Source organism: Amborella trichopoda, chromosome 9, assembly GCF_054954075.1.
Source record: "Amborella trichopoda isolate Santa Cruz 75 chromosome 9, AtrichopodaSantaCruz75HAP2 v2.0, whole genome shotgun sequence".
NCBI classification, from domain to species: Eukaryota; Viridiplantae; Streptophyta; class Magnoliopsida; order Amborellales; family Amborellaceae; genus Amborella; species Amborella trichopoda.
Window position 1 is genome coordinate 52,148,409 of NC_142344.1, and position 144,179 is coordinate 52,292,587.

Here is a 144,179-nt window from a genome sequence, read left to right on the forward strand (position 1 = left end):
TATGGATGATAATGTGAATGTTGCAGCATCCAATGAAGGAGACATGACAATGGACATGGATGACGATGATACACATGATGAAGATAATTCACAGGATGATGAAACAGATGGGACAATGGAAAACAATTGGCAAGAACCAGTCATCCAGGAATATGAAGAGGGTGCAACATGATGCGGTGCCTGATGAACAGGAAGATTTAATGCGATTGGCTCTAGAGGAAGTCCAAGCATTAAGGCGTAGAAGTTACTCAACAAAGGAGAGATGAAGCCGAGCCCCGTAACCTGGTTATTCATGATGATGACAATATTGAAGATGCTGAGGGCCATAACATAGAACAGGGTGGGGGTAACACAGAATAGGGTGGGGGTAATGGGGGAGAGCATGAAGGCTGGACAAATCTAGGAGACTTTGGCCAAGGGGGTACCACAAGAAATATTCCTGACTGGCGAGGGGGCACAATTATGGCATTACAGACTCCACCAAGCCTTGCTCAGATTTTTCGCCCCGTAAATCTTGATAGTAAAACACAACAATATCATGATCCTCCTCGCCACTGTCATTACTACTAGCATTGTTAGTTGGACTTTGTAACTTCATTAATTGAATTAATGTCAAATCCTAAATTGTTGTGTATATTTTCATAGTATTCAAATATTAATTTATATAAAAATTTGTTTCAATTTTTTTGTAAGATAAATGTATGTAATATAATAGTATACACTTAATCTAATTTTTTCTAATTTTTTTCTATTTTTTTTAAAAAATTTAGAACGTTTTCTATCTTTTTTATAAAAAAAAGAACTACCTGACTAGTTAAAACGGCTAACTGCCCCAGTTAGTCCGATTTCGGTTCAAACCGCTCCCAGCCCCAAAACAGGTTAGCCGTTCCGGTTCGATTTTGTGAACATTGGTTAGCGTATAAAGCAGAGTACTTACAACATGATCCTCATCAACCAAATTCCCTTGTTTATCCTCTGGGTTCATGTAGATTATCCACTGTGTTTTAGCAGTTAGTATCTGGTTTTTAGTTTGTTCATCCAAGACAAAATCGCACCAACCTTTAAGTTGTGTAGTAAATGAACAAACAATTGCTTTAGCAATATCTAGGTCTTTATTCCCATTATTCTTAGAGGATGTAGTATATATAGTCATATGCTTCGTTAGAGTTATGATCTGATATTCTGAAATTCTGTCAATATTCCATTCTATTATAGATCTGCTAGTATATTCTGCCCCTACTATGGCTTCATCTTCATACTGGAGGTCTACTCATGAAGGTATATATAGGGTAGTGTTCACAAAATCGAATCAGAACGGTTAACTGAACATGGGCTTGAAAGCGATTTAACCGGCCTAACAGGTAAACCGGACAATTCAATCGCTCTAATCGGGCAAATCCCGAACGACTAAAAATTGTTTAAAAAAAAAAAAAAAGGTACTAAAATATGAAAAGCATAAAAAGAATGTGATTAAAACAAAACACACTCAAATGAAGTTGACAATTAATGAAAAATTAGATTTTAACAACTTGATTTGTGCCTAGGGGTAATTTTAAAATTCTCTGAAAATATAGGAAAATATAAAAGTGAGTATCAATGGCCAAAATATTTTTTAATCTTTACCAAAATGTAAAGAATATTAAAATAGCGTTAACAAATTTGACTTGACCAACTCTTTTTTTTATAAAGAAAATGATATTTTTTTTTTAAGAAAATGATATTTTTTTAAAAGAAAATGTTCTTTTTTAAAAAAAAAAAAAATGATCTTTTTTTTTTTTTTAAAGAAAATGAAGAAAAACTGATGTTATATATAATATAAGCTCTTATTTTTATCAACTAAGTAGTAAATATGGCACACGGTTAATGGGTCTAGTAATAAATGGCATATGGTTAGTGAGTGACTTCATTCAAAGAGGATTCAAGTAAATAATTTTGAACCAACGAAATCTATATAAAAAGTTATCATCAAAGCTGACCAATACACTATTTTAATATTTTTAATATAAATTTGAACTAGTATTCTATTTAAAGTTTAAAATACTGGGTGACCACCAAAACTGGCCAAAACCGAAACCGGCCGGTTCCGATCTAACTGGCCAGCTAGCGATTAGATCGGACGGTTTTGTGAACACTGATCTAAGGTAATACATTTTTATGGGTGTAGAAGGAACCATTTTAGTTCCATAAGTAATCCTATTTATCTCTAGGTTGGGATTAAACCTCTTTTCAATTTTGGCTAGCTTTTCTTCTGAATAATCTTATGTTATATCTTGCAGGGTTAATGCTTGTCCTGAACCTTGAGGGTCATCTTTTTAATATTTAAGTGAGTCAATTTGGCAGTAAGTTGCACTACAAATTCACTGGAGACAATATTAACCTTAAAAAATTATTCGTTCATGATCTCATTCATTCTCACTTTGAGGAGTAGATGAGCATGAAACCCTAGTGAGAATTTTGATCTGGTCATCCACTACATCTATTCTAGCTTTTCTTAGTGGGGTAAACTGAATCTCAATTTCTCCATTTTCATATTCAATTATTTGTTCAACCTTCTTATTTCCAAGAGGTCTTGGTTGAGCCTCGTTTTGAAGGTTCCACTTAAAGAAAGTCTCAGATCTAAACCAATGCCAATCCCAATAATAACCTTATAATTTTAAAAATATTATGGAAAACAAAAATAATATAAAGAAGGAACCTAATGTTCAGGAACTTAGGCATTAACTAAATCATGTTCGTCATGAATTAATAGCTCTAAAAAATTGGATTAATATCCTAGAATTAGTAAATGACATTTCCAAACAAGAACAAGAATATCAAGAAAGTGAGAAATCATTTGAGGAAATAAGGGAAAAATACAGAATTAAACTTCGGGAGGAAAACCCTCAAAACAAACCCCTTATTTTCCAGAGGTCTTGATTGAACCTCATTTTGAAGGTTCCATTTATCAGGCACTTTAACTTCATGCCAGGAAATAGTCCGGGGTTAATTGAATTGGATTTTCCTACATTAGTTTGGAAAAATATTGTTTGCCCTTTTTCAACTATTATTTAACATATGGGCAGAGTGTAGCATAGCCTTATAATATATTCTATAGACTATGGCTAGATTTTAGGATCCTATATCCATATTGAATCCCTGAGTTTTTAAGGTCAAGGTTAACACCTTGAGGATATTTTTATATGTTAAAGAGACTGAAAAATTCGAAAAACAATTAAAGTAAATAGGTGCCTCACTCAAGCTAGGTTCTACCATTCCTAACAAGGAATCAATAAATTTCTTATGTCTACAATATCTTAAACATAAAAGTATAGAATTGTTTAACACTGTTCTGATTAAAGGTTTTATTGCAACTTGAATTAAGCTGATACGTACATAGTTACATTTTTTTTTTTTTCTGATGTTCTTTGATCAAGGATTTTGATAATAACTCGAATCTATTTTGATATTCATTAACTGGAATAATTTTTTCAACAATTTTGATAACATAATCTCTTCTAAATTCAAATGATCATTTTCTATAAACATACTGAATTGTAAACCTGGAAGCAATACTTACAATCACCTATAATAAGGAAGACCAGAGAATAACACCACATATAATTTATTAATTCACAAAATTCAGAAAAACTTGCATAGATAAATTGAAGAGTCTCAGAACTCTCTTCAGTACAGAATGAAAATAAGCAAAGATAGAAATCATCCATAAACAAACTTATATAGATAGACGAGAGATGAACTCCGAGAAGGTCACGCTAGAGGAAATCATCCACCACCAGATACACAAACTCTATACCAACTTTGGGAAGAACACTCAAATTGTTTTCATACTCTCAAACTCTCAGAAAATCGAATTCTTAAGACTCTCCTAAAATTTTTCGATGCCTTCAAATGAGGAGCCACTCGCTTTTTATAGAGGCTTTTCGCGGACTTATGACACTCTTAATTTGTAAAAGCTGTCGACGGACTTGAAAGAGCTTCAAATCTACTATAGTATTGTCGGTGGACTCGAAAGAGCTTCAAATCTACTACAATATGTCGGTGGACTTGAAATGAGTTTAAATCCACTACAGTATGTTGGGGGACTTGAAATGAGTTTAAATACACTTCAGTAAGTCTTTTGGTAGATAGGGACATGTGTTCTGGATGGTAAATGGAGTTGATCTGTCCTTTTAACTTTTTGTTTTTTAAGCTCTTCTTTAGTTAAAGTAGGCTTTTGAGTTTGTTGGGTTTTGACATAATTTGTTAATTCATTTTGGGAACCCTGTTGGTTAAGGGGTTTTTTAGGGATATTTTTTAGTATCAAAGTGCTAGTGAAAAACATATCTGTATTATATCTATCCCACCATTTTATATAAATTTGTCTCTATAATTCGGGAATAAAATCCCATCTGTCCTCGTCAGGGTTAATCATATAAGATTATTTTATAATCCAAGGGACCTCGTATAAGGCCATAAAATAAATATGGTAGTCCCTTTTAGGAACATGTTTGTTATATAAAATCTACAAATTTTTGATAGGCTATTCGCACCTCGTTTAGAAGTATATGGGGATGTGGCCCCATGCTAAGAACCATTTTTTAAACCAGTTAGGAAAATCTTGTGTGGTTTGTAATAACCTGAACTTTACAAACCAATTATGAGCTACAGCTGAATTTTGATATGAAAATATCATATCCCAAGCTTTAATATAGTCATAATAATTATATGCTCTTAATTTAGAGCCGTTATTTTGCAAATACCTTGGTTTTAGGGGATCAAAACCCAAGTCATTATACGACATGATATTTAATATGGTTAACTTTGAGTATGCGAACTCATGGTTGTTTCTATAATGGTGCTTTATATATACCAACTTTATTTCAGGCAGAATTCTTTGAAAATATTCTTTATTTTTCCCTCCCATATTAGGGTTTATATCATCTTTTAGATATATTTCTGCTATTATATTTGGCATTTGAGCAAGATGATCTTCTTTTATTAATATTAAAGGGATAACAAATGTCTCCACATAAAGAGTTCTTTCTGATCTTGGGTTTGTTGGACTTTGAGTCCCTTCTATTATTATTGATATATTATCCTATTGTGAAGCCTGGTTAAGGATGATAAAGAAGTGACTCATTTAGCCAGTATCTTATTTGGACTCTGGACTAGTGCATTTGGACTCTGGATTAGGTCTAAATTTCCTAACGAAACATTCTAAAAAGAATATTCTAAATTTCCTAAAGAAGGTAATAAAAGAAAAATTCGTATATCTTATAATTGTGGCAAGCTAGAGCATTACAAAAATAAATGCAAAATTAAAAAGAAAATAAATTCTCTAGAAGTAGACAATGAAGTGAAGTAATGGATTTTCCAAATCATCAATGACAATGAAATCTTATCAGATTTTGGGGAAGAAGAAATGGTTATTGGGAATATTGAAGATGAAAATTTAATTATGTCCAATTCAGATGATAGCCTATCTGAAGAAGAAGATAATAGTGATGATGATTGCAATGTAATTATTATAAGGCTATTTTTAACATTAATGGTTTAGGACTAAATGTGTTAGCTAAGGAAGAAAGCCTCCTAAACAAAATTGAAGATATTGAAGGTAGAAAAGAGGGATTAAAATGGCTAAAGAAAGCCCCAGATCTAAACTAATAAGCCAATCCCAACAAGAGCCTTATAATTTTAAAAATATTATGGACAGGGTCCCAAACAAAAATAATATAAAGAATGAACCTAATGTTCAACAACTTAGGCACGAACCAAATGAAGTTCGTAATGAATTAATAGCTTTAAAAAATAGGGTTAAATCTTAGAATTAGCAAATGAATTTTCCAAATAAGAACAAGAATATCAAGAAAGTGAAAAATCATTTGAGGAAATAATGGAAGGATACATAATTAAACCACCCGAGGAAAGCCCTAAAAACAACCCCAGTCTTCTAACCAATATATAGGACAAACCGTTGAATTAAATCTTGATGAAAATGCTGCAAACACACTAGTAAAAAACTGACTTAAGTTGTATAAATGAATGACTTGGACCCACAAAATATTATGACAAAACAACCCAAGTCCTCAATACTGCAGATGGAAGTAGAATAATAATTAAATACAAATTATTAGAAGCTGCTATTTGTAATAGTTAAACTTGCTTTATTATTATTTTTATCATGGTAAAAATCTGAGTCAACCTGTTATATTAGATACCCCATTCCTTGATAGGCTCTATCCAATAATAAAATTGGAAGCAACATGAATAGAGTCAGAAATCAACTGCCGCAAGGTTTAATTTGAATTCACATAAAAACCAAATACCCAGAAATCAACTAAATAAAAGAAAAAATACAAAATAAGGAAAATTTCTTAATAAAGCATAAGACAGTCAATGAGAGACTAGAGAATCCTACAATTCAAAAAGAGATAAAAGAGTTCCAGAATAAGATAGAAAAAGGAGAGGCATAGCTTGGGTCATATCCTTCTCTTAAAAAGAAATGATGAGGTTAGCCATGGCTACATATGAGCCTAATGGCCTAGATTGAATTTGAGCCGATATGATGATTACGACTCCATTTCGTATTTGAATTGTGATTTTTTTTTCTACACATCCAAATTACATGACATTTTAGGCGTCCATATGTCTCATCAAGGAGAACTTAATAACAATATTAAAAAATAATCCGTAAAATATAAATTGATTAAAATACCCCTGAAATGTTTCAAGAGTATTTTAGTCAATTTTTTTTGCAAATTTTTTTTTTGATATTTTTATTAGATGCTCCTAGTTTTAAATAACATACATCCAAAATTTCAAGTAATTTGAATGTATAGAAAATAATTAAAATTCAAATACAAAATACAATCGTGTGTAACCATCTTCAAAAGTAGGTATGAGCTAGTGGCCCTACACCAGCAATGGTTGTATAATAATATAATGTAACCATCTTCAAAAATCATGTTAAGGACATTTGTTTGACACTATTTTTTAAGTGTACACTCTTTCATTCTAAAGAACAATCACAAAAAAAGAAAATTTTGATAAAATTCCATAGAAAGTGCATTTCAAGCCCAATTAATATAAGCCGTCTATTTTAATGAGATGGTTAGATATAGTCCTCAGAACAATTTTTTTCTTTCCAAAATTTTTATATGGTGTTATCATCATTAGAGTAACAATGCCAAAAAATAAAAAAGTGATTTTGAATTTGTTAAGGCCTAGATATTAAATTTTACCAAATGGACGGTCGAGATTCATTGTTGGAGGGTATAATTTTGACCATGTCTAAGGTGGAAATTGAAGTTTATTTTTCGTAAGATTGATTATAAGGATGAAGGGGAAGAGTGTGCAAATTTTGGGTTACACAAATGCCAAAACATGGTTTTCTAGAGGTGTGGTTGCATTATACTATTATACAACTGTTGCATGAAATAATTCTCCATATATATATATATATATATATATATATATATATATATATATATATGAAAAAGTTTATATAAGGTTGCAATCTTAAAATGTAGAATTACATATGCACCTAAAATATCCATTGGAGAATGTTGTTTGAATGTTGAAAAATCCTCTAATAGATCATCTTGACTTCGAGATGTATGAATATTAAAAATGAAAAAAGGAGAAAGAAAAAAAGATTATGAGTCTAAAAAATAGTGCATCTTGCAACACATTATTTAGACCGTCCATTTTCAAGATTTCCATATGTTTATAGATATGCTTGATTTTAACCATTTTTGGAGTTCAATATATTATAATTAGCCCTTATCTAAAAATATAATTTTATATCTAATTATAAAATTTTGAACTCCAAAAATGGTTAAAATGAAGCATATCTATAAACGTATGGAAATCTTGAAAATGGAAGGTCTAGATAATGTGTTGCAAGATCACTATTTTTGGGACTCAAAATCTTTTTTTTTTTTTTTTTTTAATATTCGTACATTCTGATGTCAAGATGATCTATTAGAGGATTTTTCAACATTCAAACAACATTCTTCGATTGATTTTCAGATAAGGATGTGGTTTCTATAAGGTTGCAACCTTAAACAATCCAATTAAGGTGCACCTCCAAATGTCATCTTAACATGTAAGTTTGGTGAAAAACATTCTTAGGATTATCTCCAAATATATTTTTATATCTAATTATAAAATTTTAAATTTCAAAAATAGTTAAAATCAAGTAGATCTATAAATATATGAGAGTCTTGAAAATGAGCGGTGTAGATAGTATATTGCAAGACGCACTATTTCTAGGACTTAAAATCTTCTTCTTTTTTTTTTTTTTTTTTTATATTCATACATCTCGTCGATGTGATCAATTAAAGGTATTTCCAACATTAAAAAGACCTTTTCCGATGGATTATTTTAAGTGCATTTGAAATTCTACATTTTAAGGTTGCAACCTTATTTAAACTTTTTCCTTTAGATAATCCTAAGAATCTTTTACATCAAATTGCATGTTATGATAAAATTTGGAGGGGCGCCTTATTTGTTTAAGGCTGCAACCTTATAGAAATGACATCCATATATATATATATATATATATATATATATATATATATATATATATATATATATATAACCACTAACTCACAGCTACATATGAATTCAATTGCCCAAATTGAATATGGGCGAATTTGACTGTCACGATCTCACTTCATATTTAAATTTTAATTTTTTTTCTACAAATCCAAATCACTTGAAATTTTAGGCATTCATTATTCTCATAAATGCACACCTACTAAAACTATTAAAAAATAATTTACAAAAAATAAATTGACCAATATATCTCTAAAACATTTCAAGGTATTTTGGTCAATTTATTTTTTTACAACTTATTATTTTGATATTTTATTAGATTATCAAAATTTTAAAAAATACATCCCCAAAATTTCAATTGATTTAGTTTTGTAGAAAAAAATTAAAATTCCAATACGAAAAGAGGGTGTGACCAATAGATCATAAAAGTTAATATAAGTCCACTTGCTCACAACTACGTATGAATCCAACAGCCCAGATTGACTATAGGTCGGCCTGACGGTCACGACCTCATTTTGTATTTGAATTTTAATTTTTTTTTACAAATCTAATAAAAATATAAGAAAAATAATTTGTAAGAAATAAATCGACTAAAATACCTCTAAAATTTGCAGTGGTATTTTGGTTAATTTATGTTTTGAGAATTATTATTGTTTATATTTTTATTAGGTGCCCCTTCATGAGAAGAATGAACCCTAAAGTTTTATAGGATTTGGATTAATAGAAAATCATTAAAATTCAAATATAAATTTAGATCGTAGCTATCAGATCGGCCCAAATTCAATCTTGGCTGTTAGGCTCATATATAGTTATGCGTTAGTGGGCTAACGTCAACCTTTCCTATTCTCTCTCTCTCTCTCTCTCTCTCTCTCTCTCTCTCTCTCTCTCTCTCTCTCTCTCTCTCTCTCTCTCTCTCTCTCTCAAAATATATATATAGGGAAAAGATCCTGTCAGCCCACGGGCTGATAGCTACAATGTCAGCCAATGGCACATATTCAATCTGAGCTCAATCCAATGGTGACAACCTCATTTGGTATATAAATTTTCATTTTTTTTATACAAATCCAAATCACTTGAAATTTTAATCGTTTATTCTTAAAAAAATATTAGAATCTAATAAAAATATTAAAAAATTAATTCAAAAAATATAAATTGACCAAAACACCCTTGAGAATATTTTGATCAATTTATATTTTTATTAGGTGCGTCTCACTAAGATCTACACACGCTCCAAATTTCAGATCATTCCGATTAATAAAAAATAAAATAAAAATTAAAATAGTACTAGATAACTGTGACCATGCGATGAAGTTAGGATGGTGATGAGGGTGAGAGAAATCACTTTTCATTTTCGCATATAGGCGTTTCGTAGTATCTTCCTTGATATATATATATATATATATATATATATATATATATATATATATATATATATATATATATATATATATATATATATGGAAAATGCTAAGATTAGGCCACTAGCTCATATGAACATATGAGCCCAATGACCTAGATTGAATATGAGTCGATCTCACAATCATGACCTCATTTCATTTTTTTAATTTTAATATTTTTCATATAAATCCAAATAACTTAAAATTATAGGAGTTCATTCTTCTCATCAAGGTACACCTAATAAAAATATTTAAAAAATAATTCATGATAAATAAATTGATCAAATTACCCCTGAAATATTTTAGGGTATTTTAGTCAATTTATTTATTGTAAATTATTTTTTGATATTTTTATTGAATTATTCTATTTTTGAAAAACACGCGCCTAAAATTTCAAGTTATTTCGATTTGTAAAAAAAAATTAAAATTAAAATACGATATAAAATTGTGACCTTCAAAATAACCCAGATTCAATCTGGGCCATTGGACTGAAATGAACTTATATGTTCATATGAGCTAGTAGACTAATCTCAGTATTTTCCATATAAATATGTATATGGAAAACTCTTCCCAATACGTATAAGCAAAAATGAATAGTAATTCGTCTACCCTCATCACCATCCAAACTTCATCTCACAATCACAGTTGTTCGAAAGTATTTTAATTATCATTTTTTTCTACAAATCCAAATTACTTGAAATTTGAAATATGTGTACATCATAGTGAGGCGCACCTAATAAAAATATGAAAAACATAATTCAAGAAATATAGATTGACCAAAATACCCCCAAAAATTTACAGTGGGATTTTGGTCAATTTATATTTTTTGAATTTCTTTTTTTATATTTTTATTAAGTGCGCCTTACTAAGATATACACACGCTTCAAATTTCAAATCATTTCAATTAGTAAAATAAATAAAAAATGAAATACTACCAGACAACTGCGACCGTGCAATGAAGTTTGGATGGTAAAGAGGATATGCGAAATCACTATTCATTTTCGCTTATAGATATTTTGTAGTATCTTCGTGTGTGCGTGTGTGTGTGTGTGTATGTGTGTGTGTGTGTGTGTATATATATATATATATATACATATATATACATATATGTATATATATATATATATATATATACATATATATATATATATATATATATATATATATATATATATATATATATATATATATATATATATATATATATATATATATGTATATATATATATATGTATATATATATATATATAGGGAAAAGATGGGATTAGCCCACTAGCTCATATGAATACATGAGCCTAACGATCCAGATTGAATCTGGGCTGATCTAACGATTACGAATGTCCGTTAGTACTTGAATTTTATTTTATTTTTTTACTGATCCAAATCACTAGAAATTTTAGGTGTGTGTTCTTCTCAACAAGGCGCACCAATTCGTGAAAAACAAAATGATCAAAATACCTACGAAGCTTTTCGGGGGTATTTTGATCAATTTATTTCATGTAAAATAATTTTTTGATATTTTTCAAAGATTCGCCTATTTTTGGTAAACTCCGGCCTAAATTTTAAAATGATTTGGATTTGTAGAAAAAAATTAAAATTCAGACATTACCCGATATCGGTGATCATCAGATCGGCCCAGATTCAATCTGGGACGTTGGGCTCATAGTTCATATGAGCTAGTGGGCTAATCCCATCTTTTTCCACACACACACACTCATATATATATATATATATATATATATATATATATATATATATATATATATATATATATATATACAATAATAAAACCCTAATGGATCAACTAATATCTAAACTAGCTAAACTTGACATCAAATAACCATATGTAAAAGGCAAAAGCAAGGTAATAATTAAAGAATCTGAAACATTAATGCTAGAAGTCGAAGAACCTATAATTGAAGATTCAATAGAAAATATGGAAATAACATTTAATGAAAACAATAGTACTAATCAATCTATTCAAAGAATATCTTATGGAAGAAATTGGAAACCTGCTACAGCTAGACCATATCACCCACGACCAACTCCTATAGATATCCAATTTGAAGAAGACCTCATATTTCATATAATCTCCTATTCAGGAAGAACCATAGTTAATTGGAATATAGATGGTATGTCTGAACATCAAATACTCGATACCATGAAACATATGACTATGTATGTCTCTGCCTATAAAATGGTAGGTAATCATGACTAGGAAGTAGCCAAAGCTATAATCTGTGGATTTACTGGCTGGCTTCGTGGTTGGTGGGATTTTCATCTCCCTGAAAATATAAAAAATCAAATATTAAATATTACTAGACAATGGACTGTTAAAAATGAACAAAACCAAGATATTTTATATTTTGAAAGTGATGTCGTTAATACGCTTATTTATACCATCACTCTTCATTTTGTGGGGAGCACAACCCTACTCGAAGCAATAACTGAAGATTTATTATCTAATGTAAAATGTCCAACCCTATCACATTATAAATGGTATAAAGATGTATTTTTCTCAAGATTATTAACTAGGGAAGATAGCCAATTAGATCATTGTAAGGAAAAAATCATAGCTGGTTTACCATACTTATTTGCTGAAAAAGTAAAAAATAGATTAAAAAATAAACATGGAGGTATCATACCATATTCTGCTTACACGATAGGAGAATCATCTGCTGAGATATATGCAGAAGGATTAGCCTTATGCACAGATATGAAACTTAAAAAACAATTAGGTAAACAAAGTATGACTGGTAAAAAAGAGCTAGGAGACTTCTGTGAACAATTCGGTTATAATATTGAAAATTCTAAACACAAGAGTTATAAAAAGAAAAAATATGAGAGAAAAGAAAGAAAGCCATACAAGAGAACTAAAAGAGAAAAATTTATGAAACGATTTTCACCAAAACAAAAATATAAAAAAGGTAAGAAAAAACTACCCGTGTGTTATAAGTGTGGAAAAGATCATGTGCGCCCACCTGCATACTGCTAAGGTAAACACCCACTGCCCAAATTGATCTAGGCCAATATGACGATCACAGATGTCCGATAGTGTTTGAATTTTAATGTTTTTTCTACAAATCCAAATCACTTGAAATTTTAGGTCAGTGTTTTTAAAAAATAGGTGAATCTCTGAAAAATATCAAAAAAAACTATATTAATAAATTGATCAAAATACCCCCAAAACATATTTAGGGGTATTTTGATCAATTATATTTTCTCGAATTATTTTTTATATTTTTATTTGGTACGCTTTGATGAGAAGAACACACACCTAAAATTTCAAATGATTTAGATTCGTAGAAAAAAAATTAAAATTCAAACACTATCGGACATCCGTGAGCGTCAGATCGGCCACATAATGGCCCATATTCAATTTGGGCCATTGGCATATGGGCATACAGTAGTGATTCTTATATATATATATATATATATATATATATATATATATATATATATATATATATATATATATATATATATATATATATATATGAAGATACTACAAAATGCCTATAGACGAAAATGAACAGTTATTTCGCCTACCCTCATCACCATCCAAAGTTCATCGTATGGTCACAATGGTCTAATAGCGTTTCATTTTTTTTAAAAAAAAAAAAAATCAGAATGATCTGATATTTGGAGTGTGTGTTCATAAAAAATAGGAGACTCTACGAAAAATATCAAAAAAATATTTTACATATTCTATTTATATATATATATATATATATATATATATATATATATATATATATATATATATATATATATATATATATAGGAAAACACTACGCAACACCTATAGGCGAAAATGAACAGTGATTTCGCCTACCCCCATCACTATTTAAAGTTCATCGCGCGGTCACAATTATTTAATAGTGTATATATATATATAGGAAAACACTACGCAACACCTATAGGTGAAAATGAACAGTGATTTCGCCTACCCCCATCACTATTTAAAGTTCATCTCGCGGTCACAATTATTTGGTAGTGTTTTGTTTTTCATTTTTTTTCTAAAAATTGGAATGACTTGAAATTTGGAGCGTGTATTCATAAAAAATACTCTAATCTTCAAAAAATATAAAAAAAATATTTTACATAAAAAACATTGACAAAAATACCCTCAAAACGTTTCAAGGATTTTTGGTCAATTATTTTTCACGGATAATTGTTTTTATATTTTTATTAGATACACCTCAGTAAAATTTACATACTTTCTAAATTTCAGGTCATTCCAATTTAGATAAAAATAAATAAAAAATAAAACACAATTGGACAATCGTTACCGTGTGATGAAACTTGGACGGTGATGAGAGTAGGCAAAATTACTATTCATTTTCGCCTATAGGCGTTAGGAAGACTTTTATATATATATATATATGTATATATTACTCAAACAAGAATTGAAACAAATATTCATGATACTTTAATTAAATTCGATTTTCTCGATAAACCAAAAATCAAAGAAATTAATACAGTAAAAAATCATATTAAACAAAAAGAAGATTTTTTAGGATCATTACAACTTGAAATTAAACATAAGGTTATTGCTGAGAAACTTCAAACAAAAGAGATAATACAAAAAATACAAAACCTTAAATGCATCCCATTTTGGAATCTATGGGATTTGATAGATAGCCCATAAAGTATAGGTGATAATCATCTTGGGGAGTGCATGTATTATGAATGGCAAATTTTTCTTGAAAGGCTTGAAATTCATCTGGTAATATTTGAGTATGTGATCTCCATATCAGGAACCAATGTCGGAACCAGCTAGGGAATCGTTCCAAGATAGGGAATTTAAATTGGACATACCAAGAATGAGTATTATTTGGATTTTGATATGCAAAGACCTTATGCCAGGCCTCAATATACTCAGCATACTTATAATATTTGTATTGAAATTCAGGATTGGTTAACTTTTTGCCTTGCATAGGGTTATTACCCCAATCTTCTTAAGATAATAATTTTTTAATTTGTAACTTAGAATATGCATATAGTTTACTATTACCTTAATAGAAATGTACGATGGATACTGAACCAGTTTCCATGAGTACAGCCTCGTACCAATCACGAGTCTTGGCTCCATTGGTAGGGTTCAAGTGATTAGTGTCTGAAGAAATACTATGTTTTGTGAATGCCTTTTGCATATTTGACAAAGTATTTTAAATTTGAGGTTCAGGGTCTTCTTCTTGAAGAGTCATATTATCATGGACGGGAATTTTAGCTTTTCCTCTGTCTTCTGAATTAGCTCCAGGGCTTGTTTCAAGAATTGTTCTCTTGGGTTGTAATTTGGATAATTTGGATATTAACTGATCCATGAGAGTTTTATTATCATCTCCTATAAAGAATTTGTCTTTATTTATTTCAGGAGGAGGTTTAAAGAGAATTTTTTTGGGTTCATTTTGTCGTGTGGGAGTTAACAAATTCTCGATTCTAACCGTTTGTTTTCCAAGAGTTTGAAGATAAAGGTTTGTATAATTGTTTTGTTCAATTATATGGGGAAGTAATTCAATACGAGACATATTTGCATTGTTTAATTTATAAGAAGTAGCTACAGTTTCATAAAGGAACATTTGGTTTTGAGAGGTTGATTCCTCGTCCTCATTGTCTGTTTCTATGGGAGTTTTTGATGGTGCTCCCTTGACTTTGAGGCTTTTCTCAAGAGGATGGATTGAAGTAATCGGTTTTCCTTATGTTGTATTAAATACAGTATATTGAGATTCAAGTGTTTGAAGATGAAATTCTGGCATAGGAATAGAGTATTGGTCTAAAATATCTTTTAACCATGTGAAGAAACAAGTACTTTTGTTTCCTTGTTTTCGAAATTTGTTATATTTTTTATGAAATAAAGATATTAATTTTGGTTCAAATGTATCAAGATACCATTCTCTTATATCTGTATTTTCAACAGATAAATAGTCATTTTCGATACATTGATTATCGAATTGTTCTTGAAGTTGTAAGACTTGAAGGAAGTCAGATTCTTCAGGTTCTTGTTGAGCTTGTTTATATTGTGAAATAATAATATTATCTGGTGTTCTTCTTAATCCATCAATTTGTAGTCTCTGACGAGTACTACTTGTGGAAGAAGAAGTCCTTAGATGTGGACTATGGGTATATGTAGTAACAGATTGTGAAGGTTCAATTTTGGGAGAAAATTGAGGAACAGCGATAGAATCTACTATGGCAGTAGGAATAGTAGTTCTATTATTAGTAAATTGGATTTCGATATTTCCATCTGTATGTTCTATAATTTTATCTGGAATATTTTGTATAGATGTTTGGGATGGTTGGTTTTTATTATGAATAGACCATGATTCTGGTAAGATAATGTCTGACCAGGATATTGTTTTTGGTATGATGGTCTTAGATTTTTCTATATTGGTTTGAAAAAATATAGTCTGTCCTCGTGTGTCTACTTGAAGTACATTAGGACATAACATATTCATTACTTTGTAATAAATACGATAGACAATGGCTATATTTTGGGAACCTAACATCATATCAAATCCTTGAGTTTTCAAGATTTTTTAGGATCATTACAACTTGAAATTAAACATAAGGTTATTGCTGAGAAACTTCAAACATAAGAGATAATACAAAAAATACAAAACCTTAAATGCATCCCATTTTAGAATCTATGGGATTTGATAGATAGCCATAAAGTATATGTGATAATCATCTTGGGGAGTGCATGTATTATGAATGGCAAATTTTTCTTGAAAGGCTTGAAATTCATCTGGTAATATTTGAGTATGTGATCCCCATATCAGGAACCAATGTCGGAACCAGCTAGGGAATCATTCCAAGATAGGGAATTTAAATTGGACATACCAAGAATGAGTATTATTTGGATTTTGATATGCAAAGACCTTATGCCAGGCCTCAATATACTCAGCATACTTATAATATTTGTATTGAAATTCAGGATTGGCTAACTTTTTGCCTTGCATAGGGTTATTACCCCAATCTTCATAAGATAATAATTTTTTAATTTGTAAATTGGAATATGCATATAGTTTAGTATTACCTTGATAGAAATGTACGATGAATACTGAACCAGTTTCCAGGAGTACAACCTCGTACCATTCACGAGTCTTGGCTCCATTGATAGGGTTCAAGTGATTAGTGAGATATAAGGGGGCTAATTTATTTGGGTCAATATTGATATGCTTGTCGCATATGGGTATATCAGCCAGAAATGCGGTTTCAACATATACTGACTTAGAAGCAGAGGGAGTTTGTCTATTTGGGTATGCGGCTGGAGTGAATGTCGGACTAGGAGTTGGACTTTGAGGAGGAGTTTGGATAAATTGTTCAGGCACATTTGTTGATCTCATAGGTGACATGGGTGTAAGTGGTAAAGAAGCGCTGGGCATAAGAGGCTCAAGTATGCGATAAGGTACTAAATCCATTCGTTGTTTGCCATGATTATGCTTTTGAGATGTATTCATATTTGTATGAGTATTTTGAAAGAATAACTGTAAACCGTAGGGAAGAGTGTCTTCTTCAGGTAGTGGTGGTAATGTACGGCCCCCCCTGCAAAAATTCACGTGTAAGAAAGTCAGGCAAGGAATTAGAAGAGCCGTGAAGATGTTCAATCGAAAAATCGAAAGCAGATAAAATAGCTTGCCAGCGGGCAAAGATTTGTTCGGAAACAAGATTTTGAACATCTTTTTGCAGGATATCTTTAGCAGCTTTACAATCAGTTCGTATAAAAAAATGCTGATTAAGACTATCACGTTGAAATTTACTAACACAATATATAATGGCAAGTAATTCTTTCTTGACAGTAGAATAATTCTTTTGTGTAGAATTCCATGCCTTTGAAGTAAAACGAATTAGTTGTTCATTGGAATCACATCGTTGTTTTAGTATACCACCAAGGCCTAATTCTGATGCATCACATTCAATGATTTTGAATGCAACAGGATCAGGTAGTGTTAAGCATGGTAATCCTTTGGCTTTAAGTTTAAGACGTTGAACAGCCTAAGTATGGATTTCAGTCCATGGTGGAGGATTTTTCTTTAACCTATCATATAAAGGTTTGGCTTCAATGGCAAGCTTCTGATAGAAATTACTAATGTAATTAAGACATCCTAGAAATCTTTGCAATTCGATTTTGTCTAAAATCTTATCAGGGAATTTATCAGCAAATAAAATTGATCTATCAATGGGGATAATTGTTCCTTGATTAATATTATGTCCTAGAAATCGGATTTTGGTTTGAAACAGGTTAAGTTTTCTTGCAGAAACAACTAAACCAGCATGTTTGATTGTAGTGATAAAAGTATGAAGATGTTTGAAATGTTGATCTAGAGAGCCAGAATAAACTAATACATCATCGATATAAAAAATCATAAATTTATAGTGAGGATTGAAGACATCATTCATAATTTTCTGAAATTCGGATGGAGCATTTTTAAGACAAAAAGGCATTACATTCCATTCATATTGTCCGAATGGAACATTAAAAGCAGTTTTATATTAATCTTTTTCTTTTATCTATATTTGCCAGAATCTTGATTTTAAATCAAATTTTGAGAAGATTACAACATGTACTAATCTATCGAGTAAATCCTTTTTATTGGGAATAGGATATCGAATCCATTGTAAGACTTTATTGAGAGGTTTATAATTAATGACTAATCGTGGAACTCCTCTTTCATGTTCTGCATTTTTATTGACATAAAAAGCCGAGCAGCTCCATGGAGATAGGCTTGGGTGAATAAGTTTCTTTTGAAGGAGATCAAGGTAATACTAAACTATATGCATATTCCAAGTTACAAATTAAAAAATTATTATCTTATGAAGATTGGGGTAATAACCTTATGCAAGGCAAAAAGTTAGCCAATCCTGAATTTCAATACAAATATTATAAGTATGCTGAGTATATTGAGGCCTGACATAAGGTCTTTACATATCAAAATCCAAATAATATTCATTCTTGGTATGTCCAATTTAAATTTCCTATCTTGGAATGATTCTCTAGCTGGTTCCGACATTGGTTCCTGATATGGGGATCACATACTCAAATATTATCAGATGAATTTCAAGCCTTTCAAGAAAAATTTGCCATTCATAATACATGCACTCCCCAAGATGATTATCACATATACTTTATGGCTATCTATCAAATTCCATGGATTCTAACATGGAATTACACTCTTTCTGAAAATAATACCAATAATTTTGAATATGTCCCTCGCCTTGGTAAAACCCTCAAAATCAAATGGTGGGATATTTATAGTACTAAACCTCTTCTTTGACACTCAAACATATGCCTCCTCAAGTTAACATAATTCAAACCCAGGAAAATAATACTGTCAGCCTTCCCACATTTTCTGCATATCTTAAAAATATGAGGCTATCCCATCCAAATGCCAATCTCGAAGAGCTCGAAGAAAATCTCTTGCAGATCTTTGCTACTTCAAATCCAAGACCAACTACATCAGAAGAAACAGTGCAATCAGGAAACCCTCTTCTCGAAGATTTTAGTCATGATCCAAACGCATAACCCGACCCTATAGGCCCAAATCGACAACGACCACATCGGCATCTCTATAAAAGAAAGATTCCCTTTTCCCACGATATGACTTCACTCAGCAAACGATTCCCTTTGTCCCCTTCGCTCCAAAAGAAGATGCTACTGCACAGTATAAAGCAGCCAAGACAAGCCATGAGAGCAGAGTTATAAATTATTACTTGTTGTAAAATAGAAACATAATACATATGATAATTAAAGCAGAAATTCAAGATATATCAAGAACAATCAAAGACGTATGAGTAAGATTGCGAAGCTTAAAAGTAAATACAAATTTCAACTGCATCATATATTAGGAAAGAAACAGTCTAACTTACTGTTTGCATATACATAAACTGGCAAAGTATTTCCACTCGGAAGGATAGTAAGAAGATAGAGAGGAAATATTACAATCACACATTTACGAAAGTATAAAGAGGTTACCGACTTTGATGTACAGACGGTTGAAGCGAATAAACCTACTATCTACAAAAAATAGAAAAGCAAAGGAGAAGAAAGAAGAGGAGAGAAGAGAGATGAGAAAGTAATATGAGTCATTATGCTTGCTATTGATGCTTCTTGAGTAGTCCCTGCGAAGCCTGCTCTTTCCAGAGGTGAGAAGGAGTATTTATAGGCAGAAGGAGAGGCTCAATGCCTTCGTTCTGAAGGAAAAGATGTGGCTGAGGAGGGTGCCGTATCGAAGACGGTAGCTGAGGTGAGACACTTGGCTGGGAGAGATGCCGTGGTGTAGAGGGTAACTCGAAGTGGGACACGTGGCTGGCGTTTGGTGATGGTTGAGCGTCGGTGTGGGGACACATGGATGGTTGTGAGTCGATGAGGGTGACAGGGCATCTTACTGTAGTGGCGGTGGCGTACGTGCGAAGGGAAAAAAGGTCATGTGGCAGGAGTAGAGGGATAGAGGGAAGACACGTGGGCAAGAAAAGAGGTCTGATGTGACCCCAAATATATATATATATATATATATATATATATATATATATATATATATATATATATATGGGATATTTTAAACTTCACAACCCTTCAATTACAAAGGTTCAAGATAGAGATACTTGTGAAGGGCGGATTTATTAATTTTGTAGCCTATTTTTTTTTAAATAGTTTTCTTTTGTGGGGCAATTTTGTAAATATTACTACAAGACAAAGGGTACTTTTGTCATGTCCATAAGGGGTAAAATTGAAATTTTAACTAAAGGACAATGGCACTCTGCAAATAAAGTTCCAATACACTAACTTCCAATATGCCATTCTACTTTTATGAAAATTTAAAATTTGCAATTGCTTAATGGTAAAATTACCTATTTAAATAATTTTTTCATAAAAAAAGTAATGATTGTTTTAATAAATACACCCATCACAATCCCCCCTCCAAATTGAACCTTTGTATTTTGATGGGTTGTTAAATCTAAACAAACCTACACAAACACACACACACACACACACACACACACACACATATATATACATATATACCTATGGGATATTCTAAACTTCATGACCCTTCAAATTACAAAGGGAGAGACTTGTGAAGGGTGGATTTATTAATTTTGTAATCTATTTTTTAAAAAAAGTTTTTTTTGTAGGGTAAATTTGTAAATATTACTACAAGTACTTTTGTCATCTCCATAAGGGGTAAAATTGAAATTATGGCACTCTACAAATAAAGTTCCAATACACTAACTTCCAATATGCCATTGTACTTTTGTGAAAATTTCAAATATGTTATTGCTTAATGGTAAAGTTACTTATTTAAATAATTTTTTAATAAAATAAGTAATAATTGTTTTGATAAATACACCCGTGACAACCCCCCTCTAAATTGAACTTTTGTATTTTGAAGGGTTGTTAAATCTAAACAAACCCATATATATATATATATATATATATATATATATATATATATATATATATATATATAAAATCTAAACTTTACAACCCTTCAAATTGTAAAGGTTCAAGATAAAGAGAGTGTGAGTCGTGGATTTATTAATTTTAGAATCTATTTTTTTTATAAAAGCTACTTTTGTGGGGCAATTTTGTAAATATTACTACGAGACAAGAAGTACTTTTGTCATCTTCATAAGGGGTAAATTGAAATTTTACTTAAAAGACAATGGCATTCTACAAATAAAGCTCCAAGACACTAACTTTCAAAATGCTATTGTATTTTTATGAAAATTTCAAATTTGTTCTTGCTTAATGATAAAGTTACCTATTTAAATAATTTTATAATAAAAAATAATCATTATTTTGATAAAGACACCCATCACAACTCCTTCTAACTTGAACTTTTGTATTTTAGGGTGTATATATATATATATATATTAGCCCACTAGCTCATATGAACATATGAGCCCAATGGCTCGTATGTATGTATATATATGGGAAAAGATTGGATGAGGCCACTAGCTCATATAATTATACGAGCCTAATGGCCCAGATTGATTTATGGGCCGATCTGATGATCACAGATATTTGGCAGTGTTTGAATTTTATTTTATTTTTACAAATCTAAATTACTTGAAATTTTAGGTGTGTTATTCTCATCAAGGCACACCTAATAAAAATATTAAAAAGAATTACTCGCAAAATAAATGATCGAAGTACCCCCAAAAACTTTTCGGAGGTATTTTGGTCAATTTATTTCATGTGAAATATTTTTTTGATATTTTTCAAATATTCATCTATTTTTTATAAATACACACCTAAAATTTCAAGTGATTTCGATTTGTAGAAAAAAAAATTAAAATTCAAACACTACCGGATACCTGTGATGGTCAGATCAGCCCATAATCAATCTGGAACGTTGAGCTCATATGTTCATATATATATATATATATATATATATATATATATATATATATATATATATGAGATTAGTCGACTAGCTCATATGAACATATGAGCCCATAATCAATCTGGAACGTTGAGCTCATATGTTCATATGAGCTAGTCGACTAATCCCATATATATATATATATATATAGGGATATTCTAAACTTCACAACCCTTCAAATTACAAAGGTTCAGAGAGAGTTGTGAATGGTGGATTTATTAATTTTGGTGTCTAGTTTTTTTAAAAAAGTTACTTTTGTGGGGCAGATTTGTAAATATTACTATAAGACAAAGGGTATTTGTGTCACCTCCATAAAAGGTGAAATTGAAATTTTAACTAAAGGGCAAGGGCACACTATATATAAAGTTTCAGGACACTAAATTTCAAATTAATAATGTACTTTTGTGAAAATTTCAAATTTGCTCATGCTTAGTAGTAAAGTTACATAGTTGCACACACAAAAGATTGTAGAAATCTCTTGGCCATAAATCTCTCATTTCCCTCCCCCCTCGCTCTCTTTTGGCCAAAAATCTCTCATATGGGATCACTAGAGAGTAAGAAAGAAATAATAGGAAGGGGACATCAAGGAAGAGAGAAATAATATGAAGGGGGACATCAAAGAGAGAGAAAGAATAAGAAAGGGGACAACAAGGAGAGAGAAAAAATAGGAGAACAGAAAGGAGAGAGAGAGGATATGTGACAACAAGGAGAGAGAGATATAAAGAGAGAGAGGATGGGGGACAACAAGGAGAGAGTAATAATAGGAATATGCATGTGAGAGAGAGAGAGAAAAGCTTTAAATTTTAAAATTCAAAATTTTTCAAGTTTGAAAGTAAAAAGTCCAAAATGCCCTTCTGTATCCTTTGGTCTTCAAGTAATATAGGGACAATAAAAGTAAAAATACATTTCACAAGGGTCTCTAACTTGAACCTACGTAATTTGGGGAGTTGTTAACCCTTGAAAATCCAATATATATATATATATATATATATATATATATATATATATATATATATATATATATATATATATATAGTTAGATAATAGTATGACAGTATAAAATGATTTTTCATAAAGACTTAGTGGACCTTGCAAGAATGTGTGGTTTTTTTAAAACCATATTCATAGAGTTAGGTTTTTCTCAAATCGTCCATTTTAATTTTAAAATGCATGTTTAGCTTTCTTAAATCATTTTACCGCATTCACATTTAATTTCCTACCAAGTCATATTCATGACCACATCATAAATACCATCTTTTAATTTTATCCAAAATAAAGCATGACCAAATAATGATTATTAAAGCCTTGACAAATACTTCCTTTTTGGCAAATATGGAGATTTATCAAGAGATTATCATCATATGCAATACATCATACTATAGACATTATTGGGAGGATGGTCACTAAGACCGAGTACCATCAGAATACTCCCTTCGTGCTTATATATTTGAATGAGCCACACTCATCTCTCGTGTTTTATACTTAGGCTTAAACCCTCGATCAAACCACATCTCCATGTGTATCATTACCTTAAGTAGTTCATACTTAAGCACAAGGAGGCACAAAAAAAACACATGGTCTTCAAAACCAGCTCTTTTAAATTTGTTAGAACCTATCACCTAATGTCCATACACTCCATACATATTCATAACATAAATAGCTACAAACCAAAGAAATATATGAAACTTTAAATAAAAGGGTTACTGAATCATCTTTTCTTATATGATCTTATGATGTAATATAGGATAAATTTCATACCTCAAAACCGTGTAGTGTGATACTTAGGCTTTCTAGATTCTTTGCTCTTACTTGTTTTGTGATCTTGGAAGAGCATGCAACTGATGGAGAATATATTGATCATCAGTTTCACATGTCACGAAGTGTCAATCTCTTCAGCACTTGGATTCTTCATTTCTCACACTGCGAAGAAATAATCTTCTTCACATCACCATTTCAAACATCACAAATTCGATTCTCCCACTGATCCTCAGCATTTCTTTACTACCACCAAGTCTCTTTAAATATTCCTTCATCTCGAAGATACCAAGATGCTTTTATAGGTATCATTTTTTTTTTCTTTTTCTTCTTTCTTATATTCCCAGATCGAATATTCTTTATATAAAGTGTCATATCTCGCCAACTCTATACTACATTTTTCTGAAGTTTTACTATAATAAATCATACTCAAGGCACACTATAAAAACGTTTTGAATGAGCTCTAAAAAAGTCTCCGTAATTTTGAATCCAAAAATGTGCCTTAACATGCTACATCTATCAATTTACTGCATAATAGAACATGAGCATCCCATGATAAAAATATGATATCTGTCAACTCATTAAAAGTTTATCTTCAAATCCTTTTGAGTATTGAAATATACTTAAAAATATAAAATAATATTCAGTTCCATCCCTAAATCATCTCATTTAGTGGGTCTTCTTTTAGTGACATTTAGGTCACAATGCAATTTTTTCAGCAGAAAATCAGGTTGAGCACCTTTCAATAAAAAATTTGTTTTCTCTCAATTCTCAAATAATTTCTTCCTGAAATATTTAATGTTGAAAACTAGACTATAAATCAAATCACAACATCATAGTTTGAATATCAAATAATACTTTTCTTCAGATAAATAAATAAATGACATTCACGTCACAAAATAAATCATACTACAGATTTTCAAGATAAACATTATCTAGTAAAATTGTATTTTCTCTCTACTCTTATGGAGTTTCCATTTCAAACCAATTTTGTTTAAAATTGGACACATAATAATAACACATATATTTTCACAAGCCTTATATGACTCTGTTAAGTAAGCTTGATAATTATAGCTATTCATGTCTCAATGAAGAACATACCAAATTGCAGAAAATTCAAGATGACCTCTCTTCAATCCAAAATTTTTATTCCTCTCTTACCATAAATATTTCTCTTTCAAATAAATTTTATTAGAAAATAAACTCAGAATGAAAGTCTAAAAATTTAGTGTAGACCATAAAACATTATGTTACATATAAAAATAAAATCACGACTTCCAAGTCATAGAAATAGTTTTCGTTGCAAAAATAGTACTTGCACATCCTTCAATAAATTGATTATATCTTTCAAACCATAAGGAATTTCTTGATGAAACATTTTTTGTTTGAAAGTAGACTCAATTTTATGAGTCATAGTCCAAGTTCAGCTATAAATAAAATCATATGATTTGTGAGAAAAATCACGGAACTCAATGGACAATTCCTAGATTTTGCAAGGTCAAAACTGACACCCTTCATTATTGAGTCCATAACTCTCAATTCCCATAGGATCTCGTACTTAAATTTTGTAGGTAGATCTTACTATTAAAGACACAAAATATCACTGAAGTATGTAATAGAAAAAATACGTCACTATCTTTTTCATATCACTACTCCAAAATAGCCCAAAATACTCATTATACAAAATGCCTTTTCGGTGTTGGAATATTTCATTAATTTTTAATCGTGGGTGTATTTCTTGACCACAAAGGTCATTAGCTTTTTTATATCTCATTCACAAGCTTGATCTAAACTCAATAAAAAACTAATGACATCAAGTATCAATAGCTCTGATACCAATGAAAGAAAGACCTATGTGATCTTTTATCAGGGAATTATATATATATATAATTCAATGGTATATATATATATATATATATATATATATATATATATATATATAGGATTTTGTTAGGCTACACCATGATCCACATTTTTTGATAATAAAATACCATTGAATTGTAATACAAAATTTTTCAAGTAGGGGCATTTTTTTGTCATTTAAAAGGGTAGAATGGGTATTTTTATATGAAAATAGTGGCATTCTATTGATAGTTAAAAGCAATTAATACATCTTGTGGGTGATGTCACACACCATATCGGTGATGTCATTGTGCACTATTGTTAATAAATGTTTTTGTTTCGATTAGGAATTTCTAGTTTACCCTTAACTAATTACTTAAAATACCCTTAAACAAAAAGTTATTATACTATAGGATAAGGGTATCTAAATGTCTAAAACTATTGAGCACTTTAAGGGTTTACACCATAAGTGGTGTAGCCTAACAAAACCCACATATATATATATATCATCCTTTTTATTTTGGCAAAAGATCACTTACAGGTGGGCTTATTACAACAACATATACTTCAAAATAAAATCAACATGGCAATAAAACCATGATCTTAAAACTTGATGCCATTAAAATAACTATGCTCTATGCTTGAGAATAAAAAAATAAGATTGCAAGAAATAAAAGAGAAGGGTGTCGGAGATTACCTCAACCGGGCTTATTACACTCCATCCCGAGTCACCACCATCCGATGGAGTGGGATCGACGATCTTGCTTCATTCTCAAACCAGGAAAACAAGTTTAGGCCAAGCCACACGAATGGAACATTGACCCATTTGATTACAAACCCAAACCCTAAGTGAATTCCCTTAACAATCTAGTTTAAAAGAGATGAATCCTCTTTTTGCTAACCCTAAAAACCCTTAGCCATAAATCCATAGTTATGGGAGAGAGAAGAACTTCATAGCCTAATCCCTTAGCTTCTTTTCACAATGTGGGAGAGAGATATCAAATATGAGAGAGAGATAAAAAGATAAGGTGTACAGATTTTGGGTAGAGACAATCCATTTTTTATAGGCTTGAACAAGATTAGGGTTTTTCTTAGCTTGTCTCTTCTTGTGAGATTGAACATGGATCGTCGATCAAGGGTGACTTATGGGGTGAGAGATCTGAGTCATCCATTCCATAGATGGGCCATCAACATTATGGAAGATGCATGAACCCTTATCCCCCTGTCCTAAACCATTTTCTCATAAATAGAAAATAAGTTAAATTAATTTTAATTAAATATTGTGTATTCCATAAAATCTATCAAAGATATATCAAGTCAATATCTACGTTCATATTAAGTTAATATATGGTCAAGACGTACTTAATCCATAATTTGACCACATATCACAATTTCAAGTCACCAAAATATAAGGTCACATGGACCACAAAATAAAACTTTCCATAAAATAGAAAGTAGTAAGAGGTGGGGCATGCCACCCATGGGAGGCACATGTGGGCCTCACTTTCTAGAAACATGGTGGGCCCATGTACACAATGGGCCCTCATGAATTTTTTTTATACATTTAAAATTAACAAAATAATTTATAGTGAATATTAAAACATTGTAAAATCAATATCTTTAATTTTATAAATCTAAAAATTATAAATAAAATATTCAAAAGTTAATAAAAATTCAAATAATAATTCTAAAATAATTATTGCCATAAAACAAACACAATTAAATTAATTTGATGGGAAATAGATCCATATGGTTTAGGAATTGAATCAACAATCATGGGGCACTCCACCTTCAACTGTGGAGGACAGATCATTTGCTTTATCAGACCGACCCAGTGTTTCCCATGACCCACAGTCCAAGTAGGGGCTCATTAGTAGGTCACTAAGACCTGATGTGACCACAGCTCTATGACACATAGAAGAATCTCTCGCACATGCATATGCTTCACCCTAAAAGGTGGATTTATGGATTTTTCGAACGATCTATCGATATGTATGCCATGTGATGACACATGGATGAGGTTTTGTCCCCCATCTCTATAGGTCACCATCACATACAAGGGTCACACAATCCCTCCGCTCACTCATCCGGGCATGTTAGCCAACCTCATCAAGGGCTAACCATGAACCCTCATCGGTTTGTTCTTCATGCCGAGGTAATATGGATTTTTCCCAACCAACTTGCCTATATCGTCAAGCACAGTCCGGTATCTACAAATATTGTTTGCAAGGTATGGTCCACGATGGACAACACTCCCACTGAGTTTATGTTCCAGTATATCATTTCATTTTACAAGCACTCATAAGGCCTTTAAAGACTACATAAACCCAACATGTATAAGGTGTCGACCTTATACAATTGAAGTAAAGTGCGCCTCAAAATTATGCTGAAAATTCATTTCGGGTGCCACAAAGCCTTGTGATGATATGAAAATCTATTGTTGCCTCCAATAATGAAATTTAAAGTTCCAGAAATAGTGATGATCAAACAAATCTATAAACACTTAAAAATCTTGAAAATGGACGGTCAAAATAATATATTAAAAGATAATGATAATACATTAGAAGATTAATTATTTTTAGGACTAGAAATCCCTTTTTTTTCATGCCTATGAATATCAAGGCCGAGATGATTGATTTGAGGGTTTTCTAGTATAGGAACAACTTTCACTAGTGGGTGTTTTAGTTGCACCTTACTCGTACAATATAAGATTGAGATCTTATATAAACTTTTTCCTTACTATAGTATTCTTATGCGTTAATAACATGCTAAAAATCTATATATGCATCTATGTCCAAAATCTCAATTGCTAATTGTTTAGATATGTTCTAAATTCCAACAAAAAATTGATACTCCTGTGAAAAATAATGTTTTCAGCATTGTGATTGATTTCCCTAGGGTAGTTTGTTTATGCAAATTAGTTGAAATAAACTTAAATTTGATTAATGAAACTTTCATCTGGATTAAATCAGCAGCTTTCTCTGAGTAATCATGGAAAGATTGGAGAAAGAGAAAGGTGAGAGAGATTATTTTTCCAAATTCCATATCTTGAGAAAGATTTTTCTAGTGAAAAATAGCTTTCTCTAAGTAATCATGGAAAGATTGGAGAAAGAGAAAGGAGAGAGAGATTATTTTTCCAAATTCCATATCTTGAGAAAGATTTTTCTAGTGAAAAATACCGGTTCAGGATTGAAATCTGATACAAGATATTTTATACAAGTCATTTTTCTCTCAAATGACTTAAAGTGAATCAAATTATTGAAATGCCCAGTGTGGAAAAAACTCAGGCAAGCCAATTTGGACTCGCTCGATTAACTCGACCTCACCACCCCAACAAGTCCGAGTATCCTTGAGTTGGGTGCTCCGACTCATAGATCTTAAAATAAATTCAATTTTTTTTACAAAGAATGCAAATAAATAACAAATTATTTGTAATATAATTGTTATCATTTTGGTAAAGATTGGAAAGTGCTTTGGCCATAAAAACTTACTTTTACATTTTTCATTCTTTTTGAATTATTACTAAAATAACCACCCATCACAAATTGATTTTTTCAAAATCCTTTTTCTCACTACTTTTTTAACCTCATTTAGATGATATTGTTTAATTTTACTTTATACAAATTTTTCATTTTTTGGGTTTTTTTTAACACTTTTTTGGCTTAGCCGGACTTCACCCGACCCCGAGTAACTTGGACACAGCATGAGTTACTCGGCTCGGCCATTGGCTGAGTCGTAGTTTTACTCACTGGAAATGACAAGCTTGATTGAGGCTACATACAGAGAAGGGAATTTAAGTATTTTTATTCAAACTTGGGGGAAGCCCAAATGAAAAGATTTTAAAATATTAACTACTTTATTGGATTTAGCCACCTCATCGATTTTTTTTTTTTTTTTTTGTGGAGGTTTGACCATTTAAATGATACTTCCCCACAAATAGGTTTTTAAAGAAAAAAATCACATATCTCCCTAATGCATTAAGAAAGATAAAGACATAGAATGGATAGTTTAATGTAAGTAAATAAATGGCACGGCTAAGCAATTTTAGCAAAAAAATCAATGTCATAATTGCCATTATGAGATAAAAGATCACAAAGGTTAAATACATGAACAAGTACTAGTACAAAAAAAAAAATCAATGCTATTTTAAGTAAAGGCTGACATGTCCCAATGCATTTTGGAGACACTGAACAAAGTTTGGCTATACCCTAATTGTAAGTCAATGAGTAGGGGTGGCAAGGGACCCGGACCCATCCGGGGTCCAGGTACAGGTCCAACTTTTTGTCTTGACGTGTGGGGTCTAAGAACACTATTTAGATCCAGGTCCATTTCCAGGTTCAATCATGATCCGATCCTAGTTCCCAATCCCACACTATATTTTTTTATCCCAATTTATTAAATATATTTAAATGTATAGATGTTGTAATTTTTGGGTCAGGTCCGGGTTTGATTCCCACATTGTACTTTCAGGTTTGGGTCTAAGTCCGGTGACTTTAGGTCTAGCCGAACTCCGACCCAACCCATTGACACCCCCTGTCAATGACACCACTAAATATTGAGCATACTTGTTGTATTTTCATATGGGGGCAAATATAGAAGGCATTAATACTGGATAAGGACAAGCTTTCCAAGTAAAGAAATTAGAGCATAAATACTAAAAATAGAGAGATAAAGGACGCAATTCAAATATTGCTTTCCCCTTGGGTCTTATCCAACGGTGGTTAGTGAATCATGGCTAACTATGGTTAGTTATTCATTGGGTGAAGTAACCCAACCTTCATTAATATAAATACAGAAGGGCATCTCTATCGCGCACCTAACCCCTTGCAATTATCTCCCTCACATCCCAAGGCTTCTCAGAGGTTTACCCCCATCCTATTTTTTCTTTTTCTTGAGTGTTCTTTCTCAATTCCTTAGTTCCTTCTTTGTTGAATTAAAACAAATCCACCCAAAGTCGAAAAGCTATTGCTTGATTGCCATATATTTTCCCTATATCCTACATGTTAGATGTCCAGTAGTGTTTTGCTCAGAGCCTTGGGCACATCATGTTCAAATCTCTATCAATAGAATATTTCTACCAAAAGCCTAAGTTGTCCATAGGGTTTCCTCACTACTACAAGATCAATCCAAAGTAGGGTTTTGGAGAGAAAATTATTTAACTATCCCTTGTTTTCTTTGGTGTATCTAACAACAGTTTTTGATTAATTCGCTAACAAGAGAAGACTATAATTTTATCACTTGTGATGGAGAAGACTAGAATTTTCTCTCTTCTTCTAATGGCGGACGACGACGAGATTGAAGACCAGAACTTTAATTCTTCAAGCCTGGAGAATTTGATGGTATTTGGGATATTGGAATGGAGAAAATCACACCCAAAACAATATGGAAATGAGAAAACTCCCACCGACATGGTGTTCACTCTTCACATGACCAAAGACACCCAAAAGAAGATCTTTATGGACCAATAAAACAGATATTTCAGAACCCATGGCGCCTTCTTCCATTCAATGGAAGAATCAAAGCGCACCATGACTTCTTGGTGTAGTTTATAAGAGGATTTGGAGACAGTTCCAGGTCCGTTATCTGGTTTGGAAGAGAAATTACAGCATGTATCTAGTTTTTGCAGTGCATCTGAAGAGAAACCCAAAGCCATGAAGGTTTCAGTAGAGAGAGATGCATCCATGGATATTTCTTATGATAGTTCAGAAGAGAGAGTAAAATCCATTTCAGTTGATCGTTTGAATTCAAAGGAAACAAAGGCTTCTTTATCAGGTGTGGAACCCGAATTCAAATTTGCTATAGCATCCAGCTCTAATGAAGAAAATGACTCCAAGCCCTTTGTGGATTGTTCAATTTCAGAAGAGAAAGTTCCTCAATATGAATCAATGGATGTTTATCAGGAGGTAGCAATACGCTCTGAGATGGCTCTCTTGCTATCAAGAATAGCTAGGTCTCTGTTCATATCTCTGTTGATTTCAGGAGATAGGAAGGCTTCATCCACTAGTCAAGAAGATAAAACCAAATTCTTACGTGATCATCACGGTATACCTTGTTGAAAAAGAAAAAAAACTCAATAAGTAAAAAAAAGAAAAGAAAAAAAGAGAGGGTATGGACGACGTTCAGAAAAGTATAGGAATATTTTTTTTAATAAGCCAAAAATTAAGTTATATTTCTGATAATTACCTTATATTATTCAAATGACATTGTTCTTTATATGTGAAAGAAGAAAGTAATGCATGTTTTCTTTTTAAATTAATAGTTATATGATACAATTTCTTTTTTTTCTGAAAGCATGACAACAATAAGAAATTTTGATATTCTATATCATTGTAAGAGGAAATTCCCAGTCATTTATTGAAAACAACTAAAATGATGTGCACTCTTGCAATTCCATTAATTGTTTTCAACGCTAAACAGTGTCTCATTGCATCCAATATTTTTTGCTGCCAAAAAAGAAAAAAAAAAATTTAAAAGAAGAAGGAAAATCATCAATCCATCTTCATCACAATCAACCTGTGAAAATTAAAGAAATCAAATGATATATTTTGTGGAACCAGTCGTGGGCTGGATTGTTATGTGGTTGACGATTGTAATACTACCATCCCAAGTCCAAATACTACATCCGAGTTCATATGTTCCCGTTAAACAACAACCCCAAAAAAAAAAAAAATGATGATCAAGCTCAACGTTCTACAACAAACCCAATATAACACAGGCATTTTCAAAGAAATCCAATATCATGTCTCTTATTAAAACAATGATTTTCCTGGATACAAATCGAATAGCAGTAAATGTATTGCCAAAAACACATATGGTTTTACATTCTAGAAGTTATTTAGGTTTCAAGCTCTTTCGACTGGATCTATGGTTGCTAAAAGGGCCCTTTAGTGGACCCCAATGTAGAAGCAGCAGAGATTGGTTGAGATGCTAGACTAAGAAGTAGCTTCATGTTTTATATTTTACTTCAATAATTATGTTCAAAGATTAGCATTATCAACCTAATAATGAAGTTGTCCTGATTTGGAATAAGTTCATAGCATACTCACTCTCTACTAGGCAACAAGAATTCCCATGCAATCAACAGTTTAGACTTGACTATATAGTAAACCAGTTTTGCCATGATGATAAGGAGAGCATGGATCTTCTTTTGCTTACCCTGTATGGGATCTAACATCGACAACTTTTATAGTGTCCCTAACAGAACTAATATCTGAGACTTTGTTAGAGATGGGTTAGCAAAGAAATTCAAAGTAGTGATTATTGACACCATATGGTCGACTAGCTTCCCATTTCTTGAAGGAAGGCACACTTGGTATGCTAAGGGTTACATATTTGATAATACATAAACCATGTTGAATGCGATCCAACAACTAGTGTTGGTATGCACTGCAATCAAATAATGTGTACCAAAGAAGCAACATAATCTCAAATGCTTTACCAAAGACATGGCAGTTCACTGAAACATGTATGAGATCGGTGGCAACTTTTGTAAGGAAGTTTCTTTGGGATCATAAGATGGGTTATTCTAGTACAAGATTGAGTTTATAGTGCCTGGTTTAGGCAGTTTAGGCCTGATTATGGTGAGTCTTTGTTAGAAGACTACTAGTTTTATAACATATTTCCTTTTCTTATTAGTGTAGTCCTTTCTACTGACACATCATAGAACATAAAAGGCACGACCCCAAGCTTTCATGTAATCCACCACAATGGAAACCTAGACATAGACAAGAAAGCAACAAAGAATACATAATGAAACCAATGAACTTTGAGAGAGAGAGAGAGAGAGAGAGAGAGAGAGAGAGAAATCATATTTAAGAATTATACGTTAATTAGAAAATTCTAAATTCAATTTGGCAAATGATACAGTCAATTATTGATAACAGCTTCATGAATAAAGTTATAACAGTTTCATAAATAAAGATAAGTATACAAAATGACAAAAGTAACCTTGTGCATGAGAACGTGTATGCATCATTGCATTTGAATATCAATGTATTTGAAAGCTCATCCATGCATGTAAATAGAGAAATAGCAAATGTGAGAGAAAGAGATCCTATGTTGCAGCCAATCTTGAAACAGTTAAAGAAATGGAGCATATTTTTCCGCATGATGAAAAAGCAGGATGTTAGACCAAATCATATCACTAGCTCTCTTGTCAATTGATACTGTAAAGTGGGGTCTAAAAGTCCCATCAGTACTAAGACAATTTGGTAGTTCAGCTATTCAAGACATCCCACATTTAAAATGCATCACGAGTGCATACGGTAGTGCATATGTGATGAGAAAAGTTTTTAACGATGGCATAAAAGCAATGCAAGCCTGATAATGCAAAACAATTATTATCCAAGCTTACGCAAGTCAAAGTATGGTCGAGGCTACTCATGAGGTGAAGATAAAATGTGGCATGTGGAACAACATATCTCAAGTAATTAATTTAACCTCTTTTTTTTGGTATCATACATAATTATTTTAGTGTTGTTATAACATTACAGTTGTCGCGGGGAAATTCCCCTCATAAAATCCATTAGTGATATCATTTTCTAATGCATATCAGCTATATCATACGACTTGATCAAGATATTTAGAGTTTGAAGGCCGATGTTCATCATATTGCTTCTAGATTTATTTAATAGGTCCATAGTTCATTACAACAATCCATAGAGTGAATATATATATATTTCAAACATTTTTATAACTGACTTTTCCATTTCTTATTCTATAACTGACTTTTCCATTTCTTTGAGCATTCCTGGCTCGCCATATTCATCAGTTATATAATTGTAAGGGATAGTGTTAAAGTTCAACACAGTAGGACATTTCCTTAGACCTAATTGATTAAAAAAAATCATTCATAGAGTAAATATTTAGTGGGCATTTTACCTGTTTCAAGCATTTCTATTCATGACTTCTCTATATCTTTAAGCATTCATGCCTTGCCATATCCACCAACAGGAGAAACAGTCTAAACCAACGATTAATGAGGACTCTATTGCATGCATATATCAGGTTTACAATGAAACAACTACATTAATTACATGAAATGTTTCATCAAGACGACCATTAAAACCATAAGCACCCAAAAATGATGTACACATCAAATGTCGATTTGTGTCCAACAAACATAGTTTGGAATAAAGATCTTGCCTGGTCATGTCATTTACATGTGCTAAAAATTTCAATGAGCTTTACATGACATTTGGGATGATGTTGCTATAAGGAGCAACACAAAAACTGCAAGTATCATGATCACTTTATTGAAATTCTCATGCATAAGATTGTCCAGTTCCCATTACATCAAAGTGTTAAAAATCATAAAATTCCCATTCATGTAGATATTTATTGTGCAAGAGATATTTAAGTGTAAAAAGGTACAGTCTGAGTGTTCTGTAAGGGGTATAGCTTCTGATAGAGTCGTTATTGTGATCATGGATATTAATTCCTTGAACCATGATTATTGCATTTAAGAGACGTGAGAACTAAGCGTTGACACGATCAGAATATTGGCCAAAATGGTATTGACAATTTTACAAGCATTTATTTCAACAAGTAAACCTTCCTTCTAAAAGATATGGCCCAATTTAGTGTTATCAACACACACATAACAACTACAAAATCAACAGTTGATTACAGCTCCATGAACAAAGATGTAAAACTGACACAAAATAGCAAAAGTAAAATATGGTACATGAGAATGCATGTGCATCACTATATGTGACTATCAATGCGCTTAAAATCTTATATGTAGATGTAAATAGGTATAAAAGTAAGTGAGCGAGAGTTCCTCTATTACTGCCAATCTTGAAACATTGAATGCAACCGAGGGTATTTTCTGCATGGTGTGAAACTCAATTGTATCTCTTAGCTATCTTGTCAATGGATATAGTAAAGGAGGATCTGAAAAAGATGCATCGATATTGAGATACTTGTGTAATTTTGGGGTTATTCCGGATAAGCCACTTTTCAACTGCATCTTTAGTACATATGGCAGTGATGGAGATTTGGAAACGATAGAGATGTTTTTAATGAGGAAGAAAAGTAATGCAAATCTGATAATGTAATATTTTCAACTGTCGTTCAAACTTATATCAGAAAAAGTATGGTAAAGGCTGCTCATGAATGTGAGGTGAAGATAAAATAAGGCAAATGGACCAACATAACACGAGTAGATAATTTAACTTTCTTTCTTGGTATCTTACAGCTTTGTTTTTATCATTGTTATTAAAGTCGCGATTTGTTGGTGAGAAATATTGCCTCCTCATAAAATCCATTCATAGTAGCTCTATTATAAGACTTGATTAATTAACAGTCCAAATGAATGGCTCGACACCAATATGATGAAACTCATCATACCACTTCTAAATTTCTTTAATCGGTCCATAGTTACCGCAAGCCCAAATAAAACAATTCATAGTGTAAAGATCTTGTAGGCATTAAGAGACTTTTCCATATCTTTGAGCATCCTGCCTTGACATATGCATCAATTATACAAGTGTAAGTGACTAGTTAACTTCAACCAAATAATAGAGAATTTCCTCAATGACCCCAGTGATCAAATCAGAGTGGGACAGTTTAAAGCAACAACTGATGAGAACTATATACATGTATATATCAGGTTAACATTCACAATTTTTCATCAATTACAGAAACGTTTCGTCAGAACAATCACTAAGGACATAAGCACCCAAAAGTGGTGTCGCCATTAACAATTGGTTTGAGTCCTTCAGGAAGCGCGCTTTGGAAGAGCTACATATTTGCTCGCTCGCGTCGTTTACATGTGCCAAGTATTTGAAAAAGTTGTACATGATATTTGGGATGATACAAATGTTTCCACAAGGAGTAATTAAAAAACTGCAAATATGCGTAATAAAATAATATCCTGATCATTGAGGTGAACTTCTCATGCATGAAATCACCTGGTTTCCATTATATCAAAGTTTATTCAAGTGCCAAAGAACATAAAATGTTCGCTGACTATGTAATACCAATATTAACATGACCATTTGTTCACACAGATATTTAATGTACAAGAAATATTAAAGATTACAAAGGTACAAGAGCTAGTCCGGAGTCTAAACCATATCCGTAAGGAGTATAGTTTATATCTTGGGCAATTAATTATGAATATTTCTTCCTTCTACCATGATTATTATATAGGAAAGTGAGAACCATGTGGCTCACTCTGACACAATGCGAATATTTGCAAGAATGATCTTGTCATCTTTAAAAACATTTCTTCTAATAGGGAAACCTTCAATCTAAAAGGTCTAGTCAAATTCAGTGTATTAAAAGCAGCCAGCCACAAAGGTCAACTAGGCAGGGAAATCCTAGGCAACTCATCATAGGCAGAGGACCCCTACCAAAGACTAGTCAGCCTAAGTGCCACCTAGCGCCAAGTGCTCGGCCCCAAGCCCCTATCAGAGGCAAAAACATGCATTAAGATGGGGCAAAAAGACTTTTTCCAAAGAATAAGGCTAGGTGGTCAGGGTGGTGGGTTGCCTTAATACGACGTCTTCAATTTCATTCTTACAATAGAGTAGAGAACTAATCCCCATTGAATTGCTCAAAAAAAAAAAAAAAGTCCTTTTTTCCCCTAGAAAATGATAAAGGGGCTGGCAGGAGGACATTATGAGAAACTTCGGTAAATCTCTAGTTTTTATTTTTTTTAATAAATGTTTTTTGGGTTTGAAACAAATCTTTCAAACTTGAAGTTTGAAAAATTCCAAATTTGTGAGGCCTAAAGAGACAAATAGTTTTGGCATCAAAATGGTCGGTTGGATAATGGGAAGAATACAACTTCTATGTTGTAGAAGAAGCGCTTGCCCTTTTCTTACATTGCTAGATCCGGCTAGTATTTGAGAAGTCATTCAATGGAATATTTCCGTGGCACAAATTCAATTCCTTTTCAGGATAATTTATCGAAAACTTGTTTTATGTTGGAAATTAAAAAATAGTCCATATATTTCATGTTTTAGACTCAAATCTCATTTGTTTTAAAGTATATAGTATTATTTTAATATTATGCCTTTTTAAATACATCGGATTAAACTTAAATTTGGTGTTTTAATATTTATGATCCTCAAATCCATAGAAAATATTTTTAATAATGGAACGTAAATGAAATTATTAAAATACCACTAGATAGTATAGGGGTATTTTGGTTATTTATTATTTTTTAGTTATTATTTAAATATTTTTATAGGTGTGATGGTGAAAACTACAAATATACTACATTAGAGCTTAAACCATATTATATATATATATATATATATATATATATATATATTTTAAGTTCTTAAAAAGTGAGACTTAATTATAAAATATGAAATATAAATATAATAAATATATGACCACTGCAAAGATAAATATAAATATTTTTTCTTTATTTTCACCTAGAAAAAGTGAAAAACTCTCCTCTTTTTTTTTTTTGTCTTTTTTTATAATTAACTATTTCTAGGCAAGCCTAAGTTTAGGTGGGGTACCAAATTTAAGTTTTTGAACTCCATATGGCTTACCCTTGTATATTCTTCTCTGATCTCAGGCATAGGGAAGTCTATTTTTTATTTTTGAAATATTTTCAAAGAAGGATATGAGAGCCTTACCATTCTAATGGCTAAGGATCTCTCAAAAACTTTGCACAACTACCTAGTGGAATCTTATGTGCAAATTGAATGCATTCTACAGTCGTTTGAACAAACAACCACATAAACTACTTTACATCTAATTACGAAATTTAAAACTAAAAAAATGGTCAATCTTGAGTAAATCTATAATCAAATGAAAATCTTGAGAATAAACAGTTTTACAGTCTTTCGAACAAACAAGCACATAAACTACTTTATATCTAATTATGAAATTTAAACTCAAAAAATGGTCAATCTTGAGTAGATCTATAATCATATGAAAATCTTGAGAACAAATAGTTCTACGGTCTTTTGAACAAAAAAGTACATTCAAACCTGACGTACTATTAGTTTAAAGTAGCGTTTGAAAAATCACCGATCCGATCTGAAATCGGGCTATCCGGATCAGGTATCGGTGACACTGTTTCAGATCCACTAATAAAACAGGATCCAGGCAGTTTAGATCCGGTTTGACGTCATCAGTAACCCTGAAGTCATCACTCCCTTGTCTTTTATGCCAACAAATCACTCAGGCGGCATTGTACCATGTCCTTCATCCCATAGCACTAGGGTTCTTTGAGTGGGAACAACTTTTATATGGTAAACTGCTCCCACATCTTCTTGATGTGGGGCAAATTTCTTTGTCTATTGTCTCCTTGTTGGCTAGCGTTAATAAAGTCCACTATTAAAATTAAAATTAAGCCCTTTTGCTATAAAAAATAACCCCCTTATTAGATATTAGGCAATAGGCTATTGATTAATAGAGATTAAAAAGAAACAAATAATACTAGCTTATAGGATATTAAAACAACAAAAAATAATATTAATACTAGTTTATTGACTATTAAAAAAACTACTAATTTATGGGATATTTTAAGAGAAAAAATAATACTAACCCAAACCACTTTAAAGTCTATTTTAAAGTTGCTTTGTCAATTATCCCATATTGCAAGTATAATTTTTATTTAATTTTTAGTTTTATTATAATATAATTATAAATTTACTTTTCTAAATTCTATACTTTTGTAGATTTATTTATTTGTAAGGGTCATACCTTTGTTTTTTGAATCATGTTTATTACAATATTATAATTAATAATTATACATTGATAATCAAATCTTGTATTTTATTTGTTTATTTATTTACATAATAAATTATATAAAGTATTATTTTTATTATAGTTGTAAATAAATTTTTTTAAAAATTAAATAATATTATAAGACAAATTTTAAATTTATTTATACAGGGAAAGAACATCTTAATATTCACATATTGATATAAAAAAATGAAAGTTCTTAATGTAACACCCCTATTTCTTATTGGATTCCTAAAAAGCAACATTTATAATGATTTTTAATAATGTTTTTTGATTTTTTTAAGGCCGAATCTGATTGATTCCTGATTCGAAACGCTAATTCACTGATCTGGATGGGTTTTTCGGATGTCCAATCCAAAGCACCAATCCGTTTTTTAAACCATTGGTTTAAAGATGTCATTTTGTATTGGGTGTGATTGTATAAGGTGTCAACTTTAAACAATCTAATTAAAGTGCACCTCCAAAGTATATTGAAAGATATAATTTTGGTGTCGAAAACTTCAATGACGACTTGAAAAACTACTTTTCATCTAATTATGAAATTTAAAACTCATAAAATGGTCAATCTCGAGTAGATCTACAATAAGATGAAAATCTTGAGAATAGACAATCTAAATAATTTATTATAGGGTGTGGTTTCTATAGAGCCTGGGCTTTAAACAATCAAATTAGAGCCTACCTTCAAATAGTGTTGAGAAATGTAGTTTCAATACTGAAAATATTTGTGATAGCCTTAAAATATATTTTCATCTTTATTTATAAAGTTTAAAGCTTAAAAAATAGTGTAGATTAATAGATATATTAAAACTTGAAAATCTTGAAAATTGATGTTCCAAAAATGCATTACAAAATACACTATTTCCAAAACTTGAAATCCATTTTTTTCTCATGTCTATGCATGTTGATGTTGAGATGATCAATTTGAGTATATTGGAGCATCAAAACAACATTTTCTAGTAAATTTTTTGAGGTAGGTTCAAAATTGATTGCTTAGAGCCTCGGCTCTATATAAACTTTTTCCCTTTATTATAAGATGTACTTTTTTTGTACTTAAATTTTTTTTCCCACATCCATACATATCGAGGTTGAGATTAATTAAATAGGTATTCGACATCAAAACAACATTTTACGATGCATTTTTTAGGTTTGTCTTTTTTATTTTCTACGATTTAAGGTTGCAACATTTTATGAACTTTTTTCGTTTATATTTTCTCTTTTTTTCGTGGTAAGCATGATGCATATATGTCCCTTACTTTCTATAATTTTTAAAAAAAATGTTGCATGCGGGCTGGACTACATTTCTACATATGCGGTCAGAAAAGTGTAAAGCATCCATTTAAAAGATGAATACAAGTAGGTGTTCCATCTAAAAACAATAGAAACTATTGGTCTAAATGTTTTCTTAAACACTGCCACTATGTTTTTGTAAGGGCGTGCCTGGATCATTGGATTGAAATTTCCAAAAGTCACTTTTTCTAGAAAAAAAGAAACAATTGCGTTAGGCTTGCTTAAAATTGACATTTCCATTGAAATTGAGATTTTCATGAAATTTCAAAATACTCGAATTAATTTCCATACAACTCCAAAATACCCGAATCAAGCCTAAATTTTGAAAATCTCAATCCCACTAAAATAGGTGGAATTGACATCATGGAAATCACGTACTTTCTTTGCCGTCATCAACTGCGGTAAGCTCCGCACTTCTGAAACCCTGAACCTCCCCATAGAACCAAACCATGCCGCTGAGAACGAAACCATCTGCCATCTGAAAACGAAACCCTAGGGCTATTGCTAGAGCTTCTTCCCTCTCTCTCTAGAGCATCTTCGGATCCACTCGCACCTCTGTAGAGCCATATGCTGAAGAACGAAACCCTAACGCCATTGCTCTCTATCCTCTCTCTGGAGCTTCTTCGGTTCCACTCGCACCTCTCTGTAGAGCCCCAACAGAAAAGTAAGATTTTCCCCGTTTAGATGTGTTTTTTGTGTTATTCAATCTGCAAATATTTTTGCCTGTAAATGCATGTTTCTTTCCTTTTTATTTTCTTTTTTGCTTTTGTTTTCTTATTGTTTTTTATGTATACGTGCCTGAAAATTTTCCCCTGAGATTAAATTTGGGTAAATGTTGGGTTTTTTTATTACTTGGAAACAATTAAATTTGGGTCTACTGTAATCCATCCAAATTTCTATTTTTTTTTTATGTTGGTTTTAGGGCCTCGTTACATCTTCTTGTGCTTCATTCTATGTGCCAAATTTAGAGTACTTAATTTCAACTACGCCTATATTTGGTGCTGTAAATTTTCTTGAGTAATTTGATTATCAGTTTGGGCTTCTGTCAATTCCAGTTTCAATTGATTAGTTTCATGATATAATCTTGCAGTCTTATTTTAAAACACCCTATTTCTTTCGAGCTTGAATGGGTTATCATATTGACATGCTAACTTCTCTTACTGTTTATTTTTATTTGTCAATTGGATGATTTTCGCTGGAATATGTGTATTAAATCTATATACAATATTCTAAAAAAAAATCTATATGCAATAGTCCGTCTCTTTTTCTCCTTTGAATTTTAAGCCCATTTACTTGTGCTTTTATCCATGACAGAGCTCTAAACTTAAGTCGTTGGTTTTACTTCCCTGTCATCCATTGGATTATGCATGTACATGAACCAGGTGCCCAACAGGCTTTCCCAATATTTGGCTTTTTTTTTTTATGGAGTTGCATATGCAATCACGCGGCGTGTTCAAAATGATCTAGACTCCAACCATAGTATGTAGAGTTTTGGTGTCAAAGTGCATGGTATGACTTTATTGTCTGCTAGAGAGAAATGTCAGAAGAGACCCAGTCCTAGATGTAATGATTTGGTGTCAAACTAAATGTTTTTTTTTTTGGTTGTTGTTGTGCCCTCTGAATTTTGATTTTATTGTAGCACTCTTCTAAATTTGCGTCAAATATTTCCAATTTCATATATTGTCTTCACTTGAATTGGTTTAATAAATTTGGTGTGAATTGGTTCATTTAACACACTTTTTCTTAGTTCATGCTCATGATTCACATACAAGAACCGTGCATTGGTTCTGAGTTGATTATCAGTATTGTAGGGGCTGTTGACTTTTGACAAACATCTTGTCTTCTAATTTCCATGAACGGTTTAAATACCTATTTATTTTTTCTGGATTTATTGATGGGTATTTTTTGAACTAGCATTTTACGATTTATTGATTATTAGTATTGAAGGGGCTGTTGACTTTTGACAAACATCTCTAGGAAAGAACTACAAATACCACATCTTCCCAACTCTTTCCCTCAAATGGAAACACCATGATATACTGCACGTTGTTTTTTATTTTCTCTTTTTCTTTTGTTTGGACTTGAGAGAGAGAATTAATAATAATTGTTTTTCTCATATACTTGTAAAAGAAATGAATTATCAGAAATTTGGACCTAGCAGTGCATAAAAATATTAAAGAACATCCAAGAATTTTAAGTTGAGCATGAAGCTAGTTAAATATTGTTTGTTAATGGGTGAAGATGAGGAAAATTTTCACTTTTGCATGCACCAATGAAAGGCTTCATTCCAAGAAGGCTAGAACATGCATGACTGTTAATTATCTTCTTCTTCCTTTTTTCTTTAAATTTTTTTGAATACTTGACCTGAATTTTTCTCAAAGCTAAAAAAGAGAAACAACCGAATTCACTTAGTAGTGATGGTGGGTACTTTTCGTGTAGTTTGTATCATTGGGTGCAAATAAGTGACTGCTCAGCTCAACTTTTGCTCTTCGCAATGAAGGATACATGATAAAGAACACCTTGAGGAGTGTTTGGATCCATTGAGAGCTGTAATGGTGTAGTGTTCTTGCAAGAGATTTCTAAAACTGATTCTTTTGCCATGCAAGAATCATTAACTACCAAGCTTGTGTCATTTTTGCTCATCTGAGGTAATTGGAGCTCATAAGTGAATATGTGCTACACTGAATATTTGATCTGTGTGGAATATGTGCTAGAACCTAGAAGTGGTGAATATTGTTGAAGTTTATATTGATGTTTTTAAATGTCAAAAGTGTATTGATTTATTCTAGATTTTTTTTGGCTAATTTGGCCATTGGCTTTACCAAGTATGAACACAAAATTATTTTCTATTTTTGTGAGAGGCATAATATTGTATGATGCTTTGAAGTGCAAAAACTAAAACTTACCAAGCATGGTTGATATCTACAATGACTATCCAACGGAGAGATACAACCGACTTTGAAAGAATGATGGTAAATTTGGATGTATATGCAGCCAGTTTAAGTGTAGTTGCCACAGCTTTGGCTAGTGCTTTTCGTAGAACGAGGGCCCCAAGTGAAGACCTTTGGGCACTAACTTCTATAGCTCCATAATCCACACCGATGAAGTGAGTTGTTGTAACCAAATAAGAATGAGTCGAGCTGCTTACTTCCAACTTAGGGATATTATTAGGCAGAGAGAATACATAAATGATATGTTCTTGGTATCTCTAAATGAACAATTGGTTATGTTCTTCCACACTATTGGCCACAACTTGAGGAATCGCAAGATAGGTCACCAATTTGGGTGCTCAGAGGAGTCTGCTAGCCGACACTTTAATCGCGTGCTGAATGCAAGTTTAAGACTCAATCCTGATTGCATAAGACGCCCACATATGGCTACACAACTAGAAATAAGCAAAGATAGGAGGTTTAAAGATTACTTCGAGGTAGTTTGCAACTTCAAAGTTTAACTCATTTCATTTCAAATTATCAATTGTTAGGTAGAGTCTACTTTGCTCATTGATTTCAATTTTGGTCTATGTAGGACTGTATTGGGGCCATTGACGGCACCCATATCCCTGCTATTGTTAGTCGGTATGTTCAAAGTAAATACCAGAATCGTAAGAGTTTCACATCACAGATGTTATGAGTGTTTTTTCCTTAAATCTAAAATTTTAATATGTACTTGCGGGGTGGGAAGGTTTGGCATCGGATTCTCGTATTCTTCAAAAGTCACTCACATGTACAGACCCTCTTCATGTGCCCCCTGGTAAACATTGTACTGTTTTACAACATTGTACTGTTTTACAACATTGTACTGTTTTACAATATTCAAAATTGCATATACATAAACCAATGAGGTAATAAACGTAGTTTGTTTCTTTATTAGGAAAATTTTACTTGGTCGATGCTGGCTACCCAAATATTCAAGGATTTCTCTCTTCGTACCGCCCAACACGTTACCATAGTTGAATGTTGCTTCTGAGCTTAAGATCGTGTATCATGGAAATATTCTCATTATCTTGCAATGGCAACTTAATTTCAATAAACCAAGTATACTGGAATTAAAGGAGCATCTGTTACTTCTATTTCAATGAGAGTTTACTTTATAAAATTATTTTGGTGAATTTAAATGTCAAAGTCCGTGATCATATCTCTAATGTATAAGGGGATCAAACATTGTTTCTTCTTCCCTATAACACATAACAATTTACCAAGATACTAAAATTCCTGGTGCTACAGATGTCTATCAGTTATGGTTAGCCTCCTTTTTTTCTTTTTTTTGCCCTTTTTGTGGGGATAATAATATGGTTGGCTACTTGACCATTTTCTATGGTAGAACTTGTTCTTCAAGTCCATATGCCCTCACCATCAAGATAAATAATGGCTAATAGTGTTTAATGAAGAGCTTCTACAACAACAAAAATACAGTGTATTCAGCCTCAAGTAGCTCCTCTTTGGTATGCTATTATTTGTAACATACATTCTTCCAAAACTGAGACGAACAAAACTTATCAGCTTGGGTGAATAACTGAGTACCCCATGAGCAAAGAGAAATTAGGTGAACTGAAATGGCCGTGCAGCTCTAATCAACAACTTTCCTTTGACAATATTATGAGTGATCAAACCCTCACCTTGAAAGATGAAACCTTAATATAAACAACAACAGCTCAACAACCTCATTCCTAAGTCTTCAAGATACTCATCAAAAGAAGCTTACATAACCAATTTCAAAATCTCTCTCCTCGAAACTTCGAGCTACAACCTTTTACCCAATTAATAACATAAAAATGTTTAATCACCATCATATCCTAGCCAGTCCACTCTTCTCACCATTGAGAAAAGAAGCTAAAAGAAAGAATATACGGAGGCAACTTAACCAAAGTAACCTCAACAAGTACCATCGATGATAAATGTGAACATCCATACTTTTATCAAGATTCCCACAAATTCTCCTGTCTTATCACACCAATTAACTTTGAATCATTCTCAGTGCACTAAGTTAATGAGTTATTGAACTTTCCATAAATGTTAATATCCATACTTCCCTCAAAAACTGACTAAATTCATCTAGCCTTCTCTGTGAATCATTCTGATTGTACTAAGTCACCAATGTTTTGAGAGCAAGATATTTCATATAAACCCACCGCTTATTCCTTGTTATAAAAGAGGCGCAATTCAGGATACCAGTTATGAAGCCAAATTCCTCCCCTTCCCGAAATAAACCTGATCACCAATATAAACATCTGAATAATGAGATGAAATATATTAACAGGCTCTAAGTGCTGTGGCATAAAAGTTTTCTTCCCTATGTGTCAAATAGAATTGAAGTTAAAAACCTTCTGCAGTAAAGTATTGCATCCTTCTAAACATAAAAGTAGTGTACTAGGACTTGGCCGAGTCCACTCAGACTCGCCCTATGGGCGAGGCGAGTTTTGCTGTACACACACCATACATAATGTATATAGATTAATACAACGACTTCAATCAGAAATGTTAAAATGGTGCTCTGGGTAGCGCAAATGCTTATGTCCCATCATGGTTGGGGTTCAAACCCCGAACATGAACACTCGCTTTTTGTGTTTTTAAACCGAGCCCACTTCTTAGGCAGTTAAAAAATATAAAGGGGGAAGTCAAGAGGTATTGAGGATTCGAACCTGAGACTTGCTGCAAGGAGGCATACAAAGGGCAAATCACTCAGCTAATACACCATTTGATGTTTTGTGTAAGTGATTGGAAGGTTATACAATATTATGGCTATTTATTTGTATTTATTTTTCCTTTTTAAAGACTGGTTGGACTTGGGTGAGTTACTCGGACTCGTCCGAGTATCTCGCCTCGACCAAGGTCTGAGTACCTTGGCCGAGTCGATTTTCAATACATTGCATAAAAGGACTTAGATGAGAATGATCCAAAAAGCATCAAACCACCCTATCAAGTAGAATACAATTTCATATCACTAACATGCTTAGAAGAACAATTTATTTTAGAACATGGTCTTCAATCAAATTATTTTTTCACCATTTTTAACTAACCACCAAGAAATATCACAAATCCTTAGTTCTGGTAATAATATAAGAAGATGATGGCTTTATACAATTGTTTATATTAAATCCAGTAATCTATTCAAACCGCAACTAAAACATTATGTGAAATCAATCACAATTTATAATATCTTAAAATCCAAGCACAAATCATTGTTACACACAATGTATGGTAATTATAGAGGAAGTAGGTAGTTGATTTCAATGTTTCAAAAAGCACTAGGTGGGTCCTCGGCGGCCTATGGGGTTTAGGCCGTCCAGTGCCTAGGCGGTCGCCCAGAACTTGGGTGGCCCAATCGAAAAAAAAAAAGGCCGATATAGTATTTAACAGTATAAATATAACTGTATATTGTATAAAATATAAGCATTAGGGATTTAGAGTACATTAAAATCAAAAGTATACTACACAACACATAGGAGCACACACTCCATAAGCATAGCCATAAGTCCCCCCTGATACTGGCAAAATGTTTTTTGAACTGGTTTATGCCCCATTTTGTATCTTTTTCGCAAAACTTGCATCTTATACAATTTTTATCCAAAGGATTTTGGTTGTAGCCATATTTCCAACCTGGATCACCACTTCTATTAGATCCCGAAGAAGACATCTTAAAATATGAAAATAATACAACGTATACAAGCAATTAAAAAAAAACCACTTACTTTGATTGCTTGATCTCCAAATTTCAACCTCTAAGATGCTTCTAAGGACTCAAAATCTTCTAAAAAACCCTCTAATTGATGTATAGAACATCCAAAATTAAATCTAATATCAATTAGTGATGTTTTAATCAATTTCTCATAACTTTGAGTAACCCTTTAATCTTAAAGAAATCACCAAAAATTAGTTTTTGGGGGTTCTCGCTCTATATTGGCCTCTAATGGGTTATAGGTTTTAAATGAACTTAAAACTCACAATTTTGGCCCCTTAGTATGAAACAAAATGACACAAAATGCCCCTACTGAGTTTCTTTTCCACCTCTAGGAGGGGCGCAGGCCCTGGACTGCCGCCCAGAGCTGGACCGGGCACTCACCTAGGCTGGTTCCTCGGTGGCTAGGTGGGCACTCAGGGTTTTCACATTTTTCTGGTGCCTAGGCTTGGGTGCTGCGCCTAGGCCTTTTGGACCGCCTAGGCGTTGGGCGGTCCTCTTTTTGAATCACTACTTGATTTGCGTTTTAATTTTCCTATACATGGCACCGGTTTAATCACCCAAAACCCAAATTGATAATGATTCACAATTAAAACATTATTAGTTTACTGTTACATGAATATTTGCAAATTTGAGTCCTAGATGAAATTGACTGTAACAAGCCAAACTCCTTCCATTAAGTGCCCTGTCAAACTCCTTCCATTAAGTGCTCTGTCCTTAACAAATGAAAATTTTCTTACTTTGATATAGATGTTATAATAATTAGTCTCGATAAAAACTGCGTTTAAATACTACAACTGAGAAAGTAAACCGAATTTCAGAGAAAACATATCCAGAGAAAATTTTACAGAATATCTGCAATACTTTGTGTTATTCAATGAAGTGGTTTTCAAAACAAAAAATCTAAATATATGAACAAAATAATAAGAAGCGATAGAGAAAGGTGCTCAAAGAGAAGGTGGGTAGGTAATGAAAGTCGGAGATTAACTTGCGCAACTTGCAGTCGAAGCTCGGAGTGCAATGTAGAAAGAGAATGTAGAGAGAGAGAGAGAGAGGGTCTAAATAATACTAATGAGAGAGAGATAAAATAATCTTAATGCTTTTGGCTCTCGAGATAAATTAACTAAAGCACTTGATTTTTTTGGGTTAAATAAGGTACTATTAAGAGAGAGAGAGAACTATGAGAGAGAAAGAGATGGTTCTAATCATGATCTATATATCGCTCGGGAGTTGTTTCGTGCAACATGCATTGTCCACTAATAGCTTCAGGACGTTTGGGGGAAGAGGCTTTATACCCACGATGTTTTCAATTAAGACAAGCTTTATAAAAAAAGAAATAATGAAAGAGAAAAATTAAAGCCTCACCTCAAAGCTTGATCCAAAATATACTTTGGACATGAGAAATCGCTACGATAGCTCTAAAATGAATTTTCATTGATGATTATGAAATTTAAAACTCAAAAAATTATAAAGATCTTGTGGACCAGTGAGCACTTTTTTTTAGGAAGAAATAAATAGTCTAATAATATGCTATAGTATACACTATTTTTAGAACATGGAATCCTTATTTTTTTGCTATCCTAATGTTTTTCACAACCGTAATTATTGAGATTGAGATTATCGAAATAAAAGTTTTCTGACCCAGCACTTTTTTTTTTTTGTTTCAATGCGAGGCATTCTTATTCTAATAGAGCTGCGCTCTTATCGCAACATTTCTCCTAATTGAAAACATCGTGGGTTTAAAACCTCTTCCCCCAAACGCCTCAAAGCTATTAGTGGACGACACGTGTTGCACGAAGCAACTCCCGAACCATATATAGATATGATGATTAGAGCCATCTCTTTCTCTCTCATCTCTCTCTTAATAGTACTTTATTTAAACCAAAAAATTCAAGTGCTTTAAACTTAGCTAATTTATCTCGAGAGCCAAAACGTTAGGATTATTTCATCTCTCTCATAGTATTATTTCGTCCCCCTCTCTCTCTCTCTACATTTTCTTTCTATATTGCACTCCGAACTTTGACTGCGAGTAGCGGAGGTTAGAGGAAATCTCCGACTTTCATTACCTGCCTACCTTCTCTCTCTCGTCCTAGGTCTGTGAACACCTTTCTCTATTGCTTCTGATTATTTTCTTCTTTTATTTAGATTTTTTTTTTTTTTTTGAAAACCACTTTATTGAATAACGCAAAGTATTGCGGATATTTTGTAAAATTTAATCTGGATATGTTTTCTCTGAAATTAGGTTTTACTTTCTCTCTTGTACTCTTTAAATGCAGGTTTTTATCGAGAACAATTATTATAATATCTATATCAAAGTAAGAAAATTTTCATTTGTTAAGGGCGGGGCACTTAATGGAAAGAGTTTTGCTTGTTACAGTTAATTTCATCTGGGACTCATAATTTGTGAATATTCATGTAATAGTAAAGTAAAAATGTTTTAATTGTGAATCATTATCAATTTGGGTTTTAAATGATTAAACCGGTGCCATGGATAGGAAAATTAAAACCAAAATCAGCTACCTACTTCCTCTGTAATTACCTGACATTGTGAGTAACAATGATTTGTGCTTGGATTTTGAGATATTATAAATTGTGATCGATTTCATAGAATTTTTTAGTTGGGGTTTGCATAGATTACTGGATTAATATAAACAATTGTATAAAGCCATCATCTTCTTATATTATTACCAGAACTAAGGATTTGTGATATTTTATAAAGTAAACTCTCATTGAAATAGAAGTAACATATGGTCGTTGTTTAATTCCAGTGTACTTGGTTTAGTGAAATTAAGTTGCCATTGCAAGATTATGGGAATATTTCCATGACACGTAAAAATGGCATCCAGCTATGATAGGTGATGAAAATTTCCCCTTCAACAATGGCGTTCTTGTTTAATACATTTCATGTCATTAACAATGGAAAATGATCAAACTATCTCTCCATTTTTCAGATAACTGGTATGAAATCTCCTTCTTGCTTGTGGAAGAATTTCTGATACAGTTGACAAGCTAGTTATCACAAAAAAAGCAAAAGATATGATTGACCAGCTAAAGTTAGTTAACCTTGAAATTGATGGAATATTGGATTTTTGTATGGGATAATTTTTAAGTATTTGTAAAAGAAAAGGTGTATTATGTTCAATGCCAGTTTCCTGTTTTCTTTTCATTAGTTCAATTATCTATGTCCTCATGTACGTAATTTGGTAATTTGCACTTGAGTTCCCCATGGTTAGATGTCCAGGGCTTCAGATAGTAAAAGTTTATTGTACCAGTTTCTGTGTAATGCATATCCAGTATTGACAAAGCTAAACCTATAGGAAATACAAAGTTGGAAGGATGGAACATGCTGATGATGAATGTCGGGCAGCTGGCGATCACCATGGCAAACAAGATGGTGAGGTAAGCTTATCTTCTCATTTGTACTTGAAGTTTTCCAATATTGGATTCGTAAGTGACCTGCCATGAACTATTTAATTCGCAGTTCCTTTTCTTAAGCTTTGATATATGCGTACTTCTTATCCTTCATGCATGTTTCTTGGTCATGGTGATGCATGTCAAAACGCAAAATCTTTATCATATTTTCTGTGGATCTATTTAAATATCTCTTCTTAATATTAGAATTACTTTTTATATATGTTACATTTTTCCTAAGAACTTATAATTATTCTTTGCAATTAGTCTATTTATTGGCTTTAGGCATAGACCTTTGAGGTATTAAGCTGCAATCTAGTGAAGCCTCATTTCTTTGGGATCGTCTTGGGTCCCAATGAGGGTTGATCATCAATGTCACTGCTTGGATCTTTCATTTGGGTTAAATCTGTCGAGAGATGAGAATTAGGAGTTACATGGAGATGATGGTATACAAAAGGTAGGGGGCACGCATTCTTGAAATCCTAATGCGAAAGGCTTCCCTCTTTTCTGTCCAAGACAGAGAGGTATACAAAAAAAACAGTTTATGATGTAAGGCAGCCATTAAAATCTATTCACAAGCTGCCATCCACCGCAATTTTTAGTACAATGCTGGATGCTTGAATAGAATAGCATATAAATCTGGAATTTGAGAGGTTAGCAGTTAGCAATCATCTGTCTACTTCAAGTGGAAATAAACAACAAGCTACTTCAAATGGCATTACTGGAGATCCTATATCTTTTCCTCCTCCCATGATGATACATAAATTGGTCACTGTAATCTAATCATTGGCAAATTTTCTGTTTGACATAAGGCCTTTCGCTAAATGAAGGTATGATGATCTTCAGATCAAATCCATAATTATGTTCATATTATACGATCACATTCCCAACTTATCCTGATATATGAAGATAGAATGATTGTACACTTTCTTAGGCTTTGAGTGGTAATCCCCATTACAGGGATTTGTTTCGACTTGTCGTTATCTCTTTCTTTTGGGAAGCTTGAAAGGATAATTTTATCTGGTTGGTCATGAAAATCACTCTCTCCCGTAATTTGGAATTGTTTAACATCCCTTTCTTCATTTGATTTTCTAGGAGAGCGTTGCCCGTCTTGAGGAGTTCAAAAAGTCGATTGAAGCAAAGATGGCTTTACGTCGAAGTAATCTTAGTCCTGAAAGACCAGGTGAGTATTTTCACGAAGAATAATTTGTGTCTATGAATATGTTAAATAGATGGATGTGGTAATATAGAAATTGCTATTGGATGCTGTTATATAATTCTTATGGTTGTGCTTTAACTGCCCATTCACTTTGAAGGGTCTGTAACTCGATGGTGTAATTTACGTACTTCATTAACCATTATGAAAGGGATTTCAAACTAATAAAGACAACATAATATGCAAGTTTAGTAATTTGTTGCTTACACCCCTTTGGAACATTGTGTTTGTAAATTAATTGTTAAGGGTCTCCTTTATATGCACCACTGTATGAAGCATCTTCCTTTCGTGGAGGCTCTTCCAACAAAGTACACTTGCCTACTAAACCTACCTCTGACCAATTAAATGTCTTCCCTTCTTCAACAATCAATGCCAATTGATCATCTTACAGATCCATTGGGTGTTCTCCTAAAAATTATGAAGACCTTCAACTTAACTGTTAGTGAATAGACCTTCTGAGCACATTAACACTTTTGACGAGCTATCCTTATTTTGTATTAGTAGCTGGACAAATTGGACTCTCGGATCAGAATTTGCACACCAAGTAGAAACATCAGGACTGATAGCTTGCATCCTAGAGGTCAAGGGCACCTGACATTAACAGTGTAGTTCCTTGTGCCAAATTTTAAAAGCTCAGGGGTCTGGTCAAAAACCTAGTTTACTTGGTAAATCTTGGCTTTTAGATATGGGCAAATATTGGACACTTGCTAGTGCCCGAGCTAAGTAAACATTGGAGAGGTATGAGTCTTGTGGTCATGCTATTAAAAGTGTCTCCTGCTCAGAAACAATTCCAAAATATCTGAAGCTAAAAGAATGCAACCTCCTCAGTCTTGCTTGTGTATGTCTGCAACTCAGCATTATCTTTTGTCATCAATTGTGGTCCTTTGCTTTCCTTCTATGTGAGACGTGAGCTACCAGAACCCCAGGCTCTTGCTATCTGAATATAGAAATTTACTGATTTGATGCAGTGTTTTGTAGACACCGGGTTAAATCTTCTCAAAGAGATTGAATTTAATGTGTGTTTTAATATCTGAATGTAGGAACGTACTGATTTGCCGCATTGCTTTGCAGACACTGGGTTAAATCTTCTCAAAGAGATTGAATTTACTGTGTATGTTTTAATATCCATCTCCTGCATAACAATGGAAGTTTTTCTAATGTGACTCTGTTTAGATGATGCAATCAATTCATTGACTGGATTGTCTCACATAGAATATTGAACTGAATGTCGTGGTTTTGTTTTGTAAAAGAAAATATGATATTTAATATTCGTTCTTATAAAGTTCATCATGAGATTTGTTTATGGTACTTGAACCCACTACTAATGTTGAGAAAAAGAAAGTAAAGGAGATTTGACTGGAATGGATGGAAAGGTAACCTTATTCCTGGTCATGTCCAAGAGGATTCCTCATCAGGTACAAACTCTTGGATTTTGAGGGCTCTCCGAGCTTTGTACATGACACCGGAGGGACTAGTATGGATCTTTATTAATCATGACTTATGAGGTTGACAGATTCATAAAAAAATATTGTGAGTGAAAATTCCAAAATGAATCCAAGATGTCTTTCTGACCTTTTTCTTTGAAGGTCTCTATCCTGTTTTATGGGCATATATATTTCATTCTTTTATCATTACTGAGAAGATACTTCAGGAAGACATGAGAAATCATAGAGTTCAGTGTCACGTTGCTAAATTCTGTACCTAGTGGACCGGTGCAGTGGCTAGCGAAAGTCTCCACCTTGACTAAGGCAAGGCCGGCTTACACAAGCCAGGCAAGAGGAAAGAGCTGACAAGCACACAAGGGTCACGTACAAGCAATAGACAAAGGGTTGTAACCCAATTTTGTTACTCTATTCACTTACATGTGTACTGCCACAGATGCCCGCCAAGGTCTGGACCTGGTTTATATAGAATCCTTGTCAATTACACTACTTGAAATTCAAATTACACATCGTCAGTGGCTGTTACATTTAATTTCCTAGCTGCCATGCTCAATGGTTGTCACAGCCCACTCGTAGGCTGCTGCTGCACCATTTGAAATTGAACTTCACCTTATTTCCATGCGACTTATCCAGCTCAGGGGCACCTGATTGCACCCATCCCTCTCACTGCTGCGCAGACGTGTGGTAGTGAGGCTTCAGGCTCCACGTGCCATTGCCACACTAGTTTCATCCTCCATGATCTGGTCTGCCCACTCCTTGGATCAACACACTTGCCCAGCCAAGTCTATGATCAGCTACTTCTTGCACCCAGTCCATGCTCCAACTCCTATTAGATCAGCTTCCCATGGTTTGACCAATTTCCAAGCGACTTATCCAGCTCAGGGGCACTTGATTGCACCCATCCCCCTCACTGCTGCGCGGACGTGTGGTAGTGAGGCTTCCGGCTCCACGTGCCATTGCCACACTAGTTTCATCCTCCATGATCTGGTCCGTCCGCTCCTTGGATCAATGCATGTGCCCAGCCAAGTCTATGATCAGCTACTTCTTGCACCCAGTCCATGCTCCAACTCCTATTAGATCAGCTGCTCATGGTTTGACCAATCAAGCAATAGCTTGTTGGCCTCGGTGGTCCACTATGTTCCACCGTTCTTAGCCATATGTCTGCACTACTTGCCTAAAGTCTCGTGCCAAGGGTCTTTAGCCACTAGACCGCATGTGCAAGTTCCATGAACCACATCGTACCAACCACTCCACTCAGTCATGGATGAAGGGACCTCAATTCCCTGATGTAGGTTTACCAGTCCCAAGGAGAGGCCTGCCAAGAGAGAGCTATTTACGAAAGTAGCACAAGTCCAAATGGACTTGCGGATCCATTGTGATTTGTTTTGCTGCTACGGGCTCCCTGTGCACTACTTAGCTTGCATGCCTCTAAGGAAAGGGGTCTATCAAAGCCTTCACCACCTTAACTCCAACGTCCTCATTGGATGCTTGTCCTACATCGGTTCCCATAAACCTTAGCTTTCGTCCAAGGCTCATACTTGTCAGGATAAAGCCTTCTGCCAAGTCCTTCTTGCACCACTTGGTTGAGTCTGCTGCACTGCACACATGATTAGGTGCTTAAGCGGCCGTTATGTCTCCATTTGGGTGTGTGTGATGAGGTCCGTTGCTGCACCATGTCTGTCCTGTCTCATAGACACAATCATGTCCTTAGAGCTTCCAACATGTGTCCTTCTAGGTGCGCGGTCAGGTCTGCTGCTGCCACCATAACCCATGCCACCACCTGTGGTCATTAAGAGAGTGTCCTTAAGAGAGTGGTCTCACTCCAGCCTTTCTAGTGGCCGAGCTATACCTGCGATACTCATGCCGATTGCTGAATCTCCTTCTGTGTCCATTTGGGCTAGGTGGATGTTCCCTCGCATCACAACCCTTACTAGTCAAGGATGGCTCCATGGAGCTTGATGACCTTGTCTAGTGGTCCACCTTCACCAAGAACGATCTCCTCATGATGACCCTGCTTGGCTTTGGTTTCCAATTTCTCACACTGGCATCAACCAGTTGCATTTAAACAAGCATATTGAGCAGGTCTGTGCTGGTGCTTCCTTGTCCTTCCCCACCAGCCCAACTATATTGAGAGACAGTTTTTACGGATGTTCCTTCTCCGGTGGTCACTTTTGCAAATGAAACAACTTAAGAGGGTTTTATGGGGCTACTCTCTCTTTTTGATCACTCCCTTCTTAGGCCCATTGAAGTGCTATAGTCCCTCACCATTGGAACTCAGCAGCTTGGTCAACTCCACCTCGATGCAATGATTTATAGTCTGTAGGACCTCAGACTCCACCGTAGCACTCGGCAATTCACACACACCTTGCTTCTTCAACTCTGCCTTTAACCTCATTAGGTCTAGATAGGCTTCGCTATGAAGTTTCACCACTCTCCCATACACATTAATGCCCCTTTTCGATAGTTCATGTGAGCCTATGCTTGGCTATATGCAGCTAGCGGTGAACTGCTGGAAACCGGATCAAACCCCATCAAAACCTAGTTTAAACTAGCCTAAAGGAGAGTCTAAACCAAGTTGAAACCCATTTCACATCCATTTGAGCCTGATTCGATAATTCACCACGCATCCACATCTAAGCTACATGTAGCTCATGGTGAAGTTTCGAAAGTTACTCAATCCTCATCTATTCGTCATGAAACTCATCCCTTATTTGAATTTGTCATTTTCAAACTGCCCAAGATTTTGGTTTGATTTGGATAACATTTGTGACCAAATCAAAAGTTCACTGTTAGAGCCCCTTGTGCTTAAACTAGGCTCGTGGTGAGCCTTGAAAAGCCCTTAAATGCATCCAAATTCAAAGATTTTAGGTGAGTAATATTGTAATACCTCCATAAAGCATTGTCCCAAGTTTGGGAGCATTTTGGTACCATTCAGTCCAACTTGGGAATTCACCATGAGGCCTATACGTGCATAGACTGGGCTAGCGGTGAACTTTGGAAACCCATCAAAATGAACTCTAAACTTCATCATTTTTGGAGTATAGGCTTATTGCATCATTTTGAGGGCATGTCCAAAGTCCTGGCTCATTCAGAGGCCATTATCATGATTATTTTCGTAATCTAAGGACTAGGAAATCATTTCCTGATTTGTTACTCCACTGGGATTCTATTACAAAACACATCAACACCACATAGCTTGGATATATGTCACTAAAGCACCTAACATCACCATATTGTTATTAAGAAATTCATCTGGGTTAATAATAATTCTACATCTCTTTAGCAGATTTTCCTTTTTCTAGTAATCCTTCATGTAGTTCATGATTGCATTCTGAATAGTTTGGAAGATAGTCTATGATTTTGATGTTTATAATTTGTGGGAGAATCAAATACTTTATACGGGAACGATTGAAGGCCGAGGTTTATCTGAACTTGAGCAAGTTTATGTGCAGGATGGCATTATTTCGTACAAGAAACTTCTCTAATTTGAAGTTTGATTTGTCCATCAAAACTCTTTTATTGTCTTACTGACTGGAACTTGATTGAGTCTAGTTGCGGTGATGGATATGTTGTCATGAGGAGTTAAAATGCTGCTTTACTTGTTTCTCTGTCTTTGAAATCATGTGCTGCTTATTAATGTGTACTTGGATAATTAAATGCCTAAAATCTGCTGTGACCTTTCGTTTCAGATTCAGCTTTCCTCAGGACGTTAGATTCCAGCATAAAGCGTAATACAACAGTTATTAAGAAGCTTAAACAAATAAATGAGGAGCAGCGTGAAGCACTGATGGAAGACCTAAGAAGCATTAATTTGAGCAAGTTTGTGAGTGAAGCTGTGACATCTATTTGTGAAGCAAAACTTAGAACTTCAGATATACAGGCAGCTGTTCAGGTGATCATTTTTGTGCTTTCTTCTTGAATAAGGAGATTCTGTTCTTGCTAATTTAACCCTTTCCTGGAATTTATTTATCTTTATATTTCGCTCTGTTGAAAAGCTCCCTCTAGACAAGAACCATTAGCTTGTTTATGCATTTAATGATACCGAATCACCAGATATATTCTGTTGTAATTAACTTGGTGCTTGCACATTGAAGTGCAATATTTAATTTCATTTGATTTTGCCGTAATTTTGCTAGGTTTGCTTGTAGAAAGTTCATCTAGAGCTTACAGGTGTAAAGAGAAAAAACTAGGCTCTTAATGAATAACAGGATTATGAAAATCATGCTGTGATATTGTTGATAGTCGATCCCTCTATAATATGCTTCAGAGAATATGTTCTTTGCAAACTCGTACCATTGGATTCAGGCGTTAACCACTTTTATCAAAATGGCATGTACTGTGGCCTTAAAGTATGTACTCCACTCATGTGATTTCTTGTCTTTACTATCATCTTGGACTGCCAAATTAAGAAATTAAGTTTGTTCTATATCAGTTTGGTTGTATTACTAAATTATGTCTCTATATTCAACTGTATAGGTATGTTCTTTGCTCCATCAAAGGTACAAGGATTTCTCCCCTAGCCTAATTCAAGGGCTATTGAAAGTGTTCTTCCCTGGAAAATCTGGAGAAGATTTGGATGTCGATCGGAGCATGAGGGCACTGAAGAAGCGCAGCACTCTAAAGCTCCTCATGGAACTATATTTTGTTGGAGTTATTGATGATGCTGGCATTTTCATAAACATAATTAAGGATCTTACTAGCTTGGAGCATTTGAAGGACCGAGACACAACCCAGACGAATTTATCGCTGCTTGCTGGTTTTGCTCGTCAGGGAAGAATTTTCTTGGGACTGCCTCTATCGGGACAAGAAGTGCTAGAGGAGGTATACCTTATTAATTTCTACATCATGTGTATGTATGTATGCATCTATTATATATATGTATGTATGCATCTATTATATATATGTATGTATGCGTCTATTATAAATATGTATGTATGTATAAATGTATGAATGTTTGTACGTGTATTGTGTATGTAGTGTGTATATTTAGGAAATATTTTGTACAGACCCCTCAAAAAAATTTCAATTTCATAGAAACTTTCGTAAGATTGTATAAAACTCTAACCTTAGCCAATGAGGCCACCGTGGCCTGGACATGTTCGTTGATTCTATTCAAACCTCTACTTTTGTCCTTAGAGAATCTATTTTTTCTCTCTAACCAAGTAAGCCAAATGGTAGTCAGTAAATTTGGTCTCCACAGTACCAATCCCTTTGGCAGACGGGAAATACCATTCCAATGATAGGGCCTTAACTGAGGATGGCACCAATACCAGGTTATGTCAAATAGATCTAGGATAAAAGCCCATACGTGTGTGATGGGAAGAACAATGCATAGACAAATAATTTACCATTCCTCGTTCTTCTCATCAGGAAAATGTTGGGAGATTGGCAAAAAACCACTTACTCATTGGGCTAAGATTGGACTACAAACTGCGAACAGCTGTGTTTGCTTGTTCACACTAGGTTAGAGTTTTAAACCCAAGCACCATTTGCTTTTTGGCTTGGATGCCTTTGACCATCTAACTAAATGAAGATTTTGTCTTTCTGAAAACCCACTCCATGGAAATTTCTTCATCAACTTCTTCATTTGCCTCATGACTGATACTGGATCATATATAAAAACATCTAGTGAACAGGTAAATTGGACAATGTTGACCTAATAATGGTATTCACCCCCAATGGATAAGTACCTTATCTTCCATGAGTACAACTTCACTTTGTGTATATATTTCCTCCACATTCCTTTAGCTGGTTGCCAAGATTTAGTGGCAGGCCTAAATACTTATCTGGGAGCTTGTCAAGTCCACGCTCTACAAATCTGGCTAGCTCTTTCAATTCATGATCTGGGATGTCTATTCCTAATAGCCCCTTTTTTTTTTGTTTTTTGGCCATTTGGCCCTTGAATCACATACTGCGTCAAAATATCTTCAGAACCGCCATAAGGAATTCTTTTGGACTTTAGTAGTATCACAAAAGTTAAAGTGTGTCATCAACATGTTGCAAGTCGGAGACCTTTGGTGATGCTTTGAAACCTGATGGCAGTTCTTCCTCATGAACTCCTTTTAAAGTACGGGCAAAAGATCCAGCAACTATGGAGGAAAGGAAGGGGAGAGAGGGTCCCCCCTGTGATAAGCCTCTTGAGCTCTTGAAGAATTTCTTTGGTGCTCCATTGATAAGAACTGAGAAATTGTAGCCACACATCCTGAAATCCACCTACGCCACCTGTACCGAATCCCATAAGCCCCATAATCTTATCTAAGAAACCCTGATCAGTCTAATCATTGGCTTTTATAGGTTCAACTTGCATTATTTACACCGAGAGAGTTGCCCCTATGCCTGGATTGTATGAACTCATGGGCTACTGATTCCCCATCAAGTATTTCCCTCTCTTTCACAAAGGCGACCCATGGAAGGGAAATGACTTCGTCAAGAATTCATGAAGCCTTGCTGATAACACCTTAGTTTTTACACACTGCCCAACAAGTTAATTGGCTGTAAGTCATTAGTATCTCCGCCCCTTCTTTCTTGGCACCTGAGCTATGAAAGTCAAGTTCATGGCTCCGTTGATTGACAATCATTTTCGTATACTTAATTCATTTTTTGTTATTAAGATTCTTGAATTAGACTTTTCTGCTTAGCATGGTTGCTTGGTGGTTCATCCTTTGAACAATCCTATCTCCCATGAGTTTAATGGCTGGTTATTATATGGAAATCCTGAATTCTATCTTTGTATTTTGACGGCTTATGGGCTCATGGTCCTGGATATGGCTAGAATGCATATTTCATCTTTTGTATGTATGCCTACTAGCTGAATCTCTCACCGAAGGTCACAATCCGACCCTGGTTCTTTGATTCTGGCTAGGAATCTTCTTGGAACTCGATTCTTTGATGTCTAGATTCTCGATCCTTATTTTAGGATTCTAGAGTCCTATTTAAGAAATCTTGATTCCAACACTTATAGAATCTCGTTTCCAATATTTACTGATTCTCGACTCTATAATTGGTGAATCTCAATTCTACACTTGTTGAAATTGGTTTTCACATTTACCGGAATTCTACCAATTCTCCTCCCTGTTTGTTTTTTTGGCTTTTTCTGGGAAGTGGTGTTTAGAAGTTTTCAAGGCATCAAACTACTCTAACGAGACTCAATTTCAAGCTACAAGGTGTTAATCATCTTTTTTGGCATGAAATGACCAATAGAAACCAAAGTGGTGGTCTATGTTCTCTACTTAATTCTTTAATTATGCATTGCATTGATCCAATGGAGAGTTTGCAACTCTAAGATGTTAGAAATAATGAAATACAAATAATGTTAACTTACATGTATGGCATGTCGATCAACGAATGGCATTGAGACATGTATTATTTCCCTCTTGGTTCCCTCTCGATTCCAGAGATGTTGGAATCTCGATGCCATGAATGAAAGAATAATCTCGATTCCATATTGGTCAATTCCAACTAGGTTCAGAAACTCAAATCCAAAAAGCTAGGAGTCTTCATTCCATCTATGTAGGATATCGATTCTATTTTGGTCGAATCTTGATTCCGAAAAGTAGGGATCTTGTTTCGCATGATTCCTCTTACGCGGACGTCAATTCCGAAAACATGAAACTTCCAGCAGGCAGCGATTCCATGTTTTCGATTCCTAAATTGATTCGGTTTCCCAATCGCTTTGGGTAATTATGATCTAATTTGCTCGGAATCGGAACTGAGTTGTTTTGTGAAGCAATAGGAATATGTATGTGTAAAATGTGGTTAAGATCATGTCTCCTTTGATGGGGTAAAGAAAATGTATGGGTGGGTTTGTTTGTCACAAATGAATGGCATTTTTTTTCCTATGCAACTAGTTAATGGCACGTGTGTACTGTCACATGATGCTCCTACTAACAGGATGGATGGAAATAGTTTTAGAAGATTTAACTTGGTGGGGTTGTTTGGACCCTCTCATATGCAAATGCTGGATTTGACTCTTATGGTATAGGTAGAGAGATCCTAGGATAAGCAAATCCTGCACACGAGGACATTGCTTTGTAGTTAGCTTCTGGTTGGAGCCAGCGATATAAATGTAAATCATGTTTGAGTCATTTATTTTTAAAACCTGGATTTGCCAGTTTCATGTTAAAGCAGGTCAACAGTACAAATAATCCACTTGTAACGTATTTTACAAAATGGACGATTCAAATCGTAGGTTGGACCATTTTATCAATTGTTACATTTTCTGTCTCTTCTTTCCTATCATAAAAATGCGTATTGGATATTGAGATAATGTTGATTAGATATTGATATATCTCTAATATATCAATTTAATCTTAAAATGGTCTGTCTCTCATGGAGCGATATATATGGGATAATAAATAGCACCAACTAATTATGCATACCACCATAAGATCATGTCTTCTTAGAAATGATACGATAAGTGTCCAAAAACATGTACTAATAAAACATACTTTGTCATGCCCATCTTGTCTGCATTGACATCACAACAGCAAGCACAACTAAACAGATATTATCATGCTCCTCCTCCCCCTTTTATTGAGCCCTTTATCATTGAGATCATAATATGGTGCTGATGTATTCTCTTGATGGATGTTTCAGAAGTGTTCATTTGCTTCTTGTAGATTTTGGACTGTAGACAAAACAAAATGTTGCACCGATAAGTCATTTGACCTACTATTAACATTCATCTCATGTTCTATAGACGCCTGGTCAACATCCGATGAACACTAAATAATGAGAAGACATTGTTTGTCCCAAGTATCCAATCATTTGTAAGGAGCTTTGAGAAAAATCATTAGCAATAAAAGTTCCATATTATATAACACTAATAATCTTGCTAAAACACATTAATAAACGTTTCTTATGATGTAAAGCTAATAATCTTGCTAAAACTCTGTGAGGCTTTCTTCAATGGGAACATTGAGTGGTCTTTCATGTGAATTAAATAGTAAAAAATTTGCAATAATGTTTAGCTTCGGTTCTAGCTTCATTGATCATCAGGCAATGGAAACAATTGCGTATTGCTTACTATTTTATGATCACCTCATTAGCATCCGTATGGAGAAAATATAGACACCAGCCTCTTAGAACATCAATATCGTCAGACCCAGGCATGAATTGTATCAATTTTAAATACCAAGCCCCGCCAATATGGACTACCATCAGTACGAATGCAAATCCATGTCTTAAATTTATAGATTTACCAAAATGTTTCTAGAAAATGACCAATTTCAAGGAAATAAAAACCCATGAACAAAACTATAGAAAAAGGGATTTTTTGTGTGTTGGGGGGGGGGGGGGGGGGGGGGGAGTGACTTACGTACGGATCCTAAAATATTAGGTAACATACAAAATGCTCCGTTTATAGGTGGAAATTAGAAAGTTCGCTTAACCGGCCTTTTCTTTTTTTCAAAATTGCCCCTCAATCAAACCAAATTTTAAATTTTTTTTGAAGTTTTTTTTTAGTGTTTTCATTAGTAGGGAAGTGCCCCAAACTTTAAGGCACTGGCCTATTAAAGAAAAAACTAAAAAATAAAAAAAATTCAATCGTGGGGCAATTTTGAAAAAAAATAAAAAAGACGGTTTGACTGACCTTCTTTGTAAGAATATATATTTCATTTAAATCTTATATTTATGATATCCTATTGTTTTAGAGTCTTAAATCTGATTACCATTGTGAGACGAGAGTATATGCTTTCATTTCAAGCTTTGAAAAGCTTCTTTGACATTAGTCAGAGAGAGAGAGAGAGAGAGAGAGAGAGAGAGAGAGAGAGAGAGAGAGAGAGAGAGAGAGAGAGAGGTTCATCTTTTTCTCTTGGCCCTTCGGAGAGCCAGCCTTTGAGAAACATTGGAGACTGCATTTGAAGAAGATGACTCTTGTGTCATGGCTTGAAGATGTAGCAGTCATAAGAAAGACCGACTTATAGAGCTACATAATTAATCCGTTGTTATTCACGCAAAAATAAATAAATCCATTGTTAAGGGCGGGGGGCACTTGATAAGAGATTCTTGGTAAATGGCACTTGTAGACCTCGGGGCCAATTAGCTGAGAACCTTGATTCTTATAATTTAGGAATATCAATATTAGAACAGGAGGAACCCCGTTATATGACATACTTGAAACCTCGATTCCTTAACCAAAGGAACTTGTTCTAGCTCTACTTACCTCATTTTTTTGTATAGTGGAGCTTAGATTCCTGTTAGTCAAAACATCGAACCCACTGGCATTGGATCTCGCTCCCATAAACATAAGGATCTCACTCCTTGTCTTGTTCATTGTACGGACGCCGATTCTAACCCCAGGGAGCTTCCACTGTAGGGCGGTTCGGCGAATCCCGAACCGATCCAGCTCATGCCTCCAACAACTATGGACCTTTCACTTGCAACAATGGAGGATAGAGAGGGGAAGATAAAGAGAGAAAAAGAGAGAAAAAAGAAGCTAATGGGCAATGTGCAACCCAATGAGTAAAAGCTCGTTTTGTTGCACTAGTGGATATACTCATTCCAACTTTTCTTTGGAAAGAGCATATCCGTGTTTTGAGCCTTTCTAAGGGTATGCAAAACCTTAATACTGAGCCAAATGGCTTTAATGGCTCATATCCTGGATATGCAACTAGCTTTTGCATGTTACAGGATCCAAACGACCTGTAAGTGAGAAACTAATTTTTAATTTTATTTCAACTTTCATTAATTAATGTTATTTCTACATGTTTAATTTTTTGTTCGAACGTTTTTCATTTTTTTTCAATTTTTTTAAGTTAAGCTAAATACTATTGGAAATTCTAATTTTTGGTAACAATCATCAGCATATAAAAGTACTTCCTGAATTTTTACGAAGTTTTGTTTTTATGTTTGCTCCTTTTTCTTGTCCTTTCTTTCCACTCACTCATTCTTTTCAACATTTAGAAAAGAAAAACATATTATTTTTATTAAATTTTGATTTATTTTAATCCGAGGTACGTATTTCTTTTTGTCAACTTTATTATTTAATTTGGATAGCAAATCGAAGAGATATTTAAGTAAATAAATTTTTAGGTATGATAATTTAGAGGGAGGAGTGAGTATAGGAAATTAAGAGTGAAAACTAAGGTGGGGAGAATTCTAGAAGTCCCGCTCTTATTATTCTCCCATAGATAGATATGTTCTTGGTGTTCCTCCACATTTTTGTCCTTCTTTTATTACGTTAATGATTCCTATGGTTTGTCTCTAGTGATGCTACGACCATTAGTTTATGATGTACGAAGCATCACTGTGTGCTGCACCTTTTTGTTTATTTTGAGAAATAACTGCGTGCTACACTTTTTGCAGTTCTTCAAAGACCTTAATATTACAGCAGATCAAAAGAAGATCTTGAGGAAAGCAGTCTTCTCGTATTATGATGCTGCAGCTGATCTCCTACAGGCTGAGCATAATGTAAGAATCCACAATTTTACTCCTTACGTTCATAAATTTTATTCCCATCCATGATCCTTATGCAGATCTCAGGAATTTTAGCAGATACCGAGTTTTCATTCCTTGATTTCATATGGTGTTTATTCGTTTGTGTTGGGATTTGTGGATAGGTTTTAAAAATTGAGCTTGATTGTATACACTGACCTCTTCCCTGATTTGTATGCTACATTGAACAGTCACTTCGGCAGATGGAACACGAAAATGCTAAGATTTTGAATGCGAAGGGGGAACTCTGCGATGAAAATGTGAATGCGTATGAAAAGCTTCGGAAATCTTACGATCACCTGTTTCGCGGTGTCTCCTCGTATGTTTCTTAGTACTCTTTAGCTTTGAATCGTTTTGTGAAGTTATGATACATTGCAATCCATGTATAAATTTACGACTATGCTGCCCTATTCTTTTATGATTGATGAAAAATTGCCTTCTACATACATCAGAAATTAGTTAGAAGAGTTGCCTTGCTTTGGTAATGCTTTTAAAACAACTGTTTCCATCCGAAATAAAGAAATCCTCAGTTCCATCTTAATGATGGTTTTATCATTTTTGTTTCTATGTAGTTTTGGCTCTAGCAATTAGAAATTGTCTTGACATGGAAATGGAAGATAATTTTATTTTATTTTTGATAATGAATGGAAGATAATTTTATTTCTCCATTTGGTCCAACTGATATTACTATATCAGGAGTGTTTGGGATTATTAATGCATCAATCTAATGTCTACAATGTATTTTTTTAACTTTTAAAAAGGAAAATGAACTTCACGGCATTGATAAGTTGATTAGCTACTTTCCAGTGATTCTGCTGTTGTATTTGTTACTTATGGTGCAGAATTACTTGTTCTTATTTACTTATGATATACTGCATTTAATGGTTAATCTTTGTAACTGATCCTTGATTATAGGCTTCTATGACTCAGTTTTTATCTGGAAAATGAATGAATTATGTGTTTCTTTTTATATATTTAAATTTTTTTGCACCATATGTTAGTTTGAAAGTCATCATCCTCCTTGCCAGATATTGTAGAGCTGATTATTGCCCATATAAGCCATCAGTGTTGATCAATCTAGATTGTGTTTGATGTTCATATGTTTCATAGTTCTTCGCTTGTATGTGGTAGTATATCAGTAATTTTCATTTTTTTCCACAGTTTATGTGGTGTATATTTGTCGGGTGCCAAAGTTACTTGAGCAAAGTTTCACTTGTAAATACGTACATCACTTGTTTCTCAAGTAGGCTTACATAGTTCAGAAGCCCACACGTTGAGGCTTGTATATGTGTGTGGAGTTAGGTAGTTTTTATTTGATTTATCTTCTCCAAAATGTTATGGTTTCTCTTGGTAGTCATGATTTATAGTGAGGTTGGGAATTTGTGTGCTGGGATGCTACCTTATGTTTATGTTATTTTATCCTATACCAAAATTCAATGGGATGGTTAAGAGTTCTGGCAGTGAATTCTTTTGTGAAGGAGACCTTAGGTTTGATGATTTGGCTTGCATTTCTAAAATCTCAAGATCTATGTGTTTGTTGCAGTATCCATGATTCACTTGGACTGTTTATTTCGATGAAAATCTTGTTGGGGTTTTTGTGGCCTTTGAAGGCCGTGAGAGCATGTAAATAAAAATTATAGTAGTTTATACACTTCAGTGGGAGTGTGTGTATGTTAGTTGATGACCTAGGGTCAGGCGATTATAACTCTGGTTATATCCAAAACCCTTACACCTGGGGATGTGGCACTACCGAAAAGGGTTTTTAGAGGGTACCTTTGTTGAGGTCAGAAAGATGCTTAGGGATGGTTTGTAGGCTAGGAGAACTTTGTGGTATCTTATATGTGGATGTAGGCCTATGAGAGCAAGGGCTAAATCCTCAACAAACTTCGCATGGCTTGTACACATAACGGCGACATTACCGAGAAGCAACTTTGGAAAGGGATACGTCTACATGTGCATAAAGAGAGTGCCCCTACACCATAGTGTATTATGTGCATGTTACTTGCTCTTAAGGAGGGCATTTGTAAATCCTTATTCCAAGACTGTGGGTCCATTATTTATTGGCCAAAGCCCTTTTATGAGACTGTGGGCCATGGGTCTCGTAGGTTGGTTTGAGAGGATAGTCGAGTATAGGGTCGCAATCGAGTCGGGTCGACCATGCGGGTTGAACCGATTCAGGTCCATGTCTAGGTCCAAAACCCCAAACTCGAGTCGAATCTGGGTCAGGTTTGGGTCCAATTCGACCGCGGATCCAACCCAAACATATCTATATTCACACATACATATACATATATTTATACATACATACATATATATATTTATATATATATACACATAATAGTTTTTGAAATATATAATATTTTGATAGATTTACCTATATATGTATGATGTTTGTGTGTGTGTGTGTGTCTTTCTCTCTCTCTCTCTCTCTATATATATATATATATATATTTGAATTATATTTTTGATTATTTTTTCAAAATTTTTTTGTTAGGTTCTAGACTTAGACCCGAACCGGATCGGGTTTGGATCCGAGTCCAAAACCCCATACCCGAGTTGGGGCTGGGGCAGGTCCAGGTCGACTTGGACCTGACCCGACTCATTGCTAACCGTAGTCGAGGACCATGATTATTGGGTCAGGTGGAGTGCCTTGACAATCACTTATTTTTTATCAATTGGTACCTGTCCACATCTAGATTTTTTTTTTTCGTTTCTTGTTTTAGTGTAATAAATGTTTCTGTGAATTTTAGAAATTTTTCTAGAAGTTTTAGAATTAATTTCAGCAATAAAAACCGTTAAAAGTGCGTTTGTGAAATTTTGAAACTTTGGAGGGGTGGAGTGGTACACATGGGGGCCCATAGGTCTAGCCCATGTGTGCCAACACCCACATGGGTTGGGTGTAGAGCCCTTGGGGCATGCCCCCTTTCTCTCTTCTTTGTGTTTCTTATTTTAATTTGAAAATGTTTGTTCAATTAGAAAACCTTTTGAGAGGATATTATGTTCTTATTTTGTGGGAGTTGGATGTTTGAAAATATTGTTTGTATTGACAAATATTTTGAACTTCCTACAATTTTGTTGGATATAAAGGAAGTTCTAGAAGATTATTTTATTGATCGGTGTTATCCTGGTATGGATCAAAGATTCAAGGGATAAGATTCCTGGATTCCTCCCTTAGAAAACTGATTCATGGGATGGATAGCTCAGATTTAATTCTCTCTCACCTCATAGATTTCCTAAAATCCTATTATTCGTGATGAGTCATAATTGGATAGGCATTCTTAGGGGTGTCACACATCACCCTATAGTTACATAAAGGGGGCACGCCCAGCCCTAGTTAGGTTGAGGAGAGGTGTCACACAGTGGCCTGCTCCAAAGGTTCAAAAGGGGTCTAAAAACTTTAATTGTGTTATGTTTTCATAACCCTAGTTTGTGAGGTATTGCCTAAGAAAAGCTTCATGGCTCAGAAAATTCAGAAAGGCCAATGGGGTCAGAGCACACGGTCAGGAAATCGGCTGTGTGGGGTACTAAGTCCTATAGGGGTGACTTGGGCAAATTCGAGTAAGTCTTCCATGCTATTCGCTTTTATTTTTAAATCGGTACTTGCTTTATTTAATTGTCAAGGAACATTACTTGTACTTAAAATGTTAGCGGAAGCTTGTTTTTAAATCCTAGATTGTTTATTCTATTTGGCAACAAAAGTAAAGATCCTAGGTTGTATTGAGGGTGTTATTCTGGCACTTGTAAATGGAATTCAGATTCATTAATAAATGAAAAGAGAATTTTTTATTTTACTCCATTGAATTCAACGTAGCCACTTCTTTTAGATATGTTGTCATTCTTGATTCCACCAATGGTAGTGTTAGTTAAAATGTGTCATTCAGATTTTTGTGGTTTCTTATTATCAAATAGACAAATAAAGTAGTGTTTTTTCCCCCCCTAAGGTTTACATGCAGTAGAGCAGCAACATCGATTTTGTTTTCAAGTTGGAATTGCCTCATATTGTGATAGCAAATCCTCCAAAGTGAGGTTCAAAAGGCCATTAGCAAAAAGCGATCATGTTATAAAACTTGACAATGTAATAGAAACGATCAAAACTTAGAAAAATATAAAAATGCTAAGAAAAATGCTAAACAAATAGTAAATAAAACTAAATTTAAGGCATATGATAATCTATACAATAAACTGGGAACAAGAGAAGGTGAAAAAGATATCTTCAAATTAGCAAAATTAATAGAGAAAAAGTGTAGGGATCTAAACCATATTAAATGCATTAAGATTCAGGATCAAAGGATCTTGGTGAAGGATGATGAAGTCAACGAAAGGTGGAGAGTTTATTTTCAAAAATTATTAAATAACGAACACAATGGGAACATAGTGGTAGAACAGATTGTTGTTACAAGTGACGGCGAAGGTCATAGATACATTCGTAGGATTAGGATGTCGGGAGCGAAATAAGTTTTGAAAAGGGTGAAGATAGGAAAGGCTTTAAGACCGGATAGTATCCCAATATAGGTTTGGAAGTGTATGGGGGAACTAGGCATTGACTGGTTGATGAAGCTATTCAACAAGGTGTTGAGAACAATGAAATGCCAGACGAATGGAGGAAAAGTATTGTGATACCTATTTACATGAACAAAGGAGACATACAGAATTGTGCAAACTGTCGAGGGATCAAGCTTATAAGCCATACTATGAAGCTTTGGGAGAGAGTCATCGAGCAAGGACTAAGGCATGAAACGAGTGTATCTAAAACCAATTTGCTTTTATGCCAAGAAGGTCAACAACTGAGGATATTTTTCTACTTAGGCAATTGATTGAGAAGTTTAGGGCAAAGGGAAAAGATCTTCACATGGTCTTTATTGATCTAGAGAAAGCTTATGATAGAATACCTCGAGATTTGATTTGGTGGGTGTTGGAAAAGACAGGCGTCTTGAGACTCTACATCAACTTGGTGAGAGATATGTACGATGGTGAGGTAACTAGTGTACGAACAACTAGTGGAGAAACGAGTGAGATTTCAGTGACAATAGATTAACATCAAGGGTCAACATTAAGCCCATATCTCTTTGTCTTAGTTAAGGACGACTTAACTAGGCACCTATAGGATGAGGTACATTGGTGCATGTTGTTCGTCGATGACATAGTTTTGATTGATGAGACCCGAAACGGCGTCAACACAAAGTTAGAATTTTGGAGGTATACTCTATGATCCAAAGGTTTTAAAATTAGTCGAACTAAGACAGAGTATATGGAGTGCAAGTTTAGTAATAATAGGAGTAGAGATGAGGAAGTTGTTAAGATTGACGGCCAAGAAGTACGAATAAGATTGCACTTTTGATATTTTGGGTTGATAATCCAGGAAAATGGAGAGATCGAGGAAGATGTTGCACACAGAATTAGAGCTGGGTGGGCGAAGTGGAGATGTGCAACTGGAATTTTATGTGATTGCTGTATACCAATGAGGCTCGAGGGCAAGTTGTATGGGACAACAGTTAGACCAGCTTTCCTCTATGGGGTGGGCGGATAAAAAACAATATACCTATAGAATGAGTGTAGTGAAGATGAGGATGTTGAGATGGGTGAGTGGCAAGACAAAAGGGGATAGAATTCGAAATGAATCTATTTGAGATAATTTAGGCATGACACCAATAGGCGCTAAAATAAGAGAGTAGATTGGGTTGGCCATGTGTAGCGCCAAGTACAACACTTGTTAGGAGGTGCAAGTTAGTGCATGCGGAAGGACTGAAAAGGGCAAGGGGTAGGCCCAAAAGGACGTGGTTGAAAGTAGTCCGAAAAAGGAGTCTCTCCCCACCCTGATTCTAATTTGGTGGAACTCCTTTTTCGACCAGGTTTCAGGAAGAGCAGGTTATAGGCTCCAAACCAAAATCCAACTGCTCAAAGCCTCCCTCAAAACCTGGAGTAAGTCCATCCCTCGTATGGAGGAGGCCAGACCTCTGACAAACACAAAATCGAACCTCAGAACTAAAACAAAATTGGAGTACTTCTTTATCCTCAAAAAAGAAGAATTGTATTGGTACAAGAGGTCAAGAGTTAACTGGCTGAAAGCAGGGGACCAAAATACGGGCTTCTTTCACCAGATAGCTAATTGTCGCAGAAGAGACAATACTATTTCGATAATCAAAGTGGACAATCGCTATTCGATACAACTTGAAGAAATCGAGTTGGACATCCTTGATTTCTTCCAGACCCTATGTGCTGCCCCCTCGGGCCCAAGACCGAGGATGACTCTTGATTTCTTTACTTGTCTTAAAGACCGGGCCCTCTAGCTAGGGCGACCTTTCTCGGAAGAAGAAATCTTAAATGCTATTGATGACTTAGTCAAAGACAAAGCCCCTAGTCAAGACGGGTTTCCCATAGCATCCTTTAAAATTTTCTAGGAAACCTTCCGTCCAAACTTCTTAAGGTTTTTTGAGGAATTCTTCCATCAGGGAATCCTCCACCAGAGTGTTTTAAAATGTGGCCGCATCACCGCATATGCGGCCGCATCATGCAGGATGCGCTCGCATCTGCATCAGAAACAGGCGCATATGCGCTTTTGATAGATGCGGCGCCGCATCAGGCCCATCGTAGTCGCATCCCGCATAGGCCGCATCGCACTGCATCTCACTGCTACAGTGTCCGTAGAATTTTTTTTCTGTTTTGCCCCTCGAGGAGGGGCAAAATGGTCTTTTTGACCATCCAAATGTTAGAAACTGTTTGGGAGGGTATTAGGGGCCCTAAACGAAGATTTTCAGCCACTTTTGTGGCTTTTTTTGCATCAAATCGAGGTAAAAAAAAATTTAGGCAGAATTTTTTTCATTAAAATCTTCGATTTGGCGGTTGTTTGATACTTGGATATTCATTGGATGCCTTTGATTGTTGATTTGGAGATGTTAGGGTGAATTTGTGATAAAAAATCGTGGGTTTCAGAGGTTGTAAAGAAATCGAGCAGTACTTCACAGAGTCGGTAAATGTTTTTTCCTTCTTGTACAATATTACTATTATACATATTTTTGGGGCAATGTCTTCTTCCCAATCTTCTAGTAATAAGGATCGGGCTTAGAAATATGCTAAACTAAAAAATCCCAAAGATAGAAATTGTGTGATATGCTTGCTTTGTGGAAATACTTATATGGGTGGATAACTGGATATAGAATCTCTGACAGCTAATAGTTTTCAAGTTAATCATTAAACTAAAATGCCTACTATCACATATATCACCTTCATATTTTTTTTCTATGCATTAACTTATTTTGTAAAAATTTTTAGAATTTTTTTACATTTATTGACCACATCATCATGATGCACCCGCATCCGGGCCGCATCGAGCCTCATCGCGCCCCCCCACCGCATTAGGGCCGCATCCCGCATTTTAAAACACTGCTCCACAAAGCCATCAACGTCACTTTCATAGCCTTAGTCCCCAAGGTTGAAGGGGCAGAGGAACTAAAGGACTTTCGTCCAATTAGCCTGGTCAATTCCTCTTACAAAATTCTGGCCAAGGTTCTGGCCTCAAGGCTACAACAAGTCCTTCCTTTAATCATCTCACTGTCACAGACAACTTTCATCAAAGATAGGCAAATCTTAGATGGAGCTTTAGTAGCACATGAGTGCCTTCACTCAAGGCACATGTCCAAGAAGCCTAGTCTTATCTTCAAGATAGAGTGGAAAACAACGTACAACCATGTTGACTGGACGAGTCAATGGCTAGAATGGGATTCCGGGACCTTTAGAGAAAGTGGATGAGAGGTTGCTACTCTCATCCTTACTTCTCGATTCTCATCAATGGAACCCCAAAAGGTTTCTTCCCATCCTAGATGGGGCTACGCCAAGGGGATCCACCCTCTCCTTTCTTGTTCACCATTATAGCAGAAGTCTTCAGCCGTTCAATCTCCCGTTTGTACCAGGAATGTCTCCTCACTGGATTCAAGAGCAATCCCCAAGGCCCAACAGTGTCTCATCTGCAATATGCGGATGACACTTTAGTGTTCCCTGAAATCAGAGTGCTTATCCCAAATTGGGAATGCAAAGTGGAGGAACTTCCCACAACATACCTTGGTCTACCCTTGGGATTGGGGAAACCAAAAAAGAGACAGTGGTCCCATGTGATAGACAAGGTTGACAGGCGTCTAGTAGGGCGGAATGGGAGATACCTCTCTATGGCTAGTCGTAGTACCTTGATAAAAGCAACCTTGGCAAATGCTTCGGTCTACCTCATGTCTCTTTTCCACATGCCAACCTCGGTGGCCAACCTCCTTGACCAGCTTATGAGGAATTTCAACTGGTCAGGATAGGCCGAGAGAACCAAATACCACCTAATACCGTGGGACAAGATATGCGTACCCAAACAGTAGGGAGGGCTAATGATTAGGACGCTTAGAAAACATAACCTGGTCCTTCTAGGTAAATGGTGGTGGCGCTAAGCCACTCAGACAGACTCCCTCTGGGCTCAGGTCGTACACAACAAATATAGGATTTTGGAAGGAGTTGGGTGCCTGAGAGGAGGCAGCAGAGTAGAGCTTCAGAAGCGTGGAAGTTGTTCGCCTCCTCCCTCTCACAGTTCAAAAAATTCATCAGATTCTATCCAAGAGAAGGAACAAGAGTGCACTTCTGGTCAGATCTCTGGCTAGGACACACTCCCCTAAGGGACCTTTTTCCCTCCCTTTACTCTCTTGCTTCAAACAAAGACTCTACCATCGCAGAGGAAATGGTACTGTCAGGAGGTCGAAGAGTTTGGAACCCCTCGTTCAGAAGAAATCTCTCAGACAAGGAAACCAGCCACTTCCTGTCACTCTCGGTAGCTTTACATTCCATCTTCATCTCTACATGAGGGAGGGACTCCATGGTATGGACTCTAGCCCCCTTTGGTACTTTCTCGGTGGCCTCGTTTTACAAAAGACTCATCCAACGCCCCACCTTTCCTCTTAATCCTACCTCTGTCCTTTCTAAGGTCTGGTAAACAATTGCCCCTTTCAAAGTTCAGACTTTCAACTGGATTGCTTGTTCTCAACGGGCACTCACAGTGGACCAGCTTCAAAAGAGAGGGATTCCAATCCCCAACAGATGTGCCATGTGTTGGAGCGAGGAGGGAATTGACACCTCGTCATCTATTGCATGCTAGCTCACAACCTTTGGAGTCAATTATTGCAGCTATTTGGTTTCCAATGGGTTACTCCACTGACAGTCAAGGCCCTAATTTCCTCGGAATATGCGTCACATTGGTCGAAAGCCGAAAAAACTTTATGGAAGACCGCCATCGTCGCTTCCATGTGGGTGATCTGGGTAGAAAGGAATACCAGAATATTCCAAGGTCACAAACTCCAAGTACCAACACTTTTCCACAAGGTTACTTCGCTAGCAACATTCTGGGCATCCAACCACAGGGTTTTCTTGGGCATTTCAGCGAACACCTATCTCAGCCAATGGGAAAACATACTCTACCACCAACCACGAAAGGTGCAATGACCAAACAATTGGCTGCCACCTCCAAAGGGCACCATCAAGCTCAACTTTGATGGTTGCTCTCTGGGGAACCCCGGCCCTGCAGGAGCCGGAGGTGTCTTTAGAGACAATCATCGCAATATTCTCTTCACCTATTCTGAGCCTCTAGGCCATAAAGACTCTCAATATGCTAAAGCCATGGCCCTGTTGTTGCGTCTCAAAAGCTTCAACCATTCCTGGGGACCACTCCTGTTAATGGAAGGAGACGCACACAATATTATCTCCTGGGCAATCAGGACGACACCACCTCCACGGTACCTAGCTTCGATTTTTGATGAAATTTCTTACATTTGTAGGGATATGGTCATCTCATGGAAGCACATCTGGAGGACGTCCAACTAGTTCGCCTATCTTCTGGCGAAAGATGGGGCTAGGACCCAAGAAGAAGACCACGCTTGGCCCATCTCCTTTTTTGCTCTAGATCACAGAGGGCACACAACGTAGAACATCTCATTGTAATCAGGCAATTCTATAAGTTTTTTGTGAACCTATTGTAAATCCTTTGTAATCGGGCAGGTATATAAGCCCATTTTTTGTATAAGGTCTGCTAACCTATTATTTAACGAGAGACCCGCCTAGAGGGCTCTTTCGGACTGCCACATATCTATAATCTAACTTCTCTTAGCAATACAAAAGTTAACTTTACTCAAAAAGAGAAAGTAGTTCGAAAAGGTATGGAGACTTATGGCCTTACTGAGGATATGGCTTTTAATAGAGCAGAATGGAGAACTAGGGTTCATGTAGCCGACCTCTATTAATTGAGAAAGGGCTAAAATGATGATGATGATGATGAAATTCTCCTAGATAAATTATGTCTTCCTAGGTTTATCTGTTGAACCTAAATTATTAGTGTTTACACCTTGTATGGCAGAATTATATATAACAGCAGATTCTATCAATCACCGAATAAAAATCATTTCGATCGATGCATTAAGTCGATGAGTTTTATAACAAACTCGGAATGTGTCTGAATTTTCTACTAAATATGAGTTTCTTTGTTGATTTGACAAATAGATGGTCTCTTGTAATGTGGTAGCATTGCAGTGTAACTTAAGAAATTGAAAAACTCAGCAAGTTTTCCTGAGTGACTCAGCTAGTCAACTCGGTTTTGTCAGTGACTGACCCCGACCCCAGAGTTCTAGTTTATTAGCACGCTATAAGTTAAATTAGACCTTAGAATGGGCTTGAGATCTACTTGTTGATTTTTCAGCTTAGGATGGAAGCATTTCTCAATAACAGCAAATACCATAAAATTGAATTGGAACTTGCTGGAGACCTACTTCTTGAGTCTTTTTGGCATCGATGTCTTGTCTGTTGTAGGTTTCCATTATATTCATGGATTGCCTAATGAAGTTCACTAAATACCATTGTCTGAAAATGTGGCCACATAATGCGCTATGCCCCTCGAAGCACATCGCATATGGGCACATATGCGCTTTGGTGGGATGTGCTTGCATATTCGCCGCATCCCACTGCATATGTGGCCGCATAGCACATATGCACCGAATAGCTCGTGGACGAAAGTAGTGCCCATGTACCCCCCACCCCCCCTCCCCCCCAAACACCACAAACAGCCACATTCATCAAACGAAGAGAAGGCGGAAATTGTTTTTGCTAAAAATTGTAGATTTGCTTTGTTGGTTGGGTTGTTGCTTGGACGTTGTTTTAAAGAAGTTTGAGCATAGATTCATCAACTTATCTAGGTTTCAAGGGCCGAGTTTCCAATTGCGATTATAGTTTTTGGATGTTTATATATTATGACAATATGATGTCTTCTATAAAGTTACTTTCAAGTTTCTAGTTTCTAGTTTCTACTTTCTAATGTCTTCTAACAGGGGATTCAAAGTCTCTGATAACTGATAATATTGGAGTTAATGAATAAATTAAATACCTACTATCACATAAATCACCTCCATAGCTTTTTCATGCTCTAACCTTTCTTTTTGAAATTTTTTGAATTTTTTTATATTTATTGATCACATTGGGTTGATGCTTTTGCATTTGGACCGCATCGAGCCACATTGCCGCATCGGCCCCCCGAATGCATTGGGACTGCATCCCGCACTTTAGAACATTGCCAAAAACGATTTCCTATATTGAAATTTCTAATGTGACAATATTTGCAATTGCTTATGCATATGATGCTAGGTTGCGGTTATGGTAGTCTACAACATTTCTGTTTTAGTTTACGAGGAGAAACGATCTCACTACTTTATAGTTTTATTGTTTATAAATAAGTTTTATTGATAATAAACAAATGTGGACTTACATCATTTGTTTTCCTATTTCTTATGATTGATTTTTCGTCCAGTTTAGCAGAAGCACTCGATATGCCCCCTCCAGTGATGCCAGAAGACGTTCACACAACTAGAGTTAGTACTGGAGAAGAAGTAACATCACCCGCTGCTGGAAGAGATTCTTCTGTTATGGAACCTATATGGGATGATGAGGACACAAAGGCATTTTATGAGTGCTTGCCAGATCTCAGGTTTGGTGGGCATTAAGCTAGTCTTAGCTAAAACTTCTAGCAATTGCTTATGAACATGGTAGAAATTGATGATTGCAAGGGCTTTCTGTAATGTATTTTCTTTTAACATTTTAATTGAATTCTTGGTGTTTATTTTGTCCAGAGCATTTGTTCCTGCTGTACTATTGGGAGAAGCAGAACCAAGGACCACTGAGCAATCTGCTAAGGCATCAGAGCAGCAGACTGTAAGGAGATAGTATGCTAATGGTTTCTTATTTATTTATATTTAATCTTGTCCAAACTGGACTATCGAAAGGCTTGCTGTGTTTGGAACAGTGATATCATATATTTACATCAACAATAGCTCCTATCCATCGTATATCATACCTTTATGGGTACCTTTGTTATCTCGTCATTTCTTGGCTTGAAAGATGCAAAAACTTAAAAAATTTGTTTACCTTTTGTAACGTGTACTTGGAGATGCCAAGGGAGAGCAATGGTGAAATCATATAGACTTTATATCTGTGGTATAAAATACTGCCTCTTCCTGTCAAAGATGGGTACTGGTCCTGGCATGGTTACTTCCAAATAATATATGATCCAGTGGTGAAGGCCACAATGAATATCATCAATGTCGAGTCCTTGATTATGTTGGGAGCCCTAGCACCTTTAAGGCCACAATGAATATCATCAATTTCGAGTCCTTGATTATGTTAGGAGCCCTACCACCTTTAAATTTCGTTCTTTCCAGCTCTTGTTGAATTAGAGAATCCGTGATATCTTCTTCAATCACCAGACAGGCGGTCCTATACCTGAAAACTCTATTGTTGCTCTCTCTCTAAATGCCCTTGATATTGCCAATAAGTTGTATCTCCCTTGATGGTTCATTATAGGCGGGAGAGGGATTGATGGCCAACTGGTCAACTGTGTACCGCTATACTTGAGCATTACCTAGTTTTATGCACAACAATATAACTTTTAGGTCCACTGGATCTGCCTCAGACCCCCCTTATCTCTCCCCCTACTCAGTTGACCTCTTCCCTTATTTCCCCTTTTCCCTCTCCTTACCCCCCACTCCTCTCTTCCATCTCCCTTAACCCTACTCCCATCTGCTTGTTACCTCTCTCACTCTCGCTGCCCCCCTTTTCCCTAGCCTTCTCTCCACCCCCACCCCCCCCGTGGGGCCAGTTCTGCATCATCTCCTTGGCCAAGCCTACAGCCTATCGCTAATCCATAATCTCTTCAGTCCCACTCTCCTTTCGGACCATCGACCTCTGGAAGCCCCTCGGACTCTGCTACCTCAGTCGATTCTACTTTGGTAGACGCACTGGATCATGCCCAAGGTGACCATCATGAAGTGGTTAGGGTTATGGGGTTCAAATTTAATGGTCCGAGGAAGGCTTCAGATGATTTCATCAAGGCTGATCACAAATCTCTGCCCAACATGAAGTTTTTGAAGAGAGAGGTGTCCAATCTCCTTTCCCTCAATGTTAACTAGAATTCTAGACAGCTAGCAGCTCCTCCTTTGTCTTCGCTGGAAGTTGTGGACCCCTCGACCAAGTCTGATAGTAGTCGCCAGCCAAGGCGTAAGGACCGATTTTCTCTCTCCAGATGAATATTATAATGTGGAACATTCGCGACTTGGACCATCTACAAAAATGAAGGCAGTCCGGGATTTGTGTACCAAGTACTCTCCTTCTCTCCTTGCCCTGATTGAGACTAAATTGCCAGCTCTAGAACTCTCGGCCATTCGAAGTATTTGGGGGGTTCAGACCCTGTCAATGATTAGCCCTTGAAGCAGTTGGACCTTCAGGGGAATTTGGGTGCTTTGGGATCCCACCCTTCATACCTTACGTGACTCCTCTACTGGCAATTTCTTTGTCATTGTGTTCCTGTTGTGATTATCTGATGGAAAGCAGTGGAAGTTCTCAACGGTGTATTGCCCTAATAGTGATGGTTTGAGGCCAGCATTTTGGGTATAACTGCAAATTATTGCAATTAAAAGCCTTGCAACTTGGTGTTTGGGCGGGGATTTTAACATTACCCGCTGATCTCACGATCGCAACTCCGACCTATCCATCTCCCAAGCCATGACTCTTTTTTCGGGCTTTATCTTCCTTAATCAGCTTATAGATATCCCCCTTGAGGGAGCTCAATTCACCTGGTCCAACCATTCTCCTCTCCCTACCCTTTCCAAACTTGATCGATTTCGCATCTTTTTGGAGTGGGCCAAGTTTCCCTGACACTCATTCTTCTGTGCTGCCAAAACCAATCTCTGACCATTGACCTATATTCCTTGACACCCAACCTGTCCTTGGGGCCCCAAACCTTTCAGGCTCGAAGCTTGGTGGCTTGAAGAACCCAATTTCAAACATTTCGTGACCTTCTCCTGGAATTCACAGTGGTCAATGGATGGGGGTTCGGGAATGGAAGCTCCAGTTGCTGAAGACAGCCCTAAAACCTTGGAAATCTCAGCACCCGGGTAACTTTTGACCCCTGAAGGAGGCTTTGCTTCAGTCCATATCGGAGTGGCATACCCATGAGGAATCTAGGACTTTGCTTCCAGCAGAGTATTCAGCTTGTCTAATGCCAAATTAGACTACCATTCCACGTTTCGCAAGGAGGAGATTTAGTGGTCTCACACTTTTTTCAAGAACTTATCCTTCAGTAACTACGACAGCAATTGGTCGAATTTACTGAGTCTTGCGTCTCCTAAAATATCGAGGGCCTCTCTATGGAGACCACTGGAAAGAGGAGCTTTTCAGCTTAATTTTGATGGTTTCTCCCTTCGCAACCTGGGACCCTCAGGTATAGGGGGCTCCTACGTGCTAGTGATGGACATATTCTGATGTCTTTCTCTCGCCCTATTGGTGTCACAGACTCCACTCTTGCTGAGGCCCTTGCCCTCTTCGAGAGCCTTTGCAAGTGTGATTTCTCATGGAGTCACAACCTGATAGTAGAAGGAGATGCGAAGAACATTATCACCTGGGCATCTAATCGTTCAGCATGGCTGTGACGGTTTGATGACATTTTTGAAGAAATTTTGTATATCACCAGAGATTTCAGAATTGCTTGGGAACAAGTGTATAGAGAAGCCAACTCAGATGCTGACAGGTTGGCTAAGGAGGGTCGTCTAGTTCCCCCTTGGGGACCTAAAGCCACTTTTCCTCTCTGTCTCTGTAAGCGGTTATTTTCTTTTTTATACACTGTCTGGACCATGTTTGGGCCTGTAGAGTGTGACCCCTCGGGGTCACCACACCTCTTGTAATTTTGGTTTCTCTTTCTAAATCAATGCAGTGAACTTTACTCAAAAACTTTTAGGTCCACACTGATTTGGCAAAGCAGCAAAAATAGCATCCTGGAGAACCAATGCCAGAAGCGGTCCATTAACGATTCTTCTTAAGGAAAAGTGATGGCCAGGAATATCATGCTAGACGGGTTGGAGATGTGCAGAACTGGACCATTGTCAAAACATGGTATTAGGACTTGAGCTTGCAACGTACCCTGATTTCTAGGATCAATCTTGCAATGCAAATGGCAAAGCACTGTTCAACGTAATGAGCCTGTGAACATAATGCGAAACCATCAGCCTCATGACCAAGTTGATCGTTTGGTTTAGCAAGATAGTTTGAATTTGATTGATATGCCGAACTCAGCAGCACCAGGTTCAATATAATGACCTGTTATGACTTGCTACTTAAATGGGTTCCAATTGAGAAGCAGATTTTAATTCTCCAATGTTGCTGTCTAATAATATATACAATTTTTTGCTCACATAATAAACAACACTAAACCATGACTGTGAGGGTTTTAAGTAGTAATACTTTCCTGCATTTATTTGTATATGATGGGAAATTTCTATTGAGGAATAATGCTACTTTACTGACATCGAAGAGAATTGATTCTTAACAGCAATGTTTGAGAAATCACCTTGGGCCAGGTACTCAGACTTGCCAGTGTAACTTGCCTCAGGCGATGGCTGAGTAAAATTAAATAAAAAGTAGAACAACCTTAAAAAATCAAAATAAGCTTAAAAAAGTATAGAAAAAATGGATTTAAAAAATTGATTTGTAGTTGGGAACATTTTAAAAAAAAAAACAAAAAAAAAAATATATAAATTAGGGATTATGGCAAAAAAACTCACCAATCTTTTGCCTAAACATCCAAATTACATACAAAAAAAGTATTAAAAAAATGCTACTCTACTGACATCGAAGACAATTGTTTCTTAACAGCAATGTTTGAGAAAACACCTTGGGCCAGGTACTCGGACTTGCCCGAGTAACTCGCCTCAAGCTAGGACTGAGTAAAAGTAAACAAAACGTAAAACAACCTTAACAAATCAAAATAAGCTTAAAAAAGTATAAAAAAAATGGATTTAAAATTTGGATTTGTAGTTGGGAACATTTAAAAAAAAAATCCAAAAAAAAGAATTTATAAAATTAGGGATTATGGCAAAAAAAACTCACCAATCTTTGCCTAAACATCCAAATTACATCCAAAAAATTATTCAACATTGCCATAATTTTTTAAAATTTCTTGGGATTTTAAAGTTTTTTTATGTACCCCAATTTGTACATAAAACTCAGGACGAGTCACTCAGCCGAGTCCTGTAACATTGCTCAGCAGAAAATGTAAAGTTAAACCCATATGATCTCTCTTGTGAAAGCAATGAATATGAGGTCTAAGATGTGGCTTCAGGCTTCTCCTTGGGATCAGGGATTGATGGAAAGTTTAATGGATCTTCCACTGACTTGACTTCTTAAACATTCTTAGATTTGAAGCCTCTCTGTAAGTACTCATGTTGCAATGTCTTAACTGGGTAATGAAGCATAATAACATGGGACATGTCCTATGGCTTCTAAAGTTTTGTGGAGATTGATTTTGATTTTGATTTTGGTGTATGGGTTAAGATTGACTTCCATACAGCTCTTCTGTGGCTGCCATCTTAGTGTGTAAATCATTTCTATCAGCTAATTCACCTGCTGTTTCTGTAGTTTGTTTCTGTAGGTTATGTTGGCTGCTAAGTCTCTGTCAAATGTTAAATTGCTTTCTCATGCTATTGTATGTAATTCTGAAGTTCATTTATTCAAAGCTAATATTTTCCGGTTATCACCCTGCCTATTGGATTTCTTTTGGTTTGAAGGAATCAGCTTCAGAGCCAGATCAAGGTCTTCTCGGGGTACAGGAGATTGCACAAATCTCTGTGGATTCTGAAGCTTCACCAGAAGGGAAAGCAGATGAGAGAGCTAAGGACAGAGAAGAAAGGGATAAAGAGAAAGGAAAAGAAGTCAAGACCAAAGAGGAAAAAGATAAAGAGAAAGGTAAAGATGTTGATAAAGAAAAATGGAAGGAAAAAGATGGAGACAAGAAAGGAGAAAATGAGAAAGTTAAAGGTATCGATGGTACAAATTTGGATAGTATGTTACAGAGGCTTCCTGGATGCGTCAGCCGTGACCTTATTGATCAATTGACAGTAATCACCCTTTGCTTTGTTCTTTTGCAGTATTTTGTTCTATAATGGTTTTGCATAGTAACTTACACTTGCCCTTTTTGGCAGGTAGAGTTTTGTTATTTAAATTCGAAGACAAATCGAAAAAAGCTAGTTAAGGCACTGTTCAATGTCCCTAGAACTTCCTTAGAGTTACTTGCATACTATTCTCGTATGGTGGCAACACTTTCAACGTGCATGAAGGATGTGTCTTCTATGCTTTTGCAGCTGTTGGAGGAAGAATTTAACTTCTTAATTAATAAAAAGGTTGGTTTGTATTTGTCAAGGCACATGGTTTTGATAGTGCACTTGATGTATATATTCTTGTGATAGGTTGTTAGTGGATGAATTTTAATATGCTTGCTGGATCTTTTTACTTGTTTGTTTGCTGATAATTGTGTTATCCTGTCTTTGATTTGTGTACCATCTTCATAGATAGTATGAGGCCCAAAAAGTTGGACACATATTACTTATATGCAATTGCGTCATCACTTTCTTCCTTAATCCTCTAGTGACTTGCATTTATGGCTTCAGGATCAAATGAATATTGAAACAAAGATTCGGAATATAAGGTTTATAGGAGAGTTGGCAAAGTTCAAAATCGCGCCCGCAGGTTTGGTCTTTAGCTGTTTGAAGGTGAGAGTGAATTATTTTGTGGTCTCTATGAAAATTTATCGTTTTAAGTTCCAACAACTTTCACTCTGACTTTTTGTCAGGTTTGTGCTAGTTTAGGCAAGATTGTCATCTCTCTTTGTGTTCATTTTGTTCGTAAGTTTGCCTTTTGCTAAAGTTATTCTCTGTCCTCTCAATTTGTGAGTGCCTCCACTTGTAAGTATATCCTTGTAATAGCTTATATCTTTGTTCTCAACCTATCTAAACTTATTTGTGTGTGCATTTGTATACATTCTAAGCAAGTAAAGCTTGTCTTGAGCATAGTTACTAGGATATCCCAACTTGGTGGTGATCCTGGCGGTCTCGTGCTCCTAGAGCTGGACCTTGGGCAGCCGTGCTCCCATATGCGGGGAACATGATCCCCATCCCTTAAGGGTCGGTCGAAGTAAATCATACACGTGTTAGATTGATCTTTTATAAAGAAAGAAGTCTTAAATGTATATGCATTAAAAAAAAAAAAAGAATTATGTTTCTAAATCATGTTCTATACAATTCTCAAAGAGAAAAGAGATGCTTTTATCAGATGGGTCTCGGACCTTTAGAATTTATGATGCGATCCCAAAAAGTTGGGGTCCAGATCCCAAAATGTTGGGTAAATTCAAGGTGTACAGACAGCGACCATAGGGAGCTTCTAGCCTATCATGATCCCATGCTCACGATGCCAACAACTATGATCCGAAGTAAGTGATGCATATTATATTATATTTTTGCATGTCTTTTCGAGCTATATGACTCCATAGTTATCTTTCTGTCTTGTGTCTTGGCCAGCTAATGAGGAGGCTGATGGTTTGGATGTGGGAGGGATCCGAGGGTCTTTCTTTACTATTCCTTAGGCCTTCTATCCTATGTGACATTTCATCATCAAGAGTGTGCTTCTTTTTATTGGGATAGACAATAATACATTGTAGGCAGAGGAATCTTAATTTTTTGCTTGTCTAGATTAGCTTCTAATTACCCCCAATATAGATTAGCTTCTCCAAGAATGTGTTGCACATGATCTCGAGAGAGCTAGAAAGCTCTAAAATCTCCTCTTAACAGTCCTTTTAACCTCCACTAGGTCTACTTTGGCCCCTCCCAAATAAGCCATGGAGACCTTGAGATTGCAAAGGAGGTCCTTGGCTTCTAGCTCTTTGGTCCTCTTAGTCAATGTTCCCTAGGATCTCAGCTTGTAAAATGCAATTTGCTGCTGGAAAAAAGTGAATTTATACAGATGGATCAAGGGGTACTATTCCATCTCATTAGCATCACTGCCCATCTCCAAACTGAATATAGAAGAATTGAAGTAGTGTGAGGGTCTTTCCTTTGCAGTAAACCATTTAATTGTCACTGTTGTGAAAGATTTTCTTTTTGAGAAAGTTGGGAAAGAATTTCCTTTTGACATGCAGCCGCTGTTAAAGGTCTATACCCTATGCATCGATTATTTACACATTGATTTTGTTGATTAAGGATCCTGGAGGCTCAATAGGCCAAAGGGTTTGGTCCTCCCATTTCCTCTTTTGAGTAGGAGAATCTTTTAAGCCATTGATAAATTCTTTATCATCTTCCTCGGAGATTCCTTTTCATCTCCATTGAGGGTGGGCATTCCACCATTTGCTACTCTTTATCTAGAAGAATTGTTGTTAGGTTAACAACTTCAAAAAAAAGAATTGTTGTTAGTTCAAATCAGGGTTTTACAACCTGGAATAGGGAACCAAATCAGTCACAACCAAACCAGGGCGGATCAGCAATTCAGCTGTGTTTGATTCATAGTTAGCAAGTTGGGGAATAATAAAAATATCAGGAGACGAGAACATTGGTAATGAATCAGTTTTGTTTCAGAAAGTCGAAGGAGAAAATTGGGTAAAAAATACGGATCGTCAAAAAAAAAAGTAAGTTATAGAATCATGAATATTTCGGATATGGTTCAAAAAAATGTAGTGAAAAAATTGGACATGTAAAGATGACACAATATAGGATTATAATTTGCAGCCATTGTATAGATATATTAAAGCCATTAAACAATGATTTTGTAGCATTAGCAGTGTCATTAGAGTAATACTTGACAATTTTAAGTTCATATTTGCGGAAGAAGGTTTTTTGGTAGTAATTGAGGAGACACAAAAATCAAATTTATCTGTGGAATCTCCGCCATTAGAGGAGGTCACAGCTCCACTAGACACTGTTACAGGGACTACACCCCTCCTAGACGCAGATCCACAAGTTATAGACTCTCTCGACGAAGTCGAAGCCCTCTTGGGATAGAAGCTATCTCCACAGGGACCACCGACCTACCGTTTACAACTTCTCTCGATATAGCCAAAGTCCATCCTATGATAGAAGCAACCTTCATCAAAGGGACAATGGCCTTTACGCCCCAAATGATCACAGAAACATCAGGCCTTCAAGGCCCAACCACCAGACATTCAAGGCTCACCCAATTTCCAACTTCAGAGGATCCTCCCACTAGGCTATAAGCTTCAATCACCACCAGGGCCTGTCTGCTACCACATTTAACCACTATAAGGACAACTCTCATATTAGGAGCACTCAAACCCCATACGGAGCACTCAAACCCCATACGGAGCTCATCAGAACCATCAGATTCAGCCTTCACCTTCCTCTGATGGCCATCAACACTTCCTACCTACTAACCCAAATAGATTTCTCACCATCCCTTCGAAATCCCGTAACAAACCCTCCACCAGGAAGGTAAGATTCCCCCAACACCCTCGATTATTTTCAGAAAAAATCCATAATCCACCTCCCCACTCTCAAACACCAACTCACCCCACTGCAATAGATAATTATCAGGTATTGCCATCACACCCTGCCCATTTCAAAACCACCCCTAATACCACCATCCTTACTTCTTCATCTCAACCTACCTATCACACTATTCAATCAACGCCTTCTATGGAGAAAACTGCTTTTCATAACGCCAAAACCTTTACCCGGGCAGTAACTTCAAACCCTAAAACCAGCATGGAGCGATTTCAGTTTGCTTAAAACCCTATCGTGAATGTTCAGGAATATCATGTTTCGGTCCTTAACAACCAACCCTAAGTTTGGCTCTCTCCCAATTGCGAGATCTCTGAGCGTACTTCTTTACAAAACTCCCTCATTGGCACTTTTATGCCTCAGCACAATGACATTGAAGGGAATAATAGATGGCTTCACAACACTTTTAAAAATCCCCATGTTGTTTGTAGGCTACTCTTCGATGGTAAGTATCTCGTCTCATTCCCTGACAATTTCCACCCGATTATCCCTCATGACGCTGCTCTTAATTTTAGAGGTGGTAAGCTTTCTTTACAGAAATGGATACCATCGTTGGGTGCCCAACAATTCAAAAAATTCTGGATCACTCTAGAAGGTATCCCCCTCCACCTCTAGACCAACAAATGTTTGAGATTTTAGGAAATAGTTGTGGTCAATTCCTTTCAGTCCATTGAAAATCCATGGGATTTCTTCCTTTGGGGAAAATTGTAATTCTAATTTCCTATTCTTCAGAAGATCTTATCCCTAGTGTCTTGAACTTGCATTTCAATGTTCTATCTTACAAGATCTCTATTTCTGTCCAGGGTAAACACCGCCATGACCGCCCTTAGTCGGACCATGAAGGGTGGATTGTGGTCCAGCGCAAATCCCGTGTTCACTCTGATACTCCAGGGTCCCCTTCTGATGCACCCAAACATCCTAGGGACCACAGTTCCATAGAATACACTAAATATGCTCCTAGACCATGGTCTACCAATGCTTCCCAACCCATGGACCTTAATCCCCCTACATCCAATGTTGACTCTTCCATCAATCCTATGTCTCGAGATCCCCGCCTTCATGCAACCAAAGGCAAGGGCCACCTCACAGATGTATCGTCCACCTCTACTAGTCGCCCACCACGTCAGAGGTATTCTCACAAGTACTTTGACATCTGCTACCCTCCTCCATCTTCGATGATGACCCAAAACGTCGTTGCGCCACGTGTCACACAGCCACCCCTTTTTGCCACACCTCCATGCATTGTGTCGGTCGCCCCATTCAAATTCCCATTGTCCAAGGTCACCTCGACTATCCCCCATCCTCGTCCCATAATTAACCGTACCTGTCATGCCCCCAGTGACATTTATAACACCTGTCAGCCGCCACCTCAGGCTACCTCGAGCCCCACCACAACCCAGGTGGCAGCCCATTTGTCTCCTTCCCCCCTCTCCCACCTTAATCACTTCAGTACCTGCTCAACCCAGCTGCCCTCAGCTGTTAATTCTGCCCCTTCCCTAGGATCTACTCTAAATCTTTCCACCTTTCCCAACATCCCACTATCTACAGCCCCAAACAATCAGTTGCTTCTCCCTCCTCCCCACTCTCTTCAGCTTCCGTCTTTTCAAATTCTGCCCACCCATTACCAACTCAGTCGGATCATTTTGACAATCAAGATGTACCCAACCATAATCTGCACTGGTTCCTTTTCACTACACGCCCCTGCCTCAAACCCCCAATACTCCATCCTCTGCTCCACAACCTCTATCAACCCTACCCCCCTCTCCTTTCTCTCTCCTGGACTCCCATTGTAGCACATCTCCCTCAACCATGCCACGAAGACAGAAACATAAGCGGGCTTATCCAAGGTGGTACCAAGACCAGACCACGACTCCCACCTCAATCTTCTCCCCCTCCCAATCCTCCTTACTCCAACAGCCAGCCCACCCCCTTCCTAATCCTAATCCCACCATATCCCCATCTTACGTCCAGTGTCCAGGTTTCCCACCACCTCAACAAGACTCCAATTACGTTCCCCTCATCTTTGTCTCTTCTGAGCTCACCCCAACTAACCCCTCCTCTTACATTAGATTTGCTTCCACCCTACCAAACCCACCTGAAACTGGTTTGGTCTACTCTGACATAGATGAGTTAGTGCCTATGCCCTTAGAAATGATGCTAGCCCTCAATGCAGCTCAACAATCTAGTGGTCGACCCTGCCCTGCATCCCCCCTCAACTACTTCTTCCCTTATTCCTCTTCTCCTTCCCCCCAACCAATGTCCGAACATCCCCTTATTCATGAACCCTACCTCTCCTCTTTACATTCAGTTTTTAACTCAGACATCCAATCCTCAATGTCCCCAAATTCTCTGAAACTTGAGAGAATTCATAGAGGTGAACGTCTTCCAGCTGGAACCATCTCAGAAGTGTCAACTCTCACTAACCAACTCAAGGCCATTGCTGGTGACCCACAGGTACTCTCCTCTCCTCGTAGAAGTAAGAGCTCTAGGGAGCTTGGAAAGCTCCATTCAGGGGTAAACTATGATACCCCTCAAAACTCAGCCGAGTTGACTTCCTTAGCCTCCATTCACACTGCCAGCCCCATTATGAGGAAAAAGTCTAGGAAATCCACCCGCCACCCTAACTCCCCCCGATGAAGGTGTTCGCCCCCATTTAGCCAATATATCTTTCAAGGTTATCTCCCTTGAAATTGCGACCAATCTTGAAAGGCCTTTTTCCTTGGAAGAAATTAGGTTGGCTACCTTTGATGTTCCTAAAGATAAAGCCCCTGGACTCGATGGGTTCCCTGTAGCTTTGTTCCAAAACCTCTGGGATACTATTGCCCCTGACCTTCAAGCTTTCTTTGAAGAATTCCACCTTCGGGGCAACATAAACTCAGCTCACAAATGCACCGTCCTTACCCTGATTCAAAAAATAGAGGGTGCCCATAGACTGAAAGACTTTCGCCCAATCAGCCTTCTTAACTCTTACAAAATACTGGCCAAAGTATTGTCATCTAGGCTTCAGCTCGTCTTGTCCTCCGTAATATCTCCAACCAAGTCTGCATTCGTTGCAAACAGACAAATCCTGGATGGGGCCTTGACAGTCCATGAAGCTATCCATTCTAGACAACCAGGTCTTACCATTAAGCTAGATTGGGAAAAGGTTTGCGATAGGGTAGACTGAGCAATCCTAGAATCCATCCAATTGAGAATGGGATTTGGTTCAATGTGGAGAAAGTGGTTCAATCTTTCTCCATCCTCATCAATGGCTCCCCTGAAGGTTTCTTCCAAGCACAAAGGGGACTTAGGCAGGGTGACCCTCTGTCATCCTTCCTATTCACTTTGATAGGGGAACTTTTCGGCCAGACTATTTCCAAACTCTATGATAGTGGCTCCCTCTCGGGTTTCAGATCCTCCCCTTCTGGTCCCATAATTTCCTACTTACTCTATGCTGATGGTACCCTCATCTTCTGTGACGCCAATCTAACCCAGGTAGATTGTCTTTGGTATTTCTTGAGAACCTTTGAGTTACTCACTGGAATGAAAGTAAATCTTTCCAAGACTAAGATGATGGCCATTCATGTTGACACGGCCTCTCTAACTAGCTTGGCCTCACGCCTAGGTTGATCCACAGAAACAATACCATCCTCTTATCCGGGCCTCCCTCTTTGCCTAGGAAAATCGAGGAAAAACATGTGGGATAATCTCATTCAGAGATTCACTTGGAAATTTGCCTCCTGGAAAGGCAAATACCTCTCGGTTGGGGGTAGAATCACCCTCATTCGTGCAACCTTAGCTAGCATTCCTATCTATTGCATGTCCCTTTTCCAAATCCCCATCTCAGTTATTCAAAAACTGGAAAAACTCATGCGTGATTTTCTCTGGTCAGGGGTAGATGACAACAGAAAAATTCATCTCATAGCTTGGGATAAAGTCTGCAACCCAAAAATTTTCGGGGGTCTAGGAATTAAGAACCTCAAAATCATGAACCGAGCTATTTTGGGTAAATGATGGTGGAAATTTACTTCCCCCCACCCCCTTCTCTGGAAAGAAGTTATTCAAGCCAAATATGGAATGAATGGGGTCGAATGGCTGCCTCGATCCCCCATGCACAAATCCTCAGGTGCTTGGAAAAGCTTTTATTCCTCTAAATTAGATTTCACCAACAGAACTAGATTCAACCTGGGTAACGGCCTAAGAATTAAGTTTTGGACTGATATCTGGTTTGGACCTTCACCTCTTGCTCAAACCTACCCGTCCCTGTTCCCATTAGCTCGAGACCCAGCTGCCCTTATCACAGATTATGCGACTTTCTCAGGCACCAATTTAGTTTGGACTCCACTCTTTAGACGAGATATTAACGATCAAGAAGCCAACACCCTCCACTCTATGCTACAGTCTCAAGGAAACTGCTTTAGCAGTCTCTCGAGACCAGACTCACTGATTTGGTCCCCTTCTCCCTCTGGTGAATTCTTGATAGATTCCTTCTACAGGTCTCTTAACCCTTAATCAACCTCTCCTAGGCTCTACCCATACCCCACAAGATCAAGCATTTATATGGGTGCTACTACAGGGCAGAATCCTTACCCTGGACCAACTCCTAAAAAGGGGATTTGCCTTCCCCAACCGCTGCATCCTGTGTCTCCAAGAAGAGGAGACCATCCCCCATCTTTTCCTCCACTGTGAAGTGTCTCAATGCCTTTGGGCCTCTCTTCTCAAGCTGTTTGGCCTTCAGTGGGTCACCATTGGTAACCTAACCCAGTTTTTCCAAATATATTTTGCACTACCTTTTTCCCTAAAGGGTAGGAAGTTATGGCATCTTGTTGTAGCAAGTCTCTTTTGTAGTTTGTGGTTAGAAAGAAATTCCCGAACCTTCAGAAGCATACAATAAACTATAATAGTTGTTTTTGATTCCCTAACTGCACTTATAGCTTTCTGGGCCAAGTTCATTCCCATATTTGCTGCCCTCCCAATTTCTCACTTCCTAAACAACTGGGATGGCCTTTTACACCTCGCACCTCACATAAACAGACCGAGACCTAACTGGTCTCCTCCCCTGGATTTCTCAAACTCAATATAGATGGTTCCCCTTTAGGTAACCCTGGGCCTTCAGACTTTGGAGGAATCTTGTCGGACCATTCATCTACCCTTTGGACCTTCTCAGGGTTTATAGGACACCAAGACTCAACCTATGCGGAGGCTAAGGCCCAACTGGTGGGCCTCAACAAGGTGCTTTTAACAGCACCTGCAGCACAAGGCATTCAGGTGGAATCAGATTCTCTCAACATCATTGGTTGGGTCACACAAAAAGCGATTACCTCCAAGGAGATTTTCTTCCATTTTTTATCGTATTTTTTATTTATGTAATTCCCTTCAGGTGTCCTTTACACATATATACAGAGAGGCTTACGCGGAGGCAGACAGACTAGCCAGGGAGGGAGCTATCCTTGGCTTGTAAACATACCGTGATTTCTTTGGGAAATGAGGGAATACAAAACAAAGAAAAAAAAAGAAAGGAAAAAAAAAGGAGAAAAATAGAAGAGAAAAAAAAAAAAAAAAGGAAAAAAAAAAAAACATGGCATGGTTGTTCTTGTAAGCCTATATTCCTTTCTTTAGCTACCTTTCTATTCTTTACACTCGCCCTTTAAATCCATCTCTACCATCTCCTAAGGGACCTTCTTTAAACAAGGTAAACTCACCACCAGGTTTTCTCTCTCTGCCACATCTTGTCATTGTACTTCTCCTCCCATGCCCACCATTCTGGCGGATGTCATCACCCATTGCATCTTTTCCATTGTTCTTTTCATATGTTACCCCATACACCTTTCTATCTTAGTTCTCCTCCCATGCCCACAATTCTGGCGGAAGTCATCACCCATTGTAGTAGCTTTGGCTGCTGAATAAAAAAGAAGGAACTTTTAAGTTTTCTACAGAAATTACATTTCCGTTCCATCAGGACAAAAAGATCAAAGATCGGCTGCAACAAGAAAGGTACACATTTCTGTGGCTTAATTCCCCCTTCCTTCTCTTCTGCCTTTCGCTATCTCTCTCCTTTGTTTCTATTTCCTCCTCTCCTTCCTCACCTAGCTTCGCCTCTCTTTCTCTTCCTTTTTTACATCCACACTTTCTTTTCTCTCCTATCCCCCCATCTCCTCTCCCTCTTGCTTTTCAACATCCACAATCTCTTTCTCTCTTTTCCCCCCATCTGACCTTTCCTAATGTACAATCATATCTCTTCTCCCCTATCCCCGCCATCTAAAAATTTGTCCTAGTTTCTCTTTCTTCTAGCCTTTGTAAGCTTCCCCCACCCACTCAATCTTAACTTCCTCCTCTCATACTCTTCAACTTCTTCAACAGAAATCTTCAATCCCATCATCTCTACTACCTCTTCAACTTCCCTTTTCTCCACCCACCGAAGAGGTGCTAGCCTCCGGAGCTAGCCTATTGAAGTTGCAGTACTCATCGAAGACAGTACTGCCCAAGCCTAAATTTCTTGTAGACCCTATCGCCTCTCCACTGAAGACCCTCTGCTTAGTTGCAGCTTTCCCTTGGTTGCCAATTCCTTCATGGAAGATTTCTCTCATCAGGGTAGGCTCCTCAGGGAAAGCCACTACAGTCCTGCCCAAGTTTTATCTCCTGAATTCGGGGTTGCAACAGAAAGCCCAAGGGGTCACTTTTACCTCTGCTGACCTCTGCCAAGCGGCATACATGGCTTGACCCCTCAGGGGGACTACATACCTACGAACTTAGCTTGTCTATTGAGGTACCAGCGCTCAACCGGCCCACAGTGCTGCTCTAGCCACTACCAAAGTCCGCCTGCCACTTGATGTACCAGCGCTCTTAGCAGAAAGTGCAACAGATCCATAGTGCTCATCTGCTTGCTCGTCGACCAAAACCAAATTGAGGATGTCAAACAGTCCACCGACAGTGTGTTAACTGTTTTTGCACCAACAGTGTGTTACCAGTTATTGCATTATGCTGTATTTAAATTGTCCTCCTTTTCTTCCTTCATTCTTTTTTCTTTTCTTCGTCTTCTTCCCTCTAGTTTGTTCTCTGAGCACCTAACTTTTAGGCTGCCGTATTGTTTTGCTCTACTTGTGTAATTGTCCAATATTCTATACAAGTTAACCTTTCTTCAAAAAAAAAATACTTGACAATTTTTTGTTGAAACTTTTAATAAATCCAGCAATAATGCTTACTCTGTTGTCACTACACAAAACATATCGTAGATTTATTTGGAAGCATGAAATGAAACAACAACAACATACTAAACACAAGAACTAATTAGCAAATAACAAGAATTGTGAACCAATGTATAGGATTATTTTTCAAAGGAAAAAAAACAAAAAACGCCTTCAGTATAGGATTGTAGTTAATTAAAAGAAAACACAAAGACCTAAATATGTAAAATAGTGGTCCATCCAAAATGCTATGTTGTATATATGAATCAAATCAAAAAAATAAGAAATAAAAAATAAAAATAATCAAACTTCTGCGTTAAAAAAGCAACAAAATGGTTAAGCAAATTTGAATCTTGCACTGAATTCCTAGCTACCTAAATCTTTAGTATCATGGAATCTCTCTCTTTGTCTTTGCGGTTTAAAGGAAAAATAAAATAAAAAGATTATTCTTTGGGTTACACTTCTTCTAATTCTACCTATTATTTTATAAAATACGATTGTTTTGAATTTTTTTTTTTTGGGAATATATTGCTTGTATTTTTCCGTACATTTTTTTCAAGGGAACTAATTGGTGAAATTTTTGATAGATTTTTTTGTTAAATCAAGATTCTTAATTTACTCCCATTGGTAATGTACTTATATTTAAACCAAAATTCAATAGTATTAACTTGATGAAGAAATAAAGTTAGAAGGATGAAGTTTATTTGAAGAGGTCTTTTGAAAAAAAATATAATATGAATTTATATCGGTTCCATTAAAAAGTGCAATTTTTTGAAGATCTTTTGAAAAATCGGTGTTCTTAACTGATTTCAAAAAGTTGGAGATTTTTTGAAAAAATCATCTTTTAGACAAAGACTTTCTAACTATGGCTCGGATCAATTCAGTCATATAGGCCCAAAAATGTTGTACAAAAACTGGCAAAAATTTTTAATCAATGTTTCAAATCCGCTTCGCTTCAGCCGAAGAGGCCAAAGCCTTCGGATTTTAGCCATAAACCGAAGCGAAGCAAAGCCTGGTGTTGCCGCTTCAGTCAGATTCGGGCCGCTTTGGGCTACTTCGGTCAGATTTAGGTCTGCATCGAGCAGCAAAGAAATAGCTAAATGAAAGTGTTTTTTGGTTTTTTATTTTTAATTTTTCCACTATTTGTATATATTTATATATAAATAAGAGATGTTTATTTATATTAAATTAAAAAAAAGTCCGAAGTCTTCCCCTGAATTGGTCGAAGCACCGAATTGCTTCATTTTTCTCACCAAACCGAATAAGACTCCGAAGAGAATCTGAGAACATTGATTTTAATAATCAAATTATTACGGTAAATGAAAAATGATGACCATATTAGCTTATTTTGATGAAATTGGAAAACCTTTAAATCTGAGAGTCTGATTCCTGTCTGAGTACCTCTTTCATTCATAGTTTAAAATGGAGTAAGTCAAAATCCATAGGAACACTCAGATATCAAAATATTACTAAATAAGTACAATATACTTCTAGAGCCAATATTAATGATGAGGTGGCTCAAAGACATCCCTACCACCATGATCCCACGCACTGTCATCCCTTTGAGTGAATTGGTCAAGAAGCGAGTTTCAGGGGTTCGGGATCTTGGGAACCAAACTAGCTATAATTGGTCGAGGTGCAGCTCTGGTAGGGCATACCTTACTCCGACGCTTGAGTCCCCTAAGTTAATTCAACCCTCAGGCTCGCCCGGACTGCTGTTGCTGCGGCTCTGCCTCAAGCTCGCTGTGTCACCACTTCCATCACTCTGAGTGCCCTCAGAAGAAGCATCATCACCATCTCCCTCTATATCTCCTCATATATCTGCTCCAGCACCTCCCTCCATCTGCTCAAACTGTGTCTTTCCTTTGCTTGTTCTACTCATCTCTGCTGGTTCACACCTTATTCTTCTTCACCATTGGGCAAGGGGATAAATGGATTCCTCGTAAAAAATTTCTTATCAAGGTCATTCCCTGTAATGTGTATTCTTTATGCACAAAATTTCGTTATCGTGTGTACTGGAACTTTTTAATGTATAACTTTGTCTTTCTATTTAGGCATTGCATTTATGTAGAAGTAATCCATATGGTAATTGATACCTGTTTGTGTTACATGCACTGCAGTGGATTCTTTTTCAAACAAAATCGGATCTTATTTATGTGAATGCTGCACATATTGTTTTCTTGTGACATTGTTTATTCTTGCTAATTTGTGTGTTCTTCATATTCAGACTTGTTTAGATGATTTCACTCATCACAACATAGATGTCGCTTGCAATCTTCTTGAGACTTGTGGACGCTTCCTGTATCGCTCACCAGAAACGACAATACGTATGGCAAACATGTTAGAGATATTGATGAGATTAAAGAACGTTAAAAATTTGGATCCTAGACACAGTACTCTTGTGGAAAATGCTTATTACTTGTGCAAACCCCCCGAACGTTCTGCACGGGTGTCTAAAATTCGTCCACCATTACATCAGGTATATCTAGGGAATTCTACGTAACTGACTACTAGATAGTTCTGTGGAAATTAAATGATCTTGCAGTTTTTGTTCCAATTCGCTATATATTTTCTATAGTGTTTGATTTGTGTTACATTGTGTTTGAAATGCAGTATATAAGAAAATTGCTATTCTCAGACCTGGACAAGTCTTCAATTGAGCATGTTTTGCGCCAGCTACGCAAATTACCTTGGAATGATTGTGAACCATACCTTTTGAAATGCTTCATGAAGGTTCATAGAGGGAAATACAGTCAAGTTCATTTGATTGCTTCACTCACTCTAGGCTTGAGCCGGTACCATGATGAATTTGCTGTTGCAGTTGTGGATGAGGTTTGTGTTTCTTTGCACTTTCCTCACATTAAATGAGTTTGAAACATGTTCACTTATCAATGCATTCCACAAATTTTTTATTTTTTTAAGGTACTCATTCCACAATTATCTTAACTTTTTCCTCTTTACTTATCTGTGATCAAGTTTTATAGTTTGTCCGGTATAATAGATTTATGTGTTTCTATGTAGGTGGTTGTGTTACAGTACTGAACTCATGTACTGTTAAAACTGGATGCTATATAAAATTTATATGTACTGTTAAAACTTTGATTCCATGTGTATCATGGCAAATGGTGATATTGTCAAGTTGTCACGTAGTATAGAAGCCCCCACGGACAAATGCGTTTTGTAGAAAAATCGTATTGTAGAACATAGTACATCATGGATAAAAATTTATATGTTACCTATATTCAAGCATGCTTTGATTCTGTGTGTACCATGGCGAATGGTGATATTGTTAAGTTGTCACATAGTACAAAAGGCCCTGCTGACAAATGCATTTCAATGTTTTAAAAAATGGTCCGCCCAGCACCTAGTCAGCCTGGACCAAAATACTGCACGCCCAGACCTAGGTGGCCCCACTCGGGTGGATGTACTTGGGCGGGCACCCAGGCAGCCAGGCGAGCTAGGCGGGCGCCCAGGGACGTGGGCTTTTTTTTTTTTTTTTAAGATACCCAAAAAAGAAAAAGGGGTAATTTGACCCCCAAAAATGTTTAAATAGGTTATGGGGACTATCTAATATTAAAAGAACAATTCCAAAAACCCTTGATGTCTTAGCTATACCTATTTCTGAGAATCAAAAATATTTTTTGTAGTTTGAAGAAGCTTCCTAAACGTTTTCACTTATTATCGAATATGGAGAGTTGGAGACTATTACTAATACATATCCTATTAGACTTTTAAATTTAGTATGGTTTGAATTTTGAAATTTTGAACAAGTTTATTCTCAACTTGCGATATGTAATATGGTTATATATAAAAAAATGTGTTACAATAATACAATATTTCCAAATTCAATAAATTACAAAATTGACACAAATGTGTATGTATATAGAACTTGTACTACAGGGCGCCCAAGATTCTGGGCGCCCGTCTAGGCACTAGGCGCCGGGCGCCAGGCTGGCCGCCTAGCATATTTTGAAACCTTGCTGCAAATTCAACCATTAAATCATGCAAGCTGATTTGGTGTCTATTGGGAGTATACATTTCCCTCTTAGGAATGACTATTGTCAGATATTATGGATTTCAGTAGTCATTTCAGTAAAAAGGCTTTAGTTTCACTAAAAGTTCCAGTTTCCCCAGGGTCTTTTCATGTTCAGTTCTTTTTAATCCTTGTTATAAAAAGCGATTTTCCTTAAAGAGCTGAACTGACCAAGTTGAATGCACTGCTCATCACTTTATTTTATCTGATGTTTGCAATCTTCAATTGTTTTTTGAAGGAAAGGCCTAAGGAGAGGCCTTTGCACATTGTCTTTTACTTCGTGCTTGATTTTCTCTCTTAAATCTGCTCCTTCCTTGTAGTGAAGTTTATCATGCATCACAATGGATTTCTTCAGTGCATTTTACGTTGAATCATTTTAGCACGTGGGTCATTCCACTTTTACATTTGAAGTTTCATGTAACTATGTATTTTATGCTTGCTGGAGATGGAATATTATTAGCCTTCTCTTTTTGTCGAATAATTTCAGGTCTTGGAGGAGATCAGGTTAGGACTGGAGTTGAATGATTATGGGATGCAGCAGCGACGAATAGCACATATGCGGTTTTTGGGAGAGCTATACAACTATGAACAGATTGACTCCTCTGTTATATTTGAAACGCTCTATTTGATTCTTACTTTTGGCCATGGCACCCCCGAGGTGAGGATTGTGTGAGCTTCTTGGTGATTATGACATTCTTGTGGGGATTTAAAAGTCATGAGATTAGTTACACAAAGTTCACTTTGATTAGCTCGGGAAACTGATTGGCTTTTCTAAGAATCTCCAGGAGAGCCATGATTCTTATCCATGAAGTCATGGAAACCATCTCATGTTGTTTATCAGCTAAACGAATTTGTTGCACATTTTCAGACACTAGAATGGACTGTTCCTTTGTAATTTTTTCCCTTGAACTCCTTAAAGATGGGTGTCATTTATATGCCTGTAATTTCTTCTGTGGCTATTACTTAAAATGTTCAATTGTGTTCTGTTTTTTGCCTTGTTTGGTTGCTAGCAAGATACATTGGACCCGCCTGAAGATTGTTTCCGGATCAGGATGATTATTACGCTTCTCCAGACATGTGGTCGATACTTCGATAGAGGATCTTCGAAGAGGAAGCTCGACAGATTCTTGTTATATTTTCAGCAATATGTTCTCAGCAAAGGGTCAATACCTCTTGATATCGAATTTGATATTCAGGTTCGTCATGCAAGCTTGTTCATCTGTTTTGGGATCACAGATATTTGCAAAGTATATGATTTTTCAATACACTATATTATGTGGTACTGTAAACCTCATCAGTTGACCCTTACGAAGGCGTATGATTGGAGATAATTTTATCTGGCTATAGGGTCCCTGTGGACCCCCTTCCAGTTAGCCTCTACCTGGCTATAGAGTCCATTTGGGCCCTCCTCCAGTTACCCTCTTGCTATACCAAAGTCTATTGGACTGTGGTATATACTTTCTCCCCTCAATATTTCTCTATAACTTGATTCAACATTAAAAGCCATTATGAAAAATAAATATCATTGAAAAGTTATACTTTAGTCCAATGTAGCTTGGTATACCTTGAAGGGGCACCCACCGTTCATTCCTGAATTACATATGGTCAGAGATTGACTATACGAGAGTTCATGGTCCATTGGGTTCCCTTACCATAAATCTTAAAGCGTCTGCTATCAGGATTGGACGGTGAGGCTCCCTTCAAAGTAGTCTACACCACAGTCCAATATATGCTATACTTTTTACCATGTTGTGCACTTTCCCAAAAAATTGGTTCCCTCTATCCAGCGCTCTCAATCTATGACTCTTAGCTACCCATTTTTTTATTTGTTTTTCATTTGTCCTCGCTGTAATCCAACCAACTGAAAAGTGCATGGGTTGCAGGACCTTTTTGCGGATCTCCGCCCAAACATGTTGAGATACTCATCAATGGAGGAAGTCAGTGCCGCTCTTGCAGAATCTGAGGACCAGGAGCCCTCCTCGTCTGATAAGCCTGGTAACACAGAGAGGCTCTCAGATACAGAAAGCCACAGGGCCAACAAGCCCCCTCATCCAACCAATCGCAATGGACAAGCAACAGTAGCCAATGGAGGGCTTGACGAGAATGGCAGGGCCGCTGATAGCGAGACTGAGTCTGACAGTGGAAGCGCAACTGGTGGTCCCGATGCCTTTGAAGAGGACTCAGGACGCGGGGAACATGGTGGGTCTGATGAGGAAGATAATGAGGACGACGAGGGTGGGGTCCACATGGGGTTAGAAGAGGAAGAGGAGGTGAGGGTTAGGTCAAAGACCAAGGTGGACCCTGTAGAAGAGGCAGATTTCGAGCGTGAGCTTCGTGCCTTGGTTCAGGAGAGTCTTGATTCTCGTAAGCTTGAGCTGAGGGGCCGGCCTGCCCTTAACATGATGATACCCATGAATGTGTTTGAGGGCTTGAGTAGTGGGTCTCACCACCATGGCCGAGGTGATGAGAGTGATGATGAGGGTGCTGATGAGGAAGGGGGAGGAGGGGTATCAGTTAGGGTTTTGGTGAAGAAGGGGAATAAGCAACAAACAAAGCAATTGAGTGTTCCGAAGGGTTGTGCATTAGTTCAAGGGACTAAGCAGAAGGAGGCAGCAGAGTTGGAGGAGAAGCAAAATATAAAGAGGCTGATACTTGAGTATAATGACAGGGAGGAGGAAGAGGCTTCTGGGGTTGGAAGTGGAGGGGGGCAGGTGATGGGTTGGGGGCAGGTGGGGCCTAGTGGAGGTGTGGGGAGGTCGGTGGGGAGGGGGTTGTGGGAGGGTGGAAGGCATCATGGTGGAGGTCTTCGGGGACGGCACCACTACATGATGGGTGGGGGATATGTGCGGAGAAAGTGAGGAGCGAGAGACAGTTTTTGCCTTTTTTGGCTTTGTTATTCATGGTTGAGGGTGAAGTATGCTATGAGTGGAAAATTGGAGAGAAGAAAACTCGGGGTATAGGAGATATATGAAGAGGGTTTCAACCTTTGGTGGTTTTTGAGAGGCAACTAGGGAGAATGTGTATATGTTTATTTGGTTGGTTTCTAGGGACACAATCAGGAATAATGTGAATGTGGTCCACTGGTTTCTTGGGTTGGTTTAGAGAGAGAGGAGCGAGGCAGTAGGAAGAATTTGAAGGCGATGATGTGTTTCTTGGGTTTGAATTTTGCCTGTGAGAAGAGATGGTTGCAGCAGTAGCCCACATGATCATGGTGCTGCCACACTAAAACGACAGTAGGGAAATTTGTTGGTATCTTAAGCTTTGCTTGATGCATGAAGTCCATCTGGTTGCATGTTTCTTAGCATCGGTTCCCAGGTTCTAAGGAATGGCCCTGGGTAACTATGGCTTTGTTAAGCACCTGTGTATGGTGTGTTATGGTTTTAGGATGTTACTTGTAAAGAGGTCTGGATTCTTGAAAAGGAATTTGGTCACTAGTGCTGTTTCATGTCATATTTGATATTTAAACCTTTGTTTCATTGTAATATCCTTTCCAGCTCAGCTCTTTTCCATCGAGATTGTGTACCATGAGATCATTTACCTTTGTTTTACGGTGGTCACAATTGCTATTCATGTCAAATTGGATGGTTTAGGGTGTTATTTTTTAAACCTTGAGTCAAATCAATGATAACCACCCGATTTGAAATTTGATGTACGTGAATGATTGTGATCTTGTATTAAAAGTAACAAAAAGTATATAATGAGATTATTTACTTGTGGTACAAGCAGTGTTTTAAAATGCGGGATGCGGTCCTGATGCGGTGGGGAGGCGATGTGGCTTGGATGCGGGTGCATCATGATGATGTGGTCAATAAATGTAAAAAAATTCTAAAAAATCTAAAAAAATAAGTTAATGCATAGAAAAAAATATGAAGGTGATATATGTGATAGTAGGTATTTTAGTTTAATGATTAACTTTAAAACTATTAGCTGTCGGAGATTCTGTATTCAGTTATCCACTATCTCCTGATAGAAACTAGAAACTTGAAATCAGTTTCATAAAGCATTCAACAATCAAAGAGTCAATTTTGAAATTTGAACTTCATTTTTCAAATATCAATCAGGCAAGTCATTTTAAGAGTCGTTATGCACATCATCAATATCATACATGACGACCTTCATGTATTCTTCTTCATCGGTCTTCTCTGAGTCAGCTTCCTCCTCGACCTTTGAAGTTAATGTGCAAGTGCGACTAGACCCAACAACTCCTTTACTCCTTTGTGCTCTAGTGTTAGGTCCATCTTCTTCATTAGCTTATGTTGCTAGCTCGACATCAAGTCATGTAAATCTTCACCTTCAAACACACGCTTTTGTCTTGGATCCATGGTTCACTCACTCATGGAATCACCATCAGCTTCATATAATTGAATAGGGTTGAGCTTCGTGCGATTTTTATACCTCTCCCTAAGCCGCTCCTTATATCGCACATAAACCAAATCATTCAACTTTTTCTGCTCTAACCTATTTCTTTTTTTGGTATAGAGCTGTAGCAGAAATTTCAAATCAAATAAATTAGATTTTAAATTAGAAAATTGAAATTTAAGAAATGAGGATTAAGGAATAAGGAGTAAAGGACTTACATGCTCAAATGCACTCCAATTACGCTCACAACCAGATGAGCTACATGTGAGATTAAACACTCGAATAGCGAGACGTTGTAGATTTGGTGTCTCGCTTTCATCTAATGCCCACCATGTAGCTGTATAATATTTTATAATTTAGAATATAATTAAAAATTAAGGGTACAAAATAAACAATAGAACTATACATAAAGTAAGAGACAAATAAGATTATTTTTGGGCTTTTGTCCTTTACCTGGATCTGTAGTGTCCCTATTTTGAGTGGCAATATCTCTCTCAAAGTTTTCCAAGGCTAACTTGAACTTAATCAATTCATGGCTCTAGATCTCATCTTGGATATCTTTGTAGGACACCAACCTCTCCAACACATCTAAGAATCCACAATTTATTACATGATCTGACTCATCGATGGGTGCTTGTAGTGAAGAGATGGGTTTAGAAAATAACCGGCTGAATGGAGGTGCATGTGAAGCTGGGTGTCCCATCTCCTATCAATAATTTCAAGTATAGCCTTGCACATATTTTCATCATCCTTTAAAATATCTTTTATTTCAGTTCTTGTCCTAGTCATTGCCTCATGGATGTAGCCTATGGCGAACTTCGCATCACTATCAACCAGTCGAAGCACTCTCACTAAAGGGCGAGCCACCGCCAATGCAAGAATTATTTGACTCCAAAAAGATGTATTCAAAATAATTTTTTCAGCCTTTCTCCCATCCTTATACTTTGACTAGTTGCTTTGACTCCATTGCTCTGAAGCAAACATGGTCTTCAAGGCACTCTTTTGCTTGACTAGGATTCGAAGAGTGAGAAATGACGTGGCAAATCTAGTGATACCCGGTCTCACTAATTCTCTCCTCTTTATAAAAGCCCTCATCATGCTTAGGACTATGGTGTGATTGTAAATAAATCCAACAACAAACATAACTCTTGAAATCACCTCACTAAATAAAAATGTTGTACCTATTTCCTTAAGCATAAGATTAACACAGTGAGCTGCGCAAGGAGTCCAAAACATATGCTTCTTTTTCAAAGTCAAGAAATACCCAGCTGCAGCATAGTTAGCACCATTGTCAGTGATAATTTGTACCACATTTTGCTTCCCAACAAAATCGACATTTCTCATCCATCAAGCCACATAAGTATGTACCATCATGTGACTTGTCTGATGCATCAATAGACTTAACAAAAAAAGTACCTGTTGGGCAATTAACCAAAAAATTAATGAATGCTCTTGATTTCCCATCGGACTAACCATCACACATAATTGTGGCCCCATATTTCTCTCACCCTTCTCTCTGATGAATCAAAATTTTATTCACATCAAATACAACATCCTCCAACAAAGGCTCCCTAACCTCATGTAGTGAAGGAGAAATAAGTCCTGAGCCATATGGCCCAATTGTCTGGACCATACATGCAAAACCATCTAGAGTTATAGTATTAAAATGAATGTCGGCCATATAAATCCACTTTGCAATCCACTTACATACCGACTTTCTTTGTTCTTTCTTATATTTATTTTCAATTGTAGTATGTTTTGTTTTTTTCTCTCTCCTGAACCACAATTTCGGGGCTAAGGGTAAAAAAAGAATCCATTGGCCCCTTAGAGAAAGATGTTCTTCTCTCAGCACTACCACCAATATTTATAACCCTCTCTCTGGAGGTTGGAAAATGAGTACCCCTTTGCATCATAGCAACTTCAGACATATAATCATCATCATCATCATCATCATCAACATCATCAAATAATTGCATATCATCAAGTAATTCATTTCTTGTCTTTTTTTTTTTTTCTCTTCATCTTTTTTCAATCTATCCAAATATTCTCTAATATCATTTTTTATATCATTTGTAGCTTGTGGACATGCTCTTACATTCCCAAAAATTCAGGCTAAATGCTCTTTTTTTCAAAAAATACCACTCATATAAGTATTTCCACAGAGCAAGCACATCACACAATTTCTATTTTTCGGATTTTTTAGTTTAACATATTTCCAAGCCAAATCCTTGTTACTAGAAGATTGGGAAGAAGACATTGCCTAAAAAATAAGTATAACTATATTATTGTACAAGAAGGAATAAAAAGTTACCGACTCTGTGAAGCAGTGCTCGATTTCTTCACGGCCCTTGAAATCCCCAATTTCTTATCACAAATTCACCTTAACATCCCCAAATCAACAATCAAAGGCATCAAATGAACATCTAAGTATCAAACAATCGCCAAATCGAAGATTCGGATGAAAAAAAAAATTTCGCTAAACTCTTTTTTTCCCTCTATTTGATGCAAAAAAAGCCACAAAAGTGGCTGGAAATCTCGTTTAGGGGGTATAATAACCCCCCAAACAGTTTCCCTAAACTTTGGAAGTTCAAAAAGACTATTTTGCCCCTCCATGAGAGGCAAAATCGACAATTTTTTTCGCGAAAAACAGATGCGGCCTGATGTGGCACATATGCAGCACATCTGTCAAAAGCGCATATGCGCCAGTTTGTGATGCGGATGCGAGTGCATCCCTCATGATGCGACCGCATATGCGATGTGCCTATATTTTAAAACACTGTGTACAAGGTGATCACAATTAATCTTGACAATTGGGTGTGAAATTGGGTTGCTGCATTTATTTCATTGATCAAGCTCAGAGTTCAAAATAATTTTTCTTAAAAGTTGTAACTTTACATCATATGGTTGTAAGTTATTGTGACCTCCAAGTACCGAAGATAAATGGTCTCATTGTATACATTAAGTGAATAGTCTCTTTGCATACTTTTGTTTATGTTATTTTGCCGAGAAACACTTGCCAAAGCAACTTTTCTTTCTCTTCAAGAGTCTCATAACATTAAAGTTTTGAGGATTTCTTATTGTTTTGATGGGGGACAAGTATGCCTACTGCTGATTCTAACTCTTTGATGGGGAAGTTGAGATAATTTGCCCAAAACAAAATAGTATTTACTGAAGATGAGGTGAAACTTAATTACTCTTACGTGCAGGCCTTGTTGCGTTGTGAAAATCTCGTTTCCCTTTCGAAAGAATGAAGTATCTCATTAACCGAACTTTGTCTTAGCCATAAAATCAGACATTTAATGATTAGAAGTAATTGTGATCTCGTAACAATGATAAATGATCTCGTACGATCCCATTGTATAATTACAATCTTATTGCATAATCACATTATTAAACCTTCACTAAATGCTGTACTTTTGCCTTCCCAGTCCTAAGAATGGCAATTGATGAACCCTATCACCTAAATGATGTCCATTTCCTTATCCCTCTGGCAAACTATTTTTAATGCATTACACGTCAAAAACGAAGGAAAATGACGAGGACCGCATAGTGTAGAAATGTGGTTTTCGTGATAAATATATTTTAAAATATAATTTGATTTTAATTTTTGGAGAATATATCTTTTTTAAAAAGGAAATTATAAATATGAACAAAAAAAAACTAAGAAATAATAATTATATTAAAAAAACATTTGGACTGTTAGTTACACTTATTTTTAGATGGACCACCTGTTTGCATCCATCTTCAAGATAGATGCTTTATATCTCTAGAACACATATTGTTTCATGCAGTTCAGCCAGCATGAAACAATTTTCCAAATGATGAAAAATAGCAAACCTCATAGGCTTAAGGACCCGTTTGGTTCATTGGATTCAGAATTTTAAGAGTCACTTGTCTTTGAAAAGTTGGGTCAATCGTGTTTGGTTCACTTAGAATTTTGACATTTCCATTGGAATTGAGAGTTCCGTAGGATTTCTGGATGCTAATGTTAAGTCTAAATTTTGAAAATCTCAATTCCACCAAAATAGTTGGAATTAACATTTCATAGAAATTACCCATTAAGCGACTTAAGAACAAAAAATAGTAAAATTTTAAAGAGGGAAATTATATAATTTTAAAAAGAGAAAGCATATAAAATCTTTAAGAGAGAAAATATACGAATTTTTTTTAGAGAGAAACTATCTCAAATTTAAGGACTTTAAGAGACCATATTAAAATTTTAGAGAGCTATCTCAAATCTCAAGTTTTAGAGAGACGAAGGGTCTTAAAATTTTAGAGAGAGAAACTATATTAAATTTTAGAGACAGAAACTACTTGAAAAGTTTTAAAGATAAATATCTCAAAACATTCAAAGAGAGAAACTATCTCAAATTATCTAAAATTTAGAGAGAGAGTATATTAAATTTTAGAAATTAGAAATTATATCAAATTTTAGATAGATCAAATACTTGAAAAATTTTAGAGATAGAAACTATCTCAGATTTTAAATTTTAGAGAGAAAATATCGTAAAACTTTAGAGCGATAAACTATATCAAACTTTAGGTAGAGAAAGTACCTTAAGTTTGTAGAGAAATTACCTCAAATTTTAGTTTTTAGAGAGAAAAAAATATATTAAAATTTTAGAGAGAGAAACTATTTGAAAGTTTTAAAGAGAGAATCAATATCAAATTTTAAGTTTAAGAGAGAAAATAGTTCTTAAAACGTTAGAGAGACCTATATCAAATTTTAGATAGGAAAAGTACCTGAAATTTTTAGAGAAACTATTTAAAAAAATTTAGATAGAGAAACTATCTCAAATTCTAAGTTTTAGAAAAAGAAAATATATTAAAATTTTAGAGAACGAAACTACTTGGAAATTTTAGGGAGAAAAACTATCTCAAAATTTAAGTTTTAAAGAGAGAAAGCATCTTAAAATTTTCGAGAGAGTAACTATATCAAATTTTAGAGTGATAAAGTACTTAATTTTTTTAAAAGAGAAACAATTTAAAAAAATTTAGATAGAGAAACTATTTCAAATTTTCAATTTTAGATAAAGAAAATAACTTAAAATTTTAGAGAGATAAACTATATCATATTTTAGAGAGAAAAATTACTTAAAATTGTTTAGAGAGAGAAACTATCCCAAAATTTTTATACAGAGAAATTAACTCAAATTTTAAGTTTTAGAGAGAAAGTATTTCAAAATTTTACAGAAAAACTATATCAAACTTTAGAAAGAGAAATAACATAAAATTGTTTAGAGAGAGAAACTATCTTAAAATTTGAATAGAGTGGCAATTGCATATTTTAAATATTTGAAAGAGAGTATTAAAATTTTAGAGAGTATCAAAAATTTTAGAGTGAGGATTTGCATTTTCTTGATTTCTACCCGATGCAATCCAAATAACATATACTATATTTCAAGAAATGTCAATTTTAATAAATCTCAATTCCAGGATTGACTTTTCCTAGAATTGAAAAATCCAGGTATCCAAACAAACCCTTAAGGAAAACTATTTAATGTATCAGAGGATATTAAAAACCGTGTTCCCCAAAACATCAAGGATCCATCTTTTCTAAAGAATACTAATTATTATAGTATACTTCTGCTATAATAAGATGCTAATAATCTGTGTGCCTCTATGGCCAAAATCTCAATTGCTAATGGTTTAGCTATGTTCCAAATTTCAACAAAAAAAATTGATACTCCCATGAAATAATGTTTTTAGTTTCGTGTTTGATTTTCCTAAGCTAGTTTTTTTTATGCAAATTAGTTGAAATATACTTAAATTTGATTAAATGAGTAGCTTTCTCTGAGTAATCAGGGAAATATTGGAGAGAGAGATTATTTCTCCAAATTCCATATCTTGAGTAAAATTATTTTTAGTGAAAAATATCGGTTTAAGATTTGAATCCAAAAAAAAAATATTTTATAGAGGTCATTTTTCTCTAATGACTTTAAGTGAATCAAATTATTTGAAATGACCAATGGTGGAAAAACTCTAGTGAGCCAATTCGGACTCACCCGATTAACTTAAACTTACCACCTGGCAAGTCCAAGTATCCCATGTTGGGTGGTCCGATTCAAAGATCTTAAACAAAATTCAAAAAAATTACAAAGAATATATAGAAGTAATAAATTTATTTGTAATATTTTTTTTATGTTTTCTATCCTTTTGACAAAAATTGGAAAATGTTTTGACCATAAATACTTATTTTCACATTTTTCCCTTTTTTTAGGATTATTTTTAAAATAAACCCACATCACAAATTGTTTTTTTCAAAATCCTTTTTTTCACTATTTTTTTAGCCTCATTTAAATGTGTTTTGTTCTATTTTACTTTAAACAATTCTTTCTCATTTTTTGGGTTTTATGTTTTTTCTCTTTTTTTTAACACTTTTTGGCTTGGCCAGAGGCCTGAACCGAGTATCTTGGAGTAAGCCCATGGGCCAAGTCCCGTGGCCAGGTCGTAGTTTTACTCCCTAGAAATGACGAGCTTGTTAGAAACTACAAATATAGAAAAACGGCAATTTAAGTATTTTTAATCAAACTTGGGGTACCCAAATAAAAACATTTTTAAATATTAACCAAAAAATGTATATGAGGTTGAGGCCATAAACAATCAAACTAAAGCACACCTCAAAAATTCACTAGAAGTTGTTTTAATGCCGAAAAACCCTCAAATCCGATCATCTCGATCTTGAGATACATGGACATAAGAAAAAATAGACTTTAAGTCTTGGAAATAACGTATTATATAATGCATTATTTAGACCGTCAATTTCAAGATTTTCAAATGTTCATAAATTGGCTTGATCTACACTATTTTTGAAGCTTTAAATTTCATAATTAGAGACGTAAATAAATTTCAGGTCATCATAAGATTTTTAGTAGTCAAATGACATCTTTTGACACTATTTGACAGTGTGCCTTATTTTGATTTAGGGCCTCAGCTTTTATACAAACCATACCTTTAAATATGGGTATGGGTGCAAATATGGGTATGGGTGAGTAAAGTGCACCTTCAAATTTTATCATGGTATATAATTTTGGTGTAAAATGTTTTTAGGATTATCTCAAAATCTATTTTTATATCTAATTATAAAATTTTAAATTTCAAAAATGGTTAAAATCAAATAGATCTATAAACATATGAAAATCTTGAAAATAGACAGTGTAGATAATATGCCATAAAATGCACCATTTTTTAGACTTAAAATCTTTTTATTTTCATGGTCATACATCTCGATATCGAGATGATCAATCAAACTAATGGATTTTTGAGGTGCACTGTAGAAGTAAGGTTGCAACCTTCTATAAAAAAAATTTCTTTAAATATTAACCACTTTATTGGCAGAATACTTGATTTAGCCACCTCATTGATTTTCATTTTCTTTCTTCTTTTTTGGTGTTTTTGTTTTTTTTTTGCTGAGGTTTGACCATTTAAATGATGCTTTCCCACAAATAAGTTTTTAAGAAAAAATATGCCTCCCTAGCACATTAAGAAAGACAGAGACAAATATTGGATATTCAAATGTAAATAACTAAATGGCACGACTAGAAAAAGAAAATCAATGCTATTTTAAGTAAAGGCTGACATGCCCAATGCATTTGGAGACACTGTACAAAGTTTACCTATACCTTAATTGTAAGCCAATGAGTAGGGGTGACAATGGACCCGGACCCGTCCGAGGTCCAAGTACAGGTCCAATTTTCGGACTCGGCATGTCGGGTTCAGGTCCAAATCTTGGACCCAAATACTATTCGGGTCCAAGCCTAAGTCCAACTAGGATCGGGTCCGGGTCCCAAATCCACATCATATTTTTGGGTCCCAATATATGAAATATATTAAAATATATAGATATTTCAATTTTTGGGTCGGTTCCGGGTTCAAGTTTGAGTCTCACAATATAGTTTTGGGTCCAGATCTAAGTCAGGTGACTTCGGGTCGGGCCAGACTCCAACCCAACCCATTGCCACCCCTATCAATGACACCACTAAATTTTGAGCATACAATTTGTCATACAAGAGCAAATAGAGAAGGCATTAATACTGGATAAGGACAAGCTTGCCAAGATTAAAGAAAATGAGAGCATAAATACTAAAAATAGAGAGCGTGCAAAAGAGGAGGCAATTCAAATATTGCTTTCCACTTGGGTCTTATCCAGCCGTGGTTAGTGAACCATAAGAAATTATGGTTAGTCAGGGAGAAATAAACCAACATCTCTATCCCACACCCAAAACCTTGCAATTATCTGGTTTTTTAGAGGTATATCCCCATCTTATTTTTCCTTTCTCTTTAATAGTTCTTTCTCTTCCCCTTAATTCCTTTTTTGTTGAATTAAAACAAATCCACCCAAGTCCCAAAGGCTATTGCTTGATTGACCTATCTGTTCCATTATCCTACCTATTTGATGTCCAGAAGTCTTTGGCTTCAAATCTAGGTTAAATGAATATTTCTACGAGAAGCCCAAGTTGTCCATAGGGTTTCGTCACTACTAAAAGATCAATCCAAAGTAGGGTTTTGAAGAGAAAATTATTTAACTAGCCCTTGTTTTCTTAAGTGTATCTAGCAAAAACAGTTTTTGATTAATTCACTAACAAGAGAAGATGACTAGAATTTTATCGCTTCTGATGGAAAAGACTAGAATTTTATCTCTTCTAATGGCGGACGAGGACGAGATTGAAGATCCGAACTTCAATTCTTCAAGCCTGGAGAGTTTGATGGTATTTGTGATATTGAAATGGAGAAAATCACACCCAAACAATATGGAAATGAGAAAAATCCTACCTACATGGTGTGAAGATGTGTATATAATAGAGTGGGGACGTGTAAGATTGAGCTTCAAGCTGATATAAAGATGATAAGTGGTATGTTTGGAATCGGGCTTAAGATTGAGTGGTTAGCAGTTGACATAAGCAACTCTACATCTCAAGTACTATTCTTACCACTGCAAAGCTACATCTCAAGTACTATTCCTACCACTGAACTAATAATGCTAAAGCAGCCCCAAAAATAAAATCCAATGTTAACAAGAAAATTGAGCAATAAACAATATTAGTGAAGCTCTGAGGATTGTTTCAAAACTGATTATATGCAAGGCAAATAATTATGACGTGCATTCTTCCACTTGGGGAGATGCTGAGATGACCCATCCTCCAAGTGCAATGAGGACCATGCAGGGCAAATAATTGTTCAAGCCAAACATTACATGAGACAAACATATAGATATTACGTGGGTGACACTAAATTTGCATGGATGCATGCGCGTGCAACTATGGACATGGTTTTATATACATGCGAGTAAGTTTGTCAATATCCTAGAAAAAGTGAAACTATATAATATTAAGGACATCGTTCTGTGTATGTGAAAGAAGAAAGCAATGCATGTTTTCTTTTTAAATCAGTAGTTATATGATACAATTTTATTTTCCTAAAGCTTGACAAAAAGAAGAAATTTTGATATTCTGTGTCATTGTAAGATGAAATACCCAGTTATTTATTGGAAACAACTACAATGATGTACACTCTTGCAAATCCGTTACTTGTTGTCTTCAGCTTTTGCTGGTTTCTCATCCAATATTTTTTTTGCTGCCAAATAAAAGAAAAAAAAAAGGGGGAAATTATCAATCCATCTTCACCACGATCAAACTTGTGAAAATTCAATAAATGAGATGATATATTTTCTTGAATAAAAGTGGCAATCTTGGGCTTGATGGTTTAGAGGTTGACTATTGCAATACTACCATCCCAAGTTCAAATACTACATCCGAGATCGTATGCTGTCGATAAACAACGACCAAAAAAATGATGGTCAAGATCAACGTTCTACAGCAAACCCAAGATTACAAAGGCATTTTCAAAGAAATTCAATATCATGTCTCTTGTTAGAATAATGATTTTCCTGGATATAGATCAATTAGCAGTAAATGTATTGCCAAAAACACATATGGTTTTACATTCTAGAAGTTATTTAGGTTTCAAGTTCTTTCGGCTGGATCTATAGTTGCCAAAGGGGCCCTATAGTGGACCCTAATTTAGAAACATCAGATATCGGTAGAGATCCTAGACCAGGAAGTAGCTTCATATTTTATGTTTTACATCAATAATTATGCTTGAAGATTACCATGTTGTCCTGATCTGGAATAAGTTCATAGCACACTCACTCTCCATTAGACAATAAGAATGCCAAGGCAATCAACAGTTTGGATTTGATTTGCCATGATGAAAAGGAGAGCATGGATCTTCTTTTGCTTACCCCGTATAGGATCTGACATAGACAACTTTTATAGTGTCCCTAACAGGACTAATGTCCGAGACTTTGTTAGAGATTGGTTAGCGAAGAAATTCATAGTGCTGATTATTGACACCACATGGAATACCAGCTTCCTATTTCTAGAAGGCAGACACACTTGGTATGCTAAGGGTTACATATTTCATAATGCATAAACTATACCGAATGCGATCCAACAACTACCTTTTGGGAATGCTGGTATACACTGGAATCGAATAATGTGTACCAGAGAAGCAACATAAACTCAAATGCTTTGCCAAAGACAATTTTTTCTTTTTTTTGGAGAATGTATCGATACAAATGTGAACATACTCAAAAAAATAAAAAAAGGCATGCCGGGTCACTAAAACATGTATGGGACAGTGGCGACTTTTATAAGGAGGTTTCTTTCGGAGCACAAGATGGGTTATTGTAGTACATGATGGAGTATATAGTGCTTTGTTTTGGCAGTTTAGGATTGATTATAGCGAATATTTGTTAGAAGGCTACTAGTTTTATAATATATTTCCTTTCTTTATTAGCGTATTCCTTTCTACTAACAAATCATAGAACATAAACCATGTAATCCACCACAATGGAAAACTAGCAACAAAGAATACAGAACGAAACCAATCAACTTTGAGAGCGAGAGAGATCATATTTAAGAATAATCCATTAATTAAAAAATTGTAAATTCAAATTGGCAAATGATGCAATTAATTATCGATAACAGCTTCATGAGTAAAGATGTAAAGTTGACACAAAATAACAAAAGTAACCTTGTGCATGAGAACGCGTGTGCATCACCATATTTGAATATCAATGCATTTGATATAAATAGAGAAATAGCAAATGTGAGAGAAAGAAGTCCTATGTTGTAGCCAATCTTGAAACATTTAAAGAAATGGAGCATATTTTTCGGCATGATGAAAAGGCAGGATGTTAAACCAAATCATATCACTAGCTCTCTTGTCAATTGATATTGTAAAGTGGGGTCAAAAAAATCCCATCAGTACTGAGACAAATAGGTAGTTCAGCTATTCAAGAGAATCCACATTTAAAATGCATCTCAAGTGCATATGGTAGTGCACTTGTGATAAGAAAAGTTTTTAATGATGTCATAATAGCAACGCGAGCCTGATAATGCGAGACAATTATTATCAAAGATTACGCAAGTCAAAGTATGGTTGAGGCTACTCGTGAGGTGAAGATAAAATGTGGCATGTGGAGCAGCATATCTCTAGTAGTTAATTTAACTTCCTTTTTGGTGCAATACATCTTTATTTTAGTGTTGTTATAAGGTTACAGTTGTTGGTGAGGAATTCCCCTCATAAAATCCATTAGTGATGTCATTTTCTGATGCATACCAGCTCTATCATATGACTTGATCAAGATATTTAGAGTTTGAATGCCGATATTTATCATACTGCTTCTAGATATCTTTAATAGGTCCATAGTTACCATGAGCCAAACTAAAACACTTCACAGAGTAAATATATATATATATATAGGCATCTACCAGTTTCAAGCATTTCTGTAACTGATTTTTCCGTATCTATGAGCATTTCTGCCTCGTCATATCCATCAGTTATATAATTGTAAGGGATAGTGTTAAAGTTCAACACAATAGTAGGAGGAGACCTAATTGATTATTTACCATAAGCTCAAAAATCATTCAGAGAGTAAATATCTAGTGGGCATTTACCTGTGTCAAGCATTTCTATTCGTGACTTCTCCATATCTTTGAGCATTCCTGCCTTGCCATATCCACCAATTGTACAATCGTAAGTGATAGTGTTAAATTAAACAAAATAAGGATGTCGCCTTAGAGACCCAATTGATTAGAGATCAAGGAGGGGAAGTTTAAAGGAACAATTAATGTTATGTGCTAATATCAGGTTTACAATGAAACAACTACATAAATTACATGAAATGCTTCATCAAGACGACACTTATACCATAAGCACCCAAAAATGATGTACACATCAGTGTCAAATTGAGTCCTTCAACGAGCATAGTTTGGAAGAGCGATCTTGCCTGCTCATGTAATTTACATGTGCCAAAAATTTCAATGAGCTTTACATGACATCTGGGATGATGTTGCTCTAAGGAGTAATACAAAAACTGCAAGTATCATGATCACTTTATTGAAATACTCATGCACAAGATTGTCTGGTTTCCATTATATCTAAGTGTCAAAAATCAGAAAATTCCCTGGTGATGTATTACCGTATCTCAATTGCAACAAGGTCATTAATTCATGTAGATATTTATTGTGCAAGACATATTTGAGAGTAAAAAGGTATAGTCCGAGTGTCCGTAAGGGGGTATAGCTTCTAATTGAGTAGTTATTGTGATCATGGATATTTTTTCTTTGAACCATGATTATTGCATTTACAAGATGTGAGAACCATGCACTTTGACACAATCACAATACTGGCCAAAATGGTGTTGTCGCTTTTCCCAACATTTATTTCAACAAGTAAACCTTCCTCCTAAAAGATATGGTCTAATTTAGTATATCAACACACACAGGATAACTAGGCAGGTGATTCATGGGAAACTCACACTAGGTGTGGGGGGGAGGGGCTCCTATGAACCTCACACTCGATAGGGACCACCCCAAGGCCAGAGCCTAGTTAGCCTATGCGCCACCTTGCACCATGCGCTTCCCCTGTGCCTCTATGGGGTGGTGGGAACATACATCAAGCAATGGCAAAAACTCTTTGTCCCCCTCAAAAAGGGGGAAGGGGTTGATAGGGGGGCTTTCTCGGAGCGAGAAACTTTCAAAAATCTAATTTTGAATTTTTTAATAAAAAAATATTAGGTTTCAAAGAAATCTTCTACAGGCAAAGTTTCCAAAGTTTGTGAGATCTGAAGAGCAAGAGTTGAGCATCCGAAACTCGCTCAATCAGCAAATTTGCATTTCCATATTGAGAGGTTTTTCTGTCCTTTTGCTTTGTTTTTGTAAATGTCATCTTTCGAATCGTATAGACATTCTAAAACCCCAAAACCCACAGCAACTCCACCTCCTTTCTAGTCTATGGGCAACCTCATTTATGAGACACCACCTAGTCATGGTGCTCCAATTTGTTGTAGATTACATGGATACCTCAAATGCAAAGTAATAAGTATTTGGAGTCTCATGACCAAGGAGAGGGAATTCAACTCTTTTTTTTTTCTTTTTTTTTTTGTGACACTGTTACTCCCTTTATTAATAATTCAGAGAATGCAAGTCTCTTCCTGTATAACTTGAGTTTTATGTAAAAATATTCTAAGTCACATTGGTAAGAACCCCTCTTTTTCCACAATCAAATATGGGCGTTGGAGTCTTGGACTCAAGCGGGGACTATTGAATTTCAAAGTAATGGTTAAAAATTACTGAATATAGCTACGCTCAAGATGTGTGATGGTGTTCTTAGATAAAAATCCCCTATAGTGTGGACCTTAAATTTATAACCTAATTTTAACTTGGCCTTTGTGATCATACCCTTTTCTCATATTGGGTTTAAATAGTCATGGATACAGAAAGTATTAGTATATAGCCTTGATTATAAAAAATTATAGACGAGAAAGTTCCGATACTATTTTATTCCATTTTTAACCATCAGAACCATCTTTTCCCTAACATGAAAATAATTCATATTTAACCATTGGAAATGTCCTTTACTTAGCATGAACTCAAAACTAAACTTCTTAACTCTATTGACAAATTTGACTACCTACTGGAATCTTAAGGTGCACATTGATTGCACTTCTATAGTCCTGTTAAAAAAGCACATCCAAATCCCTCTGGTCCATTAATGCTGTAGTAATGCATGTATTTGTTTGTTTAAATGTCTCATTTTCTATTTCCTTCTCTTTCATGCGTGCAGTACTTGTATGTATCGATAAAGGAAAAGTATTTAATTATTTTGAGAGAGAAGGACATTTTGGACATTACCAGTAGCATTGACCAAAATGTCCTTAAACTATACTGTTAATTATTTTGAGGTTTTTTGTCTGGGAAATGAAACATGAGTATTCTTCCCTTCCGGCAACAGGAAAGTTGGAATTATATTCTCACATTTTGGACAAAATTACCTTGCTTGCATTAGATTTGAGCCACCACAGATAACATACATGAATACTATTAAAGGCAATAGAATGGTCAAGCCGCATCAAAGATCAATAAGGTTACATTGGTTAGTAATATCAACTAAATTACCAACAAGCGATCAATTCCTAAAACTTGGGAACCTCCTCAATTATTTTAATGAAAATGCCCAAGTGCCCCTTTCTGTATTTAGAACTCTGAACAAGATATGACATTTTGGTAATTTGGCCACATAAATTAGTCGAGCCAAATGAACCAAATGCCACTGCTTGTCCCTGAACTCGAAGTTTTCTCAAAAAAGCATATTTTGAGTTTGGAACCTAGACAAAAGCAAGGGCATTCATGTCTTTGGACTCAGTTGATTTAAGTGGGGCTAAACCACAAACTGAAGCTGCTTGTTCCAAATTCCAATTCTGGAATAAAATTGTTTTTAGTGTAAATTAATATTCCAGTTTTGAAAATGTATTTATGTCATTTGGCTCAAATGACTTAAATACATCAAATTACTTGAAGAGCCATGATTGATTGGGGGTTACAATACTAAAAAAAAGGCAATTTTAAGCATTGTCAACAAAATTCTTGGAGAGGTATCCATTATAAAAAGGAACCACTTTATGAGTAAAATAGTTGATTTAACACAACCATTGATCTTTTATGGTGATTTGACCATATAAATGATATTTTTATTTGAAACTGTTGACTTTTATTGAGTATGGAAGATCATATAAATGATATTTTCTAATAAATGACTGTTGTTTTCATGTCAAAATATCATTTTACTTAAATAAAATATTATGATAGGACCACAGCCCTATCACAATAAGTAAAGCCTTACCTCAAAGCTCTCTGAAAATTACAGTTATGATGTTGGAAAAATTTGAAATCCATGATCTCGACCTTGACCATTATGGTTGTAAAAAAAAACAAAAATTAAGATTTCAAGCCAAAACATAGTGTATATTGTAACACATTACCTAGACCATCCATTTCACCCTAAAAATAAGCATTTATAGATCCACAAGATCTGTACCATTTTTTGAACTTCAAATTTTATAGTTAGCATTGAAAATTGATTTTAGAGCCATCATGGAGATTTACTTTGTTTCCGTAAAGCCTATGCCTTTTAGAAAATGCATCATTTACTTTGTTTTCATAAAGCCTAGGCCTTATAGAAAATGCATCTTTTACTTTGTTTTCATAAAGCCTAGGCTTTATAGAAAATGCATCATTTACTTAAAAATGCCTTTTACTTAAAAATGACCATGCTTTTTTGATGTTACAAACCTAGAAGAAGGGCATTCAAGAATTTTTAATAAAAATTTTAGGGAGTTGTGGTTTGATTATTTAAAAAATATTTTCCCCCAAATCAATGTTAAGTAAAAATTTGGGCATCTCCAAAATGCCATTAAGAAAAACAGACAAAAGTTTGTATGTCCTAATGTAAATAAGTGGCACCGCTAAACTATTTTAGTCAACAATCAATGTTTTTTTTTTTGATAGAATAGTCAGCAATCAATGTTATTATGAGAAAAAGATCACATATGTCAAGAATGCATCAGTGAGGATGAATACAAATTAGAAGACAATGCTATTTTCAGTAAGAACTCACTTATGTCCCAATGCATTTAGAGAGACTGTACAAAGTTTGGCTGTATCCTAGTTGCAAGTCAACACTGCTAAAATTTGACAATGTAGAGTTAGTTTCTTCCATAGTGGCAAATTACAATGAGGACATGCATCCAGGATAAAGACAAGCATGCCAAGATTAAACAAAAGGAGGGCATAAATACTAAAAATAGAGATGGGTGTGCCAAGAGTAAAGTAGAAGGCAATTTACATATTGCTTTTCCAATTGGGTCTTATCCAGAAGTGATTAATGAATCACAATGTTAGTTAACCATGGCCAGCCAAATTGGTGGGTTAAGTAACTCAGCCTCCAACATAATAAATAGAGAACGCCATCTCTCTCTCTCTCCCACAACTTGCAGTCGTGTCTCTCACATCCAAGCGCTTCAGCATTTCATTTATTCATCTCCCATTGCTTCTTCTTTTTTAATAAGTTATTTCCCATCCTTTTTATTCTTTCTTTGTAAGGAGAAAACCCAGCTCCCATCAGCCCACCCTTTTCCTTGTCTCTATTCTTTTGCTCAGGACTGGGCACATCATGTAGAGATCTATATCAATAGAATATTTCTACCAAAAGCCCAGGTTGTGTAGAGATTTTAATCATTCTTAATAGAACAATCCATGTTTGCTTAGGTCATGGATCAAACTGATCCTATTAGTTCGCTAACAAGAGAAGAATACTAAAATCTTGTCGCTTCTTCTTATGGCGAACGAGGTTGAGATTGAAGATCCAAATTTCAATCCTTTGATCCTAGAGGATTTGGTGGTATTTTCAATGTTGACATGGGGAAAATCACACCTAAGCAGTATGGAAATGAGAAAAATCACAACTGAACAGCATGGAAATGAAAAAAACCCAACCTACATGAAATTGAGATGTGAAGGTATGTAGTGCCATGTGAATGGTTGAGCTTCATGCAGATGTGAAGATCATGAGGGAAGATATGAGGATTGTTCAAGCCTAATAACATGAAGGGCAAAGATTTGTTCAAGCCAAACAATATATTGGACAAATTTTATAGCTATTTTGTGGGTGTGATAAATTGATAATAAATTTGCATGCAAACAGGCAGGTATCTGTAGTCATAGTTTCATATGCATGTCCGTAAGCCTATTTGTTATGCAAGGAAAAAAAGATGACATTTCTCTGTGTGTGTAAAACAAGAAAACATCCAAAGGCTTCAGCTTTTCATTGATTCATCTCCCATTTCTTTTTTCCAAAAAAGGAAAAAGTTATTACCCATCCTTTTTATTCCTTTTTTGCTAAATAGAAAAAACCCAATTCCCATCAGCCCACCTTTTTCCTTGTCCTCTACTCTTTTCAGGATGGGGCACATCATGTAGAGATCTACATCAATAGAATATTTCTACCAAAAGCCCAGGTTGTCTAGAGGTTCAATCATTCTTAAGAGATCAATCCACGTTTGCTTAGGTCTTCGCAAAAATGATTTTTGGATTAAACTGATCCAACTAGTTTGCTAAAAAGAGAACAAGATTGGAATTTTGTCACTTCTTCTGATGGAGAATGAGGATGAGATTGAAGGAACTTCAATCCTTTGATCCTAGAGAATTTGGTGGTATTTTCAATGTTGAAATGGGGAAAATCACACCTAAGCAATATGGAAATAAAAAAAATCACAACTGAACAGCATAGGAAGAAGAAAAACCCAACCTACATGAAGTGGAGATGTGAAGGTATGTAGTGCTATGTGAATGGTTGAGCTTTATGCAAATGTGAAGATGATGAGGGAAGATGCAAGGATTGTTCAAACCTAATAACATGCAGGGCAAAGAATTGTTCAAGCCAAACAATATATTGGATAAATTTCATAGCTATTTCGTGGGTGTGATAAATTGATAATAACTTTGCATGCAAGCATGTATGTATCAATAGTCATAGTTTTATATGCATGCCAGTAACCTTGTTTGTTACATGCAAACATGCATGTACCTGTAGTCATAGTTTTATATCCATGTCAATAAGTTTGTTTGTTATTCAAGGAAAAAATGATAAGATATTATTATGATGACATCTCTTTATGTGTGTGTAAAAACAAGAAAACAATGTATGTTTTCTTTTTCTCCTCTTTTTTGTTTTTTTGTTTTTTCATCCCAAATCAGAAGTTATATGACAATGTGCTTTTGCTTATAGTTACCTAAATTGCCTATGTCGGTAGCGATTCCGTTTCGGAATCTCGATTCGATGTTTCTCGGAACGAAAGTCAATTATAAAAGAAAGGAATCACATTTCCATTTTTTGTGGAACTCGATTCCACTTAGTTTAGGAATCTCGATTCCTGGATTGCCAGAATCAAGATTCCATATCGAGGATTTTATGATTCTTAGCTACGCAAGAATGCGATTTTGCTTATGAGAAACGTTGATTCCAAATTTTTTGGAATTGCGAATCCATGTTGTTTGCAATCAAGTTTCTATATCGCAGACATCGTGATTCCTTGCTACACAACAATGCGATTCTACTTATGCTAACGTTGATTCAAAGTATTAAGGAATTGTGAATCCATGTTGTCAGAAAGCAATATGAGCATATGGAGAGCTGAAACCTTTCAATGTGTGCTTAAACATGAGTGAGCGCGTGAGAGAAATTAAAGTTGTTGCACATGACAATAAAATCAAAATTTAAAATATAAGTAATATGTGAGCATAGGGAGTGCAGAAACCCTTTGATGTGTGTTCAATCAAGAGTGAGCGCGACATGTATGAGAACATAAGAGAATTTAAAGTTGTTGCACACGGCAATAAAATAAAAATTTAAAATATAAGTAACATGTTAAATTTTTTATTTTCTTATTTATTAATTTCCATCCTTCATTCCATGTTACTTTTTAAGAACTCTTACCAAGAATAAACAATACTAAAAAAATATGTTACTTCAAATTTAATAATGTTTGGTAAATGGTGTCGGTAGTAAACTACTAACGTAATAATGTTTAATATATGATCTACACCATCATCTCTTCAAGTTGAATAAGAGGATAAAAATGTTTTTCTTTCAGTAAAATAAGAAGACAATAAGGATATAAGCGAAGTGCCCTGTGTGGTGTTTTAGGTTAAATTAATCATTAAATATCGAAAAAATTGACTAAAAATTGAATACCTCAATTTTCAAAAGTCAAAAGACTCAAAACTACATTAAACAAAGAAGAATTACTATGTCATGTATTTATTTTATAATTCAAAGAAAGGAGATAAAGGGCGTTTGCCCTTGTTCTCACTCCTTGTATGTCGTAAACTAGCTCCAGACCTTGTAGGCATAATAGGGTTATCGGTAAACCGAGTCCATTGTATGGGATTTGTCCACAAAGATATCATAAAAGTTGACATTAATACTTGGAGTTTTGGACTATGTATATGCAGACCAAAATTCAATCTTGTAGTAATGGGTAAATTTATATATTTTCTGAATACTTCTCTCATATACCGGAAGGAATTGGTTTGCAATTCTAGTAATGAGAGAATCTCGATTCCAATATGGGGAGAATGACGATTCCGGAATGGTGAGAATGTTGATTCCAAATTGATGGGGACAACGATTCTAGAGTTTTAGGACGATTCCTTATTTTTAGGAATTACAATTCCAGCAACCACCGAAACAAGTGGGGTCATGTGTGACTCCACTAGTGTTTTAAAATGCGGGATGCGGCTCTGATGCGGTGGGGGGGTCGATGGCTCGATGCGGCCCGGATGCGGATGCACCGCGATGATGCGGTCAATAAATATAAAAAAATTCTAAAAAAATCTAAAAAAATAAGTTAATGCATAGAAAAAAATATGAAAGTGATAGTAGACATTTTAGTTTAATGATTAACTTCAAAACTATTAGCTATCGAAAATTCTGTATTCAGTTATCCACTTATATAAGTATTTCATATCACACAATTTCTATCTTTGGGATATTTTAGTTTAGCATATTTTCAAGCCGAATCCTTATTACTAGAAGATTGGGAAGAAAACATTGCCCCAAAAATATGTATAATAGTAATATTGTACAAGAAAGAAAAAAATTTACTGACTCTGTGAAACACTGCTCGATTTCTTCACGACATCTAAAACCCCCGATTTCTTATCACAAATTCACCCTAACATCTCCAAATCAACAATCAAAGGCATCCAATGAACATCTAAATATCAAACAAATGCCAAATCAAAGATTTCGATGAAAAAAAAAATTCCGCCCAAATTTTTTTTTTACCTCAATTTGATGCAAAAAAAGCCACAAAAGTGGCTGAAAATCTTCATTTAGTGCCCCTAATACCCCCCAAACAGTTTCCCTAACATTTGGATGGTCAAAAAGACCATTTTGCCGCTCCCCGATGGGCAAACAAAAAAAAAATTTGACGGACATTATAGCAGTGGGATGCGGTGCGATGCGGCCTATGCGGGATGCGGCTACGATGCGGCGCATATGCGACCGCATCTGTCAAAAGCGCATATGCACTTGTTTCTAATACGGATGCGAGTGCATCCCACACGATGCAGCCTCATATGCAACGATGCGACCACATTTTAAAACACTGGACTCCATATAGGTATGAAACGCAATTTCAACATGAAAAGACATCGATTCTTGCAAATAGGAAACACGAATCATAATTTTTTGAAACGCGATTCCGAAATAGTGAGAATCATTTTTCTCATATCCGAATCGTATAGATAGTGATCCCTAGATTCCGAAACTTCTGATACACACGATTCCACGATTTCGATTCCAAAAACTATTCGGAATCACATACGTTTCCAACAACTATACTTTTGCTAAAGCTTGACCAAAAAATAGGAAATTTTGCCAAGTCACTCTAAGAGAAAATACCCATTTAGTTTTTGAAAGCAATTGAAATGATGTGCAGTTTCCCATTTCTGTTACTTCTTGTCTTTAGTTTTTGCTGGTGTCTCCTTGCATATAATAACTTTTTTGCCATCAGAAAAGAAAAAAGAAAACCAAAAAGATTGAAAACCATCAATCCATCTTCACCACACTCGCTAAAACTTGTCGGTTAAAGTGTTGATGATTGCAATACTACATTCCAAGTTTGAATCCTACCACTAAAACGAGAGAAAGAGATAAAGAGAGAGATAACTGATAAAGAAGGAAATATAATCTAATTGAACTTTCAATAGCAAACATGAGTATACAAGTATTCCCAAAGTAATTCAATATCTTATGTCTCTTGAAAAAACAATGATTTTCCTAGATATAGATCGGTTAGCATTAAATCTAATGCCAATACTACATCCGATTCTAAATTCTTGAAAAATTTTAGGTTTCAAGCTCTTTTGACTGAATTATTTCTGCATAAGGGCCCAATGGTCGACCCTTATGTAGAAGAACCATCAGCAAATTAAAAGAGAGAGAGAGAGACTAGACCTGGGAGTAGCTTTGTATTTTATATTTTGATGTCAATAATAACGTCTAAAGATAACCATTATTAAACCAATAATGGAGGCATCCTGATCTGGAATTAGGTCACCAACTACAACGCACCAAACTTGCTTGAGCAAAAAGCAGTTTGGACTCAACTATTTAGCAAACTATTTTGCCAAGATGACAAGGTGGCATGGATCATCTCCTCCTTACTTACCCCTCACATGGAATCTAGGGAGATACAAGCAGCTACCAATGTTTGAGACTTTTGTTAAGCATTGGTCGCCAAAGGAGCTCAAAGTGGCAATTATTGACACACATGGAAGACAGCTTCTTGTTAGTAGAGTTCACACTTGGTTTGCTAGGGCTTATATATTTCATAAGACATAACTAGGTTGAACGCGATCCAACAACTATTTTTTGGGAAACTCATGCTGGTATGGTCTAAATTTCAAATCATGTCTACCAGAGGAGCAACATAGTCTCGAATGACTCCCCAAGACATGGTATCCCGGTAAAACATGGATAGTATCAATGCCAATCCACCAGGCAGCGGTAGAGTAAAGGGTTGTCAGCTTTTGGTAACGTCACATTGTATCCCTCGCAAATTTGTTACCAAGAAGCCACAACAAATATAGAACAAAACCTGCAAAATTTTAAAGATACAAAGAAAGAGAGAAAATATTTAATAAGAATCATACATTAATTGGGAAATTCTACATTCAATTGTAAATCAAAGGTTTAGGGGAAAAAAATTACCTGAAACATATAATTCACTTTGCACTGCCAATCCACCAGGCAGCAGTAGAATAAAGGGTTGTCTGCTTTTGGTAACGTCAAATTGTATCCCTCGCAAATTTGTCCTTTATGCTCTGTCAGCTTATAAATTAGCAACCCTTCTTTTTCAGCAACATATGCTGGGAAATCAAACACAAGATCCACTTATAAAGTGAGTTTATAAAGTGAGTTTATAAAGCTCTATACCACTCACTACCCATAACTATAGTTCATCATTAACCAAATAGGAACCCCTAGATTCAAGTTATCTCCACCTATTTCTTCTTCTTGTTTTTTTTATAAAAATGCATCTCCATCCATTATATTAATCAACTCTCAACCCAGTATTTGAGTATGATACCAACACTACTAAAAAACGTAACGAGAGAAATATATACAAAATAATACCTGAAAAGAAAAGCCGACAAAAAAAAAATTGATTTGGAACACATAAAATTGGAACCCATGCTGCCATGTTCTTCTCACAATTGCCAGTGTGCAAATCAGCAAACAACGATTGGAAATATTCAATAGGATAGAAAATCATAATAACAATGGTGGTTGTGATGATGCTTAACCCTAAAAGCCACCTAGAGAACACCTACTCTTTGTCCATGGAACAAAGAGTAACACCTAGAACTAGACATGCATAAATCTCAAAAGTTGTTTCTTCCTTGAAAGCAATTATATTTCGTTTCTTAGTTCAAACTCACGTGCATTTCACAGCTCTCTACTTGGCAATTTATTGAGTAGTAGAATCTCACTCTAAGCACAAACTCTCCCAATTAAATTTCCAATTTGGCAGATGACAAAATCAACAGTTGATTACAGCTCCATGAATAAAGATGTAAAATTGACACAAATAACAAGGGTAAAACATGGTACATGAGAATGCATGTGCATCACTGTATGTGACTATCAATGAGCTTAAAATCTTATCTGTAGATATAAATAGATATAAAGGTACCCGGGCAAGAGTTTCTCTATTACTGCCAATCTTGAAACATTGCATGCAACGGAGGGTATTTTCTGCATGATGAAAATGCATGATGTGAAACCCAATTGTATCACTTATCTATTTTGTCAATGGACGGAGTCAAGGAGGATCTGAAATAGATGCATCGATATTGAGATGGTGGATAACCCACTTTAATAACCCACTTTTCAACGGCATCTTCAGTGCATATGCCAGTGCTAGAGATTTGGAAATGGAGATGTTTTTAATGATAAAGAAAAGCAATGCAAGCCCGATAATGTAACATTTTCAACTATTGTTCAAACTTACACCAGAAAAGTATGGGCTGCTTGAGGTGAAGATAAAATGAGGCAAATGGACCAGCATGACTCAAGTAGTTAATTTAACTTTCTTGTTTGGTAACTTACAAGTTTATTTATATCATTATTATTTCATAGTTGTTGGTGAGAAATACCGCCTCCTCATAAAATCCATTACTAACATCATTTTCTGATGCATAGTAGCTCTATCATAAGACTTGATTAAAAAGTAAGAGTCTGAATCATAGTTACTGGGAATGGGAATGTGAGAAGTTCCAAGAACTGGAACGAGAGCGCAGAGCAAGTCTAGCTCGAAGTTCCCTAAGCAGCCGAGCGAGCTTTGTACATGGCCTAGGGATGGGAGTGAGTTCCATGACTTATAGGGAGCGGAGTACATTGCTATCCGGACGGGAGCGGGTTCCCTACCAAAAGGGATCAAATTGTGCCGTTCTTAGGATCAAGGTTTCTGGAGTTCACTATTTCTTTATATTTTAAACTGGGAGCGAGTTCCATTAGATAGCATGTTTAACTCTTTCCAAATCCACGGTTCCAAGGTATCAATGTAATAAAAATCATGGCATTGAGATTGCCTTTGAATTTTTGATGTCATTGGAGCATGATTTCATACCAAATTCAGCAAACAATAGTATTGGTGTGCATTGGAGCATGATTTCATATCGAATTCAGTGAAAAGCCTTATTGTGATGAATTGGAGCATGATTTCACACCAAATTCAGTAAGCAATATTCTTGTGGTATACTGTGCACTACTACCCCTTAATTATACAATACCCTTCTCTAAACTGGCACTCGATGCTGGGCAAGATTGACCCTTTCAGGTCTATACTATTGACACTCAAGGATGGGCTAGATTTCCCATTTCGACTAAGTTTGTAATCGATGATTGAGAACATGTATTGTGCTCATGCACAAGCATATTGTATATTCCTCCCTCAGTCAAAAGACTCAAAACACCACACTAGGTTGATTGCTTTAGGCTAAAATTCTGGGAACCATCTAGCAATTGCTAGATGATTTGAGGAAAGCCGAATACTTTATACGAATAAAATAAATTGTGTAGGCGTAGCTTGCTCCCATGGTATAGGATACTCGGTTCCTGGTATGATGGAATCGTGGTTCTGAGTGATATTGGAGCCATGATCTTGGGCATACGGATCTGGATCCCACTTGCTAGGGAACTCATTCCCAAATAATAGGAATCGAGTTCCCATAACTCTAGGTATGAGATCCAAATATACAAGGAAGCGTATGGAATTGAGATCCGGTCACTCGGTGGATGGGATCGAGACTAGGGGGCAAAAGCGGACCCCCACATGTGCACTACCGGTAACTATGGTCTAAATAAATAGCTCAACACCAATATGATGAAATTCATCATACCACTTCTACATTTCCTCAATCGGCCCATAGTTACCGCAAGCCTAGATAAGACAATTCATAGTGTAAAGATCTTGTAGGCAGTAAGAGACTTTTCCATATCTTTGAGCATCCTGCCTTGACATATGCATCAATTATACAATTGTAAGTAACAGTGTTAAGTGCAACCAAATTATAGGGCATTTCCTCAAAGACCCCACTGATAAGATCAGAGTGGGACAGTTTAAAGCAACAGCTGATGAGAACCACATACATGTGTTAATTTCATCAATTACAGAAACGCTTCGTTAGTACAATCACTAAGGATATGAGCACCCAAAAGTGGTGTCAGCATTAACTGTTGGTTTGAGTCCTTCAAGAAGCATGCTTTGGAAGAGCTATATATTTGCTCGCTCGTGTCATTTACATGTGCCAAGCATTTGAAAAAGCTGTACATGATATTTGGGATGATTCAAATGTTGCCACAAGGAATAATTCAAAAAACTGCAAATATGCATAATAAAATAATATCTTGATCAGTGAGGTGAACTTCTCATGCAGGAAATCGCCTGGTTTACATCATATCAAAGTTTATTCAAGTGTCAAAGATCATAAAATGTTCCTTGACTATGTATTAGCAATATTAACAAGACCATTTGTTCACACAGATACTAAATGTACAAGATATATTTAAGATTACAAAGGTAGAAGACATGGTCTGGAATCTAAACCGTATCTGTAAGGAGTATAGCTTCTATATTGGGCAATTAATTATGAACATTTCTTACTTCTACCATGATTATTATATTGTAAATGAGAACCACGTGGCTCACTCTAACACAATGCAAATATTTGCAATAATGGTCTTGTCACCTTTAAAAGCATTTCTTCTAATGGGGAAACCTTCTTTCTAAAAGGTCTAAGTCCAATTCAGTGTATTTAAAGCCAGACGCAATGACCGACTAGGCAGGAGAATCCTAAGCAACTCACCATAGGCGGTGGACCCCTAGGCCAGCGACTAGTCAGCCTAAGTGCGGCCAAGCGCTCGCCCCCAAGCCCCTATCGGAGGGCAGAAACATGGGGGAAAAAAGTTTTTTTTCCTAAGGATGGGCTCAAGGCTAGCTGGTCAAGGTGGTGGGTTTCCACAACGTGACGTCTTCAGTTCCCTTCCTACAACGAAGTAGGGAACTAATCCCCATTGAATTACCCAAAAAAAAAAAAGGTCTTTCTCCCCCCTCAAAAAGGGGAAAGGGGTTGGCAGGAGGACCATTTGAGAAACTTCTGTAAATCTCGAGTAATTTTTTGTTTTAATAAAAAAAAATTGGGTTTGGAACAAATCTTTCAAACTTGAAGTTTGAAATTTCCAAGTCTGTTAGACCTAAAGAGTTAAAGAGTTTTGGCATCAAAACTCGTTAATTCGGTGAATTAGTAATTAGGGTGAAAGAGGGTGGCTTTTTTTGTTTTTTTTTTTTTTTTTTTTTTTTTGGGGGTGGGTGGTGGGGGGGGGGGGGGGAGGAGGGAGGAAGGAGAAAGTACCAAAGAGAGTAAGGAAATTGCGAGGAGAGAATTACAAGAGAGACGGAAGTGTTGAGAGAGAAAGCACCAAAGGAAGCAAGGAAATCATGAGGAAAGAATCAAAGATGGAGTAAGGTTATGATGAGGAGAAAGAGAGCACCAGAGTGTAAAAAATGAGGAGATAACGATGAGAACAAAAAGTACCCAAGCTCTTTAGCTACAATAGTAGAGTTAGTAAGCCCACGCTTTGTTTGATTACTCTTATACACCCACAACTTCACAGTTCTTTCATCTATGGTTTTCTCCCTTAAAGCATGCTCCAATGTTTCAAAAACCTCTTCCTAAGAAGAATTCAGAGGAAATGGCAAGCACCAGAAATGGAGATCACATAAAGTAGGAAGAGTCACAGTAGTGACCTGGATTGCCACCTCCACACCACGACACGGATAAAGAGGGAAAGAGTGGTTCTAGAGAGAGAGAGAATAAGCAAGCTCAATATGCCCCATATTAGAGAAACAAAGGACGATCTCATAGTTTCCTTTTTTGGAAAGAGAGATGTGGTTTGGTCAACATACCTTATTTTAGAGAAAGGATAGATCAGCTTTCTATTGTGGTTTGGAGGGGGGGGGGAGAGTGTGTGTGGTTTTAAAGAGAGGGTGAGCTCAACAGGCCCCTACATTTGAGAGAGAGACTCCTGTATTAGAAAGATTGGGAGAGCTCAACCAACCCTATCTTGGTGAGAGGACAGGACACAAAATCTACCCTGTTTTACAGAGAGAAATGGAGAGCTCAGCTTTCTATCATGTCCATTGTTTAAAACCAAGCCGCCCAACACCTAGGCACCCAAAGGGCCCTAGGCCGCACACCTAGTCCTGGGCTGGTTTAGAGAGGGGGTGAGCTTAATAGGCCCCTGCATTTGAGAGAGAGGCTCCTGTATCATAGAGATAACATGAGAACTCAATCAGCCCTATCTTGGAGAGAGGAAGAGAAGTAAAATCTACCCTATTTTAGAGAGAGAAACGGAGAGCTTAGCTTTCTATCATGTCCATATTTTAAAACTGGCCACCAAGCACCTAGGAGCTCAAAGGGCCCTAGGTCGCATGCCTAGGCCTGGCTGCCATCCCTGGGCACCAATACCAAGGTGCCCGCCCAAGTGGTGTCGGCCTAGGTGAGTGCCTAGAGCCTAGGCCCTTTTTTGTGGAAATAAAGAAGGTCCTAAGGGCAGTTTGGATCATTTTGACCCACAAAATATACTAGAAAGGGTGTTTGGGGTAAACAACCCCCCCAAAATGAAAAAAAATCAAATCTAAACAAACCCTAAATCGATTCAGTTTGCAAATTTCTTTGAATTGAAAAAAAAAAAAAATATATATATATATATATATATATATGAGGTTCGAAGAAGCATCCAAAAGCTTACCCTTTATTCGTGGACTTTGTTTTAGGGGGCTAGTGAAGGTATTAGAAGATTTTTGTCGTGATTTCCAGCTCAACCGACATCAAACACACAGAAGAACATTGATCATGTGTAATTTTGTATCATGATTGGATGTCACTATGGAGTACAGATTGGAGAGTTGGAGACTAATACCCTATGGAGTTAGTTATGCTTTTTCACTAAATTTTCAATGATTTGAAGTTTCGAATGTGCTTTAACATTCATTCTTATATATCTACATGAAAAAAGTAAGTTGCAAGACATACAAATGCAAAAAAATACAAAATTAACATAAATATCTTCATAAATGTGCGTTTGAATAGCACAATTCCTAAAAGATTTTCAACTCAAGATGCCTAAGGTTCTAGGCTCCGGCCTAGGTGCTGAGCCGGCCGACTAGCATTTTCTGAAACATTGATCATGTCCCTAAGGTTCCCAAAATGAGGACCGGCAGATACCATTCCATTGCACCCTTAGACTCACCAAATGTTTTGCCTATCATTATTCTACTATATTTCTACATGATTGGTGGCTGAAATTTCTTATTGAGATGGCAGCTGGCCTCCATGAATGATTGATTTGTGAACCACATAGGTTGTGCATGCAAAGAGCATAATATGTTTCCCCATGAAGAAATGAGTACCTTATCTTGAGATATGTGACATTATTTTTCATTAAGAAAAATATATTATAAGTCAAACTGGTATACCACAATGGCATTATTTCTTGCTGCAAAAATAACGTTGTCAAGTTGCACTAGTGTTGCAACCTTGAGGTCACCGCATCAAAATCATTTCGTTTGATGCAAGTTCTCTATTTATGTCTTAAATTTTATATAGCAGCTCCATCCCAAGGCTTTTCTCTCATGTAATTTATAAAGTTGTACTTTTATAGAGGGTACTACCAAGAACAAAAGTTGCAGAATAAAAAAAAAAGGAAATCTTTATTCATACATTTATACAGTAATCAAATCATCCCTCAAACTTAAGGGCCCAATTTTTAATGTTTACTCATTGTGTTTTAATTTAGCCCCACAAAATCCCAACAGTGTATTTATATGTCTTTGTACAACGAGAGGCTCAATATTTGTTAACCTGACCTTTTCTTAATAGATTCAGTACAAGCATTCAAGCATTTGCTGTCATATTGGAACCTACTTTCAACAATTTCCTAGTTTACATGAAGGACCTCAAATTTGCATCATAAGACATTTTCTAAAACCTTTGTCTTTTGATAGAGCACAGGAGTTAAACAAAGAATATGGCTTTGAATCGCTTTGTAAAAATAAATTTTTTAGAATATATCATTTTCGCCTAAGGAAAAAGGACGTGGGTTAAAACTTGTGAAGCCCATTCTACTGCTGATATATGCAAAAGTGAATATTACATAAGATTTCTAGGCGGGCCAAGGATGACCCAGGCGCAGACTGATAATTGTTTTGGCCAGTAAGCCCAGTCCGAGCCTGGCTTGTTGGCCGCAGGCCAACCTGATTGGCAGCCCCAATCATGACCAGGGCGTTTATCAGTTTCAAATAAATGGGATAGATGAAGAATTTATTTAATTCAATTGTTCATTTCTTTAATTAAAGTGTGAGGTAGACTCAGTGCTTCTAAAAGGTAACATAGTGACAATGGAGTTTGGGTTGTGATGACCATATGATCATATTATACCACCAATATAAAAGGTAACATAGTGACAAGGAAAAACCCCATTTTACTGACAGAAGGGGCAAAAAAACACATACACACATATAAATACGCATTTTACCAATTTAAAGGCAGATAAGGAAAAAGTAATAAAATGTAAGAAAGAAAACCCAAACTCACCTGCAGTGTCATGGCCATGAAAAGAAGGGAGGGTTTCCTCATAAAATATCTTCACTGCGCTAACAATATGTATGGCAAAAACAGATTCAGCACCTGAATTTGCAGAAATAGTAATAAGAACACGCTCCTTCGCATTGAAAGCCCATGGATTCAACGCGAATCCCCAATGTGTGCCCTTCCGAGAAGAAGCGTCGAGTAGGTAAAATCGCAGCCATGAGGCGGCCGGGGGCACATCACAAATTTGTATTGAAACAGCGGTTATAGTTAAAGGCTAAGTTCTAAACCAGAAGAATCTGTTAAGGAAGTAAGGGCGACTTGCTTGAGAGGTGAACCCTAGATGGTGGGCGGCGTTGGGTTCTTGTGTTGGTGTTGAAGGAATGGGTTTGTCCACTGCAAATAAAGAAAAGTGATTAGAGAGAGAGTCCAATAGAGAGAGACTCAAAATTGCCATGATTTCAAGGTACCCGTGAGTAGGATATTTGATTTATCAGGTGTCAGATGAAAATGTGTTCCGGTGGCGTGCTCCTATGTACAGGGGTACTTATTTATAAATTTTTCGAAAACGCTAGGGTTAATAGAGGCCGTGATTTTTTAAGAGAAATTATTGTTAATATACTTATATTTTAATAAAATTAGAAAAAAAATTTAATTTTTTCAATTTGTGTACGCCTTTTTTCTCGATTTTCTGCTTTTTTTGGACAAAAATAGTAGTTTTTTTTTACCGTAGTGAACATTATGGTATTTTAAATACCGTTATAAGTTGAATGAGTATTATGGTAATTAAAATACCGTAATGCCTTAAAGTAGTATTACAGTAATTTAGTTACCATAATATTGCCCAAGCCTCGTAACAAATGATTTTCTACTTTTTCGAGTTTACTATCTATTTACTCCTTCGACAAAAATCCATACTAGCTGTATTTTTCAAATCTCATATTTTTAATATATAATCTCCACTTAATTTTTATATGGTTCTCAAAATTTTAGAACAATAACACTCCTAAATAAAGTATTTTAGAGCGAGAGAGTAGATCCACATCATGCTTCCATGGGAACATGGATTTTTTAAAAAGAGAGAGGGTCGCCTTAACATTAACTTCAGTTTGAAGCTTTACAACTAATAAAATGATAGAGAGTCTTTACCAATTTGAACTAATGCCATAATTTGAACTATTATGGTAATTTAATTACTGTAATATGTGAGAAGTCTTTACTATATTCTTATTACAGTAATACTTTCTCAATCACTTCCACCCTCCTAGTGAAATTTTTGAGGTAGGCCCTAATTTGAGCATTTAGAGCCTCGGCTCTATATAAACTTTTTCAGTATTTATATGGATTGTGATTTATATCAGTTTGGGTGAGGTGAGGTTTGCATATATTAGACCCGAGTCGCCACGATAAGTCCTGGATAGATGTGGACATAGACTCAAGATCCAATCTTGGTCAAGTATTGGCAATTGGCCCAGTCCCGACTGGTAGACCCAACCCAGGTCCGATATGGATCAAAAAATTGGACCCGGCGGGTTAGGTTCAAGTCCAAATCTGGGTCCTATCAAGTCCGGTCGGGTCCGGGCCTGGGTCTGGGTCTGAAATCCACATTATATTTTTGGGTCTCAATTTATAAAATATATTTAAAGATATAGATATTTTGATTTTTAGGTCGGATCTAGATCTAGTTCCAAGTCCCACATTATATTTTTGGGTCTGGATCCAAGTCCGATGACTTCGGATCTAGGTCGCGCAATTTTTTCAAAGCTGGACCCAAACCCGACCTCCCTTTGCTACTTTCGCCTACAGACGTTTGGGTCCAGACTCATACCCAAGTCTATGCGATTTGACTGATCAGCAGATCGATCGGACCCAATACCACCCCCAATTGAACTCATATAGATAAATTACAAAACCAGATAGGGTAGGTCATGCGTGACTCTCCCCACCACGGGGGTCATAGGGTCGGCACCCCCTTTTCGTTATGACTTGATTATGAATATGGGGAGGACCTTTATCTCTATTGCGATTGAAGCTCTGTTTGATGAGCAATTGTTTCATTCGGGCTTGATTGCATTTTTAGAAGGAAAAAGTTTATATAATGATGCCAATGTGGAACTACGGATACACATCAAAAATCTATCAGAAAAGGTAGTTTTAATATTGAAAAACCCTTTGATTGATCATCTCGACATCGAGATGTATGACCATGAAAAATAAAAAGATTTTAAGTCTAAAAAATAGTGCATTTTACAACATATTATCTACACAATCCATTTTCAAGATTTTCATGTGTTTATAGATTTACTTGATTTTAACCATTTTTAAAATTTAAAATTTTATAATTAGATATAAAAATAGATTTTGAGATAATCCTAAGAATATTTTACATCAAAATTATATATCATGATAAAATTTGAAGGTGCACCTTATCTCTACAGCTACAGATGTATCCGAATGCCAACTGTACCCTTTCTACAATATGCTGTATAAAGCATCCATCTTAAAGATAGATGCAAATAGGTGGTCCATCTAAAAACAATTGTAACTAATGGTTCAAATGTTTTCTCAATATAGTTATTATTTCTAAATTTTAAAAATCATTTATTTATTCATATTCATCATCTTCATGTTAAAGATTATATATTCTCTAAAAATTAAAATCAAATTATATTTAAAACTATATTTATTACCAAACCCGCATGTCTACATGTGCGGGTTTGACCGCATGCTAACCGCATCCTTGTTTGATTGTTTGCGTTCATACGCAATGTCTACAATTTTGCGGAGTGTCTCAGTCTTTCTTCAGTCGACTCAAAACCGATATTTCTTCAGTTTACTCGACTCAAAACCGATACGGTATTGGGCCTATTCTCGTATGGACTCGGGCAAATCACTCGGTACTACCCTTGTTTAGTGGGAAAAAAAAAGGCAAAAAAGTGTTTTTGTGTTTTATCTTTTTCTCAACCAACAATTCACCTCCAAACCCCGTTTTGATTGATTTGGTTACAAACCGATTTCTCTAACCCCCCCCAGTAATCATTCTTTTAAGTTTTTTAAATTAAAAGTTTTATTTAGACAAATTTTTATAAAAATACCATTTTAAGCCTTAAAATCCAATCCACCTTTCTTACAATCTCTCTCATTTCTGGATCAAATCACTGCAATTTAATTCAAAATGTTGGTGTTGGAACCCTCTAACAGACCCATGAAAACCAAAATAAAAAAAAAACCAAACGTTTAAATGTCAAAAAATTTTAACCCAAAATAAAAAATATTCAATTTTCTCTCACAATTTCACCAAATCTGTTCAAAATTGACCCAAAATGTTTCTAACCACATTGATCTACAAGGCCGTCAAAAAATTGCTTTGAATTAAAACCAAAAATCTCTATGATCAATTTTTTGTTTTTCTCCATTTTCTATTTTTTGTTTGTATCTTTTAATGTGAGTTTGATTTATACCTCCTACAATATGAAATAAATTACTTGAATCCCAATATTTGACCATGTGTGTGTGTCTGTTTTTTTTGGGGATGATTTCCCCTCTTTTTTCTCTATTATAAGTATAGATTTTTAAATATATTAACCGAGCTAACTCGATGGGTGACCTGTTTATCCCACTAGTTTAAATCTTTAAACATTACTCATGACAATGTAGTGAGCTCAAATAGGATTTTACAACTTAGCCCATAAAATTCTAAGGCCATCCCCAAAATCTTGCCTGAGAAATGGAGAGAACTCCAAACCCATAACCCCACATTACAAGCCAAACAATTCCTAATGGTTGCCTCTCCATTCTTACAAAGAATTACAACTCTACTTTTACCTATTTTTCTTTAGGGACAACCAATTGCATTTTGCTAGCCCCCATGAGTGAATTTCTTCTTTTTTGGGCACATATTGTGAAGGAAATTATTCACATGGCACTTGACACCTGAAGCAAAACATTCCTAAGAAAACACACTTTTGTACACAATTAGTAAACAGGGCAACCTTCAACAACCACCCCTTTTACTGTAGGGCAAGAAGCCAAGGGACAACCATCAAGCTCTGAACCCCACCACTTAAGGCTAATGTCCTCAAGCCCTAAGCACAAGTATAGCAAAACCCCCATGAAGGCTAACACTGCATCTAGTGCACCCGAAAGAATGTAACTGTAGCGTTGCCACCAATCACGTCTATATCTGTAAAGAACGAAATTGGAGAAAAATCCCATCAAAATCCAACTAGTGTAATTCACTGCAGTGGCGGGAGGCATCTGGATAAGTGCCCCTATTAAGACTGGCATGTTGATGAGACGAATCCATTCTTTGTCCGGAAAGGCATGATGAGCAAGCCATACAAGAAGAGGGGCTATGGCCTCCACCTAAGAAGAACCAATTAATAGCTGAGTAGGTGCCAAGGTCACCAAATATTCGACGTGGTCCAATGAGCCCCCATATTACAGAGGCATCATAGAAAACATGGTCCATTGGACATCTCCATGGGCTATTAGAGGGGAGCAGCGAGGTGTTGCAGATGTTGGGGACGGAATTCATGAGCCACCATGCAGTTCCCAGGTAGACCATAGCTGCGATCATGGTTCCTACTACCTGCATGAAATGTTGACCAAATTGCTTAGTTAAAGCATGCTTCACCTTGAAGCGCAAGTGTCAGTTTGGCCACCATACTTTAATCTCTGAGGATTTCTTCAATCTCCACTATAAATTTGTCAACAGAACTTCTCTTTTCCACTTTTGGAAAAGCTATAATAGCCTCACTAACAAATCTGCCATACCACATAGAATTTGAAAAATATGAGAGTTCTTTATCCAAATCTTCCAGATATATGCAAGCTGAGCGAGAATAAGTCCACCATTATTCAGTGAAACACAAAAAGCTCGACCCACTCGGTCATTACCATAACCAAGTCAACTCGCCATGTCAATCCCTTAACTTGCCAAAAATCAGGAAAGGCACAACATATTGCTACCAGTCCATTAAATAACATTAGGTTTGTGGGAAGATGGGAGGGGCATCCATATCGTTCTTTTTCAGATTTTGGTGTGGAAAATGGGATAAGAATCTTAAACATTAGTGGTAGAACATGTTCGCTCCAACTAATAAGCTTAAGCGAAAGCCATAAGGGAACTTCCCTCCTTAATTACAAGATTCAGCAGCTAGCACAAAACTTATTGTCAAAGGTGTAAAGATGGACTTCAACAGAAACAATTCTAACATTAGTGTACTAACAATAATGTGTTTTCTCTTTACCTGTGCCATCAACATTGTTCTCGGAGGTATCTTCATGTAATGGCAAAGCTTAAAATCTTGTAAAAATGTAACAGCCTGTTTCATACTGATGTGCCCATAAACTTTGAAATATATCATTGCTACTGGTCGACCTGGATATAGATATCCAATGATAATACTCTGTGATTATGTTTAGGCCAGGATGCTGACGTCATAAACTCAACAAGTTAGGTCACATGACCTTAATTACATCAAATTCACCATATGTTGGATTAAGAAGAAAGGTCATACCTGATTATCCCAATTGGAAGAGTGAAGCAAATGGCAATGCCACAAGCTAGTAGGACTCCCCACCATGGCAATTGAAGTTGGTCAATGTAATATTCACATGCAAAAGTCGCAGCTGCTATATTAATCATAAGGATAACCATGAACCACCACTCCGGGACTTGCTTATACTTGCTCATGATTTTGGTATGAACGTCCATCTTGCCTTGGAATGCAGACTTGCTCAATTGCCATATTTCTCTCCATGAGAAGAAAACTAGCGTATAATGGTCCTATCCAACACAGGGAGATGCTTTATGGTCATATAAAAAAGTGATACATGTCTTATATTTTAAACCTTTTTTTTTTTTTGTCAAATTAAAAAAGCTATAGGGAAAATAACGAATCTGCAATGATCTCTCTAATTGTAGCTCCGCAAGTATATAACAATACATGATTCAAACCCACTTTTGAATCCTAGCAAAAGCTGTGATGGAGGCTCTTTGTTTGACCATCCACTTGGTTTTCAATTCAGGACCCCAGCATAGCACACATGAGGGGTTTAAAAACTAACAAAAAGAACAATGGGACATATTTTACTAAGTTACAATTGGTTCTTAGATACTAGTGGAAAATAACCTCAAGTTCTACGAAGTGAAATGAAATCATTCTTGTCTATAAAATAGCTAAACTCTACTTCCCCAATCTCTTATGCTTATCTATCCTCGCAACAACAATAATAAAAAATACAGATAAAGACAAAAATAAAGATAATAGTAAAATGACGTTGGAGGAGAAATCCAACCTTACCGGCCATGAAAGAGCAACACATGAACCAGAGTTGCAGTGAGAGAAGCAAACCCAACACCATAAGTCATCGCAAATAACGAGCTAAGATACAACTTTCCTTCCCTCTCATAGGCCTCCAAATCGATATTGAAATTCGTATCAATAATGGCAGTAATATTATACTTTTGGCCGGAATACCTGAAGAGGCTCTCAGAGAATATAGGAAACCTTTTAGCATGGTAGAGATCAAGCCAATATGATAGTGGAGTTATAACATACATGAACAAGAAGAAACCTGCAGCCACATTAACGGTTGCAAACCAAGGGCTAGCTAGTGCGCTGCCTAAGTAAGAGGAAATGGTGGACCAGTCTATCCCAATTGCACCAAGTCCCAAGCCATGAAGACCCGAGCCTAGTTGTTGGCCAAACACTGACTTAGGGAAAATCCAACAAATCCAAGAAAGAGAGGTGAGCATTGGTAAGAAGTAGCCAGGTAAGACAAAGTAAGCGAAACTACACATTAGAGCAATGAGGAAGTAGCCGGCCGTGATCCCATGTTAGGGGAGCGCGATCCTAAGCCAATATGAGTCAATCAACAAGTTAATATGATCATGTTCCATGCATTATAAAATAAAAAGAAACAATAAATGTATATCAATTCAAAATTGAAAGCGGTAAATAGATATCCATAAAAAAGAAGCAAGCATTAATTGCTTCCCTAAATTATTCAAAATTAAAATCCATGTTCCATTATTTTTCAAAAAAAAGAGATTCTTAAGTTCGCATCAATTACAAAAAGAAAGTTGCAATCCAATGCTTCCCAAAATAGCACTTAATGTAGGAAATAGTGGTCCAACATTTGTCACAAATGCTTTAGGGACTTCGACGCATCATCTTTTTAAAATGTGCACAAGAGAGAATGACTCCTTTCTCCAATCTCTATCTCTTTCTGTGTCCATATTTCCATGTTTATTTACTTCATCTACCCCACACATTAGTTTTCTTTCTATTAAATTGAATGAAGGGAGATATGTGAAGAAAAGAACATGACTTTTATGTGATTTAACCAAAACAAGATTCTTTACTGTCATTTAGAATGTACAATCAGATAAATACCTTCGCTACATTATTGTGGAGGACTTGAATATGAGAAGACAGTCAAATTTTATTAGCCTAAATTAAAGGTATTTCTAATAAGTAAATTTTGCATCTAAATGCTTTTTAAAAATATTTATGTATTTAAAATAGGTTTAGTTTTATATATTTATTGTATGGACACCCTCATTGCACTTCCCAAACTAGGAAACTTCTAGTAAGTATTGATACCTTACTCCCGCCCCCACCCCCCCGAGTAAAAAATTTCAACCAGTGTATTGAAGTTATACCATTGGTCAAGTTTGGAAATCACATCCAACCTATTTCTAAAACTTTTATGTTTTGTTAGAATCTCACCCAACCTATTTTTAAAATTTTTATGTTTTTTCAAAATACCGTAAAGAAAAGGCCAGGCAGGGCCTGGCCTGAACCACTAATAGGGCTGGGCCGGGGCCTGGGCAAGGAGCCTTTAGCCCGATTAGGGCCTTGGCCAAGCCTCTAGGAGTCCCAGGCAAGGCAGCAAGGCCCAACCCATTGAAGCCTACTCTCAATAAACTGTTGGCTAAAAAGCACTTGACAAAGATCATTTGAAAAGTTAAACTTCTAATTTTTAATTCAAAAGAGAAAAATTAAGAAAAGATATAAAAAGAAAAAAAAAAGCCAGGAACACCATCATAATTCACATACAAAAGATAAAAATTGAGAGAAGTTACAAAAGAAAACCAGGAACACCATCATAATTCAGGTACAATGTGCTCAAAGAATTTATATACATTAGAGCCAAAAGAAAACGATTTGATTATTCACAAACCAGGACCTACAAATTCAACCATTATACCATCCATCCTTTATTTAAGTACTGGAGATAACCCATTGAACCAAACATGGTTTCCGGTCAGAAACAACAACCTATGGAAAAAGGTAAACTTGTATCAATATCCAAAGAGAACAATCACAAGTTTTGGAGCATCTCCATAATCTATGCAGGTATTCCGAGTACTATTCTGATATCTCTCAAAATAACCAAATGATCAAAGAAAAAACAATTTCGCCTTACCTGAACAACGATACCTGGACGAGATTTAGTGGCCACCACATAGCCGCCGGCTCCACCAAATATTTCCAAAATATCCCCGCCCATCCAAATCCTAACACCTAAAGCAAAATCCACATTATTTCCCACAAAAAAGAAAAAGTAATCAAATAATACCTGTTTATATCTTACATGGATATAAATAGTGCCCTCAATCAATGTTTTAAAATGCAGTATGCGCACCCAATGCGGCCGGGGGTCCATCACAACAATGCAGCTCAATGGCAGTTCCACATCAACTCCAATGTGGTCAATAAATTTAAAACAATTCTAAAAAATATAATCATGCATAGAAAAAACATACACGTGATTTATGTAATAGTAGTTATTTCAATTTATTCATTGTCTCTAATATTAGTTGTCTAGGACTCTGAGTCCCCTGCTAGCCTGATAACATGTAAAACAAAGAAATCTATTCCGTCCCATATAACATATCTAAAATTCGAAACTTCACATAGACATCCATAATTCCAAACTTCAAAGTCCAACGAGGCAATGTAGGATCACTTTGAAGGATTAGGTGTGCTATATAAATGTGTATCTAAATATGTATCTTGTGGCCTTAGCCACAAGATATGGGGACTTAAAGGCCTCACTGAGGGTATAGCATGGAGGATCAGGATTCGTGAAGCCAGCCCCAATTAATTGGAAAAAGGCTATGATGATGATGATAAATGCTTAGCTTACATCAAGATGACAAATGTATCAAAGGGGACAAGATTGAGCTTTCCGATTGTCTAGGAGGATCGGCCCACGAAGTGGCTTGTACACTCTCTTGCAGTGTGAAATAGAATACTTACTCTTACAGCTTTTTTTACCTTCTTATTCTTGGAAGTTGTTACAAAAGTGGCCAGACCGATGATAATGGGTTTGATAGGCTCTTTTGAAATTAGATCAACTAACGATGAATTATGGACTCTTTCAAATTGGACCAAAAGAAATGGTGAGATATTAAACAGTTCAACTCTTAAGCTACATTTGACAGAAATTATTTTCCAAAGCCAAAAACATAATAAAAGAAGTGAAAATCCTAACTCACCTGAGTAGTGATCACAACCAAAAAGGCCACAAAAAATGAAAGAGTCTCCTAATAAAATGTCTTCACTGCACTCACAATATGTATAGCATAAACAGATCCAGTCCCTGAATTTGCAAAAATAGTTATAAGAACATGTTCCTTCACATTAAAAGGCCCTGGATTCAGCGTAAATTCCCAACGCTTGCCCTTGAAGAAGGGGCGAGTAGGCAGGACGGCGGCCATGAGGTGGCCTAGGGGCACAACCGCAATTTGTGCTGAAACTGATGTTATACTCAGAGGCTCGGTCCTGTACCAGAAGAACTGGTTGAGGAAAGAGAGGATAATGCAACAGGCGCCCCCCAAGAAACACATCCTGAACGTTAAAACGGGCAACGAAGGGTCATCGCTCACCGGAACCGTCAGTGCGACTTGCTCAATCGGCGAGTTCTCGATGATTTCAGTGGAGCTGTTGGGTTCTTCAGTTGTTGAGGAAGAGGGCTTGTCCACTGCAAATTAAGAGAGAGAAAGTGTGAGACAAAGACCAAGGCAACAATGTAGAGAGACCAAGAGAGGGGATCCATATAGAGAGAGGGGAGAGAAATCACCCATTAGAGAGAGGTTAGAGAGAGAACCTATCTACAAGAAGTGGGGAGAGTGCACAAGTCCATGGAGAGAGACTCCTATCTACCTAGAGAGAGAGGGTAGAGAAAAAACCCATCTATATAGAGAGAGAAACAGACATGGAGTACCCATTTAAGAGAGAGAGACTTACACAGAGAGAGGGTAATGGAGTCTGAGATATCCTCCATCTTGTGAGAAGATACGATGAACGGAGAAGCAAAACGGGAATGTAGGATGATTGAGGAGGAGGAGGAGAGGAGGCCTCTGCATATTTGTTTTCAAGGATTGCATATACTTAATTGATTGCGGTTAATGTCAAACATTACGTCACATGTCGAGGTTTTTGACTCTGAGAAATTATTATAATCGGGACAAGAGTCTTTTAAATCAGAGAGTTGATGAAAGATTGAGACAAACATGGAGACTGAGAGCATGTGACGGCCAGTCCAATTAATAAGGGAAATTTAGATGAATATTTCTTATATTTTTTTAGATTTTGAAAATGGATGAGGTTTGGACCGGGCTTTATAAAAAAAAAAAAAAACCTTCGTTTCAAATCCCCGTCCAAAAAGCACTTTGGCCAATAGAAATGTACCTCATGGCTCAAAAAGCAATTTTCAACACCAACAACTGAATTTGAGACTCGAAAAATGATACACATATTGATAGTATATGAACATTTATTTTTAAAATAAAACGGACAATTGAGATAATTTGTTACAATATACATTATTTTTAAAACTTGAACTCTAATTGTTTTTCAAAACCATAATGCTCATGTTGAGATGATCGATGTAAAGGTCTTATGAAATTGTAATTTTCGATGAGTTATGAGGTGATGATAGGGCTGCAACCCTATCAAACTATTCTCCTTTAAAAAATTATTCTTAATATTTTATATTTTATATTCTATAGTCATGTCCTACTTTTTAAAAACATATTTAGCATTTTAATTTTATTTTTTATACATAAAATTAAACTTAAATTTTGTAGGCTAATATTTTCCACCATCACACATCATTAAAAAATATAAAAAAAAATTAAATAAAAAGCAATATATCCACCAGACTTTTACCTGTATTTTGGAATTTTTAATTATTTTATTTATTTAATTTTATTATTTTCCTATTTTTTATAAATGCATAATACGAAAATATAGACCCAAAATTTGAGCTTCATCCAATTTATAAAAAAACTATTAAAATCAATTATATATGTTCTGAAAAAGTGGTCGTGAGCATAAAATATGAACATTGGGCATAATTTTTAAATTTGCAAAATATAAGGGATATTTATGTAATTTTTGTAATTAATTAAAATAGTTGTTTTAGGCTAATCTTATTTTGATGGAGCACTAGGAATTTTTTAATTTAAAAATTTTTACTTACATACTCCTATAAAATAACATAATTTGTTCCAAAAATGTAAAAAAATGCATATTTGCATTTTTAAATTGCTTTAATGAAAACGTCAACATAATCATTCTAAATTTAAAATTATTTTTGGAGGGAATTTGAAATGACAGAACGCCATTCCTAAAATACATCAGCAGTTTATATATATATAAAAAAAAAGTTGAGTAGAAAATTGTGATTTCACTATCATATAGGATTGGTTTAGCCTAGAATATTACCCAATATGTTTCTCTTCTTCTTCTCTCAGGTATGCGCATGACAAAATAGGCTCATCAACAATCAAAGCCTTTGCAATTTTCATTATGCTATTGGAATCAAGCCAGCGAGAGTGAAGATTCATCGAATTGAGATGAGTTCTTGCTCCATACTTCAAGAGTTTTGTTAAAGATTTGAATCTGTTTTTGTTTCATCTCTGTCAGATACATGATAGTCTTGGTACTTGGATTTTAGAATATGTTGATAATTTTAAATAATTCATGTTGCTCAAGCACCTGCAACAATTCATCCAGTTATATAAGAGAGCATAACTTAAACCAAAAAATTAGTTATGTGAAGTCATGCCCTTTGACTCTCCTGGCCAGAGGGGCCATAGCTTCACAAAGACTGCACTCCCTTTTTTTTAGTGTACTTAAAGCTGTATGTCCTTCGTCTCCGTTGTAATTTGAAGTCCTTACTGATTTAATACTTGGTTTCATCATTTCATAGCTCAAATCAATGTAGCTTGATAACATTTTACAAATTCAATTATAAATATCTATAGCTGATCCCATGAGAGTTTAAGCCAACTCAAAATCAAGAACCCCACAAAGAATTGTAACTTTGTGCAATTCCTAATGGTCTCCTGTGCATTCCCACAAATAATTGTAACTTTCCTTTTTGTTTTCCTGTTCACATAACAAATTGCACTTTGGTTTGGCCCCGCAAGATATTTCTTTGTATGCTGTGAGCACCCTTCTATACAGACATATAGAGAGAGGGAGATCATACATGTGGCTCTTGAAACCTGAAACACACCTAAGAAAGCACACTTTTATACGCAATTAGTAAACAGGGCAGCCTTCGACTACCACCCCTTTTGCTGTAGGGCAAGAAGCCAAGGGACAACCATCAAGGTCTGAACCCCACCAACTAATGCTTATGTCCTCAAGCCCTAGGCACAAGTATAGCAACACCCCCATAAAGGCTAAACCTGCATCTAGTGCACCAGAAAGGACGTAATTGTGGCGTGTCCACCAATCACGTTTATACCTGTAAACAACGAAACTGAAGATAAATCCCATCAAAATCCAACTAGTGTAATTCACCACAGTGGCCGGAGGCATCATGCTTGTTGCCCCTATTAAAACTGGCATGTTGATGAGACGGATCCATTCTTTGTCAGGGAAGGCGCGATGAGCAAGCCATACAAGAAGGGGGGCGATAGCTCCACCTAAGAAGAACCAATTGATAGCTGAGTAGGTACCAAGGTCACCGAAAATTCGACGTGGTCCAATGAGCCCCCATATCACAGAAGCATCGTAAAAGACGCGGTCCATGGGACATGTC

The 144,179-nt window shown here is 35.9% G+C and overlaps 2 protein-coding genes, 1 long non-coding RNA gene and 1 pseudogene across 9 annotated transcripts in view; 1 reads left to right on the plus strand and 3 right to left on the minus strand.

Moving 5' to 3' along the window:
* The first annotated feature begins 50,916 nt into the window (after positions 1 to 50,916).
* Positions 50,917 to 100,791, plus strand: LOC18441596 (regulator of nonsense transcripts UPF2). 4 transcript variants are annotated; one of them, XM_020671858.2, is made up of 17 exons: positions 50,917 to 50,998; positions 52,106 to 52,193; positions 53,267 to 53,337; positions 57,358 to 57,560; positions 58,145 to 58,489; positions 64,973 to 65,077; positions 65,293 to 65,420; positions 76,914 to 77,090; positions 77,233 to 77,314; positions 82,216 to 82,545; positions 82,630 to 82,827; positions 83,095 to 83,196; positions 95,380 to 95,631; positions 95,766 to 95,984; positions 97,673 to 97,843; positions 98,196 to 98,381; positions 99,069 to 100,791. In XM_020671858.2, exons 4-17 carry the CDS (start codon positions 57,456 to 57,458, stop codon positions 100,041 to 100,043), a joined length of 3,375 nt encoding a protein of 1,124 aa, XP_020527517.2. In that variant the 5' UTR covers positions 50,917 to 50,998; positions 52,106 to 52,193; positions 53,267 to 53,337; positions 57,358 to 57,455; the 3' UTR covers positions 100,044 to 100,791. The 4 variants fall into 4 exon arrangements, with proteins under 4 accessions (XP_020527517.2, XP_088702258.1, XP_020527516.2 ...); XM_088846132.1 differs by having other exon boundaries at positions 50,917 to 50,993; XM_020671857.2 differs by lacking the exon at positions 53,267 to 53,337.
* Positions 100,792 to 122,623: 21,832 nt separating this feature from the next.
* Positions 122,624 to 131,562, minus strand: LOC105421219 (uncharacterized). The gene is made up of 3 exons (XR_002282166.2): positions 131,112 to 131,562; positions 123,664 to 123,821; positions 122,624 to 123,550 (listed from the first exon to the last, which is right to left on the minus strand). It is a non-coding gene; the product is annotated as an uncharacterized LOC105421219 (long non-coding RNA).
* A 3,169-nt stretch (positions 131,563 to 134,731) lies between these two features.
* On the minus strand, positions 134,732 to 141,530 carry LOC18441595 (oligopeptide transporter 7 pseudogene; annotated as a pseudogene). Of its 3 annotated transcripts, none has more exons than XR_016040292.1 (6): positions 140,620 to 140,818; positions 139,545 to 139,642; positions 137,414 to 137,965; positions 136,633 to 136,864; positions 136,358 to 136,562; positions 134,732 to 135,696 (listed from the first exon to the last, which is right to left on the minus strand). The product of XR_016040292.1 is annotated as an oligopeptide transporter 7 pseudogene, transcript variant X2 (transcript). The 3 variants fall into 3 exon arrangements; XR_016040291.1 differs by having other exon boundaries at positions 136,358 to 136,554; positions 136,628 to 136,864; XR_016040293.1 differs by lacking the exons at positions 134,732 to 135,696; positions 136,358 to 136,562; positions 136,633 to 136,864; positions 137,414 to 137,965 and adding exons at positions 141,010 to 141,104; positions 141,371 to 141,530 and having other exon boundaries at positions 139,505 to 139,642; positions 140,620 to 140,905.
* A 1,778-nt stretch (positions 141,531 to 143,308) lies between these two features.
* Positions 143,309 to 144,179, minus strand: part of LOC18441592 (oligopeptide transporter 7) — a 9,416-nt gene continuing 8,545 nt past the window's right edge. Inside the window, exon 6 of the mRNA XM_011627773.3 lies at positions 143,309 to 144,179. This exon is cut by the window's right edge and continues 110 nt beyond it. Within this exon, the coding sequence (XP_011626075.2) occupies positions 143,675 to 144,179 (505 nt within the window). The 3' untranslated portion in view covers positions 143,309 to 143,674.

Bases quoted from the DNA above. Each gene is read 5' to 3' on its own strand.
- LOC18441596 (XM_020671857.2), top strand. From the start codon at position 50,936: ATGGAACATGCTGATGATGAATGTCGGGCAGCTGGCGATCACCATGGC. The intron at 77,091-77,232 runs GTTTGGTGGGCA...TATTTTGTCCAG, and splicing joins GAGTGCTTGCCAGATCTCAG to AGCATTTGTTCCTGCTGTAC. The intron at 83,197-95,379 runs GTGAGAGTGAAT...CTTCATATTCAG, and splicing joins TGGTCTTTAGCTGTTTGAAG to ACTTGTTTAGATGATTTCAC.